The sequence below is a fragment of the Salminus brasiliensis genome, chromosome 2 (assembly GCF_030463535.1).
Source record: "Salminus brasiliensis chromosome 2, fSalBra1.hap2, whole genome shotgun sequence".
Lineage (NCBI taxonomy): Eukaryota > Metazoa > Chordata > Actinopteri > Characiformes > Bryconidae > Salminus > Salminus brasiliensis.
In genome coordinates this window covers 9,219,619-9,332,118 of record NC_132879.1, presented here as the reverse complement: position 1 = coordinate 9,332,118, position 112,500 = coordinate 9,219,619, and the positions used below count along the sequence as shown (strand labels likewise).

General features: G+C 40.2%; 1 protein-coding gene across 3 annotated transcripts; it reads right to left on the bottom strand.

The window, feature by feature from the left end:
- Positions 1 to 9,028: 9,028 nt before the first annotated feature.
- Positions 9,029 to 91,442, bottom strand: LOC140550341 (CMP-N-acetylneuraminate-beta-galactosamide-alpha-2,3-sialyltransferase 1-like). Of its 3 annotated transcripts, XM_072674287.1 has the most exons (8): positions 91,238 to 91,442; positions 85,680 to 85,740; positions 45,398 to 46,253; positions 40,357 to 40,550; positions 17,348 to 17,530; positions 16,272 to 16,317; positions 16,054 to 16,173; positions 9,029 to 12,116 (listed from the first exon to the last, which is right to left on the bottom strand). In XM_072674287.1, exons 3-8 carry the CDS (start codon positions 45,668 to 45,670, stop codon positions 11,913 to 11,915), a joined length of 1,020 nt encoding a protein of 339 aa, XP_072530388.1. In that variant the 5' UTR covers positions 45,671 to 46,253; positions 85,680 to 85,740; positions 91,238 to 91,442; the 3' UTR covers positions 9,029 to 11,912. The 3 variants fall into 3 exon arrangements, with proteins under 3 accessions (XP_072530388.1, XP_072530389.1, XP_072530390.1); XM_072674288.1 differs by lacking the exon at positions 85,680 to 85,740; XM_072674289.1 differs by lacking the exons at positions 85,680 to 85,740; positions 91,238 to 91,442 and adding an exon at positions 56,498 to 56,590.
- Positions 91,443 to 112,500: the final 21,058 nt, after the last annotated feature.

Genomic DNA, 112,500 nt, shown 5'->3' with positions numbered 1-112,500 from the left:
TACAGTCAGTGAGGTACCCAGAACTTCGAGAAGACTGGACCCACCCACGGATGGACTGAGCACTGGGAGGATCGGGACAGTTAATGGTAGAGGCCTCTATGCGTGAGTGTGTGGAACACTGAGAAAGTGACAGCAAAAGAACAAACAGCTCTGCCCAAAAAGCAAAGCATAAGTATTTGGATTCAGGCCAAATTTCCATGCAAGTTGCAACATCCCATTTTCTCTTTTTTTTTCTCACACGCTCCCCTTCCTATTCCACTCTTCCCTCCCTCTTGCCCTCTTCCACCCTCCCTCAACCGCCGTCTCCATCTCTCCTTCTTTCTCCCCATCACTATCCCTCCCTCCAGATATATATGTATACATACAGTGGGGAAAAAGGTATTTAGTCAGTCACCAATTGTGCAAGTTCTCCCACTTAAAAAGATGAGAGAGGCCTGTAATAGACATCATAGGTAGACCTCAAATATGAGAGACAAAATGAGAAAAAAAAATCTGAAAATCACATTGTCTGATTTTTAAAGAATTTATTTACAAATAATGGTGGAAAATAAGTATTTGGTCAATAACAAAAGTTCATCTCATTTTAAGGTCCTGGAGTGGCCTAGCCAGTCTCCAGATCTCAACCCCATAGAAAACCTTTGGAGGGAGTTGAAAGTCCGTGTTGCCTGCCGACAGACCCAAAACATCACTGCTCTGGAGTACATCTGCATGGAGGAATGGGCCAACATACCAACAACGGTGTGGGCCAACCTTGTGAAGACTTACAGAAAACGTTTGACCTCTGTCATTGCCAACAAAGGATATATAACAAAGTATTGAGATGAACCTTTGTTATTGACCGAATACTTATTTGCAAATAAATTCTTTAAAAATCAGACAATGTGATTTTCAGATTTTTTTTTTCTCATTTTGTCTCTCATAGTTGAGGTCTACCTATGATGCTAATTACAATTGGTGACTGACTAAATACTTTTTTTCCCCACTGTATGCTTGACTGTTAATAAGGGTGACGATGGACATGTGGCTTTAGGTAGGTGAGACTGCTGAAGTCTGTCAGTGTACACGCCCAGACTTCAGGTGTTTAACCAACCTCCACTCCCAGCCCCCCACTGTTAGTATGAGAGTTTCTACATAGTGTTTACCATCTATACCTGGATGAACAATGGCCTCAGCGTCTCTGTGTGCAGCGTAAACTGATCTTCCCAGAGAGAACAGCCTGGAGACGGAAACAGAGGAGGAAACAAACCCTCACTCATACAAGAAGAACAGCAGTGTATTGAAGAGGCCCCCACTTAAAGCTGAATAGAAAGAGAGCGGGCGAGAGATGATCGCGGAGTGAGCGGATAGGCCATCAGCCGCTCTCACAGAGTCAGTAATTACAGCCTTCACCATGGGACACCCACGTCAAATAATAGTCCTATGACTGCTGTTTGTCTTTCACACACAGTGGTCTGTATTGGCATGTTCTGTTTCCATGTTCTTCTGTGTGAGGGAACACTGTTGTTCTCCACCCAACCAAACCCTAACCCTAATCTCACCACCCTAAACCAACCCTAACCTTAATCTCACACCCCTAACCCAACACTAACCTTAATTTTACAGCACTAATCAAACCCTAACCCTAATCTCACACCCCTAACCCAACCCTAACCTTAATCTCACACCCCTAACCCAACACCAACCCTAATTTTACAGCCCTAATCCAACCCTAACCTTAATCTCACACCCCTAATCCAACCCTAACCTTAATCTCACACCCCTAATACAACCCTTACCTTAATCTCACATCCCTAACCCAACACTAACCCAAAATTTACAGCCCTAATCCAACCCTAATTTTAATTTTACAGCCCTAATCCAACCCTAACCTTAATCTCACACCCCTAACCCAACACTAACCTTAATCTTACAGCCCTAATCAAACCCTAACCCTAATCACACACCCCTAATCCAACCCTAACCCTAATCACACACCCCTAATCCATCCCTAACCTTAATCTCACACCCCTAACCCAACCCTAACCTTAATCTCACAGCACTAATCAAACCCTAACCTTAATCTCACACCCCTAATCCAACCCTAATCTTAATCTCACACCCCTAACCCAACACCAACCCTAATTTTACAGCCCTAATCCAACCCTAACCTTAATCTCACACCCCTAATCCAACCCTAATCTTAATCTCACACCCCTAACCCAACACCAACCCTAATTTTACAGCCCTAATCCAACCCTAACCTTAATCTCACACCTCTAATACAACCCTAACCTTAATCTCACACTCCTAACCCAACACTAACCCGAATCTTACAGCCCTAATCCAACCCTAACCTTAATCTCACACCTCTAATACAACCCTAACCTTAATCTCACACTCCTAACCCAACACTAACCCGAATCGTACAGCCCTAATCCAACCCTAACCTTAATCTCACACCCCTAACCCAACACTAACCTTACACTAATCTCACAAACTCAAACAAACACCTTTTGCAGAGTAGACCAATGTCCCCACAATCACTAAAGGTTCATGTTCTGATCAGAGATTGAGGATTTACACTTACACACTTCTGTATCTGTAGAATCTCAGTCAGACATGTACAGCTGTCAGGGGTAGATTCTATCACTGCTGCTCAAAAACACATGAAGCCAAAATCATACTAAGGTACACACCTGCCCCCTACTGGCCAGATGGAGGAACCACACCAAACCAGTATGCTTAGAAGTTAAACTGTTTGCTTAAGATCATTAAATACATTCACAATCACGTTGTTTGTTTGTTTCTGCATTTAAATGTGTTAAATGTTATAGACTCCCATTATGTATTACCGTATGTTAATTTAATGGCTATATTTGAAACCTCCAAACTAAGCTAAATGCAAAACTAACTATCTGCTTGCTGAGCCAGGTGGTGCAGCAGTCAGATCTTAATGAGAATTTCCTGCTTTGGCTGCATGTGCTGCTGTCCTTCCTACTGTGATAAAAGCTCTAGCATGGATGCTCTTGCCAGTTGACCATCACATCCCTTTTAAAATCAGTGATGATTATGCAATAGAACAACTGAGTGTGTTCTGTGTGTTTTCATGAATAGCACCATGTCTGTGGTTTGCCATAGATCAGCCACACATTGCTTAGCAATCAATCATCTATAGAATGATACAGGTATGATAAAATCAAGCAGTTATCAATCATAATAACATGGGTAGTTTGGAACACATGGGTAACATGTGCCAATCGGATTGTGTTTGTATCTGTCGTATAGGTTTGCTGTGTGGAGTTACACAAATACAAACTCGGCATGACTTCTTAACCTGCTTCACACTCATACTGAACTTCTTCACCATGTTCTCACATCTACCATCCTGTAAGTGTTCCATCCAGTCAGTAGATCCTCCAGATGGACTTCATCAGACACGGGGAGATCTCCTGGATTTTTCCTCTAGGAGGATCGGGCCCACTTTAGTGAGTGTCTCCTTTTGAGTCTTGGTTCCTCTCAGTGGTTCTTCCACAATCTCTAAGAGTATCTTGCTCCACTGGTTCTGGCCAGGGGTTCTTCATCATGCACTAACCATAAACTCACACCATAATCCAGCACTAACCTTATCCACACCCACCCAAACAAACACCTTGTAGAAAGCTGACCAATGCCCCCACAATCACTAAAGATTCATGTTCTGATCAGAGATTGAGGATTTAGACTTCAGATAAAGACACACACACTTATGTGGACTATCTCTAGAACCTCAGTCAGATACATACAGCTGTCTGGGGTAGGATCTGGTAGATCACTGCTGCTTCGAAACACATGGAGATACGCACCTCATACTGAGATACATACCTGCCCCCTACTGGCCAGATGGAGGAATAACACCAAACTAGTCTGCTAGTGTGAAACAGGTTAGAGATTAATTTACTTTTAAGAATACATCTACAACTAGTTTACATCTAAGTTTTATTTTGTACTGCAACTTTACTAAACGTGAACTTATATATGCTGTTATGGTACTAGTTATATACCTATTCTAACTTTAAATAGAGGGATATAGATACTTTTCAGTTTACTCCCTATTAAGGGATACTCCCTTTAGGTATACACCATGTATACCCCACTTTTAAGTATACCTCACTTTTAAGTATAAGTTTTAAGTATACTCCCTTAGTATAACTAGTACTCCCTAGTTTAAAAACTTTTAAAGTTTACTGCTGTTGAAAGTCATATCTATATGAACGGGACTAAATGAGCAGTCATGGGGAAAACACAAGTCCAGTGTTGTAGCCAGTGATTTATGTATTACTGAGAAAGACTATATATATATATATATATATATATATATATATATATATATATATATATATATATATATATATATATATATATCCTCACAGTTCACGCCAACTGTTTCTGTAAGTTAATAAAACTGTGTATAAAAGTTCAGGTTTTAGGTTCAGGTTTTTTAAGCTATCATACCCCAAACCACAAAGCCAATTATACCAAAACTGTGAGTAAGACTAAGTACTAGTATAGACCCATATAATACTAAGACTGTAGACTTGTCTGTATAAGCTAAGTATACTTGAGGCTAATTTTAGTAGATCTCTGATGACTACATAAAACTGTATACTAAAAGTATACTAATATAGCATACTTCAATAAGGGTCCCCTCAATAGTTCCTCAACTCAGATAGTTTCTTTTTTTGAGTCTTCTCAAAAGTGGTTCTTCACAATCTCTAAGAGCGTCTTGCTCCACTGTGTTCAAATATCTACCATCCTGTAAGTGTTTCACACAGATCTTTACAGACCGTACCATCAGTCACAGCTTGATCTCCCCGACCTTTCCTCTGTATTACTCCAGTGGCTCTGTTTAGTGCTGGTTCCTCTCAGTAGTTCTTTATCATGCTCCATGAGATGTTCTCTTTTTGAGTCTTGATTCCTCTCAGTGGTTCTTTCACAACCTTTAAGAGCTCGGTTTCACTCAGTCGTTCTTCCTCGTGCTGACAGTTTCTTCACTTGGTTCTTGGATCATTTCAGTAGTTCTTCCTTGTCCACGTTTCTCCTCTTTACGCTCTTTTAAATCTTGGTTTCACTTAGTGGTTCATTCTCTTAGTGAGTGTTTCCTGCCAAGGTTTCATTGTCACGGTGGTAGAAAGCCACATGCAAATAAAACTGAATTGAATATCAATGTGGGAGAAATATGAGTCACTCAATGAGAGCTATCTGGAGAAAAACACAGTTAAGCACTAAACAGCGAGAAGACTAACTCTTTGAAGATGAACACCCTCTCTCAGCGGCACAGCAGGGGGCCAGACCCACATTTCTGGACAGGCTGCTTTGAGGCAATGACTGTTGTAGAAAATGTCATGCAAATATAATTGGATTAAATCAAGAGAGCTAATCAGTGTCATGTCTACTCCTGGCAGTTTCAGGACTGGCCACCAGACGTCGCTGTCCCTCAAGTATTGAACTTTCCCTATTCTTCAGACACATCACCTCTGTGCTGTATGAGGGCCTGCCAGGTGTTGCTAGAATCAGATCATTACTGAAGGTGAGAAGTAAGCAGTAAGGGCTTTGGTTAGTGGTCAATAATGAGCCAGGGATATGGCAGTTACAGAAAGGTAAAGGTGCACGTATTTGTCACTGTACACTGTACAGCGAAATGTATCCTCCGCATTTAACCCATCTGTGGTAGTGAACACACACACACTAGTGAACTAGGGGCAGTGAGTATACACACACCCAGAGAGGTGGGCAGCAAACTCCAGCGCCCGGGGAGCAGAGAGAGGGTAAAGGGCCTTGCTCAAGGGCCCAACAATGGCATCTGGCCGAGCCCAGGAATCGAACCCACAACCCTGTTATCAATAGCCCGAAGACATTATTTAAATAGTGATGCAGATCTCATGATTACGTTTACCTCCTTGCAAGTCTGAACTTACTGAAACAGGTCATTGTTGACTTCTTCTGAAACATCCAAGACAAGCTTTTGCTGGTAGTAGGTTTTAGATGGTCTAAGCTGGTCCTTGATGGTCATGGTGGTTGAAAAGCTGGTCATCCAGGTGAAAACAAACCCTATGCTGGTAAGCTGGTTGACCGGCTTAGCTCTTGAGGAGGATAGGGTATGTTTTTCATTTCTGATTGATGGGCTAGCTGGTCTATCAGCATGACCAACCAGACCTAGCTGGTTGACCAGTTTGGTCAAACTGGTTATACTGGTGGAGCAGTGTAGTCAGGTCAAACCTTGGTCAAAACTGGTCAACTAGCTTGATCATACTGGTCAACCACCTTGACCATACTGGTCAACCACCTTGGTCATGCTGGTCAACCGCCTTGGTTGTGCCGATCGACAAGTTTATTGACCAAGTTGTTGACTGGTCCCCCATAACTGGGGTTACAAAAACTGGCCACTTTAGTAGAAACATTGATCGTATACTTCCACTCACTGGCCACTTTATTAGAAACCTCTACCTTGTGCTTCCACAAACTGGCCACTTTATAAGAAACTCCTACCTTTTATTTCCATTTACTGGCCACTTTATTAGATACCCCTACCTTGTGCTTCCACGTACTGGCCACTTTATTAGAAACGCCTACTGTGTGCTTCTACTCACTGGCCACTTTATTAGAAACTCCTACCTTGTGCTTCCACTTACTGGTCAACTAGCTTGATCACACTGGTCAGCCACCTTGATCATACTGGTCAACCATCTTGGTCATGCTGGTTAACCGCCTTGGTTGTGCCAGTCGACAAGTTTGTTGACCAAGTTGTTGACTAACTTGGTTATGCTGGTCATACTGGTCAACTAGCTTGTTGACTAACTGGTTGACTAACAGAAGCTCGAAGACTTGGTGTAGTGATGGATGATCAGTTATCGTTCTCAAGTCATGTTGCAAACGTAACGCTGTCCTGCAGATTTCTTCTGTACAACATCCGGGGAATTCGACCCTTCCTCTCTAGAGAGGCCACCCAGGTGCTTGTTCAGTCTCTCGTCACTTCCAGACTTGACTACTGCAGCTCTCTTCTGGCTGGTCTCCCTCTGCGCACCATCAGGCCCCTGCAACTCATCCAGAATGCAGCGGCACGGGTCGTCTCTTTAATGTCCCAAAATTTAGCCATGTCACTCCACTGCTGCGTTCTCTTCACTGGCTTCCTGTAGCTGCCCACATCAGATTCAAAACCCTGACGCTGGCCTACAAAGCCAAGAACGGACCAGCCCCTCCGTATCTGATGGCAATGGTCAAAAGCCGATCCGCACCAAGAGCCCTCGAGCTTCAAGTATGGCTCGGCTCGACCCACCATCCCTCAAAATCCGCGGAAGACAAGCGTCCAGGCTTTTTTCTGTCCTGCACCAAAGTGGTGGAACGAGCTGCCCCTGGGTGATTGAACGGCCGAGTCGCTCGCTGTCTTCAAACCCAGACTAAAGACCCACCTCTTCAGAGAGTACTTGGACGAATAGTTCTATGGTCGCCTTATTGTATTGTGTTTAGTAATGTCTAAAGCTTAGATGTATCTTTTGAATTATTAGTCTATTCTAACTAGCTGAGGCTTTTCTTGGGTAAATAGCAAAGCACTTTGTAAGTCGCTCTGGATAAGAGCGTCTGCTAAATGCCGTAAATGTAAATGTAAATGTAAATGGTTGATTAACTTGGTCATGCTGGCCAACCACCTTGGTCATACTGGTTAACTAGCATGGTAAAACTGGTCATGCGGGTGGACAAGCTTGTTGACTAACTGGTTAACTAGCTTGATCAGGATGTTAGACCAGCTAAACCACCAAACAAAAACATAATCCCCCTGCTGGTCAAGAGCTAAACTGGTCAACCAGCTTAACCAGTTTGAACTGGCCAGGCATTGCACAGTAACAGAGATGTGAAGACATGGGTGCCATGACCCTTTCTGACCTTTAGTTTTATAACCCAAAACTGCTCACATTTTTCAACTTTTGGGATTTTCAAAGACTTCATGAGAGTGGGTGAATATGCATGAGATCACTTCAGTGTAGCCCAGAATGGAGCGATACGTCATGCTGTTGCCAAAACAAATGTTGCTTGCTGTGCGATGGAGACATTTACATGAGACAGTTCAGACAGGTGCCCTCTAAAAAGGACAAATTAGCATAGAGAAGTCTTTGATTTACACTAATCACATCGTTCACACACTGCCGGTTTGGGATATGTGTGCCCTGTAATCTGTTACAGACCGTTTCAGGACAATTACAATTCCTCCAATGTTGTCAGACGCAGAGGTGCAATGAGAGGACCAGCTTTCCAGTTACCCATAACTGGGGTTACAACAACTGGCCACTTTAGTAGAAACATCAATCTTATACCTCCACTTACTGGCCACTTTATTAGAAACCTCTACCTTGTGCTTCCACAAACTGGCCACTTTATTAGAAACACCTACCTTGTCCCTCTACTCACTGGCCACTTTATTAGAAACTCCTACCTTGTGCTTCCACTCACTTGCCACTTTATTAGAAACCCCTACCTTGTGCTTCCACTTACTGGCCACTTTATTAGAAACTCCTACCTTTTATTTTCTTTCACTGGCCACTTTATTAGAAACCCCTTACCTTGTGCTTCTACTGACTGGCCACTTTATTAGAAACTCCGACCTTGTGCTTCCACTCACTGGCCACTTTATTAGAAACTCCTACCTTTTATTTTCTTTCACTGGCCACTTTATTAGAAACCCCTACCTTGTGCTTCCACTTACTGGCCACTTTATTAGAACCCCCTACCTTGTGCTTCTACTGACTGGCCACTTTATTAGAAACACCTACCTTGTACTTCCATTCACTGGCCACTTTATTAAAAACCCCTACCTTGTAGTTGAACTCACTGGCCACTTTATTAGAAACCCCTACCTTGTGCTTCCATTTACTGGACACTTTATTAGAAACTCCTACCTTGTGCTTCCATTTACTGGACACTTTATTAGAAACCCCTACCTTGTGCTTCCACTTACTGGACACTTGGAAACATCTGCTTTATACTTCACGATATAGAAACTCAGACATGAGGAAAGAGCTAAAATAGTCATCTTTATTTCACATCACTGACAATATCCACAACATTTTTGGTCAAAATGAACTTGGAAAAGAAACCTCTTCCCACCTCAAACACACCTGATTTACTGAAGGTCCTGCTAATTAGCTGATGAGTTTGATTCTCCCCAATGGAAAACATTTATTAAATATTTAATTGATTTTAAAAAAAGTGAATAAAAACACAGTTTGTATTATTTTCTTTAAGAAACATCATCAGCAACAACAAACATCAACAGAAGTAAAGGCACTTTAGCAGGAGCCTGAAGTCTGCTGGATTTCATACTGAAGTATGCGTCATCACTCGCTTCCTCACTGGAACACTGTCACCCTTTCCTCACTGGGGTTCTCCACCTCTTGTTCATTATCTCTTTCAGCATCTAAGGGTGTGTGTTTGTGTGTTGGGCTATCAGTATATCTACACTGCTGGTCAGAACATTGAGAAACTGTCTGATTTTCAATCATAATTACCTTTCTGCACTAACCAGTTGGAGACAGGTAATGGAATAAGTGGTACTTTTTACAGTCCGGGACAATTCCTTTAGAAACACACAGTGTTTAAAAGCCTGTTCAGTTCAGTGTTCTTCAATTACATGAAATGTGACTCAGTGTTTTGATGCTCTAGAGCGGTCAACCTGGCTCAGAAGTGATATTGGAATGAATCCCTTGTTTGTTTGTTTGTTGAATAAATACATATTTGTTATAGGACAGTAAATACGGACAAAGAATTATAAATATCCATTATCTCTCAAAGCTGTGAACGAATCTAACATTGAATTTTTCAGTGCACAGGATCAATTTTGGCCCAAAAGTGCTTTAAACACCTGAAAAACAGATTTTCTTTACATTTTAAAATTCAATATTTGAAAGACTTTTAGTTATTTCATTATTAATTATTTGATTATTTATTCAGATTTGTATTTTTAAATTGTGTTGAAACTGTGAAATCTGTTGAAATTGTGTGACCAAGAGTGCTTTAAACACCTCAAAGAGTTTCATTAAAAACCTTTTTTCATTTTATATTTCTGTTCTGAGTTGGGATGTAATGGAATACTAGTCAGTGTTCATCAAATGAATGAAATGTGACTCAGTGTTTAGATGCTCTACACTGGGGCTATCAGCTTGACTTGGAAAATAAACTTGAATGTATCCATTAGTTGTTTTGTAAATATCATCCAAAGCTCTGAATGAAGCATTGAATTATTAAACATTAAACTGTTTAACTGTAAATCTCTTTTGCCCCAAAAAGGGCTTTAAACCTAACATGTTTTAATGTTTCAGTCTTTTTATCATTACATTAAAACTCTTTTGGCCTATTTATTTTATTACGTTGCACCAGAAACTGTTTAAAGGTGCTTTAAAAAGGTTTAAAGGTGCTTTAAAAACACCTGAAAGGTCATTTTTTATTCCTGTTTATTTATTATGTTTTTGGCTTAATTTTTTTCCCTCTAAGGGGTTTAGTTTAATTTGACTAGTTTTTCCATTAAATAATAATAATAATAATAATAATAATAATAATAAAAAAAACGTTTTAAGTTATGTTTTTAACATCGGAAAGTTTCTCATTTGTTTGATTACTAACATTTTTATTTTTGCAATGCACTGAAACTCTTTAAGACCATCCGTGCTTTAGAAATGTTAAAAAAAACGGAAAGTGTATGTGTGTATGTGCTGTACTGAAACACATGTGGTCCAAAAGTGCTTTAAATACTGGATACTGGAAGGATCGGCAGCCTCTCCTCTTTCAGCATTCACTGTTATTGGTGTGTGTTCCCACTGCCCGATTCACTAGTGTGTGTGTGTGTGTGTGTGTGTGTGTGTGTGTGTGTGTGTGTGTGTGATGTTCTTAATCAGAAGTTGCTCAGTAGAATGAAAACGGAGACTGAACAATGTAGGAACATGTAGGAGTGAGAAAGCAGATCTGGATCAGCAGACATTCAGTGTCCGATAGACATACACACACACACAAACACACACACACACACACACACACATACGTCAGTAGGGTAGACTCAGTCTATCTTTGTGTGTGATGGAGATCTCTGATCATACTGAACAGATTTAAAATCACACTGAAGACACAGCTTTAACTGAATAATGAAAATAAATCCCTGCTACTAACACACACACATACACACACACACACACAGACACACACACACACACACACAGCTTTATCATGAGGACAGGGAAAAGACACAGACGAGAGTGAGGGTGTTGGGGGGGGTGTTTGTTTTTCGGGCTGGACTGCCGTCATTCGGTCGCCATGTGATACATGGTGTGTGCCAACACACTCACACCCATAATCCCCTGCATATGACTGACCTGCAGTAATACACACACACACACCTGCTAGAGAGAGAGAGAGAGAGAGAGAGAGAGAGAGAGAGAGAGATGAAAGAGAAAAAGATATAGATAGAAATACAGAGACAGTGACAGACAGAGAAGAAGTTCTGTTTTCATGGCTCTGTTCAGACTGCCAGCCCAAATCCAATTTTTGGCATCTAGATTTTATCCAGATAGATTTTTATAGTCTGGACAGCAAAAAACACATGAATTCCAATCTGATTGTAGTGACATTTCAAAGAAATGTGATTATATCCTAATCTGATCCAAACCACATTTGAAGGGGTCTGAAATGTGAATACATCCCATTTGGATCTAAACCACATTTGAAGGTGGTTTGAAATGTCATTACGATCGGATTTGTACAGATGCGTCTCAGTCTGGACACTCTGGCTGATCAAATCGGATTTCATCGGACTTGGCATCACTCGCAATGTATCAGACAACGGCCACGTCAAATCCAGAGTGATAGAAGTGCAGGGATCTGCACTGTGTGTGTGTGTGTGTGTGTGTGTCTTGAAACTATTCGTCCCATTGAAACATCAGGGGTTTGGAGACTCCTTTGAACAGTCTGATTTTGCCTTTGTCGGCGAGCAGCTGTGTGATGTTGTACTCATAATCTCCGTCGTGGACGCCTGTGTGTCTGAAAGCTCTGCCCAGCGAGTTCTCCTCCCAGTAATGATGCCAACTACCGAGCCGGTCTGCTCCAAACCCAAACACATTAACCTACAAAGAGACAAAGAGAGAGAGAGAGAGAGACTTCAGGTTGGAGCAGGAGCGATCCTGAAGCATGAGCTGGATTCAGAATCTCTTATCAACCAAATTCATCTTCATACACAGGGAATTTGTTTGGCGGAGAGCCACAGTGACAGTAAACATCAATCATATTTCATATGAAATGAAAAAATACCCAACATAAATGGGTGATATTGTCAGTCAGGAACCTTTAGAGCCATTAGAGGAGGCCTTATGATTTCTAGGAACCTTAGAAATATTTCTTTAATGTCTAAGAAATCTAATGAACATGATTTTTCAATATATGATGATTTACCCCAGATGCTGTCAAACCACTCAAACAGGAGTTACACTATGCAAACCTTACCCCAGTTTTAGCCCCAGTTCTCTGGCTGAGTCTGTGCTGGTTGGCTCTAGTCTGCAGATTATTCGTCAGTCTCAGTCGACAGAGTTGAGTAGTGTGTAAATGGTGCAGACTATAATTTCTGGCCTCCCAATCACATTTCAGACCAGTTGACTTTTTGGACCACACTCTTAATCCAGTAGGGTATACTGGTCAATGACTCAATCAGAATGAGTCCTATCAATAGCCAAATCCAGTTTGTAGGCAGCCATTAGGCAAGTCTTTCTAATTCCCCCTTAGATAAATGCAGTTCCATTTAAGGTGGAAATTTCATAAATTAAGCCAACATCTGCCTCGTACATTGTACTTAGCCTCTAATATGTACTGTGCCAAAACCCAAAAGGAGAAACTCTCTAAGAGCATGAAGAAGAACCACTCTGTCTAGGAGTGTGAGGAAGAACCACTAGGACACTAAGACTCAAAACAAAGAACCAAGGACCACTGATAGAAACCAAGACTCAAAAGGAGAAATCAACGTCTGTAGACACCATGGTTCCATTCCCTTCCGTACTATGGAAATGAAGCCAAAACTGTCGCCTTTGTTGTCAAATTAGCAACCAGAGTCTGAGCAGTTAAGACTTGAGGTGGAGCCAGACTCGCCAGCTCATTTGATAGACCGCTCCCATCAAAAACAGTATGAACTATGCATTATACTGCAACCAGCCAGCAGAGGCACTAGACCTGTGATTGCCTCATCCAATGTCCATGTTTTCTACAGTCATTAAGCGAAATTCAGTAAAAACACTGATGGTAACCAAGAACCGCTAAGAGAAACCAAGACGTGAAAGGAAAAACTCTCTAAGAACACGAGGAAGAACCCCTGAGATAAATAGGGGCTCAGCACTAAACAGACATGCTAAAGTGGAACGATCTAGGAGACACGGCTGTGACCAATGGTGAAGTCTGTAAAGATCTGGAGGATCTACTGCCTGTGTGGAACACGGTCGAGACGACGTTCAGTAAAAGTTTAAGACAGGATTACAACTTGCAGACACAGGCTCAGAGTTCATCACACAGGTTTAAAATCCCTGTAATTTAATACAACCTCATGTCTCTTCATGCTAACGTGGACACAGTTAATTCAGAAAAGGGGCTGAAGTGTAAAATTAATTTGCGCTACAGAGCAGCTGATCCATAAACTGCTCAATTTCATTTTATCATACAGTGTAAAAAAGCCCAGAGATGCAGGGTGTGTGTTTGCCACCAGGTGGCGATGCTGCACTGTTGGACTACTCAAAAGGGCTCTGCAAAATAAAATATTTCTAAACATTTGTAAAATATAGTTCCAGTCAAACTCACGAAAAGCACTGAGAGCAACCAAGAACCACTGAAAGGAACCAATACTCAACAAGAGAACCTCTCTAAGAGAATGAGGAAGACCTACTGAGAGGAACCAAGACTTAACGAGAGAACCTCTCTAAGAGTATGAGGAAGACCTAATGAGAGGAACCAAGACTCAACGAGAGAACCTCTCTAAGAGTATGAGGACGACCTACTGAGAGAAACCAAGACTCAACAAGAGAACCTCTCTAAGAGTGTGAGGAAGACCTACTGAGAGGAACCAATACTCAACAAGAGAACCTCTCTAAGAGTATGAGGAAGACCTACTGAGAGGAACCAAGACTTAACAAGAGAACCCCTCTAAGAGTATGAGGAAGACCTACTGAGAGAAACCAAGACTCAACAAGAGAACCTCTCTAAGAGTATGAGGAAGATCTACTGAGAGGAACCAAGACTTAACAAGAGAACCTCTCTAAGAGTATGAGGAAGACCTACTGAGAGAAACCAAGACTCAACAAGAGAACCTCTCTAAGAGTATGAGGAAGATCTACTGAGAGGAACCAAGACTCAACAAGAGAACCTCTCTAAGAGTATGAGGACGACCTACTGAGAGGAACCAAGACTCAACAAGAGAACCTCTCTAAGAGTATGAGGAAGACCTACTGAGAGGAACCAATACTCAACAAGAGAACCTCTCTAAGAGTATGAGGAAGACCTACTGAGAGGAACCAAGACTTAACAAGAGAACCTCTCTAAGAGTATGAGGAAGACATACTGAGAGGAACCAATACTCAACAAGAGAACCTCTCTAAGAGTATGAGGAAGACATACTGAGAGGAACCAAGACTCAACAAGAGAACCTCTCTAAGAGTATGAGGAATACCTACTGAGAGGAACCAAGAAGTGCATTTAAAAGGTTTTGGACACATCTATTATTAAAATTTTTTTAATAATTCATTTTTTTAGAACAAAAGTGAAGACATCCATGTGTGAGAGAACACATATTGAAGTTTGCACTAACCAAAGCACTGCATAGAACTGAGCCAGTCTGACATCAAAAACCCCATATCTCCCATGTCATTTCATAGGAGATGGAACAAGCCACACAGTGGAAAGCTTTTCTATTGGTCCACTGATCATGAAATTCTTCATTCTGTTCACTGAAGTTTTCCCCTTTTTCTCCCAATTTGTTACTATGAATTAAACCACTCCTTCGTAGCAACGCTCCCGACACTAAGAAGGTAATGACTTAACACAAGTCACCTCTGATACATGCAGAGTCAGCCATTACCTTTTTACGAACTTGGCAGGCGACAAGCTTGAAGCAAAGCAGCGGGTCCCCAGCTCAGTCTGTGGCCAACATTGTTTTAAGAGTGATGAGGGAAGAGAGCGCCATCTACCCACCCAGAGAGAGCCACAGACAATTTTTTCTGGTCACTAATGGCATGGTGGCATGGCATTAGACCGCTGTGCCACTCGGAGACCAGTCTTCATGAAATTTTGACATAATGTAAAGAACAACTGCCAAATTCACATTCACAGCTGGAATTGGGCAGATTGCTAACAGACTGAATGGCCTTTTTCAGTGTTAGGGTTTGAGCTACGATATAAAAATGTAAAGATATGTTTCTTCATTGCCCTAAGTGTGACACATGTGTCCTCCCGAAACCCGAAGCCCGCCGTTGCCTCTTTTCGACCCTTTGACAAGCGCTGGTTCCCCAGACGTCTGTGCTGGCCAACATCGCTTAAGAGTGATGAGGGGAAAGAGAGCCATCTATCCACCAGGAGAGACATAAGCCTGGGCCACATTAGACCGCTGAGCCACTCGGAGCCCCCCTTCAGACACCCCTTCTAATTCAGCTGCCTTAAGGTGCTCACACAGTTTGAATAATCTCCATAGAAAAGCACTCGCTAATACAACAGGACACGCTGAAGAAGCCATATATACCTACACCATAGTAATAGCAATTGTTCTATATGCGTATAGACAAATGACAAATCATAGAATTCTCCACTGATTAAATGGTATTTCAAGTACATGGTTCAATATACAAAACATATAATAATGGCTCTATATTGCACAAAACAGGCTTTCATTAGGAGTCAATCAACACCTTTTCCTAAGCTATATACCCTCTTCTACTTAAGAAGGATCACCATACCCAGTGGCCAAACCTTTGGACATAGAACATGTGTACATGCATTAATTAATACACTAATTCATTAATCATTAATAATTGCTACCTCATCACAGATGTGCAGAGCGAAAACGAGTGAGAGAAAGCCGGTGGAGGGGTATCGGCCATGGCTGTCCAGCCAGGTCTCGTGGACATACTTCAGAAAAGCTGGACTGTAGACCAACACCTGAGGAACACAGCTGGCATCATACAAACAAACCACAACCCAGCAGCGAACATGATGATGAACAGAGAGAATGACAGAGCAAAAAAACACACACTCACCTTGTTCCTGTTCACCTTGATCCGTGGCATGACAGGCATGTATGTACTGAGAGAGAGAGAGAGAGAGAGAGAGAGAGAGAGATAGAGAATGGAAAAAGTGAGTGACGAGAATGAGAGAGAAAGAAGAGAAAGAATGATGAGATAAAAAGAGAGAGAATGAGAAAGATAGGGATAAAGGAAAAGAGAGAGAGAGAGAGAGAGAGAGAGAGAGAGAGAGAGAGTAAGAGAAAAGAAATAAAAGACAAGATAGAGAGAAGAGAGAAAGAGAAAGAGAAACATGGGAATTAGAAGAAGAGAAAGAATAAAAGATGAGAGAGAGAATAAGAAAAACGTGAGAGAGAAAGAGATGGGAAAGTGAGTGACAGAAGAATGTGTGAGAGATGAAAAAGAGAGAGAGAGAGACAGAGTAAGAGATGTTATATTTTTGCATGACATACATACAATAGATAGTAGAAAGAGGTTAAATCATCTTATTATACAGTGATACTAAAATAAAATACTTGTGGTGGCTCAGCGGTTAGAGTCCTAGAGCAAGGCCCTCTCTGCTCCCCGGGCGCTGGAGTTGGCTGCCCACCGCTCTGGGTGTGTGTGTACTCACTAGTTCACTAGTGTGTGTGTGTGTTCACTACCACAGATGGATTAAATGCGGAGGACACATTTCACTGTACAGTGTACAGTGACAAATATGTGCACCTTTACCTTTTAATATAAATGAAAACATGGTTATAATGTTTTGGCTCAATGCCAGGGGTCACCAATCTTATCCACAAAGGACTGGCGTGGATGGAGGTTTCATTCCAATAAAGCAGGGGCTCACCAGGCACTGATAAAGTACATGAGGTGAGCTCCTGCTTGGCTGGACTATAACCCTGCAGCCACCCCGGCCCTTTGTGGGTAGGACTGGTGACCACTGCTCATTTATTGATGATTTATTGATATGATCCATGTCATTGGTTAATGTTTCAATGTTTCCAGAAATAATTAATCACAATAAAGATAAGTGTTGTGATAAGATTGTGTTGCCGAACCTGAGCACACACACAAATAGACTCAGTCCAGCCCCCTGCAGTACTCACTATGTGACTGTGCCTGTGGTCAGCGCGCTGATAATCCACTCCAGGTCCAGTGTTTTAAAGGGCACCAGCAGCAGATTGGTGGAGTTACTGTTCAGGTCAATGGCGCTTTCAGGATACATCACGTGATGGGTGGTCTTGTAGCCCACATCCTCCTCAAAGCCCTCGGTCGGAGCCTGGTTTATCCTGTATGGAAACACATGGAAATACAATCTCTTAATTATTTCACAAGATAATTTTTTGTCCATATCTTATTTATTAATGCTTACTTTCTAAACAATTCACTCAGCGTAATCACTCTGGTAACTGGGAACTGCTCCTTTTTTAACAGTCCAAATGTGAATAAAATGAAAATGACGTGCAATCAACGCTATTCAGATTGGAGCTGTTAGATGTTTATCCTAAGTTTTGGAAAAAAGCCCACACCTGCCTGTTTTCACAACTTTATGCCAAGCAGTGCACCTGTACCTCTGTTTTCTTTTGAGTGTGTGACCTTAAATAAGGAACAGGCCGTCCTGAACTACGAAGCACTAAGCACAAATCTGAAGCAATCTATCAAAGTCAGCAAAACATGTAGTTTTTTATATTTTGTCACTTTTTTCTCATAATTTGGTACTCACAATTAGCCCACCTGTCCATAGTTCCCCCTAGCACTAGCAGTGCTCCAGACACTAGGAGGGTAAGGACTTAACACGTCTCCTCCGACACACAAAGCCAGCCAACGGCTCTTTTCCAACAGCTGTTTCCAAATGCAGCATTGCCAGGCAGCCGACATGCTCAGAGAAAAGCGCCGGGTCTCCAGCTCCAGCTAACAGACGGCTGTGCCGGCCAACATCGATTTAAAAGTGATGAGGGGAGAGAGCACCAGCTAGCCACTTGTAGAGAGCACAGCCAATTGTGCTCTCTCAGGCTCTGGCTGCTGATGGCAAAGCAGCATGGCTCGGGATTCGACCGTTACTCCCAAAACTAAGAATTAACTCCTGGAGGCTTTACAGTTTCGCTAGCACAGGTATTCTAATGTTTGATTAACAGCTTGGAGGTTGGTCTTATTTTGAAACACAGTTTTGTTCAGTTATGGCTGCTATCCATTATGTATTTAACTAATAAATAATTAATATCATTTATGTCTTTGAATGAAAAAGGTGCTACACAAAGAAACATGCCTTGCTTATTTAATCTTTAATAGATTTGCTGATGAAGTTGGATGTGTGCAATGTGTTATCGATCCAACGTCTTTTACAAGCTTTAAATAACCCATTTAATCAACAAGGTTTTCTTTAGTTTTTTGATTGGGATTTTATATTTATTTAAACTGAAAGCCTAGCTCTAACCGTCATGACTTGGCACTGATCCTGTTTATACCTGGTGCTCCCCTGTTCTCTCACAAGTTAACAAATGAACAATGCAACCTTGTCTGATTTCAGGAAAAGTACATCTGGGTGGGATGGGTGGAACATCAGGTTATAAATCACAGCCATTACTCAATGTTGTCATTAGTGTCCTGTGACGCCCGACGACAAAGCTGGAATGCAATTGAGATTCACTCAAGATGATCTAATAATCTCCAAACTATGATAGATTACAGTGATTACATGGTGAGGTGGACACATCATCAGTCCATGAAACTTCAGATCAAATTAGAAGCACATTTCTGTTAGGACAACGTCTACATTCACTTTATATTAATAACCTGCACTGAAGTTACGTAACAGCTGAGCTTGTGGAAAAACACCTGCCTCTCTGTTCTACATTTGCTAAGCAATGGCAGTCTACCTCTACACACTCGTCTACATTTCCCTTTGAGCGTTAGGCCTTGAGATGGATGAGTTTTACAATTGAATTTAAACAAAAATTAATTCAACGTTTATTGACTTAATAGGCAGTATTGCCGCCTCTAGGTAGCCTAATGCATGGGTCTCTTAAGAATCAACTCCTGGAGCCTATTTTTTACAAGGTTTGCATTACATGTACAGCAACCGTGGGCAAATCGGCATTCGCTCAGCGCTGGCTCAGTAGCTATATATGAATTGCTAAAGACGACTTCCAAGACGTCTAATCACGTCTATACCCATTTTTTCTTCTGTAAGTTTTCAATGCAAATCAGCACACAAACAACTGGTATCACTTCTGGACATCCCTTTTGGAACCAAAAATGTGTCTCGCGCATGGCACTGCATCAGTTCCTGTTTGTGTTTTCTTGAAAAAACATGTTTTTTGGAGAGCAGACAGACTCACCATGGGTTCCTCCAGGTGAAAGATTTTGTTATTTGCGACCCCACATTGCTGATCAGTCGTGTAGTGTGCAAACCACAACCGCTAAAAGATTCACGATTACAAGACGACAAGTTGTGTCGATCTGACAGCTCTGAAAGTCCCAAAAATATGATACAAAGGTGTTCTTTGAGCAATGCCATAAAAGATCCACATTAGGTTCCATAAAGAACCATGTTTTAATAGAGATGCACTGTGTGTGACTAAGCTTTTCACATGAAAGGTGTATTAAAAACTTGAAAACTGTATTGATTAATTTTAATTAATTTCGGCATACGGAAGTGATGAACCTGAACCTCAAATACTGTTGTCCATTATTGAGGGAAAATCCAGCAGAACCACACAGAGCTGTAAAATGGGCCAATTCCAAAACTCGTGATATTTAAGTCTATCAACATCTACAGCTGCAATTGCAGTAAAACACAATGGCCACTGGTGGAGAATATGGTGTTGTTCGACAGTTATACTAGAGAGCTGCACATCACCTTTAGACTAATTATGAGAATACATTAGTTATGGGAATGCTAGGTATGATAATACATTTTGCTATGGAAACCAGGCCTCATGACCATGGCTTTTCCTGTGCCAGTGTCTGTGGAAGGAGAGCTCAAAAGCGGCAGTAAAAGCATTGGAAGTGGGTAGTTTAAGCATGCTAGGCTAAAAGCTACCTCTAGCCGACTGTCTAGCTAACCGCACACCATAGGACAAGATAGCAGCACCACATCTGGTAATACTACTGTATTGTTTACAAAAAAAAAGTTCTTATTACAGTGCTATAAACAAAAAATGCTATGGTATGAGCCGCTGCGGTGCCATATCAGCCAATCAGAGCAGAGCTCACCATGTTATTCACAAGCTCACCATAAAAGGTCCAGCAGCGTTTCATTTAAACTGCATATGAATGCTTTTTAATGTGATGTGAGTCTGGCGGCTGTTCTTTGCATTGTGTTTGATATTTCATGATAAATGGACTAATAGAAATATAAAATAAAATCTTTTTACACTGACTTCTAATGAACTTCAATGAGAAGCTTTTTTCCTTCTCCTGTAAAATTGCCTTTTAGGACATGCAAGGTTTTTGCATGACAGTGACGGTACATATACACTATAGAGATAAAGGTGTTTGTTCCTTCTGAAATCAAGAGTATTAAAACAGTTTATCCTGCTTTTGTTGGAGTAACTGTCTCTACTGTCCAGGGGCAGCTTTCTACTAGATTGTGGAGCATTGCTGTGAGAATTCGATGGTATTCAGCAAGAAGAACGTTGGCAACATCATTTCAGAGGACTCAGTTCCACTGCTCCATAGCTCAATGCTGGTGGTGGGAGGGGGGCTTTATACCCCTCTAGCCCATGCCTGGCATTAGGAGGCATGGTGCCAATAGGTTCATGTTTATCTGACTCCAGAGAGTCCTATTCTATTGGCAGTATCTCTCAACAGGTGCTAGACTAAGCTGTATGTGTGTATTTGCATATTTGTGTCAGCAATGGGTGCAACTTAAAGTATCTGTATGTATTTGTTACATTTATTATAATATATATTTACCTACATTATACAGTGAGGAAAATAAGTATTTGAACACCCTGCGACTTTGCAAGTTCTCCCACTTAGAAATCATGGAGGGGTCTGAAATTTTCATCTTAGGTGCATGTCCACTGTGAGAGACATAATCTAAAAAAAAAAAATCCGGAAATCACAATGTATGATTTTTTAATAATTTATTTGTGTGTTACTGCTGCAAATAAGTATTTGAACACCTGCCAATAGGCAAAAATTCTGGCCCTCAAAGACCTGTTAGTCCGCCTCTAAAAAGTCCACCTCCACTCCACTTATTATTCTAAATTAGAAGCACCTGTTTGAGGTCGTTAGCTACATACAGACACCTGTCCACCCCACACAATCAGTAAGACTCCAACTACTAACATGGCTAAGACCAAAGAGCTGTCCAAAGACACCAGAGACAAAATTGTAGAGGCTGGAAAGGGCTACGGGGCAATTGCCAAGCAGCTTGCTGAAAAAAGATCAACTGTTGGAGCGATTATTAGAAAATGGAAGAAGCTAAACATGACTGTCAATCTCCCTCGGACTGGGGCTCCATGCAAGATCTCACCTCATGGCGTATCATTGATCCTAAGAAAGGTGAGGAATCAGCCCAGAACTACACGGGAGGAGCTGGTCAATAACCTGAAGAGAGCTGGCACCACTGTTTCCAAGGTTACTGTGGGTAATACACTAAGACGTCATAGTTTAAAGTCATGCATGGCACGAAAGGTTCCCCTGTTGAAATCAGCACACGTCCAGGCCCGTCTTAAGTTTGCCCATGACCATTTGGATGATCCAGAGGAGTCATGGGACAAAGTTCTGTGGTCAGATGAGACCAAAATAGAACTTTTTGGTCTTAATTCCACTCGCCGTGTTTGGAGGACGAAGAATGATGAGTACCATCCCAAAAACACCATCCCTACTGTGAAGCATGGGGGTGGAAGCATCATGCTTTGGGGGTGTTTTTCTGCACATGGGACAGGACAACTGCACTGTATTAAGGAGAGGATGACCGGGGCCATGTATTGCACGATTTTGGGGAACAACATCCTTCCCTCACTTAGAGCACTGAAGATGGGTCGTGGCTGGGTCTTTCAACATGACAATGACCCAAAGCACACAGCCAGGATAACCATGGAGTGGCTCCGTAAGAAGCATATCAAGGTTCTGGAGCGGCCAAGCCAGTCTCCAGACCTAAACCCTATAGAAAATCTTTGGAGGGAGCTCAAACTCCGTGTTTCTCAGCGACAGCACAGAAACCTGGCTGATCTGGAGAAGATCTGTGTGGAGGAATGGGCCAAAATCCCTGCTGCAGTGTGTGCAAAACTGGTAAAAAACTACAGGAAACATACATTGTGATTTACGGATTTTTTTTTAGATTATGTCTCTCACAGTGGACATGCACCTAAGATGAAAATTTCAGACCCCTGCATGATTTCTAAGTGGGAGAACTTGCAAAGTCGCAGGGTGTTCAAATACTTATTTTCCTCAATGTATGTCCAAATGTTTGCAGACATCCCTACTTATATGAACATGTTGCTATAACAAAGTGTATCACCAAGAAGTCTGGGAGGAAGGACTATGCTGGAGCTGCTGTCTTTGCAGGAATTCTCCACCACAGTCATTATCACTGCCTGTATCATCTCTGTCCTGTACTGCGATTTAAAGTGTGGGGCAGTTTCTTGGAGATTTGAAGTGTGACAGATCTCTTGTGATGGCATGGCCGTTCCATTACACTGTGATCACTGTGCTCTTTACGTCTGTGCCTGTGTAAGGATTTGGATCGAAAGGTATCAGATGTTTCTCTTATCTTCCTCTGGCGGAGAAGCAAAACATTGCCCGTCCTTATCTCTGAGGGAGATGCATTTCGCCCTGTGTTCACATATGTTTTCATCCTCTTTGGAAAGTCACTTAGCTGGCTCAGATAGAGTCCTGCTTAGCCTGAAAGGCTTCAGATTCACAAAGTACACTCACTCTGGAGGCTGGCATGTGAGGGCTCCAAGCCAAGATGTAGAGACATTGCCAGCCCAAGATAACATCCGAGCCGTGATGTACACTCACTCTGGCAGACCTGGTAGAACACCCATGGCATGATGTAGAGTCACTTGGGCGGCTGGGAGATTCAGAGCCATACGGAAAAGTCCCTTTCAGCCAACAGGGAAATGGACAATATACAGCGGCAGCAATTTTGAGCCACTTACCCCTGACACTAATAATCAGAAATCACAGTATGGGGTCACACTAAAGTCCAAAAGTTTGTGGACAGCTCTTCTAATGAATGTATACAGCTACTTTAGGTTGCACCCACACACAACTTATCTAGCCTGTTGAGATGTACTGCTAATAGAATAAACATCTACCTATTGGCACCATAACTATATGGGGGCCCCAGCACTGAGTTCTGGAGCAGTGGAACAGTGTTCTCTGAAATGATGACGCTCCATCTAATGCTTTTGGCATGATGAGGTGGGATGGTGATCATCCAGCATCCTGACCTCACTAACACTGACATTTTTGCTAAATGCAATCAAATTCACACACCAATGTTCCAAAATCTAGCAGAGCACTTTCTTCTCTGGACAGTAAAGACAGTTACTCCAGCAAAATCAGGATAAACTCATTTTGAATAACTTTTGATTTCAGAAGAAACAACAAATGAGCAAGTGTCCTAATACTTTTGGCCTTATAATGTAAGTACATATGGTTGCAGTACCTTCACTATGACTTGTTTCTGTCCTCTGTGAATCAGACTGACTCCGTCAAGTGTGGAAAGCTCTTTTCTGACAGTGTAGAATCCTTTCAGAGTCGTCTGGTCTGCTTTAGACATGGTGGGGTCAGGCAGTTTATGTCTTTTCCCAGAGTGAATTATTGAGGATAAGTGCTGCTAGCAGATGATTTTTCGTGGTCCCTGATTTGACTTCTCTTCAGATGTCCTTGTGTTTGAAACTGCATGTATCACCGAGCATTTGACATGGTGGCAGTGTGTCAATGTCATCTGCGTTATTGTTGACGAGAGTCTTTGTAGATTTTGAGACATGTCGCCTGCTGGATTTCTGGATTTTCTGCTCTACATTTATCCAGAGCTACTTACATTTAAATCATAGTCCACTGGGAGGAGAATGTAGAGTTTAGAGTCTTACCTCAGGACTCCTAATGGTGTAGCGTGATGGGCTTGCCTAATCTGCTATGGAGGATGGCAATGTTGTTACCCACTTTGCTACACCAACCACTGAATAGGTGACGTTGAATTTATAGGGCTGGAACCTGAGAGCCCATTTTGTACTGTTTTCAGTGTAGGCTTGGAAGGTTTTGGTTTCCTGTGTTATTTTGCCATAGGATGAATTAGCCTGATGCGGGACATTTCTGCATTTGCATTGCGTCCTGTTTGAAGGTTGCTCCATCTTAATGTAAGCCTGGACATTTGAGACATTTGAGTGAATTTAATCACAGGCCATCACAGCTTGAGTTAACCCATAGTTTTACTGCCTGATACTTTTGAGGAAGACCTACAGTAAATAAAGCTAAGGTGTACCGCATTAGGCGGTGTCCCACATTAGAGCGATTCACCCTACATCATGATGCATGATGTTATCTGCCAACTTTCTGTTTGCGTTTGGTGTTTCTGGAACCTTATTAAGTCTGGTGCTTGTAACTTCCCTGTTTCAACAGTACTGGAGCTGTCTCTAAGTGCTTCTCAAACATGATGATGTACAATGTACAGACTACATTTTATTTCTCTGTCTACATCTGACAAACTGGCTATTGTAGTCCTGGAACAAGATTAATTACTCCTAATTGTTTGAGGTTGTCTTACTTAAAGAGGTTCTTATTCCTCTGGCAGATAATTTTGGTTTATTTTAGAAATAGATAATTTAGCTCTTATCAAGAAATACAGCTTAAAACAAAGCAAAATTATCTGCCTGTAGAATTAAATGCTTTTATTAGATGAGAAAATGAGAAATATCAGATACTTAGACTAGATTTAGGAGGATTCTCTAGTTAAGATATCATTTTTTTCTTTTGTCGCAGTGAAAATATAGAATTTGTATTGAATGTTGTGGTTGGAGCAGAAGTTCTTAGCTGGTTGTTTACTGCTTTGTTACAGTCATTTTCACCAGCTCTGTCAGGGAGTGTTCCAAAGATGTCCTTTTCAGAAAAGTACAAAAGCATTGCTCTCTTTATACTTTGGTCCGTCATGCCAGTTGCCAACAATCTTGAATCTGAGAAACCTTGTAATTTCTGCAGCCACAGTCGTGTCAATCATCAACACAATGCCAGTTTTTTTTTGCCAGGGTAAGGCAGCTAGACAAGAAGCTAGAGCTAAAATGTTGTTTACTTAGCGTTGTGGCATGCAATAGTGGGGGTGAGTAAATGAACAGGCAGCAGAACAGGCTTCCTTGAGTTGTTGTATTTTATTTCTTATACATGGACAAAGTTCACTCACATATGACACTGTGTTCAGGGAATGTTTACTGACTAAATAGGCAGCACAAAGACGTTTGTGTAGGTGGACAAAATTTAGGTTTTCTAGAAAGCCTGAAACACTGCTGAGTCACTATATATGACTAAGCTATTCAGTGAGCGACAGAACAACATTATAATCCTCAAAAAAGTATCCTGCCTTCCAATGAACATGACATCCAGAACCACCATTCCAGAAAAAAGCAAAAATTCCAATTTAAATTCATAATTCTAACCTCAATTTATTTCCTTATTCTCAACTTTTGTGTTGTTTAACTCCATCAAATCACCAAATTCCTCTAATTTGTTTGTTTGACTCATTGACTGATTATTTAATAGAAAAATAACAAATAAATATTACACTTTTATTTAGTTTCAATTATTATTATTTATTTCATTTATTACATATTATTGTAATAATTGTAATAACTGGGGGTCGCAAGTTCAAATCCCATGCCATGCCGCTCTGCCATCTCCAGGTGGGTAGATGGCGCTTTCTCCCCTCATCAGTATTAAGTGATGTTGGCCGTCACAGGTGTCTGTTAGCTGGTGTGATGGAGCTGGTGATCTAATGCTTTCCTCCAAGTGTGTCAGCTGCTCAGTGATGGCAACAGTTCAAAAAGAGGCAGTGGTTGGCTTTGCATGCATCGGGGGAGACGTCTTTACCTTTTACTTCGCTACATGGAAGTGAGAAACCGTGAACCCTAAAACATTGTTGTTCCTCCTTCAAAACTAAACCCAGCAGAACCAAAACAGCTGTAAAACAGGCCAATTTCAAACCCCCAAAACTGTTACATCACAGTTTTGACTTGTTAGATTTACAACCCCAAAATATTCTTACACCCTGCCAACTAGCGTAAGCTTTACCACAGTTTAACGTGATGCCGTCTTACACAGAATATGGTGTTGTTTATACTTGAGAGCAGCTCATCACCACCAGACTCTGCCAGTTCTGGAAATATGGGCTGCTGTGAGGACCAGGCCTCGTAACGGCAGCTATCCCTGCTCCAGTGTTGGCTGACGGGGAGCTCAGACTTTGCATTTGATTATTCAAAATTCAGTGAAGCAAACATGGATCTGAGTTAGGCTAAAAGCTAACGATATCTAAGTGGCTTTTATCCTCCCTTCCTCATCCGCTCCCTCGAAAACAAACTGGATTACCTCAGCTGAACCAAAAGTGGAGTAAGCACACTTCAGAAGGGAAAGTACTGGCTTATCATTTTTTCTCTATAAGACTTTGTGTGTCTGGTTTTGTGAACCTTTGTTACCGTTTTTCCTCACAGCAGGTAGACAAAGAAATAGAGGTACTGTTCTCTGTTTGATTGTCTTGCACAACCTGAACTCTGAAGCTCTCCATATTAACTCTTTCCTCTAAGCTGGACTGAATGCAGTTACTTTGGCTTTATTATTTGTCCTCCAGCAAGTTAGCGGTCAGAGCAGCTGATTTTCACACCATGTAAATGAGTCTATTTTTGTAGGAGAGACAGAGGGGAGTTGGCAGTTGAGTTGTATCAGTGTGTAAATGGAGCATTGTTGTGTGGGTCAGTTCAGCTATATGGTCTATTCGGACTAATGTCAGATACAGGACACGTTAAAAAGACAAAGCGGACCACAAAACCCAACAATCTGACGTGGACAGTAAATATGATTTGGGTCACTTTTAGCTGCTATGTGAATTGTATCTCCAAAGTGGCAACTTTACAGGAGAAGGACAAAAATCTCAACTTTCAATAGAAGTCAATGTAAAATGATTTTTTGGGGCATTTCTATTTTATTTGGTCTATTCATCAAACAATTTAACACAGTGTAAAGAACAACTCGCTCAGTCATGTGTCGGTTGAAAAAATGGAACCAAACTATTCGCTAACCTTAAAAAAAGCCGGTTTAACATGTTTTGGAAAAACCTTAAATGTTTCTGAATCATTTGACAAGGCCTGCAAGAATGCATTAGTGCTTCAACTGCCAGATTGTACTGATAAAATTGCCCGTCTGACAGTTGTTGTTGTTGTAGCTGTGAATGAGGATACTGTTTATTAGTGATAACGTGAGTAACTCTTCTACAATCAGGAGAACATTAGTTTTCACACCCACAACCACATCCATGCTGGTTGATGTATTCAGGTAAACTGCAAGGATGGTGCCTCATCTGCAGCTAAGGTACAGGTTCTATCTACACTCTTAAGAAAAGGGTTCTTCAAGGGTTCTTTAGAAAATGCAATAGCTTAAAGAACTATTTGGATGCTTCACAGCAGAAGCATGAAGCCTTGAAGATAGTGAAAGCCTTGCCTGGACAGTAGTGATAGTTACTTAGACAAAAGCAGGATAAATGTTTTAATACCCTTGATTTTAGAAGAAACAATGAATGAGCAGGTGTCCCAGTGGGGGAGTGTCTGTACATTATCTACGGTTTCTACCTACACCCTTTTAAGAGTTTTAAGGCTCTCTTGTAAAAATACAATGGCTCAAAGAACCATTTGGATGTGTTGTCTGGAGTTTTTCACAATTTGTAGACCTTTGGCAGTACTCTATAGAATCATTTTCCCCAGCTAACCATGTGGGGTCTGTATGGTTATCCCAACTGGGACCCAGAAATTTTTGTCCACATATGGACACCCTCCATATCAAATCTAAGTGTAGAAAGGTGTAGAACGTCCTGAGATGCAGAGATTCATATCTAACCTTCTCAGCCATCTGAGGTAGCAAATGCACTGTTGTGCCATCTACTGCACCCGTGTGGTGTGTTCTGTTCATGTAAGTTCCTCTGTGATGTGAACATTGATGGAGATAGGGGTGTGCACTCTCGCCTGCTTCCTGAAGTCCCACTCGAAGTCTTGCTGATGCTTAGGTAGGGGTTATTTTCCTGGCACCAGTGTGTCAGAAAGCTAACCTCCTCTCTGTAGGGTGCCTTGTAGTCAGTAGGGGCCTTGGGGATCAGGCCCCTGATTGTGTCATAAGGTAATTTAATGATGACACCTGAGCTGTGTCTGGCTGTGCAGTTGTAGGTGTACAGGGAGTATAGGGAGAGGACTAAGCGCACAGCCCTGGGGGGCTCTGGAGTTGAGGGTCGGTGAGGTAGATGTGATGCTGCCCATCCTTACCACCTATCGTCTGCCCATCAGACTGTGCTGTTCAGACCCATATCCTGGAGCATGCGTAATGTGGAAGAGCAAAACTTGTATTTCTCGCTGTGTGGTAGCTCCCATTTCAATCTGTGATTGTGCTTAACCCCTGCCACAAGCTTCTGCCGTTGGTGGAGTTGAACTGTGCTTTTGTGTACTAATTTTTGCCCCCACCATATATTCCCGGATCTGAAAGCAGCGCTGCTTGCAGCTGAGTGATGGCAGCTGAGCAATGGCTTCTGATTGGGGTAAAGACAAACTGTCTTTGTGGGCACAACGACTGACAAATCTGGTGACTGGATCTGAGTAATCACCAATGTTGTTTGACGAATCATGAGTCCACATCATCAAAACAGTCCTGGAGCATAGACTGATTGGTCCAACCAGCGATGAACCGCCCTAATGATGGGCGACTCCAGTTTGAGCTTCTGCCTATAGGTGGGCAGGAGCAGGATGGAGGAGTGATTCGATTTGCTGAATGGAGATCAGAGAGGGCTTTGAACTCCTCCCGGAGTACAAAGGTGTGTGTCAGTGGTCCAGAGTCTGTGTTTTCCGCATGCTGCACCAACAATGAACGCAGCATCCGTGTGCGCGGCTGGCAGGTGGAGCACTAACTCATTCTTGCAGGCCTTGCCAAATGATTCAGAAATAACGGAGGTTTTTCCAAAACATGTTAAACTGGCTCTTCAGGTTAACGAATGGTTTGGTGAAATTTATACTCTATACAATGTACTGTTTTTTTCAACCGAAACATGACTGGTTTGGCAAAATGGACAAAAGGACAAAGCGAAGAGGCTTTTGGTCCGTGTTTATGTTGAAAACTACATAACATCACTGCAAAAAAAAACCAAAAACCCAAAAAACCTTGTATCTCCATTCATGTTGTTTTCACTTTTTGACATAATGTGTATAATGTAATCTGGCAGTTGTTCTTTACATTGTGTTAAAATTGCTTGATGCATGGACCAAATTAAATAGAAATGCCCCAAATTGACTTGTAATAAAATCGTTTTACACTGACTTCCATGGAAAGTTATGATTTTTTTTTTACGTCACCTGTAAAGTTTACATTTTGGAGATACAAGCTTTCAATTAAATAAAGTAAATCTAATAAGCTACATTCACACAGAAGCTGGAAGTGTACTGCCCATGTCAGATTGTTGGGTTTGGTTGTTCGCATTGTCATTTTAATGTGGCCTGCTTCTTAAAGTTTTTTAATGTTTCTTTTAAATGTTTCTTGCTTGTTGATCGCCTTGCAGAGGCTCAATAAACTATACTTGTTGTTCAAAAAACATACACCACCACCTTTGCTTTTTCCGCAGAGGTCCTTTGTTCTGTCTGCACGGTGCAGGGAAAACCCTGCTGGCTCGATGGCCCGCCTGACATTCTGGTCTGAAATTTCGTCTCCATGAGCAGTCTCTTGTCTCCCATTGGAAACACTCATCTTTACCACTGCACTTATCTCCAGCAATACCAAATGCATGATGTAATGCATATGAATAGTTTTTCAGAACTCATTTGTAGCTCATTGACACAGTTCAGTTTTACATTAGAAAAGTGGGCTTGGGAACGGAAGGTTCCTGGTCACTAGTATGTGTTTGTGTTCAATTCCACGGATGGATTAAACTCCACTGCACTGATGTGCAATTTTATGGACAATAACATAAAAATTACATTATTTGTGAATGAACAACCCAGCTGTTATTTTAACTATTATTATTATTATTATTATTATTATTATTATTATTATTGCAAATTACAATATTACATTTAATTATGTAATTAAACATGCAAATAAAAATATGAAAGTTTAGTTTTTTTGGTAATTGTAGGGTGAATATTAGTTTCGTATTAAGTGATTAAATGCCAGAGGCTGGCAAAGAAAAACTGCCCAATCAGAGTCAAATATTCTAATTAAAATCCAGTGTAAAAACAATATATTAACATTTCTCCAGTGAAATACCATTATTTTACAGATTTCCTGTGAATTATTACAATCGATCAACTTCAATAATGTAACAACACAACATTTTCTGTTTCAAATAAATGAAACTGTTGGAGATAAACAGACTTAAGGTGCTAAACATATGTTAAAACAACTCAAATACATTAGGCTAGAAAAACCCAATAATCTTAATACTGAATAATCTCTCAAAATCTCAAATGACATAAAAAGGCATATTCTTTAATTCCTTAATTAACTGAACATTACCTGCCAGACAAAAATAAAACAGTACAGACAATGGTCATTTGCTCTTATAGTCTTCGACCCTGAGGCCAGGCAGTCCACCATTGCATCTCATGATTTGTTTTTACAGTATTCTTAAACGATCCACTTATGTCGTTTATGTGATTTATGTTGCAATTTATTTACTTTTTACTATTATTTACTACAATTTTCTTTATTCTACCTTCTTGTTATTGCAGTTATACAGGCTGTTATTGTTACTGTCTCTTTAAGAGCCCAGACACACCAAGCTGATGAGGAAGAACTGGCAGCAACTAAGAACGATTGATGACCACCTTCTGTCAGCTCACCGCCGCCTCTTGTCTCCTGTGAAAATCGGAACAGGCTACAGCTGACAGCACAAGCATGCATGCTTACTGTGTTGATGTGAAAGGGAACAACTCTCTTTACAGCAGGAGCTGCAGAAGCCTGTACACATCTCAAACTGCAGTATACACAATACAGCAGAACATCACAAACCTGCTATCTCCAAATGAAAAAAACCTTCTTAACCTTAACCGTATTTATTCTAATATTGGTGTTTCACTGAGGAAATAAACACTTACTGCCCAGATAAGGAGCTTTTTTATTCTAAATTTCTCAGGTGCCTAAAACAGTACTGTTTGTAAATGCAATTGCAGTGTATGCTGTGATTGCAGTGTATGCTGTGATTGCAGTGTATGCTGTGTCTACACTGTTCTTTATGTCTTTATGTCGCAACAGGGAGTGTTCTGAGAAAGTAAAAAGTTAGGTTGCAAAGTGCATTTGTTAGCCATGCCATTCCCCAATCAGCAGCACCACTTAAATTGTCCATGGTGCTCTGACTCAGATCCTGAGGCCTTAATTCACAATTTTCCATTTCCTTTAATTTGGTTTATTCTGTCAGATCGGTTTGGCTGAGAAGGAACAATAATTACATTTTAATTAAATAATGCCAAAATTAAAGCTGTGCAGTTGATTCTGCACCCATTAGACTCAGCGAGAGAATGGCTTTATTCTATTCATCTAGTTTAAAACTATAGAGGTGTCTTTGTCCAATTAACTTTGCATTAACTTTCCCACTTACAATTTTGCTTCAGTGTAGCATTAACTGTGCAATTTACAAGCCACGGGGGTGGGGGGGGGGGGGGGGTGGTGGTGATGGGGCTGGTGCCGTTCTTGTTGTTTTGGTTCAGTGCCAAAAAGTGCTTGTTTTGAAATAAAGCAACAGCATTTCAGATGCAGAAGGGCTGCTTCAGTCCAAGGTTGTTTACATCTACAACATGGAATAATAGTCAGTTTCCAAATTAGTCTTTGCCAGGTCCTTTATGGTCAGATAAAGGATAATAAACTAGGAAGCAGAGATTGTGAAACAAAATTAAATTAGAAAACAAATCTAAGATGCAGAGAAAATGTGACTCCTAATAACCCTCTGCAAGGCCTGGTAGACCACCAAACCTGCCCCCATAACATAAACAGCACTTAAAGCTTTCATCTTTGAGAGAGGAGACTCTACATCTATATGTGATTTTTATCTGCAGAGCTCATCAAGTATTCTCTCCTAATGAGAAAGCCAAACAGACAAAATACACAGCTGAAGCTGCTGCAGTTCTCATAATAATGAACTCACCACCCAAGAGTCCAGACCTCAATATCATTGAATTTGTTTGGGAGGACTTGGATGGTAAGAAGCAAAAATGCGTTGACTACTAAGACTGAGGTTTGTAAGAGTGAGTCTCCTGAAGCTGTAATAAAGGTAAAGGTGGAGGTAAAGGTCTGATTTTGGGGCTTTCTTTTAAACATTTTCTTTTAAACTTCAGCTCAATCAACTCATTTTGCACCATGAATGTATACACACACACACACAAACAAGTGTATTCAAGTCCTGAGTGAAGCTGAAACACCAGAACACGTCAATTAGAGGCACAGTCAAAACATGATGTGGAACTAAGCCACTGATCCCTATCTTACACCCTGTGCAAGGCGTGTCGTGATGCTCATTGCTAACAGGAGCACACAGGAGCACCACTGACTGAAACAACGAAGGCAGATATCAGCAGTCAGACGTTCATTGCTATCTTGGCAGTGAATTGTCAACACAGGCACACGCTCCCCCTCCTTGCGCCATTGAAATAGCAATCCACCAAAGTCAGGCCGCACATGGCTCTTAAAGGGAATGGTGAGTGACGCACTGATTGGTTTATTTTACGTTACGCCCAAAACACAGCCATGATTAATTAAGAGACTTAGCACATGCCGTTTGCATGTTTCGAGCAGCGCAAGGCCTACTTTTCCTGTCATTACGATAGCGAAGACATGCGGACACTGCCTAAATCAAGCTGCACGGTGCGTGGTTGGCAGGTCTGCAAAAGATTGATAAAATAGAGCCCACTGTCTGTAACAGTAGTAATCAAGAATAGGTCGCTGAGTAGTAACAGCACATATTTTGGAAGACAATAGTAATAGAGGAGTGAAAATCAGTGTCAGTAAACAAACTCCTTTATTACCCCAGAGAGACTGGTTAATCTCTAGGACAGACAAAAGGTGCACAGGTCAAGTCTTGTGAACAGATCAGAGCTAAACCAGGCTGATGGAGCGAGGAATGTGTGGAGGAAGAGTGTCGCATGGCTGCCCGAGACACTGGATCGCTCATCTGTATTCATGATGTGAGAGTTAGTTAATTTTAACATGAGCAGAAGCATCTTATACTCATATCCAACCAAACACCTCCAAACGCATTGGATGCAGCTCCATTTTGCAGCAAAACAATGACCTGAAACATACCGCTAAATAAATTATGGAGCTGCTGGGTGAGTGAAGTCACATGACCTAAATTTTGCTTATAATCTTGTTCTTATGTATATTCCCTATGGTTTTTAACAGTATCTTAACAAGCTTTGCACAGTAAAACGTTTAAACTAATATATTTAGTTGTTTTTGAGTTAAGTTAACTTAATGTAGTCAAAAATTCTCCTAACTCACATTTTATACTCCCATGTCTCCGTTTGGTCAGCAAGAAATGATGGTCAGAAAGAGTTGAGTCTCCCTCCCTTCCTTTTCTCAGTTTTCTGACCATGGAGGGTTGTGGTGTCAATCTGATCTTGTGTCACTTAACAAGCAGGCAGTTAGACAGGTGCGCCACTGTTTTTAAACCATGTAAAATATTGCAGGCAAATATGAGAAAGTCCTGCGTCTTATACTAAGGGTAACACATAGGGCCCAGCCCACTCTCTTCCCTGCTACAATGTTAATGGTCCACTGTCTCAACCACCAAGTACCCCACCCGCCCATCCCCTTTCAACCATATACCAAACGCCAATTGCGTTGCAAGCTCTTCACAGGGGTCCTCCTTCGTCAGTGTTTCACTACATTAAGCCCACAAAACCTCTGGAAGGCTCAACAGTGAAGCCTGGCATCCCAGACTCCCTCCCTTACAAGTTTACTTCAAAGGATTTGGCCAGATTACTAACAGCTTTGATAACGCTACACCAACAGCATATCCACAATGCATCCTATATCTCGCATCATACTACACCTTCAATCACATTTTGCCTTTCCCCACCCCACCTTAGTCCTCACTGACCAGATCTCTCGGCTACTTCTGAACCTGAACTCAACCAGCGACGATGTGACACATACATTTCTGTGTCCAAGAAGGTAGGAAAGATTTTTTGAGGCTTGACACTGTATTGTATTATTGACCAAACTGCAAGTTAACAGAACGTTTGACTAAACGAAGTTCAGTTGACTCAAAAAACACTCTGAAACTTAGTCAGTTACTGTATCATTTGATCATCTGACTAAAAATGTTTTACATTGGGTCTCTGTACGAACTTGCCCAAACTCTGCTCTTCCCATAACCTGTAAATGACAGATGCTGATTGAATGGTACTGCCTTCAGAAGGTAACCATATGAATATAAACACTGCAAAAGAACAAGCTCTTCATCCTTCACACACACACACACACACACACACACACACACACACACACACACATACCTCTCTAACAGGATAAATATTTATTTGCACTTAGGTTTTGTGTATATTGGACATTCAATAGCTCTTCTATGTAACTGGTTATGCAAGATTTTGTGATTTTTCCATTTTCTATTATAAGCCATGTTTGCATTTGTTATAAGTCATGTTTGCAACGGACAGTGATTAATTGATCATTTATTTTTAATGGCTCTTTGTTCATGCTTCTTTTTAATGTCACGGACGGTTAGAGCTCTGTTCTGTCCATCAAAGGCTGAATGCAGAGAGGAATGCAGTGAGAAGTGGCTGCCGTGTGAACAGATGAATGGCCTTGGCACTGTGGGAAACTGTTTGGGCACTGCGTTTGCTGGGTCAGCCAAATGCCCTCAAATATAAAGAAAGCAGAAAACAGCTTAGGTTAATAAATTCCCTCTACTTTCATGTTTAATCGGCAGTTTCAGGGCGTTCGCAGACAGCAGGAGAGGGAAGCTCCATTTCTACACTCTTAAATAAAGGTGTTTCAAATGGCTATTCGGACCATATATATATATATATATATATGTACACCACATATATAGCCCCAGACTTTTGAGTCTTTTGAGTCCAGAAAAAATGTTCTTCTGTTTAGACCTTCAAAAGGTTCTTCACACACCACACATTTCTATTACATGTTTTTTTATGGAACCAAAAGTGCTTCCTCTACATTTGAGTGTAGAAGGCCTTTTGTGTAGTGTAGAAGGAAGAGTTCCTCCTTTATAAGCCTTGGTTTCTCTCATTCTGAGGAAGTCTTAGACCTGGATTTCTACAAAGCCGCTTTCTGATGACCCTCATGTGAAATCTGGGAACTGAACTGAATTAACAGTAACTGCAATTGAAAGTTATGTAATTTTCATACTTTCATTCAGAAATCAAATTAGGATTCTCAGCAGGTTCATCAGAGAAACGGTCATGGGAAATTGTAGGTTCTTGCTGGTTCTGACGACTTTAAGTATTCCCCAGAGAGGAGCATTTGAAATATAAATGGTGACCAGGAGGTAGGCATCCATAATAATCCTGACTCACAGCTTTGGAGTGGTGCAGCCCAGCATGGGATGGAAGATTGGACTCAATGACCTTCACGGCACATTTGATATTCTGCTGTAGTTGGACTGGGCAATAGCAGAACCAAACCAGACTACCATAGAGGAAGTAATTATGCTTTCACTGAGAGTTGAGTAAAATTGTGTAGGCATAGTTTCATCTTCTCAAACTATTCTTAAGATTTTCCTAAGCTGTCTTGAGAAATATATGTTGTTATATGCTTTCATTATAGTGCAGGTGATGTTTTCATCCCTGCTAAGGGTGTTGGAAATGATGGAAAATCCCATCACGTTAACCAAAAGGCTCTTGATTGTGCGGGGGAGCTAGAAGAGGGTGCCCAAAGTCAACTATCTAGGATAAAGACTCTTCTTGTTAGGCTAGAAGGTTACAAATCCCCCCAGCACTGAGCTGTGGAGCAGTGGAACTGTGTTCTCTGGAATGATGGATGGTGCTCCATCCAATGATTCTGGGATTTTTGGAAAGTTGGGGATGAGGTGGGGTGGTGACCTCTCTAACACTCTTGTCGCTGAATGTAATTAATGAATGCAATGCTCCTAATTCTAGTAGAAAGACTTTCAGACAACACAATGAATCAGCAGGTGTCCCAATACTTTTGTCCAAATCGTGTACATTTAGTCACTGGAATGTAAAGAACTGAATAGTGGAGAAAGCAAACAAGCAGACTTGTAGAGGTACTTATAGATTGACAGGCTGTGAGATAGGAACCCATTCAAACACACCGCCTCCGGTTAGTCAGGAAATTATAGATCCGTTTGCAGACAGGTGGATCTACATTGAACGTTTGCTCAGTAATAAATCAGGGATGATTGTATTGAATGCTGAGCTCTAGTCCACCAACGAAATTCTGGCATATGTGCCTCTGTGATCCAGATGTTGGAGGATGAAGTGTGGGCCCACACTCCCAGTATCTCCCACTGATCTATTGATCCTGTTTGCAATCTGAAATAAAATGGATCCAGGTGCAGAGCAGTGACAGTATTCAGATAAGACATTCAAATGTCTTCACTGTCACTGAAGATACTGGGCCGTACTCACTGAGGCAGCTTATTTTTTCTTTCCTTGGAACCGGGATGATTATGGAGGATTTAAACCATTCTGGTACTTTACACCAGGACAGTGATAGACTGTTTGCGAAGGCCCCTCACTCACCTCTATTACACTCACCGTTATTAAACCTATGCCATCTAATCTAGCAAAAACACAGTCTGGTAGCTGGTTGAAGGGCTGGGCGACATGGTAGAAAAATTATATCACAATATTTTCATGATACACAACATTTACTGAGATACATGTGATCGCAAACAAAATGCATTATTAGTGACAGACTCTTAAAAATCACCATTTGAACACTCTTCAGTCAGCTTTATAAGCACCGACTGATCCTTGATATGTTTAGATGGGTGGTCCAGTGGACTAAGGCGCTGTCACTATGATCAGAGGTTCAAATCGCTGGTCCGAATCTCAGTCATGCTGCTAGCCATCGGCAGCTGAGACCCTGAGAGAGCACAATTGGCCTTGCTCTCTTCAGGGTGGGTAGATTGCGCAACCCCTCCCACACGGTGCTGGCCGCCACTGGCATCTGCAGGCTGGTGTGTTGGAGCCAGGTATGCGGTATGCATTAACAACATCTTACGGAGTTGATATGGGTGATTTTAAAGCTGAAAACTCACTGAAATGTGCAGGGCAACAACTTTATGGTCCTGTTTGGGTAGGATGACCTGTAAAATGACCCACCTATGATTACATCCGATAGAGCGAAGGAAAGTAGGCGGGACTAAAAGGCGGCTGGTGTTGCTCTTTAAGAGTGTAGGGGCCAATTTAGCCTAGCCAATTCACTTACAATGGACAACCCACAGGGACACAGGGAGAACACACCAAACTCCTTACAGACTGTGACCAGAGTGAGGATTGAACCCAGAATTGAGGATTGAGCCTCAGGCCCCTGGAGCTTCCTGCTGCGCCACAACGTTGCCCAATTCTAACCTTGATTGACTGTTTTTGGCAATTGCGTTTTTTTTTAACTTGACCATGGCATTTTCACATTAATGTAGCAATGACATTTCCACATGAGCCAGGGCCAAAAGATTTCCCTGCTGTAGCACCTAATAGAACGTCTAAAGAGGTTAAACTGAATGACATTTCTAAAACGAGAGAAAATTATAAACCCACTGCTGTAGACCACCAGGATTCAGCTTTTTTTTTTCTTCAAATTAATGTTTTATTATTATTTGGCAGACCCTGAGCAGTCCCTCAGGCCTTATATAAGCCATGTAAGAAGCAGACGTTACGAGAGCTGAGCTCATACTGACCTACCAGAGATAAGAAGTTCCTGTATAATCATGTTTTAAAAAACAGATCAAAAATAGAAACTGCTGCCATCAGATTGATTGGACACGACATGGAAGTACACAAGTAGACCTGAATTAGGTTACGTAAGGATTAGACAATTTTAGCTGTTTCTCTTCACTGTTTCTGTTTCTTCCAGTGGTCCTCATCAGGCTGCTGCTGGATGCGCTTTAACCCTTATAGCCTTATATGCCTGTAATTTAGCTTCACTTTTTAAAACGTGATTCAATAACAAATGTGTGATTCTTAAATTAGGGGTAGTTTTACATCTCTCGGTTATAAATGTATGTTATAAATACTTCATTACATAATAAATAGCTTCAGTATTAAATGGATGAAGTTAGTTAAGTGATTATTCTGTAAAGTAAGCTCGGAGGGGACTGGGCTTGGGAAGCCAGACCTCACAGTTAAGCCGTCCAGAGGTGTCATTGGCTTAATTCAGTGAATCAGATGGGCGCAAAGGGCGGTGCCTACCTGATGACCTCTGTGACAAGCTTGCAGTGTAGTGGGTGATTAGTCCATGGGTATGTGTGAGGGACTGGGCTGGACCGGGCCCAATGTGTAACCTCAATTATTAGGTGCATTATTTTGTCATATTCCTGTATTATTTCACTTGTATTATTAATCACACCACCAAAATCATTAGGATTTCAATTGTTTATGTTTTAAATCTCAAAACATCCTTACTTTGTATTTGTTTGCACTCCAGACTTTGAAGTTAATTAACTATATTTAAAGAGAATCGCATACTAGCTGTTGAGTAGTGTTGAAAAGCAGCATATGACCTAATGTTAACATGACATGAATGTTGTAATAATACAATTTTGCCATTATTTTGTCATTACCAATGCAAAACTGGCTGTGACGGTATTGACACCTGGTGTTTGCACAAACATCAAGGGACGTCTCCCCCAGATTGCTACACTGCAACAGATTTTTGCCAATCGAGCATCTATGGGACTCTAGCTTCAGCAACCTAGGGAGTGTGCAGGATCTACAGGCAATTGTGCTGCAGGATGCCATACTGAACCTGTATGCCTTCATGCCCAACCATATCTCATCTTGTATCCAGGCTAGAGGCGGCCCATAAGGGTACTAGAGCCTCCTTTCAGTTTCCCCCAATTAACCTGTCCTTTCACTCTTCAATAATGTGATCATTTACTTCTACCATCATTAATTTCACAAACAGAATGATGTGTTATTTTGTACATTATTTTTTGGTCAATGACAGTAGTAAATAATTCAATTCTATATTAGCTCAGTCTTGGCCATTTTTAAAGCATGTAAACATTGTCTTGACATAATGAAAACTAAATTACTGTTCATTTTATTTATTTTATAAAGCTAAGATGCTATAGAAAGCCACTCAATTAAAGAATCACCCAATTACATAGTCATATAATGTCTATAATAAGTATAAATTTCTGATGTTTCCATTCGGCTGTTTCAGAAGCTGCAATTCTCACAAAACAAGACAATATTGCACAATAACAACAACTTTCTAGGAATTTTCTAGAACGTTGTGTAAAAATGAAATCCCTAATAAAATACCTACTTATAAAAAGCTAATGTGGTATGAATTTACCATCTTTACTTTCCACACAGTCTCTCCAGTTGTGTCAATAAGCCGTGGGCTAATAAAACAGTCTTATTAAATTATACCATGCTTTACTTTTCACTGGCTGTATCCGTGACTTTTAAAGGTCACTGTACTTTTCTTACCTTCTTAATTAACACATTGTCAGAAGACTCTTTGCTGAGGCTTTTTAGGCATTTCCCTACTCGCACACCATAATAGGCCATCATGAGAGACGTCTGTCTGAATGACTTCTGGCTGAATAGCACTGGTGGTGTGTGCAGTACGTCCTGAGTGTGTTCAACAGGAGTGTCACTGAGAGGCTTAAACCACAGTGTCATGTCTGGTGTGTGTGTGTGTGTGTGGGGTGGGGGGTTGTGTGGCTGCATCTTTTAAGGAAAGTGGTGCCTCTTACCGTATGACGAAATCTGCAGCGTCAATTAGGTGTCCGTAACCAGAAGAGCGAAGATTTCCAGAATTTCCCACCACGGAGCAGGTCCTGCAGCGGGTCGGCCCCGCATCCATATAACAGTCTTCTCCCGGAATCACTTGGAACAACCTGTCCAGCACCACACTCAGGTTGGCCGGGTTGCTCTCAGATTGCAGCCACTAGATAGAGGGATAGATATTAGCTAGCTGTTTTGAACTAACTCACTCTGACCCACCTGAAACTCAAACACAAAGATTAGATCTGCTGTATTTTACAACAACGTTCCTACAACATGTATGTACATGCATTCTCACACGTACAACTCAAACACTAACTTCATCATACTTACACACACACACACCTCTCCGCACTGACAGACTCAACTGCCTTGCTTGGCACCTGGCCAGTTGAACAGTGTCTGAACTCCTGTAATGCACTTGTCACTTCATAAGCCTCATTTCACACGAAACTCAGCAGAGGATGCAGGTCAGAAAACTCACTGCACGTTATCTGCACATAAACGCAGTTAAGTGTTCGCGCTCAGTAACCCCAGGGCCAAGCTTTTACCCTTGTAGACCCCTACACCAATTTAACAGGACTTTTTGATCATTTGACATACTATTACTAGAAATGACAAATTTAAAAATAGACAAAAGTATTGGGACACAATTATTTAAACTCGGTGTTTCACTCAGTCCCATTGCCATAAGCATATAAAATCAAGCCCCTAGCCATGCGGTCTGCCTTTACACACATTAGTGAAAAAATGGGTGGTTCTAAAGACCTCACTGATATCCAGCATGGTACTGGAATAGGATGCCATCGTTGCAACGAGTCAGTTAGTGAAATTTATTCCCTCCTTGATATAACACCATCATCTGTGAGTGGTGTTACTGAAAAGTGGAAGCGTTTAGGAACCATAGTAACTCAGCCACTGAGCTCAGAGCACAGTGCATTAAAGTCTCTTACGCTCTGCTGACTCAGTGACTGCAGAGCTCAAAAGAGGAACCAACTCCATATTAATGCCTATGGATGTAGAATGGGGTGTTAGAAAAGCCCATGTAGGTGTCCTAATACTTCTGTCCATATAGTGTTTTAATCAGATACACTCATGCCAAATGTTGACATTTTTAAGAGATCCTAGACTACTTAAATGTTTTGAGAATTTTTGAGAATTCTGAGTTTTTCTTATAAAGATTATAAAAATACTTGTAAGCTTTGTTGAGATTAATAGTGTTTATTTTATTATGAATAATTTAGAGATGAATGCATATAAATAATTTGACATACCTTTATTTTACTAGAAATGACGTAGAAGTAGACTAAATGGACAAAAGTATTGGGACACTATTAATTCTTTAAATTAATGAATTAAATTAATTACTTAAAATATTTTTTTAATAGTTATTTAATCAGCTGAGGTTTCCATAAATCTGAGTTATAGTGTATGTGACTGGGATTCTTACATTGCATACCTTACATTGCATCTGATTGGTCAGCACAGAAAAGAAAAACGTTCAAGACATCCTTAATTATTTCAAATCACTGGTGCCAAAAGCACTTCGCACAAAACAGAGCTCATACCAGACACGGAAACAGTTCAGTTTTCAGTTATTTGGTTGTAAATGAATTAGGCAGTAATGTCAGTAGAAGTTGGGGGCAGTGGTGGCTCAGCGGTTCGAGCTCCAGGCTGAAAGGGTTGTGGGTTCGATACCTGGGCTCAGCAAGCTGCCCATGTTGAGCCCTTGAGCAAGGCCCTTCAACCTCTGCGCTCCCCAGGCGCTGGAGATGGCTGCCCACCACTCTGGGTGTGTGTGTATGTGCTCACTACCACTAGTATACTAGTGTGTGTGTGTGTGTGTGTGTGTGTGTGTGTGTGTGTGTGTGTTTGTGTGTGTGTGTGTGTTCACTACCACAGATGGGTCAGATGCTAAACGACCCACCACTGCAATAATACTGGGTTGACAGTGGCCCTGTGGTCAAAATCTGACCAGTGATAAATAGTGTAAAAGAAGGCTAATTTAATAACTGATGGGTGGAAGTGGGTTTCTTATAAAGTGGCCAGTGAGCGGAAGAACAAGGTAGGTGTTTCTAATAAAGTGGCCAGTGAGTGGAAACACAAGGTAAGGGTTTCTAATTAAGTGGGCAATGAGTTGAAGAACAAGGTAGGTGTTTCTAATAAAGTGGCCAGTGAGTAGAAGCACAAGGTTAAAAACAGGCCATGTTTGCAGATTAGTTTGAACATACAGACGTTTTTAGAAATGTCAAGAAAATCTGCTTCTCCAAGGATCGGGGATCTTTAATGAAGCTCCAAATCGAGGCGTCTCTAAAATAAAACACTTTCTTGGTAAGCTGAAGTCTAGCACAGAAGCTCTCATCCTTTTAAGAACATCCTCGACTTCCTGAAGGACTTTGTCCATGCTTGTGAAAGTGTATGACCCGGCTTATTTGCTTCAAATGTCACATGGGTATTTTGAATGAGAACTGTTAAAATTCCAGCAGCTTATCGCAACTGCAAGGACAGCCAGGCTGAGTGTCAGCAGCACTGTAAAAGAGAAATGCTGGTCGCAGTTTGTCACTGACCCATCCCATAAATAAAGCAGACAGTCCGGCCAGTTTATCAGAACCCCCTCTCTTGTAGCTCCACCTTGCTGGTGTTCAGTTAGAGACTGTAGATCATCTGTTAATGCACAGTTTGTGTTCATCATCCAGACCTTCATTAATAGTCAGTTTCAGACCACAGAGCTGCTCTTGTCAGGATAGTTTTGGATGGTGGACCCACTCTCAACCTAGCAGAGATACTGATGTGCCTGATACACTCGTACCAGTACCACACACACTACTTCGTCAAGTTGGCTGCAGTGCTGGCAACGGACCACCACCCAAATAATATCTGATCGACAGTGGTCCTGTGGTCAGAATCTGACCAATGACGAATAGGGTAGAAGGGGTCACAATAAAGATTAGGTTGGAAGTACAACATAGCTGTTTCTAACAAAGTGGCCAGTGAGTGGAAGCACAAGGTATGAGTTTCTAATAAAGTGGCCAGTGAGTGGAAGCACAATGAAGGGGCCAGTGAGTAAAAGTAGAAGGTAGGTGTTTCTAATAAACTGGCCAGTAAGTGGAGGTAGATGGTAGGTGTTTCTAATAAAGTGGCCAGTAAGTGGAAGTGAAATTTGGATGTCTCTAATAAAGTAGCCAGTGAGTGGAGGCAGAAGGTGGGTGTTTCTAATAAAGTGGCCAATGAGTGGATTTAAAATGTGGGGGTTTCCAATAAAGTGGCCAATGAGTGGATTTAAAATGTGGGGGTTTCCAATAAAGTGGCCAGTGAGTGGAAGCAGAAGCTTGGTGTTTCTTATAAAGTGGCCAGTGAGTGGAAGCAGAAGCTTGGTGTTTCTAATAAAGTGGCCAGTGAGTGGAAGCAGAAGCTTGGTGTTTCTAATAAAGTGGCCAGTGAGTGGAAGCAGAAGCTTGGTGTTTCTTATAAAGTGTCCGGTTAATGGAAACACAATGAGGGGGTTTCTAATAAAACGGGCAGTAGAAGCACACACAATGAGGGGGTTTCTAATAAAGTGGCCAGTACGTGGAAGCACAAAGTAGGTGTTGGTGGGAGTTATATTTTTAACTGAACTATCGCTTTAAGGTGAGGGAGAACACGTGGTCTCCAGTGTGGCAGAAAGGTTCAAGAAGCTGACGGAGGGAGTAGGCGACGGATGAATGGTTGGAAGGATGAGTGGTTCACTGACTTGAGGTTTCAGTTTAGTGACAAGCCACTCATGGCCAGAGAGAGATAGAAAGAGAGAGAGAGAGAGAGAGAGAGAGAGAGAGGGGGGGGGGAGGGGGGGGCATCTAGCTGTTGTTGAGATGATCTAAAGCCGCTCTTCTGACATTCTGTATTAAACCCTCTTTGGCAGCGCAATTGGAGCTCAAGATTAAAACCCCAAACTCTGCATTCTGACTGGAAGAAATCTCTCTCTCACGCTCTCTCTCTCTCTCTCTCGAATTGAATCACTGCCTTTTCATTTAATCGTGCCGTGCTTGGAGCATTCTGGGTAATAAGACCAAGCAGTCAATTTTGATTTAGCGGGTTGTGTTTCTGAGTGAAGCCTTGCAGTGAGCCAACAGGATTTCACCATTTAATAATGAAATGAAGCAAAACGAAGGCAACACACAGGAGGCCAAGAAGACACATCAGCATCCGCATTAACCGAGCATGCTGCATTTAATAGTGCAGCTTCTCCAGAGGCTTTAGGGGAGTCAAGTTAGATTTTTCATTACCATTAAGAAGTTAAGATAAGCTGATTCACATCCGACATGTACCCTTTAAACCTGAATGACTGTTGTACCTTCACCACTCCTTCTGAAGCTGAGCTTTATGCTGGAAAACCTGTAAATCTGCCATCTGCCCACACAGAGAGATCACGGCCAAATGTGCTCTCTTGGCCGCTGATGGCAAAGCGGCATGGCTCAGGATTTGAACTTGTGAATCCTGGGCCATAGTGGCAGTGCCTTAGACCACTGAGCCACTCGGGGCAACTTCCATTGAAAGTTAAAGTTTTTTCCTTCTGTGTAAATTTGACATTTTGTTTTTGTGTGACTATAATCATATAGAAGTTCGAATTATTAATAAACTGCCTGGTGAAACTTTACATTAAGTTTTAGGCTGAGGCTAAGTGCTGAGGTTTGTTTGCTAGATACATCACAGACCGGGAATATGAGCAGTAAACATGATTCAGTCTCTTACAAGTTTAAAAATACAACATCTTTCACAACCTGCAATCAGATCTGATAACTACAATCAGTTGATTATATAATAAACATGTCTAGGTCCGTGTTTCTGAAATCAGTCCTCAGGACCACTCAAAGAGTCCACACTTTTGTTCTATCCATATTTACAACTGTCCATCTGGGGATCTTGGGCCTTGAGACCAACTAAACCACTACACTGCTGATTTCTCCCCCAAGAATAAATTGTCTAGATCCAGACAGTCTGAAATGGTTCTGGTTAAGAAAAATATTTACTGACCTGCCACCACTTGTAGGTGTCATCACTGACTTCGGCGTTCGTCCTGGTCAGCAGCAGCTGGACAGAATGGTTGAGTTTGTCGCTGAACCAGGTGTCATCTTCCAGCTCCGTGATACAGTGTTGACAGGCACATGGTCCGGCTGGGATAGCCAGGGATGACCTGAAGAAGAACGAGGGGTCGTGGACGGTGCAGCTTAACAGGAACGTGGAGAAGGAAACAATGAAGAACAGAGCGGCCAGGGCTCGCACCTTCCTCCGCTTCAGCCACAACATCTTCAGGCCTGCGAGTTAGCAAACCAGCAGGAAACAGTCCAAGCTTCTTATTTTCTCTAATACAAAATTCAGACGGTAGCTTTTAAGTGATGCTATGCTCTCCTGTACATTCCCACATGATACAGTTGATGTTCCAAAAGGGAGTTCTCTTAAAGTTCTCTTAAAGTTCCCACATTGAACCACACCCTCAATTCTACACTGTTCACTGGTAATGCCAAAATAGCCTTAAAACAGTCATACACCACCAGACATGAAGGGTCCCTTCCAGATGGTCAAGTCTGAGTTTGCCTCTTCCTCTTCCTGCGCTGTCTTTATTCTCAGGCTGTGCATTAAAGTGTCAAGGTTAATCCGTCCAGCTTTCCACACTTATTTCTCCCAACTGAACTTAGCAGAGACCCTAATTAAAACCGCTTCTCGAGGAGGTGTCAACTGGGCTCATTTGAGCTGTAGAACCTTAGCATTCATCATTGCCCCTGTGTGTGAAGAGGCAAGCACAAGAGGGTCAAGCTTCTGCCTTTTCCGCTCTGGCTGTTGACTTAATGGGGTCAGTGCAGCGTCTGCCCACGTCCGTGCAACCGTCCACCTAGGAGTCAAACAGAAGGAGAGTTCAGGCTAACTCAATTAATGACTTTCTACTCTCTTTCTCCTTTGTCTCTTCATTGAGGGTCATTCTTCTTGTGTTTATCAGAGTCGATTCTGTGAACAAAAGGCTGGTACTGGTTTCGAGAGAATAAGGTAGATGCTGCCAAATACAAAAGTCACTATGGAGACCTAGATACACAATACTCAACATGCTACACTTTGTCTGAATGGCAAACAAATCAAGTAAGACATGAGTTCAATCATAAGTCTTAGATAAGTGCTGATTTATGGCGTACTCTTGAATGAGATGGGTCTTCAGTCGGCATCTGAAAACAGCAAGTGACTCAGTCAGCATCTGCCTGTTTTCCAACTACATTGCCAGGCATCTGACACGCTTGGAGGAAAGCACCGGGTTCCCAGCTCCACTGCACCAGCTAACAGGCACCTATGCTGGCCAACATCACTGGAACAATTGTGCTCTCTCAGACTCCAACCACTGATGGCAAAGCAGTATGGCTCGGGATTCAAACCCCTGTCCCCTTGGTTATAGTGGTAGTGCACTAGACCACTGAGCCACTCTGAGTCCTTCTTCCATGCATCTTAAAGGTTGGTAGGTCAAGCTGAGCCCTACTTGAAGCTTAAAGGGTTCCTGGTCCATATCGCATTTTGACCACTGCCAGCAAGTACAGAGGGGCCGGTCCATTTTTGGCTTTGTAGGCCAGGGTTTTGAATCTGATGTCGGCAGCAGCTACAGGAAGCCAGTGGATCAATTATAGGGGTCTGGTCATACGCATAGGAGGACCAGCCAGACTGTACAAGCACCTAGGTTGAAATCTCAGGATGTTGTGAAGGAGAAAACTGCGTGACATGAGTCGAAAATGATTATCCACGACTACTCCAATCTCGATCTCCCAATAATAAGGGTACTTAGGAGCCACCAATTTATGCAAATTTTATATAAAATGTCACAATAATTGATTAATAAGTCTTCAATGAACATTGTAAACTCTTTTCTATAATCTTTTCTATAAGATTTTCTATAATTCTTCCTAACTAACTGAAATGGATCTTGAATTTGGGCCTCTACGATGGCAATGGAATACAAACGTTTTGTAAAGATTTTGAAAACACATTGTTAAGAAAAGATTTTAAACTCAATTCTGTCTCATCGCTGCTATCAAGGGAAGCAGATGGTAGATGTAACTATCTGACAACATAATAGCATATCTAAAACCAGGCTTTTTTGAGAAATGATAAAAGGGGATGTATGTTTTTTTTTTTTTTATTAAAAACTGGAATACTGAGATAAAGAAATGTTTAGCTACACAAATCAACCTTCACACTTAAAATAATAGTTATCTGTGTATTCAAGCACTTATTCAGAAACACAAGAATTCAAAGATTGTACATTTTGGGATTTAGATCAGCTTGCCTAAATAATACTAGGGCCAAAATACGCTCCTTGTGTATCCTGACTGATCGGGCCTTTGAGTTGGGTAATACTGTACATCACTTCTGACATCCTAATCCTAATTCGTATATCCTTGCTTGTACTTTTTTACATAACATTACTCCATTACTTCCATTAAGAGTTACGTAAGATTTTATCTCTTGTTTGTAAAGATGCTATTCTGGAGATACAAGGTTTTGAATGACAGTAACAATATACAGGGTGTATGTTATGTTAAACACAGTATGTTGTAAAAAAAAAAAAAAAAAAAAAAAAAAAAAAAAAATTCTTATATATAAGAAGGTTCATGCCATCCTGATTCTGTAAACTGGCTGAAATTTACTTTTGTCTTTAGGCATTCAGCCTTTCAACAACTACACAAAACACTGACCTTGATCAACACACTGTATGCACAAAACAGTTCCCCACTCAGTTTTTTTTCTGACAGTTCAGCCATTGAGATATTGATTCAACAGAAACCTGTCACATAATCCTCTTAAAATCCAAATAGAGAAATAACAAAATACTACTCCAGATAATACCAGTGTGGTCATTTTTTTGTATAATTGAATGAAAAATCTCTGTGACACTGAGGAAGTAGACCTTACGCTTCAGTTACCTGAGATGCTCCCCCATGGCTCAATGCTGAGTCCTATTTAATTCTTTCTTTATTTACTTCTTTTTTATATTCGGTGCAACAATACAGGGCTTATTTGAGAGTTCTCTTGTCTAGCTTGCCATCTATTCCGGCTACCCACGAGTCAATGTTGTGTCCTATTTCATTTTTTATTTATATGTTTCCTTGGGCTAATATTTCTTTAAGCACATGCTCTTCTATTTTCAGTCTAGAGTACTTTCTTTTTTTTCTTTTTTCTTTTCCATTTCACCAATTAAGCCATAATATATATATATATATATATATATATATATATATATATATATATATATATATATATATATATATAAACACCAACAGCAATATAAAGGATACTGCAGAATGGTAAGTATAAAGTAAATAAAAATATCAAATTACACCAAAAATAATATGATGTAATATGATATAATTTATCTGTCAGACAGATAAATACTACAAGTATGTAGAAGAAAAATGACACGGTCTGGAATCAACCAAACCCTCTTTACGTTGTTTAGAAAGGATTTCCAGGTTTGTGATTTTAATTCACTACAATGTAACTGATCTATTTGTAACTATTTGTATAATAAAAATCCTCTAATTCAGCCGCCTCCTAAAGCATGGAGCAGCATGAGACTTCCATGTCAAAAGCATAACTTTCTTAACTGCAACCAAGTCAGCCATCATATTTACCTTAAATGCTTCTGAGAGACAATTAAGGCTACTAACCCAGTAATCATGTACCAAGGGGCAAAACCAAATTAAATGGGACAGAGATCCCTCAGAAACTGGCATAAATCTTTAGCATAGAAGAAAAACTGACCTACATATTTTCCTCAGTTTAGTTTTAGAAATGAAACCTGTGTAAAAACTGTAAGCTGAATAAACCTATATCTGGAGTTTATGATGCATAGATGAACCCCCAGACAGACGCTCTCCCCACATTTCTTCAGACAATCTTTCACCCTGCTCTGCGGCCTATTTTTCCTTCAGATGGTTAGTGCTAACCGGTCGTGTGACAGTGGAAACAAAATGAGAAACTAAATGCTATGTGTTTATTAGAACTCTGACACCAATAAACAAAATTAACGAACAAATAACATTAAAACCCCATACAGTTCAACCTAGCAGTTAACAGTCTAAGCTAACTAACCCTGTACCTGACTAGCAAGCTATAGATGGCTAATAAACACAGAGACTGCATGCCAATTGCGTGTTCACTCATACTATAAGGTAAATACTACATACTAATCCTAATAGTGTGAGTTTGGCAAGTTAGTACACGAAATATTACTACTAACAGTGTAGTAATAGAAGTGATAAAGTGTTGCTATGCCCTATATCAGTGGTCAAAAGCCGTTCAGTCCCAATAGGCCTTCGAACTTCAAGTACGAGCCGGCCTGACCCATCATTCTCTCAGATCTACAGAAGACAAGCACCCAGGCTTTTTTCTGTCCTGCATCGAAGTGGCGGAACGAATTTCTCCTGGGTGTCCGAACAGCAGAGTCGCTCACTGTCTTCAAATGCAGACTGAAGACCCACCTCTTCCAAAAGTACTTGGACGAAGTGTAGTACAGATTATTGTGGTCTCCATACTGACTTTTGTGTTTAGTAGTATCTAAGCTTAGAGGGATCTTTGGATCCTTGCCTCTACAAACTAGCTAAGGGCATTTTCTGAGTAAACAGTGAAGCACTTTTGTAGATCACTCTCTGGATAAGAATGTTATGTATGCCAACATGCGTCACGAATTCTTCCACTCGTGAGAATCTCCTCCATTTGTTTTTCACATTGCATAGTGAGATAATAGTGTCCATCCAAACCAGTATGGATTGTGGAAAACTAAGTAAACTCAATATATATATATATATATATATATATATATATATATATATATATATATATATATATATATATATATATATATATACTTCCTACACAAAAACTATTTAGTAGAGTTGGGAAATGTGACAGCAGTGCTTTTCATTACAGACAGAGTAATTAGACTGGTTTAATTAGATGAAGGGCAGCAGATTTTTTTCAGTATGGAAGAGTACCTGAATAGTAGTTTTTAAGAATCTGTCACTACTGATGTATTTAGTCTTTGATTACATGTATCATGATAAATATTGTGTATTGTGAAAAAATCTTTAAATATCGTGATATAGTATTTTTACCATATCGCCCAGCACTACTAGTTAGTATTAGCAATTAGCATGCAATTGGGACACACCCATTGCCTAGGTTCCTTTAAGTAATGTCAGACCCACTACAGGTTAGCTGGACAGGTTAGCTGGCTGCTGTAGTAAATGGTTAAATTATTTTTGTACATTATAAAGAATGCGTTTTACTGAGTCTACTGCACTCCCTTCTGGAAATAGGGATATTCCAGCTCAGAATAATTTGCAAGGTATTGTTTCTACAGCTGCAAATATAATTGGAACATCTCACGCTTCAGTCAATTCTTTTTATATCCAGCGCGATAGAGGGCTCATCTCAGAGTCCTTTCATCCAGCTTACCATCTATTGCGGCTACTTCGAGCAGCGCTACATTACTGCATGCCTCTTACCATTCTGTATAAAAAAGACATGTACGTTTCTATTAGCACCTCTGTAGCTTCAGATTGGCACCACTGTCTAACTGCTTACATCGTCAGTAGATCATGGGTTTGAATCCTGGTAGCAATACAGTGCTCCATGGTTGGAGCTGTGTAGCCGAACATGTGATGGGATAGACCTGCACTATTAGCAAAATGTTATCTACACAGTACCAAAGAAAGGTTAACAACTGTTTTCCATTGGTTGTATGAAGAACCAAATATCCATCATCATAGAGAATCACCATTTAATCAGCCTTAAAGTAAAAATCTCAAAACAAAAGGCTTAGAGAAGAAACAATCCCACACACTGTTTATGGATTAGTAACTTTTAGTGGTTGGTGAAGTGGCTAACAGCACCACCTTCCTCCTGGCAGACTAATGTTCGATTGCCTGAAACACACCCCAGGATTTTGCACCAACTGCCTGAGCAGCTCTGCTGCAGCAAAAATGTCCTTACTTGCTCACTTATTTACTTTTATAGCTGTGTTGTAATTATGGTAAAGAAAGAGTCTGAATGACTTTTTACATCTTAAGCACTGAATTATACAACTGTAATTACAGTTTTTTCATTTTATATTATCTTTCTGTTCGTCTTCCGGCCTGTTTGTTGGAATACCGAGTGGCTCAGTGGGCTAACGTGCTGCCACTATGGCCTCTGAGCATGGCTCTTTAAAACAGGTGGAGGTAGTTCACATGTATCGGAGGAGGCGTGTGTTAAGAACTTACCCTCCTAGAGCATTGCTAGTGCTAGGGGGAGCTACAGACGGGTGGGTTAACTGGCAGTACCAAACTGGGAGACAAATTATAACTTATAATTATATAATAATGCTATCGCTTTATTTGTCTGGTCCACTGTACATGCCTCGTGGATGCTCACCTGCCATTCAACTGAAAGTCTCTTAAATTTAAATCAACATTAAGCTGAATGTAAATGACCTCTTTGCAATGTGTACTGAATGTAACCCTGCACTGCTGTCACACAAAAACCTTGTATGTCCATTTTTACTATTTTCTACTTGTTGACATAATGTGAAACTGACATATGTTCTTTACATTCTGTCAAAAGTCCATGATGGTATGGACCAATAGAAATGCTCCAAAGTGACTTGGAGTTAAATCCTTCTACATTGACTTCTATTGAAAGTCAGGAAGACTTTTTCCCCTCTCCTGTAAAGTTGCTGTTTTGGAGATAAGAGGTTTTTCTGTAACAGTGCAGATATCTAAACAGTGGTGTCTATATGGTGTTTGTATCTGTGTATCATGAGTGGGAAGCTGACGTTGAACTGTTAGAAACACACTGCTGCAGGTTCACCTTTACTGTCAACAGCACACAGCATCAGCACACACACACACACTGGCACAAAGCCGAGGAGCGTCCTGCATGTTAATTACTGCATGTTGCGGAGGGTGAAGAAGCACTCTGTGTTTGCGTGTGTGTGTGTGTGTGTGTGTGTGTGTGTGTGTGTGTAAGAGTTAGAAGAGTGTTTGATATTTGTGGAAGGAGAGAGACTGTTGAACACAGGGCAGCAAAGGCTTGAGTGAAATGAGTGCAGAGTGTGTGTGTGTGTGTGTGTGTGTGTGTGTGTGTGTCTGAACAGATGGTGCCGCGTCTGCGTTTGACAAACACACCAGCGCTCTGACACACAGAGAGAGGATGACCCTGTACCGCTGGAAACCGACAGACTGGCACTGATCAAAGATACAGCACTGAAAGAGACAGAGAGAGAGAGAGAGAGAGAGAGAGAGAGAGAGAGAGAGAGAGAGAGGAGGAGGATAGAAGGAAGGATAGGGAGACAAAGAAAAATGAGAGACAGCTGGAGAGAGAGGAAAGGAGGATGGATAAAGTGGAAGGATAAAGAAAGAGAAAAGTAAAAAAAGAGTAATAAAGGGAAGGAAAGGGAGAGAGAGAGAAAGAGAGAGATAGAGAGAGAGAGAGAGAGAGAGAGAGAGATAGAGAGAGAGAGAGAGAGAGAGAGAAGGATAGTAAGAAAGGGATAGCAAAAATGGATAAGGGAGAGAGAGAATAAGAGAATAAAAGAACAAGGGCAAAGAAGGAAAGAGAAAAAGATAGATGGAGTGAGAGAAGTGGAAGGATTGTGAGACGAGTGAACAAAGTACAAACAGTGGGAGAGAGAGAGTGAGAGAGAGAGAGAGCGAGAGAGAGAGAGAGCGAGCTGTGAGGAGCAGGTTTTATCAGAGTGAGAGTTCTCTGTTTGAGTGGTCCTGTTCTCCTCTTTAATCTCTGGTTCAGACGAATCATCATCAACTTTTCAGAAGAGCTGAGCAGCAGACGGCCGGGGCTCGGGATCTCGCTCCTGCTCTAGCTCCAGTGGAAATCACTGCATTTTTTTGGGGTCAGACACGTCAGATTTCTGAACGCTATTTCCGCAGCCGTGATTAGAAGAGGCACAAAATTTTTCATTACTGATTTCAGCCTCCACGACACGGTGGGCTCCGGTGGTCTCCCAACAACAAACACGGCTGCAGAATCCAGCCGGTAAAATAATGAAGCAATCTGCAGGGGGAATTACAGCAGCAAGACAAAATTAAAATGTCACATCATGGCTCTTTCTGTCCTGGAACAGAAGATATAAAAGCCACAAAAACACATAAACAAATACAGAAATATATAAATAAATAAATAGATATTTCACAATACAGTAAATAAGCAGCTTTAATTCAGGTGTGGGCGAGCGAGACCAAAATGAATGAAGTCCCCAGTAGAAACCAGTGACATAAAGTAATAAACTGGCCTGAATGAACTACAGCCTCAAACCTGCAGCAAAGCAATTCAGCTCATCTCAGGCGTCTCTGAATTAATCAGACACACACTGCACTGACAACACCGCTGCGCTACTCAGTCAACACTGTAAAAACTGTATAAATAACATCAATAAACACTTCTTCTATACACTAAAATAGGAGATATTAGTCCATAGACAACCTCCATAAACACTCATATACACTAGAATAGGAGATATTAGTCCATAGACAACCTCCATAAACACTCCTATACACTAAAATAGGAGATTTTAGTCCATAGACAACCTCCATAAACACACCTATACACTAGAATAGGAGATATTAGTCCATAGACAACCTCCATAAACACTCCTATACACTAGATTAGGAGATATTAGTTTATAAACAACCTCAATAAACACTTCTCCTATACACTAAAATAGGAGATATTAGTCCATAGACAACCTCCATAAACACTCATATACACTAGAATAGGAGATATTAGTCCATAGACAACCTCCATAAACACTCCTATACACTAGAATAGGAGATTTTAGTCCATACACAACATCTTATAGACATAATAGTACATAAACAACCTCCATAAACACTCCTATACACTAGAATAGGAGATATTAGTCAATAGACAACCTCCATAAACACTCCTATACACTAGAATAGAAGATATTAGTCCATACACAACGTCTTATAGACATAATAGTACATGAACAACCCCAATAAACACTCCTATACCCTAGAATAGGAGATATTAGTCCATAGATAACCTCCATAAACACTCCTATACACTAGAATAGGAGATATTAGTCAATAGACAACCTCCATAAACACTCCTATACACTAGAATAGGAGATATTTGTCCATAGATAACCTCCATAAACACTCCTATACACTAGAATAGGAGATATTAGTCCATACACAACATCTTATAGACATAATAGTACATACACAACCTCCATAAACACTCCTATACACTAGAATAGGAGATATTAGTCAATAGACAACCTCCATAAACACTCCTATACACTAGAATAGAAGATATTAGTCCATACACAACATCTTATAGACATAATAGTACATAAACAACCTCCATAAACACTCCTATACACTACAATAGGAGATATTAGTCCATACACAACATCTTATAGACATAATAGTACATAAACAACCTCTGTAAACTCTCCAGTACACTAGAATAGGAGATATTAGTTCATAAACAAAATGTCTAAATGTTTATTTTGCTATGTTGTGTTTGTTTTTTTAAATGACTGGACTGTTACTCTGTGGTTTACAACAGCACACAGAACAGAGAGAACTATTTATAAGGTGATGAGGTTCAATTCAATGTATGAAGAATGTGGTGAAGTGGCAAAACCTTATCTACAGATTTAGAGATTTGTAACTTCATTTGGATTCATATGAAGACTGATAACTTCATATTAGTCAATAAACAAGCTCAGTAAACACTCCTATCCACTAGAATTGGAGATATTATTCAATAAACAAGCTCAGTAAACACTCCTATACACTAGTATAGAAGAGATTAGTCCATAAAACAACCTCAATAAACACTCCTATGCACTAAAATTGGAGATAGTAGTCCATAAACAACCTCAATAAACACTCACATCACTTACATATCAACATAGCACTGAAGCTTTTGCATCACATTTGATGATTACCAAGGGTGCAACCGATCACTCTAATTCCCACTCTCATTCATTGTGGTTTGATTGTTGGGACATGTTTTGTTAAAGCATGTTAAAATCTTTATACACAAGTACATTCTAATTCACCAAAAACAAACATATTAGAAACAACACAAAATATTCATAAAAATATACTAGTTTTAGGAAATGTCTGAAAAATGAACTGTACATGTAATTTGTGAGATTTTGCATTTTGCAAAGATCAGCAAAAATCAGCACTGCATGCTGGAACCCCCAATTACACAGTTACATAATAAAATGACATTTACATGTAACTCACAGCCCATATTAACAGGTTTCTGCACATTTAAGTATTAAGTAGTAGTTAAGTAGTTAAGCCAAGCAAGACTCTAAACACATCTGTAACTTTCAAATTACAATAACCTATTTTAATAATTTCAGGTTTTTCTCCTATTTAAATAATAATAACATTTTAAATATTACGTTTATTCAAAATACAATTAAAATCCATTATTATCTCTTAATTACCATTTCTGTCCTAATATCATGATACATAAATAACACCTACATAAATAACACCATAATGAGTGTCTGACCATGAAGATAATTCCCAAAAATGCCATTTATATTTTATTTGGGATATTTTTATTTCTGAATTGTATTATTTTATCACACCATAGAACACAATTACGGTGCATTTCAGTAAAAATGTTAAAAATATATTAAAAATAAATAAATAAATAAATAAATAACCATATATTTTCTAAAACAACAGATTCCACACTACAGAAATATATATATATATATATATATATATATATATAGCCTTTTAGACAATTATATTTTACAAAACATATTTTTTATTTTTATCACTTCTGAGCTGCACTTTTTACACTTCTAAGCTACCACTAAGATGTAACTCTTCTGAGAGTGAAACGCTTCTCCAGGTCATGAAGCTTCACATAACGGCAGCAGTGTATTGTAATCTCTTGCTTGAGAGCGTTTATGTTACACAATCTCCAAACTGCTAAACCTGAGCTGATCAAAAAGAACTCCCTTCCCAAAGTAGGGCGGTAAAAAAAAAAACAGAAAGTAGAGATTTTGTTTTCCCCCAGACTGCGTGGCTTCCTTACCGGAGAGATAAAAGAGCAGGTTCACATCTGGCGAGAGACAAGTCAACATCTGCTCGTTGAGCTTCTTTACGAGCGGGAGTCTGTTAACAGTGGCAAACACACCCGACTACTGCAAAGCCTGCTGACTACAACGCCCTTAAATTTACATCCAAGCTATTCTCCACCTCAGGGAAGTGTCAGGAATGAGGAACTGCACAGATGATATTGACGATAAAACTCTTTAGAAATGAACAGTAATCAGTGTAATCATTAACTTTCATGACTTTCAGGTTCGCTTTCAAATGTCAAGATTCAGTTGGATTGTTCGTGTATTAAAAATGTCCTGATTCTACAGGGTTCTAGTTGAACTACACAAATGGTTTAAACTCAGACAAGAAGTAGAAGTTCTCAAAGAGATTCATGGCTGCCTGACACGTGGCTTAATCCCTAGAGTTTAGGAGTGTAACAATACACTGTATCATATCTTACTGCTTTGATCAGCACCCAATTCAAGTCCCCCAATTCAAAACACACAGATACAAAACAATACAATGAAAACCCTGGAGCTAATAAAGAGCTCATTTAGGAGATCCGTTCCCTGCGCTGAAAACAGCTGGCTCCTCTTAGGTCCCTCTTTTTATTTTTTTATTTATAGTTTTATGCAAATAAAGGTATTTTCAGTTTATTTCTGTTACTGATTATTTGAACATAGCCGCCTTACTTTTGTAACAACACTGCCTTCCATGTGACACGCTAGGGTTCGATACCCTGGCCAGTCAAACTCAACACTACTAATAGTCCACATCCACTCCTAACTCACATTAGATGAATGTTGTCAATGTAAATGTATCAAAGGTAAAGGTGCACGTATTTGTCACTGTACAGTGTACACTGTACAGCGAAATGTGTCCTCCGCATTTAACCCATCTGGTAGTGAACACACACTCACACACACACATGTGTTAGGGGCAGCCAACTCCAGCGCCCAGGGAGCAGAGAGGGTAAAGGGCCTTGCTCAAGGGCCCAACAGTGGCAGCTTGCCGAGCCCGGGAATCGATATCCCGGCGCTCTAACCGCTGAGCCACCACTGCCCCTACATTATCAGACACTACTTTATTACATCAAATCCCAACTGTACAATAATAATGAATTAAAGACATAAAATCGCTTCTGATTCAAAAACTTCACTTTATAACGTTGATCTTTAAAATAAATTGGAAACATGAAAAAATAGATATTTTTCTGTATTAAAACAACCATTGTGACGGCATCACATCATATTAAATTGAATTCAGAATTTTACGAATCATTCCGTGCCCACATGACAGTGGTCTTCACAAAAAAAAGAAAGGTCAGTAAAAGAAAGATGATCTAAATAAAGTGAGAAACAGTTTTATTTTTCAAATGTGATTTATTTTTCAATCTTCTGATATTGTGTTTAAACCATTCCACCCTGCGCTGTAAACAACACAGGCGTTTTATATAAAACCTTCATATCACCACTGTCAGGCCAAAACAAGTTCCGTATCAGTTTTTTTTTACTTGTTTTACATAATTTAAAGCTGGATCATGATCTTGATTCAAATATAGAAGTCACTCTCAAAAAAAATAAATGTCAGACGAATGCTGTAAATGTAAATATAGGTGTATATATATAGTGTATATATATATATATATACAGTGAGTCCAAGAAGTATTTGATCCCTTGCTGATTTTCTTCGTTGGCCCACTAATAAAGACATGATCATTCTATACTTTTAATGGTAGATGTATTCTTACATGGAGAGACAGAATATTAAAAAGAAAATCCAGAAAATAAATCTAAGGAATATATATTAATTGATTTGTATTTCATGGAGTGAAATAAGTATTTGATCCCTTAGTATTCATTAGCAGTTCTGGCTTTTACAGACCAGTTAGACACTCCCAATCAACTTGTTACCTGACCTGAAGCCACCTGTTCTCACTAATCACTTGTGTGAAAAACACCTGTCCACAGAATCAGACAGATCACACAGATTTCAAGTCTCCAACATGGGTAAAACCAAAGAGCTGTCACAGGACCTCAGAGTCAGAATTGTTGACCTTCACAAAGCTGGAATGGGCTACAAAAAGATTAGTAAGGTGTTGGATGTGAAAGTAACAACTATTGGTGCAATTATCAGAAAGTTTAAAGAGTATAACATGACAATCAACAGACCTCGGCCCGGTGCTCCAAAGAAGATTTCGCCTCGTGGGGTGGCAATGATGCTGAGAACAGTCAGAAATCGTCCTGCAACCACTCGGCAGGAGTTAGCAAATGACCTGAAGGCAGCTGGGACCACAGTTTGCAAGGAAACAATTGGCAACACTTTGCGCAACAATGGATTCACATCCTGCAGTGCCCGAAAGGTACCCCTGCTGAAGAGAGCACATGTGGAGGCGCGCCTCAAGTATGCCAATGATCATTTGAAAGATGAACCAAGTTATTGGGAGAAGGTTTTGTGGTCAGACGAGACCAAAATTAAACTTTTTGGCCTCAACTCCACCCGCCATGTGTGGAGGAAGAAAAATGCTGCCTATGACCCCAAGAACACTGTGCCCACCGTCAAGCATGGAGGTGGAAGCATAATGTTTTGGGGGTGTTTCTCTGCCAAGGGTACAGGGCTACTTCACCGCATCACTGGGAAGATGGATGGAGCCATGTACCGCACAATCCTGAGGGACAACCTCCTCCCCTCTGCCAGGGATCTGAAAATGGGCCGTGGTTGGGTCTTCCAACATGATAACGACCCTAAACATACAGCAAAGGCAACAAAGGATTGGCTCAAGAAAAATCACATTAAGGTCATGGAGTGGCCCAGCCAGTCGCCAGACCTCAATCCGATCGAAAATCTATGGAGGGAGCTGAAGGTCAGAGTTGCCAAGCGACAGCCCACCAACCTTCATGATTTAGAGAGGATCTGCAAAGAAGAGTGGGCCAAAATTCCCCCTGGTGTGTGTGCTAAACTTGTGGTTAACTACAACAAACGTCTCACCGCTGTGCTTGCAAACAAAGGCTTTGCCACTAAGTATTGAGTGTGTTTGGCAAGAGGGATCAAATACTTATTTTCCTCATTGAAATACAAATTAATTAAAATATATTCTTTAAAATTATATTCTGGATTTTTGTCTTGATATTCTGTCTCTCCATGTTAGAATATATCTACCATTAAAAGTGCAGAAGGATAGTGTCTTTATTAGTGGGCAAACAAAGAAAATCAGCAAGGGATCAAATACTTCTTGGACTCACTGTATATATATATATATATATATATATATATATATATATATATATATATATATCAGGACACTACTTTATTAAATAAAATCTACATTAAACTGTACAATAATCATAAGATAAAGAAATAAATTTTTATATTAAATATTAACATATTGTTAAATAAAATTACAATTTATAATATATCACTTTTATGACGTTGATCGTTCTAATAAACTGGAAACATGGGAGAAAAAATCCTATCATAACCGAAACCTCCATTTCCATTTTTCACTTTTTGACATAATTTATATCTGAAATTTTGTTTCTCTACATTGTTTCAAAATGTAATGATGTAATGTAATGAATAAACCAATAGAAATGTTCCAAAATGACTTTGGAAAGAAATCTTTCATTAAAAGGTAAGAAGGTTTTTTTCTTCTTAGCCTTATATAAAGTTTTCAATAAATCTTCTCTTTCTCTCTTTTCCTCTCTACTTCATCTCTCCCGCTCTCTCTCTGAACTCAAATAAGCCGTATTAGCATAATCACATTAAAGCATTTTGAAGAAAAATAAAAAAAAAACACTGAATTTACTCAATGTTTCTTCTTACCCCTAATCTATTACATCAGTAAAGACACGCTCAGTTAGCTTCTTTGGCTATGAGACTATGTGACTGCAGCTAATAACTAATGGATGCTCATAATAGAAGAAAGAAAAAAAAATCAAAAGTTCTGTTAAAACCCGTTTGCTTTTAGGTGGCACAAAGTGATGGACGGACGAGCGGATAAAACGACAGTGAAAATGGTGTGTGGGGGTGTGCATTTGACTGTTCTTGTTCTCTCCCTCTCTAATTATTCCAACATATAATCTCTCCCTCTCTCCCCCCTTCCTCACTCCCCCTGTTTAGATGAATGGTTGCTGAGAAACTCTCCACTCTTCCCATGTTCAGCATTTCGTACACTGCTTACGTTAGCTGTTCAGCTTGTCCTCTCCAGCGAGAGGCTTCGTTTGTCAATCATAAACGCGCCGCTAAATATTCATTAACTCCCTAAACACTCCTCCACAGCTGAGCAGAGCTCCAGTTTCACAGTGCCTGAAATGAATTCATCAGTGAGTGTTATGACGAATCACCTTGCAGTAATTTAACTGTAAGCAAGAACAAATGCTACGATTACCCCTGAAACGTGAGGGCAGAAGCTGGAGCTTTCCACTCTAAACTCTTCAAGCTCTGGAAGTGAGTTACTTTGTCTTCCGCAACATAAATAAATAAATAAATAAATAAATAAAAAACCATCCAAATCATCAGTGTGACCTGTGTCATCAGTGTGCAAAAGTTTGGGTACAGGGGTTCGGATTAGCAAATTAGGAATTGTCCGCTCAATCAAACTCCCAAGCTTTTTAAATGCTCTTACTCTTCCAACCTTGTACTAACACTCACCAAACAGGGGCGTCTCTAAACAACTGACTAAAAAAATAATCATAATAATACTCATAATAATAATAATAATAAATGTAATCACCGCCCACAAGATGAAAGAGGAAGGCCAAAAAAAAAAACATATCAAAATATTTCAGCAAGCGGTTTCTAAAATGTGGACTGTAATTAAGCAAGTAGTCTTGGGGAGTAACACTGCAGCACTGTATACCACAGTATTAAAAAATACAATGTGTCTGATGGATCCAATTTCTGTCCCATGTCTATCTAGTACACAACCAAATAGAGCCTCAGTTAGCTGGAACACAGTCTGTGCTGTGGTGTTTGTGAAGTCTGCTACCCAACCTATCTGAACCTGGATAGCCGGCTAAAGGTCCAAACACAGCCAGACCGATCTCTCATTGCACCTTTCTGTTATTCCCAACACCAGTCGCTCGACTTTAGTGTCTCAGACATGAGATTTTATGGTTCAGCAGTTAGTCAGCAGAGCAGCGGCTCTGGCCTGTCTGATACTCAGTGAAGCTGTAGCTGAGCTAGCTAAGCAAAGGCTAGAAGAAAATATGCTGGTAAGACAAATCAAGGCAAATCAACAGGCTTATTATGACTCCCACCAATATGCGTACAAGCAGAACTGCTTTACCAAGGATCCCATAACCACTCCCATCCAGCTGGCCTTATCACACCTGGACAGAAGGGACACATGTCAGGATGTTGTTTACTGGCTTCAGCCCAGCATTCAACACCAGCATACCCAAAAAGCTAGTCCACAAACTCTAAATACATGGACTAGGCAAATCATTCTGCAACCAGGTTCTAGGCTTATGTGACAGGCCTCAGCCAGCCAAGATCCAGAACAGGACATCCTGCTACATCACTGTTTGCATTGCCAAACGTTACAGCTCACACATAATCAAGTTTTCTGATGACACTACAGCTGTTGGACTCCAACAACAATGAGAAAGAGAGGAAGTGCTGAAGCTTTCAGAGTTCTGCTGCAAGGACAGTTATCTGTCTCTGAGTGACAGCAAGACAATAGAGATTATGCTATGGATACCTACCTTCTTGTCTACCTTCTAAAGCAGGTGTAGGGAACCCACCAAACCTGGCAATAAATGACTGAATGAATCAAGTGTGCTTGATCAGGAAAAATAGAAATCCAGCTTTCCCAGAGTTCCCCACACCTGTCCGAAAGATGGGAAGAGGAACCGTATGAGGACCTTGGAGCTACACCCAGATTATACTGGATGATGCCTTTCCCTGGTGAACTGTTTCAGTAAACATATATAAGTGCAAATGTTCTTGTGAACGTTACAGTTCTTGTGAATATCTACAGATTTTTGCACACCTCCTGCTTAACCCCTTAAACCCTGGGATAACTAGTCAGCTACTAGTCCTAAAGCAAAAACTACTGTATAACCATTTAGTTTGCCATATGTGTGGAGTGCCACAGGGCTCTATTTTAGGACCTATGAAATTGAGTAAAAAAAATGAGCTAATGTTTATTTCAGTAATGCTTCACTTTGGAGGTCTTCTGAAGACGCTTTATAGAGGATCAGCTTATCTTTAACTAACATTTCACCCCTTAACACCCCAAGGCTTATTACACCCTAAGATGTATTGCTTAGTAACTACTGTACAGGGACTTCTGTACAAACTGGTGGGGCTGTTCTTTAGTAGTAGAAGTTTGTAATAACACTTTTGACCTGCTGGGGAGAAGTAGACATTTTTAAAGAGTTAACCAAATACTGTTTCCATCAACTAAAGTTTTCTGAAATCTATTAAATGCAATAGATATTTAGAAAACTAACGCTAACATTAAACCCCTTTGAGAAGTCAACAGATAGTTTGAGTTTAACAGATAGTTTGTTAACAATTTGAGTTTCTGTAGACAATCTTTTTTTGTTCTGTCTTCACAATTCACAGGTTCACATCAGATCCCAGATAAACATTGAACAAGTCTATTCACAGAGCAGCCAGCCAAACAAACTGAAACCCTCACTGACTACGGAAATGCTATGGAAACAGATTTAACATTGGACCTAATGTTATACAGTTCCACCTGTTTGTCTACACTGATGTTTCCCACTGAATCACTCCTCATTGAATAATTTTGCTCATTTAACTGCTTTTGCATGAGTACACAGAATATCACTTTATATTGTAAAGGTCACTGTCTGATCACTTTGCGATCAGATCAGACAAAAGTCCATTTCTGATCAGCCAAAAGATATGGTGTTGAAAATCATGGGTAATTGAAGCTTAACTCCAGCCAAGTTCAATTCAGGTTTGATTTTAGCTTTAGGTGCTGTTTGTCTGATCTGGACAGTTCTGGTGGTCCGCCAGGTCCTGCAAGGTTGTTAGGGATCCATGTTTTCCATATAGTTTTGAAAAAAAGGCTGTTTTTTTTTTATACTATTATTGATATCTAATCTCTTCAGAAAAGTAAAGAACTTGCGCTTAATGGATGGTTTGACTGGGTGGTCTCTGAATTTTGCACAGCACTGTATATCATGTAGTTTTGCCCGTTTTTATAGACCAACTGGGGCAACTGACATCTAAACTCAAACCCAGCTGAAGGTGTTTCTATAGGACCTAAAGGGGAAGGTTCACACTCAGAAAGACCTCCAAATGTCACTGAGCTAAAGCAGAAAACAGGCTTCCTCCACAGCTTGCCTAAAATCTGATCAATAACTGCAGAAAAGCTTTCGGCCGCTGCCGTTCCAGCTAAAGATTTCAAAAGTGTTTACTGAAGCGAGGGGGCAATTACTTTTCACAAAAGAGCACTTGGAGTCGATTTGTTCTTTGATAAACAGGACACAAATACTTGTCGAGTAGAACTGGGTAGTGTATCGCAGCCACATATAAAGGAGCTTATTGCACTGGCCAGGCAACTGGCCACTTCTCCCTGTGATGGCAGGAACTCTTCTAAAGGGGATGTAGTAGGGGGCACTTAAACAGACTCAAGTAGAGCGCATTTGCCTTTGATCATCTTCTCATGTACCATTAACAACCATATCTGAAGATCATACATTGGACACATATGCATAGTATATATGTATCATACATATTGGTGCTGATGTCAACTTTACAACAGAGGGAAACTACATTCCTGACTTTCAATGGAAGTCAATGTACAAGGATTTTAGGGGCATTTCTATTGGTCCATTCACCATGAAATGTAAGACCAACTGCCAGATTCACATTATGACAAAAGTGAACAGCAGAAATGGAGATTGTTGTTGTAACAAGTAAGTGTACTTGGTAGGTAGAGGTGTATATGCACATATAAATTGTAAACATGCAAGTAAATATCAATTATAGTACATATACTATATATATATATGACACATACCATGTATTTATAAATATCTGTATGAGAGAGAGAGGGAGGGATTTTTTATCATTATTAATATAATTAGTAATAGTTTTTTCATTACTATAACTTGTTTTGACAACCGTTGTCATGTCATGCCAATAAAGCTATTTGAATTTGAATTTGAGAGAGAGAGAGAGGGAGAGAGAGAGAGAGAGAGAGAGAGAGAGAAAGAGAGAGAGAGAGAGAGAGAGAGATACAAAGGAAGAGGAGACAGAAAGACAAAGTTCTCTCTCTCTCTCTCTCTCTCTCTCTCTCTCTCTCTCTACTTTCTACCTCTTCTCTTTCTACCTTCTTTTATTCCTCTCTCTCATTTCTCTCTCTGGTTGGTGATGATTTGTCTGTTTGTGTGTAAAGAGTTGCTTTTTTTGTTTGTTTTTTTTTTTTTGGGGGGGGAGGGGGGGGGTTAACAGAGGGTGGGTGGGTTTTTCTTGGCTTTGATGTAATACATTTAAAAAAAAGTCCTACTCAGTCTCTCACTGTCCTACTCTGTCTGTCTCTCTCTCTCTCTCTCTCTCTCTCTCTCTCTCTCTCATTCTCTCTCTCTATTAAGCTGTATAGATGTTGGTAGGTGAAAGAGATGGTCTAGCTGCTTTAAGTGTGTGTGTGTGTGTGTGTGTGTGTTCATCATTAATGATGTACAGGATAAGCGGTTCTGAGGTGGTCAATATTTATAGAGAAAGTGTGTGTGTGTGTGTGTGTGTGTGTTAGAGAGATTTCTGTTCTACAGCCATTTAAAAATACTACACACTTCTCGTTCCCAAAGCATAAAAATTATAAAATGTCTGAAAGCCAGAATACAATGTGAAGTGTGTGTGTGCCTGTGTGTGTCTGTGAATTAATATTATGGGATGGCTGTGGCTGAAGTTCAGTCCAGATGGTTGTCGGGGGAGATTTGTGCTTTGCTGCGTCCATAGGGAAACTAAGCCCTCGGGCTAGGAAAGATGAGTAAGTGGTGTGTGTGTGTGTGTGTGTGTGTGTGTGTGTATGTGTGTATGTGTGCGTGTGTGTGTGTAGGCTGAAATGCGTTTAACACATGTTGTCTTCTGCCACGGAGCAGTCAGGGTGGCCTCCAGCCAAAGTAATCACACACAGCACCAGCCAAAGAGTGAGAGCAAGTTTAGCACACACTACAGAATTTACATAATATACAATGTGTCAGTCAGCTACATGCAAATGAATTGTGTTAGAGCTAGAGACAGACATGTGTGGTGTCCACAAAAGGGCTGAGGACATTTTTGTTCCACCTGAAAGCAGCATTAGGTAGCAATTCCACTGTAAAATAGCAGCTTCTGAATCATGCTGATGGTACACTGACTGTAATAGGGAGAATGGCGTCTCTGTCATTGCCACTTGGGGCACGAGCGCTGCTACTGCAGTGTTGCACTTTGGTGGAGCTGCACAAGACCTCTCCCCAAAACTGTGTAATGCTACGTAACTTAGGTCATATTAGTGTAAAATCCTGTAGTGTTACTTTAACGCCTAAGTCCACATGCTTCTTTAATTTTCAGTGACGGTTAAAGTGTGATTTGTATTTACAGCAGTGTAGTAAAAATGAATTACACTCCAGGAGAGTGTAGGGGGAGCCCAGGAGCAAAAATACTAATTCTTGCATAATGCTCCTTTAAATGGTCATCTAATATAGCAGTAAAATTCTGGTGCACCTAATATTCTAATATTTTTAGGCTAGCTAACATTAGACCTGCACTTGCAGAGGAGAAGATAAATGTAGTCAAAAGATTAATATACACACATACAGTATACAGTAAAAAAATAGGAATCTCCGGATCTGACCCAGTGACTCGGGATAAGAGGCTGATCCTGGAACTTATCAGTTATCAGCTTCTAAGGTTCTGATCCACATCCAATCCGTAGGTTTGCTGTAGCTGATTACCAACATGCGCTTGGGGCAGTGGTGGCTCAGCGGTTAGAGCACCGGGATATCGATAACAGGGTTGTGGGTTCGATTCCCGGGCTCAGCAAGCTGCCACTGTTGGGCCCTTGAGCAAAGCCCTTTACCCTCTCTGCTCCCCGGGTGCTGGAGTTGGCTGCCCACCGCTCTGGGTGTGTGTGTGTACTCACTGCCCCTAACACATGTGTGTGTGTGAGTGTGTGTTCACTACCAGATGGGTTAAATGTGGAGGACGCATTTCGCAGAGGGAACTCCTCAGCATGCAACAAAGTGAAAACTGGGGAGTGAACAGGGATCCATGCTAGGCTAAAAGCTAACAGTTATGCTGTCTCTTTCCTGCAGCGTCCATTCCCTCCCTCCCTCCCACAAATTAGACTACCTTGTCAGAAGCAAACTGGACCTAAACACACATCAACAGAAAATAAACCTGGGGAGGTGAGTTGGGGGCAAGGCTAAAAGCTAACCAGCGACAATCTTTTCAGCTTGCTAACTGGAAATCACACTGAGAGGACACAGTAAGAGGACAGCAACACTATCCGGTCAGACTTGGGAACAATTACAACTGAAACACAGTTGGGTGTTTTTGCACTGCTGTATGATTACATCAGACTGAGGGGTTAATCATCATTATAGCGAATAGTTCCCAAGAGAACTGCTGCTGATATCTGAACTTAACTGCAGAATCTCCAGAATCGCTGCACCCCAAATCCATGCATCCGCATTATCAAGGTAATGAGCATTATTTGTTTTTTCTGTTTCTACAAATTTACAATGACGTTGAAAGGACTGTAGGTTTGTATCAGCTAAGCTAAACTATCTCAGTAATAGCACACTGGCTAGTGCTCTCGTCCAACATCGCTGCCTCAGTTATAGCACATCGGCTAGCAGCCTTGTCCAAGATTACTGCCTCGGTAAAAGCACATTAATGTGCTAATGTTTTCTTTCCAGGAATCGTCCTTAAACGGACAAACAGTGCCTTCCATTCTGAGGCAAAGTAACAGGGTGGTAAATAGGCTTGTTAAACAACATCTGAGTATTTTCCACCCCAACCAAAGTCACATGCTTACTATTTACGCCAAAGAACGAAAGAATCCTCAATAAATGCTTTAAATGATGTCAATTCTAAAGCATGGTTTAATTTCGGCGTGAGTAAAAGAGAAAAACGCTCCAGCAAAGCTGAAACACAGTTTGGTGTTTTTGCGCTGCCGTGTGATTACAGCAGACTGATGGGTAAATCATCATTACAGCGAATAATTCCCAAGCTGACGAGTCTAAAAACAGAGAGACGGTTCATCCTCATGCATTCAGACTGACATGCTGACAACACGACATGACAGGAGCAGGTGCGATTGGTTTGCGATCTATTATTTTCCCCCACCTCCTTGTTCTAAAAGTGGTATTTCTGCACTTTCTTACCGGCGCGTTTCTGCTACTTTTTCAGGTTCTGCTCTTTCTGACACCGTCTGTCAAACTCTTCCCCCACGGGAGCAAACAGACTCCAGGTTCAGAGAAGAAGACTTCTCAGACGCTTGATCGCTGCAGAAGAAGCGGACGTTAATATTTAGAAAGCAGTCATTGTTTGGTGATGTGCATGTTGTATAATACAACTGATGCAGCCGCCAGCGTTGTTTCACCAGTACAGAGAGAATTAACAATAGCAAAAGAGGACACAAAAGACAAAGAATGAGACAAGAAGACAAAAGCAAAACAAATCTGCATTTGGAGGCAAACCTCTGGATTTGCAAGCAAACAATAACCTCTATTCACCACGTTTTTGGGGTTTTTTTTTGAAGGAGAGAATGAACAAGCGTGCTTTTGTCAGTTTTGCAGGGAAACAAAGTCAAATGGAAGTAAAGACAAATGAAAGCCTTGTGGAAGAAAGGAAGACAAAGAGGCGGCACCACATCTGCCTGGCTTTGTCGGGCCTAGAGAAGTGAGGGCAGTGTGTTCCTGGCCTCAGGCGGTTGGAAAACCGCTAGCTTAAACCACACAGGCCCCATTAGGATGGAGGGGAGACAATGCGTCAGACGAGTTCGGAGCAGACACTGCCGCAACGTAAAGAGATGGTGGGAGATTATTAGGGGATTATGCCGCTCCCATCTGCCACAGTTCACTTCCTAAAGTCTGAAGGTTAGAACAACTTCAGAAAAGAGGTACACGGTGTTCAAAAGTATCCAGAACACTTCAGCTACTTTAAAGTGCACCTATTGCTGACACAAGCGTTCAGTTGTGCACACACAGCTAGAACAGCATAGAAACTTTGTGCCTAAAGAACAGGACGATCTGGCAGACATAAAGTCCCCCCCATCTGTGATCTCTGGAGTGATGGAGTTCCATCCAATACCTTTTGGATGAGTTAGAGTGGCAGAACCAATCGACCAAAAGTAACTGACGTCCTGATACTCTTGTGGGGCTGAATGCAATCAAATCCTCCATCATCTAGTGTAAAGTCTTCTCAGAAGATTAGAAGCTGTTACAGCAGTAAAGGAGGCTACAAACGTTCTCTTAATACCCTTGATTTCAGAAGAAATGCTGAGTAAGCGAATGTCTACAAACTTTTGAAGACCACATCTGCCTGACTTTGTGGGGCTGACTAAAGTGATGCTGTCATAACCTAAAAGCTGGAGAACTTCTGCTGATATTTGAACTTAACAGCAAAACAAACACAACCCGCATCCCCTTGATGCTCCTCCAGAATCTCCACACCCCAAATCCATGCTCCCACATTGCCACATTGGCTTGAGGACCAAAAGACAGCATTCACAAATGCAGCATCCAAAACCCAACAGAGTAAAGAGTAGCGTTATTTGTTTAGATTGTTTCTACACATTTACAATGACTGTTGAGAGGACCGTTTAATCAGCTAAATCAGGTAGCTAACTAGCTACCTCTGTGATGGCACACTGGCTAGCAGTCTTGTCCAACATCGCTACATCAGTGACAGCACAGCAGCTAGCAGCCTTGTCCAACATCGCTGCCTCAGTGATAGAATACCAGCTAGCAGCCTTGTCCAACATCGCTGCCTTAGTTATAGCACAGCAGCTAGCAGCCTTGTCCAACATCGCTACATCAGTGACAGCACAGCAGCTAGCAGCCTTGTCCAACATCGCTACATCAGTGACAGCACAGCAGCTAGCAGCCTTGTCCAACATCGCTGCCTTAGTTATAGCACAGCAGCTAGCAGCCTTGTCCAACATCGCTACATCAGTGACAGCACAGCAGCTAGTAGCCTTGTCCAACATTGCTGCCTCAGTTATGGCACAGCGGCTACTGGCCTCGTCCAACATCGCTGCCTCAGTTATGGGACAGCGGTTACCGGCCTTGTCCAACATCGCTACATCAGTGATGGAACACCAGCTAGCAGCCTTGTCCAACATCACTAATGGGTAATAGGTTTCCCATTAACCAGGGCTGAGTATGAACTTCTTTCCAGCTCTCTAACTGAGCAGAGAGTTTGCAAACCACCAGGAACCTTTTGCTGAATGTTTCAAAACGTGTCCTAATCTCTTTAAAGAGATGGTGGAAGAAGTTATCAGATTATGCAGCTCTCATTTACCCTGTTCATCTACTAAAGCTCAGGTCTGAAGGTCAGAGTCCTGAAGAATCCTTCAGGGCAAAAGGTGCACAACTACTCAGATGCACTTTTTTTTAATCCTACAGCTGACCACTCTTGTTGAGAGGTGTAAACAGTTTGTTGCTGGACTTTCCCTAAAAACACTGAATAAGTCTTGACTTTAGAGACTGGCTAAAAATCACTGTCCATGAAATAAGGAACTCATCCGGAGGCTGTTTCTAGAAATGTCTGCAGCTGCTCCTCTGTGAGCCTGTAAGAAAGTGGAGGAGACAAATGCCAAAGGAAAAGCTATGGAGAAGCAATTTCATCTAATTTCAATCAGTGTTGATTACTGAACTCAACTTACACTGTCCGAAAGTATCCAGACACCACTGTTCAACACAAACAACTTGTATAATCTCCAAAGAAAAGGACCACACATAAGCCTGCAGCTCACCATCCCCAATGCCAAGCGAGGGCTGGGGGGGAATAAAGCCTCCTAGCATTGAAGCAGTGGAGCTGCATTCTCTGGAATGATGGAGCTCCATCCAACAAAGTTGGGTTGAGTTGAGTTGAAGTGGAAGAACTGATCATCCAATGTAAGAGATTGACCTCACTGATGCTTTCTTGTGGCTGAATGCAATTAAATCCACCCCACAGCAATGTTCCAACAACTTGTGTAAAGCCTTCCCAGTAGAGTAGAGGCTGTTACTGCAGCAAAGGTTGGAAAATGCCTACTAACATTCTTGATTTCAGAAGAAATGTTGGAGAAGAAGGTTTTCTACATCATTGCAATTATCTGTAAATAATATGTAAATAATATTATTGTTTTGTTTACTTCTATTATTAATAGTGTGTATATAGTGGTAATTTATCTACGTTTTTGCATCTGAGTGTCTTGCTATCCCTTTGCTGCTTTGCTGTGGGACTAATAAAGGATTATCTTATCTTATCTTATCTCGTATCTTATCTGTTAACAACAACTAGCCTAAAACTTTCACCTCAACTCAAACCACACTCCAAAATCCACAATCCTAAACCCTAATAATTTGTTATTAATTTGAACCTTTTTGTAGATCATGGTCTGGGGACTTTGTCCAAATACAGTAGGACTGTCCATTCCCATCACAAAGGCACCCTCATTAATAGGATTAGAGGCATCTCTCAGTGGACAATGTTCTGCCTTTTATCACGACACCAGACACTGAAAAGCCAGTAATGTGTTCCACATGATAACAGCTGGGGTTTTAATGTTGGCCTTTTTGTCTCAGGCCAGGGGAACTGGTGTTGCTTAAAGAGACACAAAAAGCCAAACACGGCGCCTCTCGACAGGCCTGTCACATTTATTAGAAGCAGACATGAAAACTCATGAGCACTGAAAAATGTGACAAGCTTAGAAAGCAGTCCCCTGTAGCGGGGTCCGGTGGCGTCGCTCCCTGGAGAAAACTTTTATGATTTCAACATGAAAGGTCTGCCGCATTCTGAGGCTTCAAGAACTCTGCAAATTCCAGTCATGCCTAAAAAAGGCCTTTTGAGATGCTGCATCTATTATGAATAAGGTCAGTCTAAAAACATTATGCATTACTTGTGCTTCTTTGGTCCACAGTGCTTGGACCCCAGTGATTGCCACTTGTCTCTTAGAAATCAACGTGGTCTACAACCATTTTAGACCAAATCTAAGCAGGTGGCCTTAGTGGCTTAGAAAGCTACTGGATACACTGGGTTCAGAGGAAGTGTTACCCATTATCCTAACACAACATTACCAAGGGTGTGAGTAATCCTGTGAAATCCCATGAAGTGAGCCTGGAAGGGAGTCGGCCTGAGACGCCAGACTTCACTGTTGGGCCTTTCAGAAGTGTTGCAGGCTTTCAGTAATTCAGCGCAACACCGACAAAGGCCCCCGTGAAGAGCTTGCCATGCAGTGGGTGATTAGTGTATGGGTGAAGGGAAGGTTAGTGTAACCTTCACTGTTGGGTGTAGGATCTTGGCAGCTGATAACAGAAGTGTTGCAGATCGGATCATGAACCGCCACAGCAATCTGAACTGTCAGGTGTAGGACCTTATCATTTATATTTTATTAAAATATATATATATATATTTTTACTTAAGTTTTATTTAGTTTAAAGCAATTTTACAATCTATTTTTTAATAAAGGCACTTTGCAATTTCCAGTTGTATTTATATGTACTTCACATTGAATAAAAAAAAATACATAACTAACAAACAACAAAGGGTGTCCACTCCAAAATAAAAACAGCCTCATAAATAGGGGATATATTATAATATATAACAAAATAAAAATGGAGTGAGAGAAAAGTGAGAGAATATGACAAAAAATAGTAAATACAGTACAAAATAATAATAATAAAAAAATGTACATTTAATTAAAATTAAAAAAAAAAATGAACACTGACATTTTTCAAAACTGAGAACATGAGGACAATAAGAGACATGACAGAGAATTTTGAGTAAAAAAGAAATAAATGGATGAATTAAAAAAAGAAGCTTTGTAGTCTGTGGAGGATGTATATCTGTATATCTTCCTGATGGATCCTTCCGTCTCTAGTGTGAACCATGCCTTGATGCAAACAACTTGGAAAAGACAGAGCGGATGATCCACAGATGTACAGAGAGAGATGCATGGGGTCCTATGTCTCTGTAGTGTTAAGTAGAGTGGGTGGGTGTGGAGAAGAGAGAAGTGTGTGTGTGTGTATGCGTGTGCTGACTGGTATAGTGTGTACTAAGGTTGGTGTACTCACAGCTTGCTGGATTACATAATAAACAAATAATATTTTTTGAAGAGTGTGTCTGCGTGTATTTGTGTGTGTACAGTGCATGTACGAGTGTCCGTCTGTCACCTAATTCAAGAGTACGAGAGAGAGAGAGAGAGAGAGAGATAGAGAGAGGCTGAAACCTATATAAAGCATTTAAAGCAGCCACAGCACTAATCTGAGTGTAAATGGAGCTTTTACTGAGAACACACACACACACACACACACACATTTACACTGAATACGTCTTCATCTGTGTGTACATCTGCTCCCAGATGATGCAAGAACGACAGAGAGGGAGAGAGAGACATACAGATGGAGATGGGGGATAGAGAAAAAATAAATGAGAGGGCGAGAGACATGCAGAGAGAGAGAGAGAGAGAGAGAGAGAGAGAGAGAGAGAGAGAGAGAGAGAGAGGAGGGTAAAACCTTCAGAGGTAAAGAAGGAGAGAGAGTCTGGAGAGAGTCAAGAGATAAGGAGGGAGTGAGGGAGAGACAGGAGAGAAAGAGAAACAAACAGGAAAGAGAGAGAGAGACTGAGAGAAGGGAGGGAGGGGGAGAGAAAAAGAGGAGAGCTATAAGAAAAGAGAGAGAGGAGAAACAAGAACATACAGATAAAGAAGAAAAAGAAAGTAAGCATGAGAGAAAGAGAGAGAGAGAGAGAGAGAGAGAGAGAGAGAGAGAGAGAGACTTTTTTATTTTTTATCAACACTTTATTGCACCCCTCCGAGGGCACTACAGCATGCAAAAGTCACTGCAGGCCATCCCAGCCATCAAGCAGCACATAAACAAACAAGAATTTAAAATGAACAATAAATAACGACGATGAAACAAAACCCAATAAAAAAATAAACAAGAAGAAACGCTGATTTCCATCAATAAAATTCAGGCATAAAACAGAGCTCACCATCTGACACCCAGCACACCGCCTCCCCACAGCACCACACCACTTTAAAAGTCTCCAAATCAGACATGCACTTACACTAATAATACACTAATAATTACAACCAATCAAAAGCCTGGATTTCACCAGTCTAGAGAGGGTCCGGACAGCGTCATAGTCAGCTGACTGTGCCACACGGTTCTTGCGGCTGCCAGTTTAGATTGACCAAGAAGTATTTGTGTGTGTACAGTGCATGTACGAGTGTCCGTCTGTCACCTAATTCAAGAGTACGAGAGAGAGAGAGAGAGAGATACAGAGAGAGAGAGAGAGAGAGAGAGAGAGAGAGAGAAATACAGAGAGAGAGAGAGAGAAATACAGAGAGAGAGAGAGAGAGAGAGAGAGAGAGAAATACAGAGAGAGAGAGAGAGAGAGAGAGAGAAATACAGAGAGAGAGAGAGAGAGAGAGAGAGAGAAATACAGAGAGAGAGAGAGAGAGAGAAATACAGAGAGAGAGAGAGAGAGAGAGAGAGAGAGAGAGAGAGAAATACAGAGAGAGAGAGAGAGAGAGAGAGAAATACAGAGAGAGAGAGAGAGAGAAATACAGAGAGAGAGAGAGAGAGAGAGAGAGAGAGAGAGAGAAATACAGAGAGAGAGAGAGAGAGAGAGAGAGAGAGAGAGAGAGAGAGAAATACAGAGAGAGAGAGAGAGAGAGAGAGAGAGAGAGAGAAATACAGAGAGAGAGAGAGAGAGAGAGAGAGAGTGTTAAAGGAAAATAAAGTAAATAACAAGGTTTTTAACAAGGACTGGAACAGCTGCTCTGATGTAGAGGAGTGTGTGTGTGTGTATGTGTGTGTGTGTGTGTTTCTCTGTTTGTTGTTATTAATCATCTTGTAAAAAACATCAGTTCTGTTCCGACGTTTATTCTGATCTTCTGCTTTTCTCCTGATTGTGTTCAGAACTGAGGTGAAGATTAAAACCTGCTGAACTAAACTGAACTGAAAGTGTGAGGGAGGGAGAGAGAGGGAGAGAGAGAGAGAGAGAGAGAGAGAGTGCATTAAAGGCCACTGTGCATTAAAGGCCACTCTGTATGCTATATCGATTCTCAGTTATTGTGTCCGACCCTCCGAGCTCCTTTAATTAAACACACTCCACTGTTCAGAAGGTCACTGATGGCTGGACGCGGATTAATGACACACGAGAAATAGAAACACCATCAGATGGACTCATATGAGCGGAACACTGACTGCTTAAAATTCATTAAACACACCCGGTGTGGACGCACTCGTCCAAATTAAGACTGTAATGATTTCTATACGTCCGGCTATACATTTTCTTCCAGGTCGAGCTTGTGATGGGTACCCTGAATTATTGAGCACAAGGCAAGAAGGACAGGACACCGGTCCATCACAGGGTACCACCTACACTTCACCTACACTTTTGGTTCCTTAGGCCCTTAGGCCCTTTAGTTGTAGAGCCCACTACATTACTGGCCTAATTAATATCAGTTTCACAGGCCCCAAAATAGGACCCTGTGGGACTCCACAAGATATAAGATATAGGGTTCTTCACCCTCAAACATCTCTATTACAAGCACGGTTCCTTATGGTTCTTCAGCAGAGTGTACCATGTATGCTTTAGGAAGTGTAAGGAAACCAGAGTACCCAGAGGAAATCCACACTGGGACACTGGGAGAACACGGCAAACTCCTTACAGACAGTGACCGGAGTAAACCCACAACCCCAAACCCTGTGGAATTATGCAACACAGTTCTATAGTTCTATATAGGGCTGCAACTATTGAATACTTTTGATACAGAGTATTCTGTCGATTTTTTCATAGATTAATCGAGTAATCAGATAAATCATGCTTTGATATGTTTTTAAACAACTATATCAATAGTGTGTTATGCAACATGAAAGGTCTCTTTAAATAGGCAAGAAATTAGCTATTTTGCATTAATCAACACAAAATGCTTTCATTCAGACTCAACACTTTTACTAGATCAAAGCTTAAAACCTTTGTCTTATTGGCTCCAGAACTCCGCCCATTTAATCAACCTTTCTGTGAAACTTTTATGATGTACATGAAAAAAAGAAACACTATGAAATACAACTTCACAAATATATTTGACTTCATAATAAACATATAAGGTATTTCAGTCCGTCTTTAGCCTGTTTATATATAAACTACTCTAACTGATGTCAGTTAGACGTTAGCTACTCTAGCTGATGTTAGTTAGATGTTAACTACTCTATCTGATGTTAGTTGCATGTTAAATACCCAAGCTGATGTTAGTTAGATGTTAATTACCCAAGCTGATGTTAGTTAGATGTTAGCTACTCTAGCTGATGTTAGTTAGATGTTAGCTACTCTAGCTGATGTTAGTTAGATATTAATTACCCAAGCTGATGTAAGTTAGATGTTAGCTACTCTAGCTGATGTCAGATATTAACCAAGTCAAGCTGAAACACTATGAAATACAACTTCACAAACATATTTGTCCTCAGTTTTATCTTCATTAAAAAAGGAAGGGGTGTACCCCCTGCAATAGCTAGTTAGTTAGATGTTAAATACTCTATCCGATGTTTGTTAGATGTTAAATATTGCATCTGATGTTAGTTAGATATGAATTACTCAAGCTGATGTTAGTTAGATGTTAACTACTCTATCTGATGTTAGTTAGATATTAATTACCCAAGCTGATGTTAGTTAGATGTTAACTACTCTATCTGATGTTAGTTAGATGTTAACTACTCTATCTGATGTTAGTTAAATGTTAGCTACTCTAGCTGATGTTAGTTAGATATTAATTACCCAAGCTGATGTAAGTTAGATGTTAGCTACTCTAGCTGATGTCAGATATTAACCAAGTCAAGCTGAAACACTATGAAATACAACTTCACAAACATATTTGTCCTCAGTTTTATCTTCATTAAAAAAGGAAGGGGTGTACCCCCTGCAATAGCTAGTTAGTTAGATGTTAAATACTCTATCCGATGTTTGTTAGATGTTAAATATTGCATCTGATGTTAGTTAGATATGAATTACTCAAGCTGATGTTAGTTAGATGTTAACTACTCTATCTGATGTTAGTTAGATATTAATTACCCAAGCTGATGTTAGTTAGATGTTAACTACTCTATCTGATGTTAGTTAGATGTTAACTACTCTATCTGATGTTAGTTAAATGTTAGCTACTCTAGCTGATGTTAGTTAGATATTAATTACCCAAGCTAATGTTAGTTAGACGTTAGCTACTCTAGCTGATGTTAGTTAGATGTTAACTACTCTATCTGATGTTAGTTAGATGTTAGCTACTCTAGCTGATGTTAGTTAGATATTAATTACCCAAGCTAATGTTAGTTAGATGTTAACTACTCTAGCTGATGTTAGTTAGATGTTAGCTACTCTAGCTGATGTTAGTTAGATGTTAGCTACTCTAGCTGATGTCAGATAGATATTCACCACTCTAGCTGATGTTAGTTAGATGTTAAATACTCAAGCTGATGTTAGTTAGATGTTAAATACTCTAGCTGATGTTAGTTAGATGTTAAATACTCAAGCTGATGTTAGTTAGATGTTAGCTACTCTAGCTGATGTTAGCCAGATATTAACAACTCAAGCTGATGTTAGTTAGATGTTAAATACTTAAGCTGATGTTCGTTAGATGTTAAATACTTAAGCTGATGTTCGTTAGATGTTAAATACTCAAGTTGATGTTAGTTAGATGTTAAATACTTAAGCTGATGTTCGTTAGATGTTAAATACTCAAGTTGATGTTAGTTAGATGTTAAATACTTAAGCTGATGTTAGTTAGATGTTAAATACTTAAGCTGATGTTCGTTAGATGTTAAATACTCAAGCTGATGTTAGTTAGATGTTAAATACTCTAGCTGATGTTAGTTAGATATTAATTACCCAAGCTGATGTTAGTTAGATGTTAGCTACTCTAGCTGATGTTAGGTAGATGTTAGCTACTCTAGCTGATGTTAGTTAGATGTTAAATACTCTATCTGATGTTAGTTAGATGTTAAATACTCTATCTGATGTTAGTTAAATGTTAGCTATTCTAGCTGATGTTAGTTGGATATTAATTACCCAAGCTAATATTAGTTAGACGTCAGCTACTCTAGCTGATGTTAGTTAGATATTAATTACCCAAGCTGATGTTAGTTAGATGTTAGCTACTCTAGCTGATGTTAGGTAGATGTTAGCTACTCTAGCTGATGTTAGTTAGATATTAATTACCCAAGCTGATGTTAGTTAGATGTTAGCTACTCTAGCTGATGTTAGTTAGATATTAATTACCCAAGCTGATGTTAGTTAGATGTTAGCTACTCTAGCTGATGTTAGTTAGATATTAATTACCCAAGCTGATGTTAGTAAGATGTTAGCTACTCTAGCTGATGTCAGATATTAACCAACTCAAGCTGAAACACTATGAAATACAACTTCACAAACATATTTGTCCTCAGTTTTAAGGGGTGTACCCCCTGCAATAGACCACCTGAGAATAAAGAATAAATATCAAAGTGTAAAGGTACTTCATTTCCCAACCATCTCCAAAAGTAAATGCTGATGAATGCAGTCATAAATGAATTTATTTAACTCCATCTGTTGCATTTTTTATTACTACCTTACGTATGGGAAAGACGTGTTTTGAGATGTAATCTATCTGTGTGTGTGTGTGTGTGTGTGTGTGTTTGTGTGTGTTTGTGTGTGTTTGTGTTGCACGTGTGCGGCAGGGAGAGATGAGGAGGGATAACATACATGAGTGAGATCTTGGTGCATTTGCAGTCTTGCTACTTATCATGCCTAGTCACTGTCGACTCATAACACAGACTACACATAATTAGAAATACTGTCCGTTCTAACAAGCGCTAGTGTTAGCAGTTAGCAATCGTAAATATCCGCTGTAGAGGCTCTGAGTCCGCGTGGAGAAGCACAGGTCACGTGAGGATGTTTTCGCTTCAGCATTACAGTTACAGTTAGCAGTACTATTATGGTAGGCCAGGTCCGTTTTACAGCGGAAACACTGCACTACACTTGGCATTAGGCATGGTGCTAATTGGTTCATGCTTATCTGCTCCAGAGAGTCCTATTCTATTGACAGTACTTCTTTAAAGGGATTGGCACAACCTTTGCTCACCTAGAAATCTAAACAGTGAAGTAAGTTTTTCCATTAAGATTTTATTACGATTGGATCTTTCCTCAAATGCAGATGTTGTTTACTTTGTCCAACACCACACTCATGATTACGTTTCAGTTTCTTCTGCATCACATAGTGGACATCTTTTACATAAGTTCCCTGTGTTATCTTTTAATCTTCATTTTAACGACTTGCAAATAAATAAAAGCTCTAAACACTGGTTTGGTGGCAGCTGCTCTCAGAGCCCCGTCACAGCTTTAATGGATGCGGACTGTGGAGTGTGAACAGTGTTCGGCGCCTCCAACTGTTTTCAACAACGATTCAGCTGAAACGACGTAGCGCGGCAGCTGAGTGTACAGTCTCCTTTCACAAGGGCGAAATAAAGTTTAATGTTTTGTGGCCTAATTTGTTCAGTTGAATAGAAGAGCTGAGGCTTAATTCAGCCTGCAGTCCCGGAGTGGCATCTCAATGCGGATTAACCCTCAGACCTCTTTACTGGCATATAGTAAGAGATAATAATATAGATATGAAAAAGAAGTAATACAATTGTGTGTGTGTGTGTGTGTTAGGACATTTGCTAGAAAGAAGCAGTATCAGAAAAGGTCTTTCAGTCCATCTTTATATATATTTATATAAATATATAATATATATTTAACTACTATAACTACTCTACCTGATGTTAGCTGATGTTGAATACTCTAGTTGATGTTAGTTAGATATTTACAAGCTGATGTTAGTTAGATGTTAGCTACTCTAGCTGATTTCAGATAGATATTCACCACTCTAGCTAATGTAAGTTAGATGTTAAATACTCTAGCTGATGTTAGTTAGATGTTAAATACTCAAGCTGATGTTAGTTAGATGTTAAATACTCTAGCTGATGTTTGTTAGATGTTAATTACCCAAGCTGATGTTAGTTAGATGTTAGCTACTCTAGCTGATGTTAGTTAGATATTAATTACCCAAGCTGATGTTAGTTAGATGTTAGCTACTCTAGCTGATGTCAGATATTAACCAACTCAAGCTGAAACACTATGAAATACAACTTCACAAACATATTTGTCCTCAGTTTTAAGGGGTGTACCCCCTGCAATAGACCGCCTGAGAATAAAGAATAAATATCAAAGTGTAAAGGTACTTCATTTCCCAACCATCTCCAAAAGTAAATGCTGATGAATGCAGTCATAAATTAATTTATTTAACTCCATCTGTTGCATTTTTTATTACTACCTTACGTATGGGAAAGACGTGTTTTGAGATGTAATCTATCTGTGTGTGTGTGTGTGTGTTTGTGTGTGTTTGTGTGTGTTTGTGTTGCACGTGTACGGCAGGGAGAGATGAGGAGGGATAACATACATGAGTGAGATCTTGGTGCATTTGCAGTCTTGCTACTTATCATGCCTAGTCACTGTCGACTCATAACACAGACTACACATAATTAGAAATACTGTCCGTTCTAACAAGCGCTAGTGTTAGCAGTTAGCAATCGTAAATATCCGCTGTAGAGGCTCTGAGTCCGCGTGGAGAAGCACAGGTCACGTGAGGATGTTTTCGCTTCAGCATTACAGTTACAGTTAGCAGTACTATTATGGTAGGCCAGGTCCGTTTTACAGCGGAAACACTGCACTACACTTGGCATTAGGCATGGTGCTAATTGGTTCATGCTTATCTGCTCCAGAGAGTCCTATTCTATTGACAGTACTTCTTTAAAGGGATTGGCACAACCTTTGCTCACCTAGAAATCTAAACAGTGAAGTAAGATTTTCCATTAAGATTTTATTACGATTGGATCTTTCCTCAAATGCAGATGTTGTTTACTTTGTCCAACACCACACTCATGATTACGTTTCAGTTTCTTCTGCATCACATAGTGGACATCTTTTACATAAGTTCCCTGTGTTATCTTTTAATCTTCATTTTAACGACTTGCAAATAAATAAAAGCTCTAAACACTGGTTTGGTGGCAGCTGCTCTCAGAGCCCCGTCACAGCTTTAATGGATGCGGACTGTGGAGTGTGAACAGTGTTCGGCGCCTCCAACTGTTTTCAACAACGATTCAGCTGAAACGACGTAGCGCAGCAGCTGAGTGTACAGTCTCCTTTCACAAGGGCGAAATAAAGTTTAATGTTTTGTGGCCTAATTTGTTCAGTTGAATAGAAGAGCTGAGGCTTAATTCAGCCTGCAGTCCCGGAGTGGCATCTCAATGCGGATTAACCCTCAGACCTCTTTACTGGCATATAGTAAGAGATAATAATATAGATATGAAAAAGAAGTAATACAATTGTGTGTGTGTGTGTGTGTTAGGACATTTGCTAGAAAGAAGCAGTATCAGAAAAGGTCTTTCAGTCCATCTTTATATATATTTATATAAATATATAATATATATTTAACTACTATAACTACTCTACCTGATGTTAGCTGATGTTGAATACTCTAGTTGATGTTAGTTAGATATTTACAAGCTGATGTTAGTTAGATGTTAGCTACTCTAGCTGATTTCAGATAGATATTCACCACTCTAGCTAATGTAAGTTAGATGTTAAATACCCAAGCTGATGTTAGTTAGATGTTAAATACTCTAGCTGATGTTTGTTAGATGTTAAATACTCTAGCTGATGTTTGTTAGATGTTAATTACCCAAGCTGATGTTAGTTAGATGTTAGCTACTCTAGCTGATGTTAGTTAGATATTAATTACCCAAGCTGATGTTAGTTAGATGTTAGCTACTCTAGCTGATGTCAGATATTAACCAACTCAAGCTGAAACACTATGAAATACAACTTCACAAACATATTTGTCCTCAGTTTTAAGGGGTGTACCCCCTGCAATAGACCGCCTGAGAATAAAGAATAAATATCAAAGTGTAAAGGTACTTCATTTCCCAACCATCTCCAAAAGTAAATGCTGATGAATGCAGTCATAAATTAATTTATTTAACTCCATCTGTTGCATTTTTTATTACTACCTTACGTATGGGAAAGACGTGTTTTGAGATGTAATCTATCTGTGTGTGTGTGTGTGTGTTTGTGTGTGTTTGTGTTGCACGTGTACGGCAGGGAGAGATGAGGAGGGATAACATACATGAGTGAGATCTTGGTGCATTTGCAGTCTTGCTACTTATCATGCCTAGTCACTGTCGACTCATAACACAGACTACACATAATTAGAAATACTGTCCGTTCTAACAAGCGCTAGTGTTAGCAGTTAGCAATCGTAAATATCCGCTGTAGAGGCTCTGAGTCCGCGTGGAGAAGCACAGGTCACGTGAGGATGTTTTCGCTTCAGCATTACAGTTACAGTTAGCAGTACTATTATGGTGGGCCAGGTCCGTTTTACAGCGGAAACACTGCACTACACTTGGCATTAGGCATGGTGCTAATTGGTTCATGCTTATCTGCTCCAGAGAGTCCTATTCTATTGACAGTACTTCTTTAAAGGGATTGGCACAACCTTTGCTCACCTAGAAATCTAAACAGTGAAGTAAGATTTTCCATTAAGATTTTATTACGATTGGATCTTTCCTCAAATGCAGATGTTGTTTACTTTGTCCAACACCACACTCATGATTACGTTTCAGTTTCTTCTGCATCACAAAGTGGACATCTTTTACATACGTTCCCTGTGTTATCTTTTAATCTTCTTTTTAACGACTTGCAAATAAATAAAAGCTCTAAACACTGGTTTGGTGGCAGCTGCTCTCAGAGCCCCGTCACAGCTTTAATGGATGCGGACTGTGGAGTGTGAACAGTGTTCGGCGCCTCCAACTGTTTTCAACAACGATTCAACTGAAACGACGTAGCGCGGCAGCTGAGTGTACAGTCTCCTTTCACAAGGGCGAAATAAAGTTTAATGTTTTGTGGCCTAATTTGTTCAGTTGAATAGAAGAGCTGAGGCTTAATTCAGCCTGCAGTCCCGGAGTGGCATCTCAATGCGGATTAACCCTCAGACCTCTTTACTGGCATATAGTAAGAGATAATAATATAGATATGAAAAAGAAGTAATACAATTGTGTGTGTGTGTGTGTGTGTGTGTGTGTGTGTTAGGACATTTGCTAGAAAGAAGCAGTATCAGAAAAGGTCTTTCAGTCCATCTTTATATATATTTATATAAATATATAATATATATTTAACTACTATAACTACTCAACCTGATGTTAGCTAGATGTTGAATACTCTAGTTGATGTTAGTTAGATATTTACAAGCTGATGTTAGTTAGATGTTAGCTACTCTAGCTGATTTCAGATAGATATTCACCACTCTAGCTAATGTAAGTTAGATGTTAAATACCCAAGCTGATGTTAGTTAGATGTTAAATACTCTAGCTGATGTTTGTTAGATGTTAAATACTCAAGCTGATGTTAGTTAGATGTTAGCTACTCTAGCTGATGTCAGATAGATATTCACCACTCTAGCCGATGTTAGCTAGATATTAAATACCCAAGCTGATGTTCGTTAGATATTAAATACTTAAGCTGATGTTAGTTAGATGTTAAATACTCAAGCTGATGTTTAATAATATAGATATGCTGATGTTAGTTCTAAAGGATGTCAGCTAGATATGAACTGCTCTAGCTGGTGCTAGTAAGATGCTAACTACTAGATGTTAAGTACACTAAATGATGTTTGTTAGATGTAAACTACTCTAGCTGATGTTAGCTAAATGTTAAGTACACTAGATGTTGTTAGTTTGCCAATAACTACTCCAGCTAATGTTGGCCAGATGTTCTCTACTCTAGCTGATGTTAAGGACCCTCTCTCTGATGTTATCTTGATGATAACTATTCTAGCTGATGTTAACTATTCTTTTCTTAGCCAATAAAGCTAGGATTTTTTGTACTGAAAATACACACACACACACACACACACACACACACACACACATGCTTGCTGTGGGATGACTGATGCGTCTCACAGACTTTGCAGCTGTTCCTGTTGTCTGTCATTCTACTTCCATTAGCAGACGCTCCAAATCAAAATTAAAACGCAGAGCTGTAACACACACCACCTCAAACTTTTAGCAACATTTAAAAAAAGAAAGCCGACATGTGGTGTAGCCCACATAGCGCCGCACCTCTGTTCAATGCCATTGGTCCTCGGATGGTTCCTTACAGACGTGTGTGTCGCAGTCTAACTCACTTGTTGATTGAGGGATTTCTCTCAGCTGTTGTTTTTATCACTGCAATGCCAAAAACTTCATTATCACCAGAAACACAGCATGGGAGCGGCTCTTACTGCTCAAATCAGCTCAGCCAAGCAAAGACCCTCCGCTGGAGAGAATTAATTAGCTATTACCGTCTTCACAAATGCATATATATGTATGCATGCCGAAAATATTCAGACGCTGCATCACTGCATAGCTACTTCTCATCAAATACACACTCAGTCAAGCTGAATACAAACTGAAATGGACTGAAATGACAGAATATTGAACAAGTTAACAAATATATTATGTTAATAATAAACATAAAGGTTCACTGCCTCCCAAAAACCTTGCATCTACAAAACTGCATTTTGGGACATTTCCATTATTCATATTCCATTCATCATATATATATATATATATATATATATATATATATATAGATAACAGTGTCTTGACACTACATATTTTTGACACAGCAAATTAAAGAGACCCTAAAATGGGCCGTATTGTAATATATGATAATTTGTTAATATTTCTATTATATATATATAGGTCAACCTGGCTGTCTTGAGAATTTACTGAACTAAATAAATATTTAAATATTAAATAAACTTAAACAATCAACAAATAGTCAACAGAATAAAACACAATTATGCAAATAATCCACAATTTTAAAAGGCCAGTTTGCTTTTACAGTGTGCTTAGTGAAACTCTTTACTTACTTACTTTTGTTTGTTTATTTTCTATTAAGTTTATCATTCATTTAACAGCCTGTTAAACTTTATTTGGTTTATTTTCAATGTTTCGGTTTGTTTGTTTTAAAGCTCCATGATCACCCTGATGCACAGAGGTGGTCAGTGACTGCTTAGTAAAGAATCAGTTCTACGGTGGCACAGATGAATTACACAGTTACAACAGTAAGAAACAAACAAGCTGCTACTGCTGGCAGTTTTTAATGAAGGAGGCAAAAGTTTTGTTTGTTTTACAATAACACTGATCATCATCACTGCTCCTTTCACTGCTGTTTTATAATCAGTGTCCAACAACTGAATCTGAAGCCAAGCCAGGAAAAACATTCACAGCAACCGGAGGATGAAGCTGTTGGATGCCACTTGATTAGAGTAAGGAAAGCAAATATTGCAGCTGAGGATCTAGAGGGTTCCAGCTTCAGAGACAAGCTATATCCATTATATATACATTGTTACCTCAGGTTAACAAACCCCTCTTTCACCTTGCAATGACTTAATACATGTTAAACATGACAACGGGACAATAATGAAGATATATATTTAAATAAACCAATAAACATATAAAATAATATATATATATATATTATTATTATTATTATTATATATATTTTTTATATAATATTTAATATTGGGGGACACCCCTTCAAATGAATGCATACTTAAAGTTGCACCCATTGCTGACACAGATAGACAAATGCACACACATAGCTTGTCTGGTCCCTGTAGAGAAGTACTGCCAATAGAATAAGACTTTCTGGAGCCTATTGGCATCTCGCCTAATGCCAGGTATGGGCTAGAGTGGTATAAAGCCCCCAACTGTGTTCTCTGGAATGATGGATGGCGCTCCATCTAATATATTATTATTATTATTTTTATTATTATTATTATTATTCAGTGCATTACTTAAAAAAAGTATTTGGGCATCACTTAAAAAAAAAAATTGGCATCATTATTTCTTTAGGATTGAGCCCGTCTGATTCACCTTCATAATTACCTGGTGAGTTAATGAGGCGTCCAGCAGTTTGAGGAGCCCCCGCCTTGAGGGTTTTGGACCCCTGTTGGTTTAATAATCAGAAAAGCGTAATCAGCATCATTCCCTGAGCAGTGTTCGCGAGAGTTCATCTCTCAAGACAAACAAGAATCAGCAAGAGGCAGGACGCTATGAGCTGAGGAATTAATTGGCGAGAGCTACAGAGATTAGTGGCCGCTGGTGGAGCAGCATTAGCCTGCATTAGCATTAGTCAGCATTATGACCAACACTGCTGATAAGTGATTTATACGGTTGGGTGGTACAGCAGTGTTGAAAGTGCTATTCCAACAGCTTCTATTGGTTTCTGGTCCACTTGAGAAAGACCAGAAAATAGCCTTAGCTTCTTTTACTGTGGCCACCCAAACAATATCCAGACAGGTGCAGCTCTGTGGTCAGAAGGTCTGCTGAAAGTTGGGGTGGTGTTCAGTCTCTAACTGCTACACCTGCAAGGTGGAGCTACAAGCAAGGGGTTTCTGATAAAGTGGCCAGTGAGTGTTTAACAGAATGCTTAATACTCTCTCCCAACACCATACACTAACCTGAACACTACAAAGTCAGTGTCACTGCTGTGCTGAGAACGAACAACCAGCCCAATAATGTCTGTACAACAGTGGTCCTGTGCTCAGAAACTGACTCATAAAGAATGAGCTGATAAACTGTGCAGCAACAGACGAGCTTCGGTCTGTAATTGTACACCTAACCCGAGGGAACATTTTACTGTAACGTGAACACAACCCAAATGCCACATTAGAGGACATGTTCTGAGGACACAATTTTGAACGTTCTCAGAAAGTTTCAAGGCAACATTTCTAGAATGTTAAACTGTTTTCACAAATAGGGTTGAGGTGACATTCTAGAAACATTCCCATAACATAAGTGAAACATTATGTTCTGAGAACATCATTTTGAATGTCCGTACAATGTTCCAAGAATGTTGAAGTGTTGCAAGATAGGGTTGAGACAAATTGCTGGGAATCGTTCTGAGAACATTAAACTGGACTCATTCACATTCTCATGTGAGAATGATCCAATGAAACATTAAAGGAATGTTTTGAGAACCTTCGTTTTGAAAACACAATCTTTAAAAAAATTTTTAACATTCTGAGGATATTAAGAGAACTGGACTTATTGGTGGACCTATAAAAGAAATAAGTTTGTTGGATTACTGATTCCAGGAACGTTCCAATGAAACATTACAAGAATGTTTTATGAAGACAATTTTGAACATTTTCAGAATGTTCTAATACAACATTTGCAAGTGCTGTTGCAAATAATCGCCACATTCACATTGAGGAAACATTCCAATGCAATGTTAACACAACCAAAATGGAACATCAGAGGAAATGTTCTAAAAACATAATACTGAATGTCCTCAGAAAGTTCCATGACAACGTTCCTAGATTGTTCAGTGGTTGTCATAAATAGGTTTGAGTATCCCATAACTTAAGAGAAATGTTCTGAGAAGAAAACTAGATAGATTAATGTTGAGGTAACATTTAGAAAGGCAGCATTATTGGAACATTCTGAGAATGTTCTGACAACATTTTGGGAATGTTAAATTGTTGTTTCAGACAGGGTTGAGGTGAACTGCCGGGAACGTTCAAGTAAAACATTCTGGGAACGTTATCATAACTGGACATAAAGGAACATCCCGATAAAACATTCCCACAATAACAATGGATAATTCAAGGAAAGCACAATTAGGAATGTTCTGGAAACATTCCAATACAACGTTATAGAAACATTCTGAGAATGAGGATTTTGAATGTTATCACAATATTAAAAAGACAACGTTTTGAGAACGTTAAATTGTCTTATTGTCTTGACCTATTTATGTTGCAAGAACATCCCCACAAAATGGGACATTAAAGGGAAAGCACAATTTTAAACGTTAACGCAAGGCTTAGGGTCACATTTTAGGAACGTAATTTTGTAAGCTGGGAGGACGCTATGAGCTGAGGAATTAATTGGTGAGAGCTAGAGAGATTAGTGGCCGCTGGTGAAGCAGCATTAGCCAGCATTAGCATTAGTCAGCATTATGACCAGCACTGCTGGGGCTGTGGTCAGAAAATGACCAATGATAAATGGGCTGATAAACTGGGCAGCAAAAGATGAGCTACAGACTGTAATTGTACACCTGTATATAGTGACCATAATAGAGATGTCATAGTTTCTCAGTGCATTAAACAAGAGTGGGAGCATTTCACTGATCGAGCGAGTGTCTGTGTGAGTGAGTGAGTGTCAGTGTGTGCATAATCAGGTGTCAGCAATTCTTGTGTATGTACTATAATACACTTTCAATAAATAACACTCTTAAAAGGATAAAACACCTCTAAGCCCTCACATATCACGCACCCTGCTCCTCACCCATCTCTCCACATCCATCCTCGCTTCATCCCCTCACCACTCCATCAGCTTTCAGCTTTAATCAACAACATAGCTTCAGCATAGCCACGGCGTTTGAGCTCATTACCGGAACCCATGTGCTCCTTGTCCCTCACCTGCTTTTACACAGCCAGAGCACACTCCCAGAGCGTAGTTCAAACACTGCACTGAACCATGTGCACTGAAAAACACCCGAGCGTGAAGTGCAGGACACAATACGCACCTGAAAACAGTGGAGCACTATCTATAGGCCAAAACACACCACTGAAATATGAAGCATAGGACACAATACACCACCAAAACCATTAAGCAATAAAGCTAGAACCTGAACCTGATGTACAGGACACAATACATAGCCATAAAACTAATGAGGTGTGACCTATTAGCCATGAAACACCATGTGGAAGTAGTATACCATTATTCCACAGAACATAATATACCCCTACAATACTGATAATAAGCAATAATGGTTCTATATAGTGTGGATACAAAAGGGTATGCAGAAACTTGGATCCACAATATCACTTGTTTTTGGTGCTATATAAAACCAGTGTTCATCTACAGATGTTTTCCATCATAGCAAAGAACCAATTAACCAGGTAAAGAGCCAACTGAACATTCAAATGGTTCTTTGAGGTGTCATTATACTATACAGATCAATTTCCTTTACAAAAATAACCCACCTTTTTAGTGTAGGACACAGCACTGTTAAAATACAAGCAATAAGCCACAGTACACACCCAAAAAACACTAGTACGAGCGAATGGACACAAGCAACACTTAAAAACACAATTCACCCCTGATACTCATCTAATAAAATACTTCATTAGGGCTTTTGGATAAATTACCCCCATAAAATATTGGAGTATGGGTCATAAAACACAATACCGCTCATAAAAATACTGGGATATGATCCTGAAGACACAATACACACCTCGGACAAAGTACTTTCGTAGGGCTATTAGACACAATATCTCCGTAAAAACAATATTATGAGACACATTAAAACACAATACACCCCTTTATATTAACCACAACACACAATATTCATCTATTAAAAGTACTTCAGCATGGTTATTAGACACAATATCCCTGTAAAACACTGGAGTATGAACTGTAAGACAGAACACATCGCTAAATATGAACTATATAAAAAACACAACATCTAATAAAGTACCCAAGCAGGATTATTAGACATAATACCCCATAAAAACCCTTGAGTATGAGCTATAAGACAAAATACATCTCTAAATATCAACTATAAAATACAGTATACAGCTAATAAAGAACTGAAACAGGGCTATTGCACACCTTACAGCCCTAAATATAACCATAAGATACAATACACATCTAATAAGGTACTGAACCAGGGCTATTACAAACAACACATCCCTACATATCAACTATAAAATACAGTGTATTTCTGATACATAACTGAAACAGGGCTATTACACACCATACAGCCCTAAATATAACCATATGATACAATACGCATCTAATAAGGTACTGAAGCAGGGCTATTACACACCATACAGCCCTAAATATAACCATACGATACAATATGCATCTAATAAGGTAATGAAGCAGGGCTATCAAACACAATACATCTCTAAATAATAACTATGAGATACAATATACATCTATAAAAGTACATATGCTGCGATATTAGACACATACATCCCTAAATATAAATTATAAAACACAATATACTAATCTACACAATCTCCTAAAGTACCCTAGCAGGATTTGTAGGCATGATACATCCCCAAATATGAACTAAAACACAATACTCATCTAATAAAGTATGAAAGCAGGGATATTAGACACAATACCCTATATGACTCCTAGGGTATGAGCCATAAGACAAAATACATCCTTAAATATCAACTATAAGATACAATACACATCTAATAAAGTTCCAAAGTAAGGTTGTTACACACAATACACCCCTACATATAAACATACGAGTCAATATATCTCTAGACAGGTACTGACAAAAGGAATATTACACACAATACACCCCCAACATAAAAAATATAACAATCTACATCTAATAAAGTACCCAAGCTGGATTATTAGACACAATAAATTCCCAAATATGAACTATAAGGCACACTATACATCTAATAAAGAATGAAAAAAGGGAATTTAGACCCTACAAGACAATACCCTATAAAACTCCTTGAGTATTAGCCATAATACTAAATACATCCCTGAATATCAACTATAAGATACAATATACATCTAATAAAGAACTGAAACAGGGTTATTACACACAATACACCCCTACATGTAAACATAGGAGTCAATATGCATCTAGACAAGTACTGACAAAAGGGATATTACACACAATACACCCCCAATACAACATTATAACAATCTACATCTAATAAAGTACCCAAGCTGGATTATTAGACACAATAAATTCCCAAATATGAACTATAAGGCACACTATACATCTAATAAAGTATGAAAACAGATATATTAGGCACAATAACCTATAAAACTCCTTGAGTATGAGCCATAAGACAAAATACAACCCTGAATATCAACTATAAGAACTGAAACAGGGCTATTACACACAATACAGCCCTAAATATAAATGACAAGACACAATTTACATCTAAAAAAGTACACAAGCAGGATTATTATACAAGATCAATTCCTAAATATGATTTAAAAACACACTATGCATCTAAAGAAATACTGAAACAGGGCTAATAAACACAATGCATCCCTAACCACAAGGAACCATCATCTCCTAGATAAATGACACCTGAAAACACACACCAACATGTGAACTGCAGGACCATGCATCCTCAAAAAAGCCCTGACAGGGCAATTAGACACAGCACCCCCCTACATATGAACTATAAGACACACTGTGCATCTATTAAAGCACTTATTTAGGGCTTTAGTGAGAATGCATCCCTAAATATGAGCCATAACGCAATATACATCTAATAAAGTATCTAAACAGAGATATTACACAAAATGCATCCTTAAAAACAACGAACTACGATCTGTTAGATAAATGACACCTGAAAACACGCGCAAACAGAGGAACAGCAGGACCATGCATCCTCAAGAAGACCTGAAACAGAAACTACAGGACTCAACATCATCTATTTACTCACTTGAGCTCGCGGGAGGCAGCAGCAGGTGAGCAGTAATCTCCTTCTCGCAGATTTCTCAGCGCGTGTGCTTCACCTCTTCCGGAGCGCGTGAGAGTGTGTGTGTGTGTGTGTGTGTGTGTGTATGTGCGAGACAGAGAGTCGTATCTCCTCCGCTCAGCCTTATGGTCCAGCTCTGCTGCCCCTCTCTCTCCCTCTCTCTCCCTTCCTACCCGCACTCTGCTGACAGCGCTGAGGCTCGTGCCTGCCTTTAATAATACGCCCTCCCTTCTGCGGCCACGTGGAGGGCGGGGCAGCACGAGGGACCGCCCACTTCTCTCTCCATCCCTCAGAGCTGGAGTTGGAGAGCGTTCACGCGCACATTACAGTGGTAAAGGTGGCACTAATCAGAGGTTTTGCTCCAGCACCTGTCCAAAAGTATATGGACACCAGCTTCTCCAGTAGTCCTTCTGAAAGCAAGGGTATTTATAGAGAGTTTGTCCCCCTTTGCTGCAGTAACAGCTTCTACTCATCTAGGCTGGATTTAGACTGGAACATTGCGGTGAGAGATTTTTGATTGCATTCAGCCTCACGAGAACGTCACTGAGGTCAGGTGCTGATGTTAGATGACCACTGCTGCCACTCCTGCAACTCATCCCAAAGGTATTGGGTGGAGCTCCATCACTCCAGAGAACACAGTTCCACTGCCCCACTTCCCAATGCTGGGGGGTTTATACGCCTCTAGTCCAAAGAGATACTAAAATATGAACTTCGGAGAGCTTAACACCAGAAGTTAGAACTTTGTTGTGAGGATTTGATTGCATTCAGCCTCACAAGAACACCACTGAGGTCAGGTGCTGATGTTAGATGACCACTGCTGCCACTCCTGCAACTCATCCCAAAGGTATTGGGTGGAGCTCCATCACTCCAGAGAACACAGTTCCACTGCCCCACATCCCAATGCTTGGGGCTGTATACCCCTCTAGTCCAAAGAGATACTAAAATATGAACTTCGGTAGGCTTAACACCAGAAGTTAGAACATTGTTGTGAGGATTTGATTGCATTCAGACTCACAACATTTCAGTACAATGAGATCTGGCACTTATGTTAAATTATTAGTTCTGCCACTCCAGTTTACCCCAGAAGTACAGGATGGAGCTCCATCACTCCAGAGAACGAAGTTCTAATGCTCCACAGCGCAGTGCTGGGGGGCTTTATGCCCCTCTGTGGGGGGCATGGTGACCTTGGGTTTATGTGTGGCTGCTCCAGAGTGTCCCAAAGGAAGGTAAAAATGGCAAAAAGAAATGAATAGCTATTTTTACATTGAGCTTTGTCACAAAGCTGCAGCTACAGAAATCCAAATCCCTAACGAGCGAGCCAAGAGAAGCAGTGGTAAGGGGAAAGGGAAAAATTTATGACTCATGTTTTAGAAACCTTGGCATCTTTCTTGATTCTACACTTTTACTTAAAATGTATCCCTTCTCTCACTAAATCTGCTTTATTTAATTTCCGTAACGCCCACACCCTTTCCTGAATATCCGTAACTATATGATCAGGTGAAAAAAATGGCACATCCCATAAAGACTTTTAGCTTTTGTAACATATTTAAACATTTAAAGTATATTTGATTATAATCATTCCTTCCTGAAGGCTTTTGGATGAGAGCTCTTTGGAACTGGCCATGGTGATCCTGCTCACTTTAACAATCTAGATCAGTCCAAACTGAATGTCTGAGGTTAAAATAAGACAGGCTCCTCCAACATCCAGTGGATTGGGAGTGGGGCAGATCCAGGCCTATTTTAAGGGTCTGGGTATTGGCTATTTTAATCTCAATCCACTTTCAAGTCTTATTTGTAACCATGGTGGTCAAAAATGGAGCGCCATCTGGTGTCCTAAAGGAGCCATTAACAGGCATTATTCCCAGTCGGCAGCAGTGAGGACATTCTCAGAAGGTAAATAAAGAGTTGAGAGTCTGCAGTGTGGAGCTATTTTACAGTGGAACTATCACTGAACCGCTTCTTTGTTTTTACCAGTACTGAAGTACAGTCCAGAGTGTGTACCACTACACACACACACACACAGGAAATGATTAGACTGCAGTGTTTTAACAGAGCTGGGAGCTGATTGGTCAGACTGGATTATAAGATTATAGCACACTATAAATATATCATTTTAAGAAAAGTCTCGAATAAACTAAATCAATTAGTCTAGAATATTTTATTGTAGAAACTGATACCAAAAATGAAGGGCTTTTACAGGGAGTTATGGCATTACTGAATTTTGGGAGAAGGACTATACCCCAAACTCCTCTTAAGCCCCTTATATAACCTCACTTCTGAGTCCAATTCCATGTCAAACAAACATCGCACCCACCTTCACCCCGTCTCCTCCCTTTCTTCCATCACTCTCCACACCAACGGGGGGTCTGGTTTCATGCACAGACCACAGGAAAGCCAAAAATCTCAGAATGTGGTCCCACTAGCAAATTCAGTAGTTATTAGGAGCATGTATTATCAAATACTGTGTGACTGTAAAATTTATATAAACACAAGGATCAGGTTGGATCAGGGAACATTAAGCCTGATGGGTCGTTCCTATTCAGTTATACTACCTCTGTCTTTCAGTATCATTCAAATGAAGGTCAAACATCCATATATTTAGATCAAAAAGACAAACGTCCTCATGGCCTCATTTTTTCACATGACTGTACATAATTCTCATATTCAAGGTTCTTCATGTTCTCTCAAGTCCTTCCTGCTCACTTAGATCCTCTGGCAGTGATCTGCTTGCTCACCCTCAGACTAGGCTTTCCTCTTCAGGTGTTGGGTCATTTAGTGCTGACTCTGAAAGGCACTTCCAGACTGCTCTTCTACATCCTCTTCAGGTTACGTTCTTCAGGCCTGATCTACACTGAGGAGCACATCTCCGCTTCACGCAGAATCTTGGAGTGGCTTCAATGTACAATGTATTATACTTCCCATTTGTATGAAAACCAATGCAAATGCCAATGCAAAAAATTACCCATTGTTGTTATTGTGTAATGGTCAGTAACTCAGTGGATGGGCAACCCAAAAACTACCCAGCTCTGTCTATTTGGCTGGTTTAGGGCAATACAACATGACATGAATAGTTTCATGTTTATCTGCTTCAGAGGGTACTATTCTTTTGGCAGCACTTCTCTACAGGGACTAGACAAGCTGTCTGTGCAACTTATCATGGCTGAATGCATTCATTAGAAGAGGTGTCCACAAATATTTGGACATATAGTGTATGTTTACTGCTGCTATCAGGAATTCTGCCCATCCTACAGTATCTCTGGGCCTCTAGATGATTATGTAGACTGTGGTGCTTGTTCTTTGTTGGTGGTGAAAAAGTCTACATCAATGTACACCTGTGACCTGGTACTTTCTATTGAGAAAAGATTTAGCTCAGGTTTCATCCATGTTTGGGACTAACCACTGGGATTTGCAGGAGGACCAGCTCATTCACTCTATATTTAACAAGGGGAAATTAATAGGTAAGCCATTCAATGGACCTAATGATTGATTTGACAGCATGAAAAGATTGGCTTATTTGACAGCATTGACTCAGTATGACAAGGCACAATCCAGGATCCATTCACATATCCCTCATATTTGCTTTCTGTTTCATGGGCAATCCAAACCTTATTGAATGGTGTGAGTTATTGGATGTGTCAAACCTGGCTGTGTATCTCTGGTCTGAACAGGATGTGAAGGCTTTGGGCTAGGGCTATAGAAACGGTGGGTTGATGCCAATGTCTGATATTCTTCATGCCGATACATACATTTATAGAACGTGGAAATTGGAACTAAATCACCTGGATTAGAGTTACAGATGCAGACCTTCTAGCGCAGTTACCCAGAAGGTTGCTGCAGTCACGCAAAAACCTTGAATCCACACCTTTTGCCATTATGTGGATCTGTTTTTTTTTGTTCATTTTTGTTTTTTTTTTAAATACATTGAATCTAAATTTCATGACTTGAAATCCACATTGAATATAGTGACTTCAACTGAAAGTTGAAAGCTTTTTTCCTTCTGTTTTGGAGATACAAGGTTTTTCAGTGACAGTGGTGATATACACCAATCAGCCATAACATTAGAACCATCTGCCTGAAATATGGAGTGTTGTGGTGCCACGACATAGCTGAACATTTTAGACATAGACTCCACAAGATCTCTAAAGGTGTCCTGTGTTTACTAGCACCAAGACATTTGAAGAAGATCCTGTAAATCCAGTAAGTTATGAAGGTGAGATCTCCATGGATTGCACCAGTGGGCCTCAGGTGCCCATGACTTTGTCAGAGGTTCACAGGTGGTTCCTTTCTTGAACCACTTTAGGTAGTTACTGACCACTGCATACCAGGAACACCCACAAAACCATCTATCACCTTTTGTCATCAGTCGTCTAGCCATCACAGTTTGGCTCTTGTCAAAGTGGCTCAGATTCTTATGTCTGCTTATTTTTCCTGATTTTAACACATCAGCTTCAAGAACTGACTGTTCACCTGCTGACATATCCCACCCCTTGACAAATGCCACTGTAGATATTTGTCACTTCACCTGTCAGTGCTGTTAATGTGTAATCAGTCTAATAGATTAATGCTGTACAATTTACTTCATATTAATATTTTTAACATGATTAATTATTAACCACTCCTGCTGCTTAAAATTCAAGTCAAGTCAAGTCAGATTTATTTGTATAGCTTTTTACAACTGTTGTTGTCACAAAGCAGCTTTACATAATTAGCAATTAGTAAAAGACAGAGACAAAAAAGAAAAAACGTAAGAAGACATGAAGGATCCAAGACCCCCAGTGAGCAACCCAATGGTGAAAATCATCCCCACATCATGATGCTGCCACCACCATGCTTCACTGTAGGGATGACTTTAGCCAGGTTATGAGCGGTGCCTGGTTTCCTCCAGATGTGATACGCTCGGTATTCAGGCCAAAAAGTTACATTTTTATTTCTTCAGAGCAGAGGATCTTGTTTCTCATGGTTTAGGAGTCCTTTTGGGGCATATGGCAACTCCAAATGGGCTGTCATGTGCTTTTTACTAAGGAGTGGCTTTACTAAGTCAAAAAATTACCGTTTTCTATAAAAAATAGCTAGGCTGAATCACCATCTGATTCAGATGAGTTAAAGCTCCTACTACTGGTAGCATTTACTGTTAACCTGAACGTCACATATGAAAGCACATTACCATCACACAACCATCAGAGAACCCTCATCTGCTGTCATGGGTACTGTCATACAATAGGAAATGACTAGGTATGACTAGTTTTGTTTATATAGTGGTTATATAGTATATATATAGTGGTATATGTGGTTATATAGTATATATATAGTGGTATATGTGTGATTATATATATATATATATATATATATATATATATATATATATATATATATATATATATATATATATATCATATACAGTTCTAGATTTGGTTATATAGTTATATTTGGTTATACATATATTTGGTTCTAGATTTGGTTATATAACTATATTTGGTTATATAAGTTATACAGATGCATTTCTCAGTGGAAAGGCAGTATTAGAGCCACCAGACTATTTCTTCTGGGTTAGATGAGGATGTTTGAGAGATGTCTTATTTTCAGACAGACTGAAAATGGTGACTTTAATGTTGGCAGGCTTTATGTGCAGCCCTGGGCCCTTTTGATCTATATAAGAGTGTCTGAGTCATCTGCGCTGCACAGGAGAGGAATTACAGATTTAGATATGTAATATGATCCAATATTCATGTGCTGGTTCCAAGTCTGTATTCATAAGGAACCTCAAATTCAGAGCCACATGGGAGATCTGAACTATTACATTGTTAATAATAATGATTTTAAGCACTGTGGTCCAGTTCTACCCTGCATTAAATGCACCTGCAAGCAGTTCCACCTGTACGGTTCTGTGTAGTCATAGCACTGATTCAGTGATACTGCAATTCTCAATAACAGAACGCTGCTATAAGAGAAGAGGAGATAACTGCTCGGCCTTTACAGTAAAGTATTGGATATCTGCACTGTTGCAGCACCCTGTTAGTGAATTAGTGATGTAAATTAATATGTTATCGGGAATGAACAGATTCAGTCTATTCTCAACAGAGACAGATCAATACAAGGAGCGCCAATCATTTCCTTTACTGTGCAGGTTCTACTTTAGACTGGGGAGTAAATTATTTTTTAAAGCTTTAAAATTTTTATACATGTATATATTACTTCAAACTTTTTTATCATAATGAATCAAGTCAAAAATACGTCCACTTCCAGAAGAAGTCATCCTTCTTTCATTTTCAGCTTTTTTTTTTTTTTTTTTTTTTTTACAGATGGTGTGATTTTTCCTTCCAGAATTCCCTCTACAAGTAAAATGCTCCCCCTGCCACTGGCTACAGAACAAACTCAAAGAATTATCCATCCATCTGTATGCCTAACAGTTAACATTAATTTTCACACCATTTTTCTTACTTTATCAGTAAATACCACCATACTCCAAAATGCACTGGGCCTGTTTAGATTAGTCTCAAAATTCAGACATTTTGTGGTAAGGATAAAGGAAAGGTTTTCTTCTGATGAATCTTCCAAAAATTGCATAATTGTGCAGAGGTACAACAGTGCACCACTACTACAGAGTGTGCTGAAGGGATTTTGCAGTCAGATGGGGGTTTAGATTGGACATTCTAGTATAAGCAGCTCTCAGTTGTCACCGTTCCTGTCAACTCTTATTTCTTGACTGAGGAATCTCAGTTATCTTTTGCTATCTTCGAGAATATCTAATAGTTTTCTTCTGCATGGTAGGCATCAATTATTTTAGTGTTCATGGCTCATGACTGCTGTTTGTAGGGATCTGATTGTCTAGATAGTTGTTTTGGTGTTTAAGGTGAGGGGTTCCTTTTTTTATTGCCCTGACAAATCTTCTAAATCTCTTGTGATTCTAAAGCTTTTGCATGGTGCTCTTTCATTTATTCACTGTAAAAATGTACAAATCACAGATAATATACTAAACCTGATTGAAAGGTTGAGAAGAAGGTTCCAGCTTTAATCTTTGCCTTTGGAGATCATCTTCTACATATTTAACTATTCACAGTAACATAGTGATATTGAATGCCAAATCTTTTGCATTCTATTGTTCCTGATTGTTGACAGGTTACTAAAACAAAATAAGATGTTGATGACTGTAAAACAATTGTCCTGAAGGCATTTAAAGCCATTAGCTAGATAACATTGTTAATTGTTAATTAATCTGCAACTAGTAAGGAAGAATGTGTTAAAGAGATAAAAAACTGAAAGACAAGTATACATGGAGTCAGTAGTCAGGGATAGTGTCTACCTGTAAAACTCCAGATAATATTAGAATGAACCCAAATAAACATAAAGTCAGTGGTCAGTGAGAGTGTCTACCTGTAAAACTATATATAATATTAGAATAAACCCAAATAAACATAAAGTCAGTGGTCAGTGAGAGTGTCTACCTGTTAAACTCTATATAACATTAGAATAAACCCAAATAAACATAAAGTCAGTGGTCAGTGAATATGTATACCTGTAAAACTCTATATAACATTAGAATAAACCCAAATAAACATAAAGTCAGTGGTCAGTGAGAGTGTCTACCTGTAAAACTTTATATAACATTAGAATAAACCCTAATAAACATAAATCAGTGGTCAGTGAATATGTATACCTGTAAAACTCTATATAACATTAGAATAAACCCAAATAAACATAAAGTCAGTGGTCAGTGCTCAGAATGTGTTGGTCAGTCATTTTTACTTTTTTTAAAAGAAATGATTAGATAAAGTGATTGTTGGTTGGGAACTGGGAATACTGAACTTCTTTTAGGAGAGCACTGGAAATACACCCACCATATTAGTATTTAATCTGGGTGCTTTTGTAAACAAAGAAAGTTATAACTTTGCAAAGAAATAAATATAAATTGTAAATTAATATTGTATGTAAATTGTATTTAATTTCTTATAAACTAGTTTGGGCTCTTTTTAAAGCAGTGTTCACCAGTTGAAGATTTTACGTAATCACTAAGTATAGATCAGGCTGTCTAGTCCTGCATTTGGAGATGCAGCACCTCGTAGGGTTTCACTTCAACCTCAATCCAACTCAACCACTACTGAAGTGCTGAAATTTCATTGTCTGTTTCTGGGATTTCATCCAAGTCAAAATCCATTTGGAATGCATTAGAAATGCTAGCAGCTGGACACCGGAGGAGAGAAACACGGAGAACCTGGAACATCACCTAGCACGGAGAGTGAGAGGGTGAGAGCGAGAGAGAGAGACTGTAAAAGAGGCAACAGAGAGAGAGAGAGAGAGAGAGAGAGAGAGAGAGAGAGAGAGAGAGAGAGAGAGAGAGAAGAAGGAAGAAGAGAAAGAGAGGGTGTTAGAGTGTGAGAGAGAAAGAAGAAACGTGGAGAGTAAAAATGCTAGAGAGGATGAGAAAGAGGGTGAGAGAGCGGGGAAAGTGTAAAGGAGAGAGGGAGAGAAAATGTGAGGGAAGAGAGACAGACAGCAAAGCGAGATAAAGAAAAAGGGAGAGAACAGGGAGAGAGAGAAAGAGAGAGAGCAAGGAAGAGAGAGAATGCTAGAAAGAAGTGACAGAATCATGTAGAGAGGCGAGGGGGGGGAGAGAGGGAGAAAGAGGGACGAAAAAGAAAATGTGAGGTAGACAGAGAGAGAGAGAAAGAGGAGAGAGAGAGAAAGAGAGAGAGAGGGGAGAGAGAGAGAGGGAGAAAGAGAGAGAGAGAAAGAGAGAGAGAAAGAGAGCAAGGGAGAGAGAGAGAGAGAGAGAAAGAGAGCAAGGGAGAGAGAGAGAATGCTAGAAAGAAGTGACAGAAACATGTAGAGAGGCGAGGGGGGGGGCAAGGAAAGAGAGAGGGAGAAAAAGGGACGAAAAAGAAAAATGTGAGGGAGAGAGAGAGAGAGAGTGAGAGAGAGAGAGAGAGAGAGAGAGAGAGAGAGAGAGAGAGTGAGAGAGAAAGAGAGAGAGAGAGTGAGAGAGAAAGAGAGAGAGAGAGAGAGAGAGAGAGAGAGAGAGAGAGAGAGAGAGAGTGAGAGAGAAGAGAGAGAGAGAGAGAGAGAGAGAGAGAGAGAGAGGGGAGAGAAAGAGAGAGAGAGAGAGAGAAGGAAGAGGAGAGAGAGAGAATGCTAGAAAGAAGTGACAGAAACATGTAGAGAGGCGAGGGGGGGCAAGGAAAGAGAGAGGGAGAAAGAGGGACGAAAAAGAAAAATGTGAGGGAGAGAGAGAGAGAGAGTGAGAGAGAGAGAGAGAGAGAGAGAGAGAGAGAGAGTGAGAGAGAAAGAGAGAGAGAGAGAGAGAGAGAGAGAGAGAGAGAGAGAGGGGAGAGAAAGAGAGAGAGAGAGAGAGCAAGGGAGAGAGAGAGATGCTAGAAAGAAGTGACAGAAACATGTAGAGAGGCGAGGGGGGGCAAGGAAAGAGAGAGGAGAAAGAGGGACGAAAAAGAAAAATGTGAGGGAGAGAGAGAGAGAGTGAGAGAGAGAGAGAGAGAGAGAGAGAGAAAGAGGGAGAGAGAGAGAGAGAGAGAGAGAGAGAGAGAGAGAGGGGAGAGAAAGAGAGAGAGAGAGAGAGCAAGGGAGAGAGAGAGAATGCTAGAAAGAAGTGACAGAAACATGTAGAGAGGCGAGGGGGGGGCAAGGAAAGAGAGAGGGAGAAAGAGGGACGAAAAAGAAAAATGTGAGGGAGAGAGAGAGAGAGGAGAGAGAGAGAGAGAGAGAAAGAGAGAGGACGACAGATGTCAAGTTGACATTAAGATGTGAAAGGTTTCTATAGTGATGCAAACTGTATCCTGACTAACAGTGCATCCAACAATAAAGACAGCATGAGGCTTATTTTAGACAGTGATAGAAACACAGTAGCTCACAGAGGCTCCATTTGCAGCATGTTAGGTTTGAAAGAGTTAATTTCCATCTGGTTAAAATAGCCAGCCCTAGAAAAAAGTAATGAAAATGAATCAAGACACTGCATCTCCTCTGTCCTGAAGCTCGGGTGGAAAAAAGAAATTGCACCGGGTGTCCAAACAGCTGAGTCCCTCTCTCTCTCTCCTCTCTCTCTCTCTCTCTCTCTCTCTCTCTCTCTCTCTCTCTCTTCAGATCTTCTTAAATGAAGAACTTGAATGACCATTAATCTCACACATGGGAGGGCTAATATACTGGCACCAGATGTGGGCCATGACACAAGGTGTGTGTGTTGTGGGGTGGCATAAAGACAACCACAAAAAACAAAAGCATGTAGCAGGAAAAAACAGAGGCCTGTTTAATGGAGTGCATTGGACATTATGCAGACATGGTTCTCGACTCGTGGTTAACTCACTTTTTGCCGCCTGTTACACTCGCTTTCTCTATCAACTCAGACTCAAGACTGTTAACCCAGACATTCAAGCCGCAAGTGTGGCATCAAGTGATTTATTTTGCAAAGACATGCTTAGTAAATACATATGACATAAAGCCTTTATAATGGTTAAAGTAATGTTGCCTTCAGCAACGTCTGACAAAACATTAGATAATCCTTTATTAGTCCCACAGTGGGGAAATTCTCAAAGCTAAGAGAAGAATAATATAATATAAATAATATAAAAAAATAATATAAATAAAAATGTTTAATTATTTATAACATTTATCCACAATGTACATTTTATCACCTAATTTTTCACAATAAATGAAGTCTTTTAGGTTTATTATTAACCTGTATTACTCAGTAACAGTGTAGCATATTTTGTGGAGACCCTCAGGGTTCTATTTTAGGGTCTATGAAACTGATGCTATTTATGACCTGAAGTGTGGGTCCACATCCAGGGTTAAAAATGTTAACACAACAGAAGATAAACCAGATTATATTGTTAATAAAGGTCTTATAATGACAAGTAATCATGGTTACCCAGGAGTAATGAGGGTTAGCTGGCATTTGCCACACCTCTTTTTAAAGGACTGGCTGAGTTTGTAATCCTTATGTCGATAAAGAAAAAGCTGCAAATCAATCAATACCCTTCATTCCAGCCCTGAGGTGGTCAAGTAGCTGCTTAACCGACCACCAAAAGCTTAGGTTCAGCTGAGAAGGTGGTGAAATGTAGCTTCAGAACCAAGCAAAATCTTGATTTCAGCTATGAGGCAGTCAAACTCAACAGAAGAGCCAATCAAAATATTTCTTTCAGCCAAGTAGGGGGGGTCAGGCTGCAGCAGAACCAATCAAAACATTTAGGGGTGGGCAAACTCAGTTTACCAACCAACCTATCAGTCAGATTAAGTTCATTTGGATCCCAGTCAAACTCTCCTGTCAAAACGGACAGTAATCTAAACCCTATTTTGGCTGCAGAGGGGGGGTCAAGCTCAGCGGTTGAGCCAGTCTAAATCTTGTTAATGTGGTGACTGTTTTAAATGCAGAGCCAAAATTATGCACTTTGTTATGGTTTATGTTCCAACCATGTGAAGCAGGATAAACTCTGTTTAATACTGATCTGATCTGATTTTAAAAGAAATAATGAAAATGCAGTTGTCCCAAGCTTTTCTCCATATATGACACATGGACAAAAGTATTGGGACTATCAGTGTTGATTTAACACTGGTAAATTTGCTGTGTTGTTTCAGAAATCAAGGGTATTAAAAACAAAATGATGCTGCTTTTGTTGGAGTAACTATGTCTACCATCCAGGGAAGGCTTTCTACTAGATGTTAGAGCATTGTTTGAGGATTTGATTGCATTTGTGACTAGAGCGTTAGTGAGGTCAGGCTGTTGGATGATCACCAATCCAAAAGTATTGGATGAAGCATCATCCATCATCCATAATTCTAGAGAAAACAATTCCACTGCTCCACAGTTCAATTCTCGGAGGGCTTTATACCCCTCTAGCCCACTCCTGTCATTAGGCAAGGTTCATGTTTATTTACTCCAGAGAGTCCTATTCTATTGGCAATATTTCTCAATAGGTGCTAGACAAGCTGTGTGTGTGTGCATTTGCATTTCGGTCAGGAGTGGATGCAAATGCATTCTTTAGAAGGGCTGTCCACAAACATTTGGACATATTGTGTATGAGATGGGTTATATTTAGTGCTGGTAGGTTGTTGTAGTCAGTGAGGCACTTGTGGTCACTAGTCCAGTCACTGGCCAGTTTTTTAGAGATGTGGCACCAGCCCCAAATGTCATCAAAAGAATAACAAGAATCAAAACTAGCAATGTGGCGTTTTCCCTTAGCATACTTAATTTAGTTATTGGACACAAAAGGGTAAAACTCACATCACCATAGTGGGTCTGTGTGTAAGTGACGTATTCTGCTCTTTTTAAACCTTGCTTTGTTTGTTTTTGGGTGTGTATATATGCATTCATATATATATATATATATATATATATATATATATATATATATGTGTGTGTGTATGTGTAAAATGTCCACACTGGTTTTAAATGAGTTGACTGAACTGCATATTTGTTAATGTTTTGTTCTACATGTTTGGTCATTTTTAGTACAACTGCATTGCCCATCATATTGTAATTGCTCTGGCAATATTACAGCAGCCATGTCATAAAAGCTTATTAAACGTAAGTAGAAGAGAGAGAGAGAGAGAGAGAGAGAGAGAGAGAGAGAATTCTGACTATATAAAGCCTCAATTAATGCAGATCAACCAATAAGAGCTGCACTACTGCACAAAAAAAGCTCACAATCCAATCTCACAGTAAACAAAGCACTGTGAATTAATCAGGCGAAGCAAAAGTGCATGACCAGTCCCAGAAGAAATAGGTCCAGGCAAAGGTGCTTGATTCTGTGGATATGTATCTCACGACCCAGTAAATATACCAGAAGAGCTGACTAGCTGATGGATCCACATGGTTACCAGATCAAAAGAATCCAGGAAAGCATGTTTCAGTAACGTATTCAGACTCAGACGGCCATCAGCCTCACTGAGTTCCACAATAAAATCAGATTTCTATACAAACTGACCCCAGTACACACTAGTTCACACACGTCTGCTTTAATTCACAAATTTACTGACTGAGATACCATTTCAGTTCGACATTTACTGTTGTTTACTGTTTCAAACACCCCCTTGTCACTTCCCAGCAGAAGCGCAGCTCCATATAGCCCATGCAGACCAAGCGCTGCCCTGAGGGCAGCATATTTCTGCTGGGGTCTCTAATAAATGATTAAATAGGCTTCAGAAAGAGATTGTACATGTATATGAGTCTGGTTTAAGATCTCAGAACTATTAGAAATCAGACGTCCATTGTCTGTAAAATAATGTACAAGTGGAGAACATTTTAAACAACTGCCAACATGGCCAGGTCAGGCTGTCCTAGCAAGTTCATCATCATCACCTGGACCTACAGGCAGCTTTTGCCACACTTGTTCCAAATATCCATATGTTTACATATGTTGTTTAAATAGGTTTTCATAGGGTCTCCTCTTTTTAAATGTGGCTGTATGATGAAATGCTGCTTCACAGACATACAGACATAGGATTTTGGCCCACTTTTATTTCAATATCAAATACAGATACTTAAATATTTAGCAATATTCAGATGGCAGTGTATTTTGTTGCACCCCAATCCTGCATGCAGCTCATGTGAACATAAAAGAGTAGCCACATATTTTAGCTGAGATTTTATTGGCATCATCTTGTGCAGGGTGACACACGCAATAAACCTATAAGACCGCTGTTATTATACTGTTTGGATCGGGCTGTAATGGAGCGTTGAGCCGTGCTCGCTGTTAAACTTAGAGCTGTAGTGGCTGCAGGTCCTTACCGAGGCTCTTAAGTATCATAATGAAAAAAAAAGCGTTGGCTTCAAGTGGAATCGAGAACAGGCTCCTGGGAATTCATTGCCTACAATTTAACTGAAGGTCTTGGAATTTCAGGAGCGACTGTGTTTTTCAGTTTTCCATTTCTGTTAAGTATAAAAAGGTGTGTGAAAGGTTTGCGAAAAGCAGCTGTACACAATATTTAGCTTCAGCACTTCATATGTGTCAGAATGTTCTGCTTCGCGTCCCCACATTATTTACAGTGTGGAAATGTAAAACATTTAAGCTTTATGCATTAAAATACATTTCTAAACACTTAGATAAAAGGTAAAAAAAGATAACAAAGATAATAAAGATAAAGAAAACAACAACATGTTATTACCATCGTCAGGTGTCATTGCAACACAACCAGTTTTGTGTTAGTATTGATGTATTGCGGTAATAAATTATCATTTTTTTTCCAGGAAAAAGACCTTAGATCATTTATTTTCTAACACTACTAAACAGCCAGTATAGCAATTTACTTATAATTAAGTCATATTAATAATGTGAACATTTCAGTTTTTGGGGTCAAATATTACCGTAACTGTAAAACAGTAATGATGCTGAAATGATCTACTCCTCGATAAGGAGGAATTCATTATTAAATTACTATTTTTTTCCTCACATCTAAATGTCACTTGATATGGGCTCAGTCTTATCCACTGCAAGGCTAAACCACTTCGGATCATTTTCACACGGAACGTCGGTTTTCTCAGCGCGGTTAGCTAACTGTACTTGAGGCCACAGAACCCATTCGATGGGAGGGCTTAGTGGCATCCACTGACTGGCTTCATATTTGTGTTTCCTTTGTGCCACAAGATTTATTTTCAGTATGGAAAATGGCGGAGGTGGTAGCTAATAAGTACAAGAACAGTTGAGCACCTTTTCAAGTGCACTGATCGTTAGTGTGACGGCAAGTACACTTTAGTGCACTGTAACATAATGAAGCCTAGCATATTTAGGCCTCATTCAACATCGCTACTGTGGTGAGCCGTTAGCACCAGCTGATGGGGTCGTCCAGCATCAGTACCGCTGTGTTAGCATGACCTGTCTCGCTTAGTGGAAGCTAGCATTACCTTCCCAAAGCAAACTAGCCTTCCACTAAGCGAACACTTAAAGGTTTGCAGCGTTTCTGTTTAAAAGTTGATTGTTTAACAGCGGCATGTTTATGGTCGGGACCATGGCTATAGCAATCCGTTAGCATAGTGCTAACTGCATGCAAGTAGTCACACACTCATGCCAAACCTCAATTTAAATTTTAATCGGATTCCAGCATTATTTAGCATAATGCAACTACGAAATGGCCTCACACCTGTCCATGAGATGTGGTTTACGCATTAAAATTACACAATGCTGATAGATGAATTACGGCTTTAGCTGGCATCAGCTAAATAGAAACTGTGGCATCATTATTATGAGATGCTGTGCATTTCCTGGTCCTGATTTTGCACCACAGCAAAAGGAAAAAGAACACCGTAACCAATCTAACGGGTCTGTACCCGCACAACACGGTACATGCAAACGTTGGATAGATATGATTGTAAATAATACATTCAGCGCCTTTTTCAAGTAATTATAAAAACAGAATGTGATGTTTTTAATTAATTCATCACTTTTTACATTTTTTTTGGAGCAGAGAAGTTTCAAAGTCTGTGTTGGGGATCAGGGCAAAATAGCAACACCTGGAAAGCATATTGATTTTGTTGCATACTTTTGGTGGTGTAATAAATATGAAAGTAATTTATTTTGTAATAATGTGCTTCTTAAATGCATGTATAACCCGGGGGCATAAAAGCCTCCCTTATGTACTATTTATGAAGACCCCGAAAGATTTGAGTGCTGATATTTGCTGATGTCACAACAAGGGGATAACCCTGCTTTCTGTTTAATGGTACTTTACTCAAAACCAGTAAAGAGCATGGTCATCTGCGAAAACACCATATGTGTCAAATATGATGTGCAATTGTTGGACTCTTCTAGTTCATCACCAATTAGGAATGAAGAACCAAAAACTGATGGAACCCCATGACGTCTCTTCTCATAGATTTTTGAAGAAGTGAGATGCAGCATATAAACTCACCAAGCAATTTATTAGGAACACTGAATAATACTGAATGAATATTCTTCATGGCATGGATTCCACAAGATGTGGGAAACATTCCTTTGAGATTCTGGTCCATGTTGAAATGATTCCTGCAAATCTCCCATTCCACCACATCCCAACAGTGTTGCGATGGATTCAGATCCGGTGTCTGGGAAGCTTACTGAAGAACCCTGAACTCATTGTTTATGTTCATGAAACCAGTTTGGGAGACCTTTGCTTTCTGACCTGGTGCATCATCATGCTGGAAGTAGCCATTAGAAGATCAGCTGGTCAGTTGTGGTCATGAATGGATGAACATGGTCAGGAACATTCCTCAAACATTCTGTGGCATTCAAGCGATGCTTGATCGGTATTACCAGTGTGTGCCAAGAAAACATCCCCCACACCATTACACCACCTCCAGCAGCCTGGACTGTTTACACAATGCAGGTCGGGTCCATTGATTCATGCTTTTGGCTCCAAATTCTGACCCTACCATCTGTGTGTCTCAGCAGAAACTGAGATTTATCAGACCAGGCCACATTTCTCCAGTCTTCTACTGCCAAGTGTTGGCGAGCCTGTGCCCACTTTCTGTTCATGTCTGACAGAAGTGAAATCTTAAGTGGTCTTCTGCTGTTGTAGCCCCTCAACATTGGAGGTGTTGTGTGTTCTCAGAAGCTTTTCTGCTCACCACATGTGAGCACAGAGTGGATATCTGAGTTCCTGTAGCCTATCTATCAGCTCCAACCGGTCTGACTATTCTCGGCCGACCTCTCATCAACAAGTTGTTCCCGTCTGCACCATTCTGACAACTCTAGAGATGGCTGTGCTGAAAACCCCATGAGATCAGCAGGTCTAGAAACACTCTGACACTTAAAAATCCCTGAGATTATTTGTTCCTCATTCCTCATCCCTCATGCATATTTTAATGCATTGTTGCTACATGATTGGTTGATTAGATAACTGCATGCGAATGTGTAGGTGTACAGGTCTTACTAATAATATGCAATGTAATGTGAATCTGACAGTTGTTCTTTATCATTGTCTCAACATTTCATGATGAAAGGACCAATCGAAATGCTCCAAAATGGCCTGGAATGAAATCTTTTTACACTGACATCCATTGAAAGTTAGGAAGGTTTTTTTTTTTCTTCTCCTTTCTTCTATTTTGGAGATACAAGTTTTTTTTCTTTTTGTGTGTGAGCAACGGCAGATTGTTTAATGTGAGTATACGTGTATATATGTAAGTCTGTATATTGCTCTACTGAATGAATAAGACCGCAATGCCCAAGGACAAAGATGGCCAACTGCTACACACTCCAGCCTGGCTCCGGGCTTGGGGACATGCCGGAGACGGAGAGAAAAGATAGAGCGATTAAATGTGAGCAATGGAGGGAGAGAGAGATGAACAGAGACTGAAGAGAAAATGAGAAAAATAAATGAAAGTACGGAGGAAGGAACGATGTGAGAGAGCAAGAGAGAGAGAGAGAGAGAGAGAGAGAGAGAGAGAGAGTAGTAGTAGAGACAGGTTGCAAAATGAGGAGAGGAGCAGTGAAAGAAAAAATAAATAATGAAAGAGGGGAAAGGCAGTAAGAGGGAGAAGAAAGTGATGGATGGAGAGAAAGCATGAAAGTGAGAGAGAACGAGAGCAGGCACGAGCGAAATGAAGAAAGAGGCAGAGTTGGAAATATGAGGTTTCCTGCTGAAAAAACATTTCATCTGCCACTACGGCGCATGCGTGCTTGCTTATAAATGAACTCTGAGTGTGTTTGAGTGTGTGTTTGAGTGTGTGTGCGCCAAATATCAATGTCTCTCAGCATGCAGCTAGCAGCCCTCAGGCTATATCCTTCTCTTCCTGAGCCAAGGTCGTTCTGCAGGCCGTGATGGCTCCACACACACACGCACACACACACGCACACGTATGCAGACAAATTTTTGGCTGGGTTGTCTCCTCCCCCACCAGAATCCCGCCCCAGTCTCCTCCCTCTAATTAAATTCCAAAGGCTGCGGCCAATGCACTGGACACTTCAGTAGAGAGTGGCTGGTTTGGGCAGCATTATCAGATCACATTTCAGATATGAGGAGGTGTGTAAAACGTGAAATGATCAGGACACCCCATGAGAACTGTGATATCTGGACATTCGATCTTGTCTTTAAAAAATCTGTAAAATGTATTAGAAATGATTTAGAACACCCCCACATTTACTACTAGTTAAAATGCCTACACATCAGCTGTAGAACATGGTTAGAGAGGATTTTGTAAGATAATTTACAAGTGGAAATGTAATTTGTGTCATTTGTAGCCTTCAGAAATAAGGTTTAGTTGCATATGTGTTTGGGAAGGGATTCTCAGAACAATTAGAAATCACAGCCTAGCAAGTTTAGAGCAGACCGCAAGATGTGTAAAAACATCTCCAACAATCCTAAAATTGTCATCACAGGATCTACAGATAGCTTTTACCACAGCTACAGCATCCTCTGCATTTACCATTCTGCAAATTTACATTTACATTGAAATCATTTAGCAGACGCTCTTATCCAGAGCGACTTACAAAAGTGCTTCACTGTTTACTCAAGAAAAACCTCAGCTAGTTTGAATAGGCTAAAAATTCAATGATACCTCTAAGTTTAGACTCTACTAAACACAAGTTTAGGACAGAAAAAAGCCTGGACGCTTGTCTTCCGTGGATTTTGGCAGATTGGCTTTTGACCATTGCCATCAAGTATGGAAGGACTGGTCCGTTCTTGGCTTGGCATGACTGAAGACTTCTTTACAGGTCTTGTGGTCTGCTCTTGGGCTGAATTTGCTAGCACCGCCTGATCTGGCCAAGTTGGCATGTCGGTTGATTTTAATCATCCTAGGATCTTTTAAAACCTTTCCCAGATTTATCTCCATACACAACCTTCTATCTGAAGGCCTCAGAGAGCCCTGTTTGGCCATTTGGCCACTTAAGTTATAGATCTGACTTGCTGAGCTTTGAAGGCCGAAGTGGAGAAGGGTTCAACAGCAGTTAAACATCAGTCGGTCCTAAGGGATGGGCGAACGTGGTTCAGAAATGCGGGGCGATGGCCTCTGTTGCCCCCGGCTGATCGAAAGGGAGTCGGGTTCAGATCTCTGACCCTGGAGTGGCGTAGATAGGTGCAAGCCCCACTTCGCACACCGGCCAGAGCGACCCAGCCCTTAGTTCCAATCCTTATCCCAAAGTTAGGGATCTGACTTGCTGACTTCCCTTACCTACATTGCCTCAACATGTCAGAGGCTGTTCACCTTGGAGACCTGCTGAGGGTATGGGTACGGCCCAGAGCGAGGCTTACACCTTCTCCCCCCAGATTTTCCAGGGTCCTGTCATTTTGGACTCTTGAAAATGTGCAAAGGCTGAGAGCTGAGGTAAAGCTGTGTGTAATAACTGAGCTGCTGCAAAGAGAGCTTAAACACATCACAAAATCAATTCATAAGCTAGGTCAAACAAAATGACACTGTAATTAGGTCCAATCACAGTCAGGGGGAGATCTCATAACCAACAATGCACTGATTAACTCCTAGACAGTGAGCGGCTGCTTTGCTTCTACAGCTTTTTGTTCTTTTTCAATCACTTCCCAGACTCATCTGCACCTACAACTTTTTTTCTGAAGGCCTCAGAGAGCTCTTTGGATCTGGCCATGGTGATCTTCACCACTGACTTCAACCATTAAGAGCAAACCAGGCTAAATGTGTGAGGTTTAAATAAGACAGGCATCTCCAGAATCCTGTTCTGGATGTTCTGATCATCTGCAGCTGATATGCTGCATCTGATTCTGATTTTAGATATTGTAAGTATAAATAAATGCTGGGGTGTTCTAACATTTTTCTCAAAAAAAAAAAAAAAAAAATCCATTCATTTAATTTCTATTAAATACATGACAAGTAATTATTAAAAGGCTTTTATTCAGTTTCTGAGTTTAGTTGTATTACCTACATATGAGCAATATGATATTGTATCATATCATGATAAATGTTATTGTAAATTTCAATGTACTTTTCTAAGCATATAGAAGCTACAGTCTGTGCGTAAAGAACACTGATCAATTATCATGATCATTAGATGAAGTGCAGCAGACTAATAGTCTTTAGACTAATAATAACTTTACTAAGTTTGGGAGGGTATTCAAATAGAAGTGTGCATCATGATATAATATTTTTACCATATCATTGTCACGGTTTGTCACGAGACAGAGGCGGACATACTCGCTGGATAACGTTTAATACAAGAGAACAAAACACAAGAAACCAAACAAGCACAAAGCTTAGCAAATAAAGAACACAAGAATCACAAACAGGCCAAACCGCCAAACCAACAAACCATGAACTGACGTGACCGTGGACACAACAACAGAAACAGGAACATTTGCACGTACGCACTTACACAAGACCAGATGAGGGACAACTGAAACAAAGGGGCACTTATGCAGACACTAAAAAAGGCAGTCACGAGGAACACCTGGGACTAACAAAGGGGCGTGGCTACAGAGGAGGCACTGGTGGAGAGGCGTGGCTAGGGCAGACAAGACACAAACAGAGCCATGTGCTTGGGAGCACATGGCAACACCAAACAAAGGCAGACATGACAACAGGGACAGGCATGACAATCACCTACACCTAATATCACCTCCATCTATCACAACTTTTCAAATGAAGATCAAATGTCCATATGCTTAAAGATGTTCATGGGATGTCCTATTTTTTCCACATAACTGTATACAACAGCAGGGTCATGTTGCTGACCTTTCTCTCACCCTGGACATCAACACTTTTCATCCTCCTTCTTCAGGGCCGTCAAAGTCTGCACAGCATGTCATGCTAAACAGCTTTTCCCCCAGAGCTGTGGTGCTCATTAACCACAGTAGACCTCTCACACTTTAAGCCACGCAAACCTCCCTTATAGGGAACCAATCAAGTTGACAAATAGCCTTGATCAGTTTCCCAGGCTTCCAAATAAGCACTCAGAGCAATGCTAATGCCATTTTGTGGTCTGGAGTTAGAAATTGTAAGATTTTACTTTTTTGAGGACCTATAAAGCTTGATCCTGACCTCTCCCAGAGTTCATTTGCACATAAAGGGCTATGGTGTTATCAGCACTCCCACAACATGGTCACGCATCTTGATCTACTGAGGCTTTTTTTTTCTATTAACATATTCGGTTCCACTCTCTCTGACTCTGGTTAAATAACATTAGCAATGTTAATGTTAATTAACATTAACATTAGCATTTAGTCAGCAATACAGTCCTCTTGAGCTGTTGCCTTACAGCTATAATAAAAGTAAGCGTTTATCATAAAGCTGTTTGCCGTCTTCTTAAGCAACTGTTTTACAGTCATTAGAATGGTTTGTTAGCCAC

What these genes read in the sequence shown, in the direction of transcription:
- LOC140550341 (XM_072674287.1), bottom strand. Translation starts at nt 45,670, where the DNA reads ATGTTGTGGCTGAAGCGGAGGAAGGTGCGAGCCCTGGCCGCTCTGTTC. An exon ending in ACCACAGGCACAGTCACATA is followed by an intron (nt 16,318 to 17,347) that starts GTGAGTACTGCA and finishes TCTCTCTCTCAG; the next exon opens with TACATACATGCCTGTCATGC. An exon ending in CTCTGCACATCTGTGATGAG is followed by an intron (nt 12,117 to 16,053) that starts GTAGCAATTATT and finishes GTCTCTTTGTAG; the next exon opens with GTTAATGTGTTTGGGTTTGG.